The sequence below is a fragment of the Quercus lobata genome, chromosome 7 (assembly GCF_001633185.2).
Source record: "Quercus lobata isolate SW786 chromosome 7, ValleyOak3.0 Primary Assembly, whole genome shotgun sequence".
Lineage (NCBI taxonomy): Eukaryota > Viridiplantae > Streptophyta > Magnoliopsida > Fagales > Fagaceae > Quercus > Quercus lobata.
Window position 1 is genome coordinate 3,442,728 of NC_044910.1, and position 144,179 is coordinate 3,586,906.

Here is a 144,179-nt window from a genome sequence, read left to right on the forward strand (position 1 = left end):
AAAGGTCTAAGAGTTGTAATGTTGTTGCTGTTCTTAAGAAAATTGGGAATTCACTAATGTTGCAAGAAGACAAGTTCAGACTACTAAGTTTGGGCAGGGTATAGGTGACATTATTGTTGATGCTAACCAAGTTATTTGAAAAATCAAGATACTCTAGATTTTTGAGCTTTGAAATCATTTCTAATTCCAAAATAGTACTCCAGTTATTTGATGAGAGATATAGCCAAGTAAGGTTAACAAATGTAAATATTAACTTAGGTATAGAGCCCTATAGCTTATTATAACCCAAATAAAGATGCACCATTGAATTGGACCTGAATTCACAAATCTCACCAACGAATTGATTATCATGAAGACTTTTTTGAGAAAGATACGATAGCTTTTATTGCTTAAGACTGAATAAAAGAAGCATAAAGAAAATAGTAAACTGGAGACATATTTCCAATGCAGCAGACATGCATACCCAGTCCAAAAAGCCGTCCATGGGGCTTAGCTGGGATTGTAAAAGAAAAAACAATACAAAGTAAAATAAAAACTACAATACTGAGGCAAGAATTCAGTGGCTGGTTCGTGCTTCCATAAGTCTCTGATACTTCGTTAGCAAGGCTAAGGCTCCATCCGCAATGACCTTTGCGTGCATCTGTACTCTTTCAAAATAGAACTTGCTTCTAGCATTCCATAGGGCCTAAGCCGTGTCAGCAAAATTAATCTGACAAATGTATACTCATTTTCAAAAAAAGGTCATTGTACAGTAACAATTCATTCTAGTCACTGTTTAGTAAAAAAAAAAGTGGTCACCATATGCCATAAAAAGGATGGTCATTGTACAATATCTATTCATATGTGGTCACTGTTAGTTAAAAAAAAAGTGGTCATCAATAACCAACTTTTTTTTTCCTCTTTTTAAACAAGATTTTAAATGACAACTGATATGAAACAAATCTGTCTTTTATATAAGAATGAATTTTAGTGTTAGGTTCAAATTTGAATCAATAATAATTATTTATTTATAATTTATTATGAAAATGCTATAGACGTAACACTTCTTTTTTTGATTCCAAATAGTCAAATTTTAATTTTATCAAGATTGTACAATTATCCTGGTAATTATAAATGGAAAAGTTGCTTTATTTACATTCAAGAACTTTCCTACCTCATCTGACTCGCCCTATGGAGTCAACTCAGCCATTGGCACTTTTAATCAATAAATCAGCTTATACATAATGCTTGAGACGTCAAAAAAAAAAAAAAAAAAATCTCCCAACTACATTTCATTTCTTAAAATTTCAGAACTAACCATTGGCAAACCAGGTTGCAGAGCTGAAAATCTTCAACAAATAGAGGCTCCTCTTCATCCTACTCGGCATTCTAATTGGGCCCACATTCTTCAACCTCCAGCCACCTCATCGATTGGCTTATCAAAAAGGAGATGATGTGAGTGTCATTGATAAGGTGGAGACTATGTGATCGCCATTAGTGCACACATTGGTAGATGAGGGACCAGGATCCGATGTAATGCCCTACGTATTGCAACGGTTCAATTCACCCTTTTCCCTCTCACAAAAATATTTTACCAATTAAAATTTTCAAATATTTTTTTTTATTTAATTGTTGAGGTTGAGTCATCAAAAGCAATTGCATATGGTGCAATATCCCACTTGATCTCAATCCGTAGACGAACCCCTCACAAAGTGTTTGGTTATAGACTTAAATCTATAACCAAGTGATATCAATCCAAGAATTGCTAAGAACTTTTATCAGAGCTATATCAATGTTGAATTTTTTATTATATATCGACCAAATTTTTTTAAGGAGTCAAGCAACTTTCAATTAAAGGGACATACTAACATAAATCACCAGTTGTTGGATTGAATGGCACATCCAGCTTCCTAGGTTGATGAATTTGAGTTTGAAGCATTGTCATCATTTTCAAAAATAATAATAATAATTGCAAATCATATATTCTTAGGTTGGTTAGGGTGTTCTAGATTTGCAATTTATCATGTCATTGGAGAGGTAAGAATAAGAAATTGAAGAGCTGACGTATCCCAATAATAATAATAATAATAAATCCACTCAAATACAATACAATGAAGCAAACCAAGTGCTCTTGCAATTGGACAAGAGAAAAACAAATGATTCACAATATCCTCATGTTCACCGCACATCACACATGAATCAAAAACTACAACTTGTCTTCCAATTAGGTCTGACTTCACAAACAAATCATTATTAATTATTTCCACACAAAAATAACACATTTAAAAGGTAATATCAAGCTCTCTCAAAGCTGGCCCAAAAAGAATTCTGCCAAGCAGAAACAAAAGAACCATCATTATCTTTTGGCTTAAGAAATACCTTTTTAAAACTATAAAGTCCAGATTCAGAGTGTGGCCAGATTAACTACTCCTTAAATTTTCCACTAGACAATGAAATCTTACACATTTGACCTGCCACTGTAGGCTGGTAAAGTTCCTAGTGATATAAAATTTCCAACACAATCTGTCACTATCACTTAGATCTGCAACAGTTTGCATAGGAATTCTGATTCGGTGAAACTTAAGTACCATCTCCAATACACCATGTAGTTTCAACCAAAGCTGAATATCTACAAGACAGGGAAACCTTCCAAATCCAATAGTCAGAATGCTTAGCCCTGAAACTAGAAATGCTTTCCATCACAGTACTTAGCCATTAACAGATTAATTCCTTATGCAGCAAACAATTTGGATTACAAATAACTCCTTTATAACAGAACTGCTTTGCTACCAAACCGTATTTAAAGGAACCATTTTCTACATCCTAACCAACAATCTTTTTTCCAGTTTTGTAAATGAATTTACCTGCTCTCTACAAAGAATTACAAACAATACCACATCAAAAAATTCAAAAACTATGTTGCATATCATTATTACCTTGAACAAAGGGCCAAACACAAGCTATATGCACACTTATAAGGTGAAAGTGGATCCCCTTGCCTTAAGCCATTGAGGGAAAATAATTTTACCCAGGGAACCATTCAACAGAATCTGATAGAAATTGTGCAGATGCACTGCTTAATCAAAAATTCATTTCTTCCAGCATAGTAAAAATGAAGTCCTAGATACGTCTTATCATAAACTTTATTCATATCAACTTTATAAGCTACCAACCAAATTATCCACCTCCTAGTCTCTAATTTTCTCAACCAGGTCATGTGCTAACAACAGATTATCATAAATCATTGATCACCTATTATGTTAGAAAAAAAAAGTCACAACTTTCAAGTGCAAGGAAGGAGTTTACAGAGTCAAAACCATATGCTTGATAACTGCTGCTAGTTGTTTATCTTTCTCAAATTTGTTGGAAGTCAATGTTCTTCCAAAATTGTATGACAAGAAAGCATCAAGTAGTCCCTAAGATCCTCACCTGCACAAGCATAGGCAACAATAAGCAAAATGGGATAAGAAAAGAATCAGTGCATAACAAAGCACACGATAATGGTCCAACTCCAATCAAAATAAAATATAAACAGCTTAATACAATGAACCAGTTTAATTAAAAATGATATTTTTTTAACAAAATCAAAACATAGCTGCTCTTTATTAAAATAAGGTTAAAGTGCAAACTACTTTATTGGTTTGGTAAATTTTAACATCCTGAATTTGAAAATAACATTATTTTCGAAGAAAACAAATAGCCAGTGCACTAACCTAACCCTCACTGATTGGGGTTGCAAAGAATCCATTTTAACTTATCCCAAGAAAACCAAAAAAAAAAAAAAAAACACCTCTAATACCACACACTGAAGTAAACCAAATTGTACTTGGAATTGGACAAGGGAAAAACAAATGACTCAAAATTTCCTCATATTCACCACAGATCACACATTCACGTGAAGCAGAAACTACAACTTGTTTTCTAATTAGGTCAGACTTCACAAACAAATCATTATTAATTATTTCCACAGAAAAAGAAGACATTTAAAAGGTAATATCAAGCTCTAATATCTAGCCCAAAAAGAACCCTGCTAAACAGAAACAACAGTACCATCATTATCTTCCAATGTCTGGTTTTTGCTTAAGAAATACCCTTTTTAACACTATAAAGTCCAGGTTCAGAGTTTAGCCAGATTAAGTTCTCCTTAAATTTTCCTCTAGACGATGAAATCTTACACATTTCACCTGCCACTGTAGGTTGGTAAAGGTTCCTAGTGAGATGAAATTTCCAAAACAATCTGTCACAATCAATTAGATCTTCAACAATTTGCATAGGAACTCTGTTTCAGTGAAACTGAAGTACCATCACCAATACACCATGTAGTTTCAGTCAAAGCTGAATATCTACAAGACAAGACACATTTCCAACCCAATAGTTAGAATGCTTAGATCTGAAACTAAAAATGCTTTCCTTCGCAGTACTTAGCCATTAAATCCTTATGCAGCAAACAATTTGGATTACAAATAACACCTTTCTAACAGAACTGCTTTGCTACCAAACCGTATTTAAAGGACCCATTTTCTACATCCTAACCAAAGATCTTTTCTTAGATGAGCAGATAAAATTCCAGTTTGGTAAATGAATTTACCTGCTCCCTACAATGTATCTAGAAAGAATTACAAACAATACCACCTCAAAAATTTCAAAACACTATGTTGCATATCATTAGTAGCTTGAACAAAAGGCCAGAGACAAGATATTTGCACACTTATAACAAACTGTGCAGATGCATTGCCTAATCTACAAGTCATTGTGCAGATAAGTCTTATCATAAGCTTGATTCATATCAACATTATAGGCTACGAACCAAGTTTTCCACCTCCTAGTCTTTCTAATTTCCTCAACCGGTCATCTGCTAACAACAGATTATCATAAATCATTGATCAACTATTATATTAGAAAAAAAAAAAAAAAAGGTCACAACTTTCAAATTCAAGGAAGGAATTTACAAAGTCAAAACCATATGCTTGATAACTGCTGCTAGTTGTTTATCTTTATCAAATTTGTCGGAACTTAATGTTCTTCCAAAATTGTATGACAAGAAGCTCCTCTTTAAAAGATATTCTCTTCTCCTATCGTCAAGAAGTCCCTAAGATCCTCACCTGCACAGGCATTGGCAACAATAAGCAAAATGGGATAAGAAAAGAATCAGCGCATAACAAGGCACACCATAATGGTCCAACTCTAATCAAACAAAGATATAAACAGCTTAATACAATGAACCATTTTATTTAAAAATGATACTTTTTAACAAAATCAAAACATAGCTGCTCTTTATTAAAATAAGGTTAAAGTGCAAACTACTTTATTGGGACTTGAAACAATGATGCAAATCATGCTAAGGAAGGAAAGATAACAAAATAGATCTAGGAGGTATCAACAGGTCATTTTCAGTTATTTCTTAATCACCCAAAGCAAGCAATAGCAGCTAAAGAGATGATTTCTCCTTGTTTTTCAGTAAAAAGATAGGCATTTAAGGCAATAGAAGAATTAAAATATACGAGCAAAATCTTTAGCTTAGACAGATTACATTTCACAGAGTGAAAAACTTTTTGAATAAATAATACAAGGAAAACATGAAGAACATTTAGTACTAGTGTGAAAACAAGGAGTTAAAAGATCGGTCACCATAAAATTGTCAGCAAAGAAACAATTGAGCACATCTATCTATACTTTGTAAATTATAAGTGGCAGGAAACATGAACTTGGCTTGGTAAATAGGCTTTGCTCAAATTTGGTAAGCAACGCTGACCACTTTCTTTTTTAAGTAATAAATTATTATATTAAATAAAATTTGAATTGAGAACAAACAATATTAAGTATATATTCTATGTACTCAACTATCACCTCAATATAACAAAGAGAGTCAGAAAGACCACAACCTTGATAAGCTATTTATCCTAAAAACAATGCCACTTGATGAAGGTAATGAATCAACAATAATAAGAATTTGACAGTGTCATATTCATATCTAATGCATGATATAATCAACGCTTAGTACATTCAATGAACAAAATGAAAAACCATCCTAACCATTCTCCATTCACCAGTGGACAGTGAATAAACCGGGGTTAAGACTTTTAAGACAACCCTGACCACTTGTAGTCATTAGTTTTGGAATCAAATCCTAATCCAATAATAGTGCCAAACCCACCATTTGTAATATATGTGACATTGGGTGAAGGAAGATTCACTAACTTTCTAACACAAGGTTTCCACAAACATAATCTGACACTCTCAGTGTGTAAATCATCGGAAAGGCAGAGCAGGCCGTTATAAGTACCCATCACACTAAACTACTGGTCTGTTGTGAGTGGAAAGCCAGATCACTTCATTTCAGATATGCTGGCCAAAAATAAAACTACTAGAGATCAGCTGTTGAAAGGAACTTTCCTGACTTTATTTGAGATTGCTACTTATAGGGAGGTTTTTGTGGCTGATATGTTGGTGAGCCACACTTTGGAGGGAGGGTGGACCAGTGGAGGTGGGATGTACAGTTTCAATGTGGTTTTAATGATTGGGAGATGGAGTTGGTGGAGGCTTTTTTTCATACCTTGAGTGACAGTGTCCTCCAATTAAGGATGAGGTGTGCTTGGGGTCGAAGGGGGGGTTTGCTATACAGTCCTTTTTATGGTGTTTTGAGGGGATCTAGCTCTATGATTTTTCCTTGGAAGAGTATTTGGGGTGTGAAGGCTCCACGTCGTGTGTCTTTTTTGTTTGGATAGTTGCATGGGGAAAGATTCTCACAACTAATCATTTGAGGAGAAGAGGCTTCACTATTATGGATTGGTGTTGTCTTTGTAAATGTAGTGGGGAGAGTGTTGATCATCTGCTGTTACATTGTGGGGAGGTATCTTGGTTATGGAGTTTTGCCTTTTGATCGTTTGGTGTTGTTTGGGTATTACCCAAGAGGGTTATCGATCTATTGGCAACTTGGAGAAATTGGTTTGGAAAGCATACTTCGAATATTTGGACTTTGGTGCCACATTCTGTGATGTGGATTATTTGGAGGAAGAGAAATAATTGCATTTTTGAAGATTCGGTGCTTCCCGGGGACAAGCTCATATCTTTATTTGCAGAAAATATTTTTGTTAGTTCACGTGCATGGGGATTTACCTCTAGCGAATCCATTCTGCTGTTTTAAGATTCCCCTTTTTTCTTGTATATAATTTTCTGTTTTTTTTTCCTTTTTTTTTTTTCTTGTTGCCCATACATATTCTTTGTGCCTACTCCATTTCTTTAATGGAGTAGTTTTCTATTAATACAATTTTTCTTAACTATCAAAAAAAAAATAGTCGAACTCTATTTAGCATTTATTCATTGTTTAGTATTTTACATTTGAGAATTGGGTTTTTATTTCATTATGACCTTGGAGTTTTTTTTAGCTATTGAGTTGTTGTTTATAGTCTTGGATTTTATTTGACTTATTAATTATTGAGGATAGTTACAGCTTTTTCTGGGGGTCTTGCACACTAGTAAGGTGGAGACTTTATAGCGCGCTGCTGTTGTTGCGTGCCTAGCTCATATTTTTGGGTTTGGGGCATGATAATGTCATTTACTCCACCTTGAAGTAGACATTGTATCTCAGCCTGCTTTGTTCCACTTACAATCTATTTGAAATAAAGATGAAGCCAAGTGTGGATAAAAAGTGAATATATCAAAGCTACAGGTTTACATCAATGCAGGGGGCCCATTGAAGGATTTCAATGAATTCCTCCAAAACTTTCAGGACTTACCTAGTCTTCACAGTATGCAATGAAGTTTGAGATGTTTAGCTCAAAACCCTTTGTAGAAGAAGAATTCAGAAGCAGGAAAATCTATTAGAGTCTGATTTTTCATTTTCCAACTATCCTTTCTACTTTGCATAGGATGGACTTGAAACTGGAGCTTTTCCTATTAATGTTTGTCATGTATTACATTTCTAGTAGCAATAATGTGACTTGGAATTACTATGAAAATTTATTTTGGAGCTTTAGAGATTTGGCTATCAGATGTGGACAAAGTATCCTAAATGTTAGGACATATGTGGATCATGTTAAGAACATATGTCATTTAGAATTGGTTAATCCTTTGACAAAACGCATTTTATTTGTAATTGGGTAGATCTAAGATGTGTTTAATACTTCAAGAAACATATTGTTCAAGCCAAGTATTAAAGCCATGAAGATTGGACCAAGAAACAAGTGAAGAAAAGCTGTTCATTAAAACTGGACAGATTCTCGACAACTGCCAACAGATAATATCTATCGAGGATTAATGAATCTCGACAGATAGCTCGATAAATATATCTATCAAGGTCTCAACAGATAGCTCGACAGCTATATCTATCGAGAATTACGAAATTCATATTTCTAGATCTGATTTTCGGCCCATGCTGACATGTATGTGTAGGGTTTTTTTTCTCATAACCCTAGACACATATAAGGCTTATTTTAAAGGCCGTCACATAAGAGAATACACATATGCAAAAGGTGACCGAGTGCCTTATTCTCTCTGAAAGAAGCTACTGCATCTTTGTGCCTTAGGGTTTTGTAACCAAGTGCTTCTTGATCTTCACTGTTGATGAAGTGAAGAACTTTGCAGCCAACATCTTCTTCAAGTTGGTGAGTTAGTCACGTACTGGGAGCCGTGTATCATTGGTTAGTCATGTACTAGGATTCGTGCAAAAGGATAACGTTCATATATTAAAGAGTTTAGAGGTTCTGAAGTAGTAGAAGGTTTCTGCTGTAAGTTCATCTACAAGTATTGTAGAATCTAGGGACAAAGGTTTTGTACTAGATCTGAAACTTCTCTTTACTATAATAAATTGCTTTTCAGGAAGGTTTCCCCCCAAGTTTTTTACTGTAAAACTAGTTTGTTTCATTGGTTTTCCTAGGTCATCATATCTTGTCTTATTTACTATTCCGCTATACATAATATTGATGTTAGTTTGTTTTAACAAGGTTTATTCATAATAAATCTAATTAACAACTTGGGTTTAAAACTTGTTAATTCTACCAATTACGGTCTAAATTTCCCAACAAGTGGTATCAAAGCGGGTACACTCTGATTGAATTAATTTCTAGAGTGTGATGCTTGACCCCTGTTGTCATGGATCGTGGACAATCTCTTTTGATTCCTCCTTTATTTGATGGCACTAATTATTCGTACTGGAAAACTCCTATGAAAGTTTTTTTGCAGGCTCTAGGTGAACAAGTATGACAAGCTATTGAAGTTGGTTGGATTAATCCAAAGGAAGCGCCAGTGGATTAGGATGAAGCAACAATTAAAGCGGCAAATTTCAACAGTAGGGCCTTGAATGCTTTGTTTTGTGGGGTGACCAATGAGGAATTCAAGAAAATATCATCCAGGGAAGTTGCCAAGGAAGCATGGACCATTCTTGAGACCACCTATGAAGGTATCAAGGCAGTAAAGACTGTGAAGCTTCAAAGACTCATAGATAGTTTTGAAGAAATAAGGACGGAGGAGGATGAGACCTTTAATGAGTTCTATGCTTAACTCAAGGATATTATGAATTCTGCCTTCAACCTTAGAGAATCTATAGCAGAATCTAAAATTGTTAGAAAAATCTTTAGGTCTTTACCTGAAAGATTCCATGCCAAGATCACTGTTATTGAAAAAGTGAATGACATTGATCAAATTCCTTTGACTGAGAAAATGTGGAAAGAGTAAAAACTTAGCTCTTAAGGGTATAGAAGAAGAGAGTGATGACTCTGAAGATGAAGATAAGGATGAGGATGAGGACTTAACCTTCATAATTGATGAGATTATCAAGTTTCTTTAATTTAGGAAAAAGGATGAGGACAAACCTCCTAGAAAATCTAAATCCTCTAGGAAGGGTAAGAATGAGAAACCCCTTATCCAGTGCTATAAATGCAAAGGTTTTGGTCATATGAGGATAGAGTGCCCAAACTACCTTATGAAGGAAAAGACCAAGAATTCAAAAGATAAAAGGGTAGGTTACTACCCGGAGTAATACTGAGAATGACTCTTCCGATGAGTATATGTATGAATGTGGTCACTTTATAGCTTTTGTTACCACAACCGATAAGGTGATTGTGGAGTGTACTAGTGACAGTGAGGATTCTTCTAATGATGAAGTACCCAAGAAGATGACCCTTCAAGAAGCCTATAATAAACTATGCATTGAATTTATAAAATCTAAGACTTCTTATCTTTGTAGAAAAGAGCTTAATGAGGTAAAAACTGAAAAAAGCTGATTTGTTAGTAAAACTAGATGAGACTACAAGGTTAGTTGAGACTTTTGTTGTGGAAAACACCTCATTAGAAGAGAAGGTCAAGAATCTTGAAATTGAAATTAGTCAAGCTATAACTCAAATAGAGAGAATGTCTAGTGCAAAATTTGATGAGGTACTGAGCGCTCAAAAGCCTAGTTCTGATAAGACTAGCTTAGGATATGCTGTCTTCTTCGGCCCCTCCTCTTCCACGGCTTATGGATCAAAGACTATCTTTGTATCTCAATCTGAGAAATGTGATAAATGTATGAAATCCAAAACTAATTTGACTAATTCTAAATCCTTTGTTAGACCTCATGTTTGTCACCATTGTGGTATTTCTCGATACATTCGTCCTAATTGCTTTAAGTTGTATCCTCAAAAACAAGTGTCCAAATGGTCACAAGTTTCCTCTCAATGACTTATACCTTTGTTTGGAGAGTTATTAAAAGCCTTGAGCTTTTTAACTCAATTTCAGGAGAATCTTAATTCTTCTATGCCCTTTAGTAAACATACTAGGACACGTGCATTTTCATCTTCACGGCCAAAGACTCGTGTTGTGTAAGTGAGAAATGAGCCTAAGACTTAATTTTCTTTTCTATTGTCCTCTGCTTTAATTCTTTCTATCTAAAGTAGGACTCTCCTTGCTTGATTTTTTATCTGATCTTGGAATCATGCTTTCATGCATCTGCATTTTTCTTTCATGTTTTCATGTCGTTCATCTGTTTTTGTTTGGTTGTTTAGTTTTTATTTTGTTTTGTTTTCAAAAAAAAAAAAAAAAAAATCAGAAAAATACAAAAACAGTGCGTTTTGTATACATTGGTACTTGTGTACCTTGAATGGTCATTGAAACAAAGTTTTTTAAACTTTGTATCTTTTGTAGTTTAGATGATCATCTCTATGCACAACTAAACAAGTGAGCTTTGTGGCTCTTGTTTATAATGAATAAGATTAAGTAATCTTTTATATTTAACATTCGTATCACTTTTTTTGATGAGAAGGACTAGAAAATCCTAAGAGAAAAGCATAAATAACCATCTCACCACTGTTGCCCGTTAATCATGAAATGACATCTGTATGCTTCGGCATAGCAAATGCAATGTCAAAAGCTTAACATCATTGGTTATTTCTTCTCTCTCTTATATGCCCATACATGATATGCCTAAAAAGAAAATATGCAAAGAAATATAAAAAGAAAAAAGAATCAAAATGCTTTTTATATGATTGCAAGTGTGTCTTCTACAAATAACCATCTCACCACTGTTGCCCGTTAATCATGAAATGACATCTGTATGCTTCGGCATAGCAAATGCAATGTCAAAAGCTTAACATCATTGGTTATTTCTTCTCTCTCTTATATGCCCATACATGATATGCCTAAAAAGAAAATATGCAAAGAAATATAAAAAGCAAAAAGAATCAAAATGCTTTTTATATGATTGCAAGCGTGTCTTCTAGGAGATGTGGGAGTTATACGATGTACCTCGAAGGTGATAGTCCCCATCAAGCAGTTATGATTGTGTGTGAGTTAAAGTGATTTTCTCATATCTCAAATCGTTATAACATAAACACTTATGCAATTTTGTGATGTTTTTCACACACAACACGCAATATTCTTTGCTACTTTTGATACATGTGCAGATACAATGTGATTTGGCCATCACAAGGAATATGTGTTAATGTATGCTCACTAAACTGTCTTGACTTGTTTTTGAAATATAAAATTGGTTAGACTTGTTTAATGTGTGTGTGTGATGTAGTTTAAATGCTTATCATTTTTCTTGTTGAGAGATGATTTTGAGAGCTTAATATGTTGTTTAGATCTTTGATTGAGTAGCATGCTTGATTGCATTCATGTCTGTATTTTTCTCTTCTTTGAAAAACTGTTTTTAAGCAATCCCGACAGCTTCTCGATACCTCTCGATAGTTAGGCTATCTATCAAGCCTCTGAGCTTCCTTTCTCGACAGCTGTTATCGCATTTTCGATCCATCAAAGTTTTTGAAAGTTTGCCTCGATAGCTGCTCGACAGCTTCTCGATCTGTCGAGATCCTCTTGCATGCATTGTTTTTCACATGTTTTGCGTCTTTTTTTTTATCTTGTCATCCATAGCATCTTGTTTCATTACATTCATGCATTTATATGGATTCCTTGTGCCCCCTTGATCATCCTTGATCATATTTATGTTTCTCGGATGAAGCTTTCTAGTTTCTTATACCCTTTGTCAATAATGACAAAAAGGGGAGGAAATTGTGGAGAATATGTAGTTTCTTTTTAAAATTCTACATGTTAGGGGGAGAAATACATGCCCTTGTAAGGAGGAGTTGTGTTTCATCTTGTTAGGGGGAGTGTTTACCTCCTTATTGTCGTAGGAGCTTCTTTTAGCTTCTTATACACCAGTCTTGTGATCATTGTTACATACATTGTGCTTATCTTTGATACGTATATATGATGATGTATATCTTATTCACCTATCTTTTCATGTGTTGTTTTTTTCTCTTTTTATACACATGCTTCTTATTTATTGTAGGCAATCTTCTATTTCTGTTTCACACTAAGATACCTTGATGAGTTTTGTTTAAAGTGTTTCAGAAATACAAATTGTCAAAATCTTTTATGCCATGGACTTTCTTCTTATAAAGTTTTTCAAGAGTTTATGTTAGGATAGATTTTTTTGTACTCAACAAGTGAGTATGAGAGTGATTTATGACTTCTCTCATATTTTATTTGTTTGTTGTGATTTCATCACGGATTGCCAAAAGAGGAGATTGTTAAGACATATGTGGATCATGTTAAGAACATATTTTATTTAGAAGTGGCTAATCCTTTGACAAAATGCACTTTACTTGTAATTGGGTAGATCTAAGATGTGTTTAGTATTTCAAGAAACATGTTGTTCAAACCAAGTATTAAAACCATGAAGATTGGACTAAGAAACAAGTGAAAAAAAGTTATTCATTAAAACTGGACAGATTCTCGACAACTGTCGATAGATAATATCTATCAAGGATTAATGAATCTCGACAGATAGCTCGACAAATATATCTATCGAGGTCTCAACAGATAGCTCGACAGCTGTATTTATCGAGAATTACGAAATTCATATTTTCAGATCTGATTTTCGGCCTATGCTGACATGTATGTATAGGGTTTCTTTTCTCATAACCCTAGACATATATAAGGCTTATTTTAAAGGCCGTCACATGAGAGAATACAGGGAGAACATATGCAAAAGGTGATAGAGTGCCTTATTCTCTTTGAAGGAAGCTACTGAGTCTTTGCGCTTTAAGGTTTTGTAACCAAGTGCTTCTTGATCTTCATTATTGATGATATGAAGAATTTTGCAACCAATATCTTCTTCAAGTTGGTGAGTTAGTCATGTACTGGAAGCCGTGCATCATTGGTTAGTTACGTACTGAGATTTGTGCAAAATGATGTCTTCATATATTGAAGAGTTCAGAGGTTCTAAAGCGGTAAAAGGTTTCTACTGTAAATTCATCTACGGGAATTATAGAGTCTAGGGACAAAAGTTTTGTACTAGATTTGAAACTTCTTTTTACTATAGTAAATTGCTTTTCGGGAGGGTTTCCCCCCAAGTTTTTTATTGTAAAACTAGTTTGTTTCATTGGTTTTTCTGAGTCATCATATCTTGTCTTATTTACTATTCCGCTGTGCATGATATTGACATGATATTGATGTTAGTTTGTTTCAACAAGACTTATTTATAATAAATCTAATTAACAACTTGAGTTTAAAACTTGTTAATTCTAACAGCCGGAGTCTAAATTTCCCAACACTAAAGATTTGAAAATCATTTCAAAAACTTGAGGAATACAGAAGTTTTATCAGCAGCTACAGTTGTTATCCCAACAATGATAAAGTTGTGGCCTTACCATTCTCGCAAATTCAAATATTCCTAATTAAACGAGAAAGAATAAACAAAAAAAGACCTGTGTTTGATATTAAAATTTTAAAAGATAGCTCTTGAACCAATCAATTACAAATTATAATCTTTTACACATTCTATACAAAGGCCCAATAGTTTAATTTTTGGCCAGCATATCTGAAATGAGCAACTAAACTACTAAAGTATCATAGACTTGAAAGATGCAATGCTGAAATGCTGGACCGTGAATGATTCACAATTGTCATGTCAAACAATCTTGAGTGCAACTAAACAAATCCAAACTAGCTATAAAAATTCAAAATTATACATATATTCTATAAAAGTCAGGATTATACGTGTTTGGTGCACATAATTTTTTAATAAGAGAGACAAATTGCAAACAGAAAGACTGCAACTAACTATTGCATGATTTTTCGTAAGGCCACATGCTAAAATAGAAGTTATGCATCTCAAGTAGACAAATCATATCAATAAAACAAATGAAAACCAAATTCCAATAATGAAAACTAGACTGATCTCACAACCAAGGCAGAAGGCGATCTTGGGCCTATCAATTACTTCATCAGCAATCAGAAATAATCCCAGCCAAATGCATTAAAAAAAAAAAAAAAACAAATCAACACATTATAATTAATTATTTTATAAAAAATAACTTTCAAGTCCAGTAACTTGTAATTTTCCTAATACTTGTACAAGCAGAAATGCATTGATAGAGTTGTATACAGTCCTATGGATGAGTCTCTTAATATAGAGAGAGACAAAAGTGACAAAAGTACCAAAAGATGCAAATGAAACAATACTACTAAAAAGGGCTACATACCTTGGCATAAAATGCATAAGAAATTGAATGGAACGGCAAAGGAGAAAACAGTTTCGAGGTTCTTTTTAGGTGGAGGCATTTTCTTCAAAGTTGGATCAGAATTTCCTCATTTTCTGGTGGATAGAGATTACATTCAGAGTCATTGTTTACAAATTCACGAATCATTGAAGATGAATCCAAATCAAACTCATCACTAAAGTTAATCCATATCTCATATCTGGCATCAGATCCATTGGAGGCCTCACTTATTTTTTCTCTAGAAGGAAATCTCCAGGCAGATCAACACTAAGCTCTAAGGGCCTCAGTGACCCTTTCAGGAAAAATCTCCAGGCAGCAAAATGCCTTCAAAAACTTGGCAGTTGGCCCAACTAGCCAAGTCATGCACCAATTAGATGTGTCATCAAAGACCAGAGGAGGTTGATATTCTCTTGCAACCAAATCATCAGTTCCAAGGTTAGTACGTGTATTGGGAAGTGGCAACACACTCAAATCATCATCATCATAATCCTCATCATGGCTAGCACTCGGAAGGTGCAAGTTAGGAATACCAGATTTTTGAGGGCCACAAATGCATTCTGCATAAACCCCCCACCTTTTTATGACAATATGATTAAGTAGCTCATAAAAAGATCTGGGTTTATTACCATAGATTTCGTATTGAACCTCAACATGATTATGTTCAGATGGATTTGAGTAATTTAAATGCTCCTGCATACGCTGATGAGACGGAGAATATAACCACAGATGATTAGGATGTTCTTTAAAACCAATATCCCCAAAGTGAAGTGTTTCACAACCATTGATGGAAGCGTCAACTCTAACAGAGCAAGAATATTCAATCTTTTGTGCCTCCTCCTCCGGTCCAAGAGCAATACAGATAGCAAAAAGATTTGGAAATCTGCGACCAACCCAGAATGATATGGAATTTCCAACACTATGATGGTTGAACCACTTTGGAATCACAGCTCTTGGTATTATAAAAACACAATCTTCGGTTTCAGAGCCCGCAATTTCAGATGCAAAGTCATTGGAGGACTGCGCATCCTCACTTGTTAAACCTTCACATGCTCTATTTGGTAAAATTTCCATAATTTCACAATCATCATCCTCAGCTTCAATTCCAGAGCCCTCATAATCAGAGAGAAGAACTTTATGTGATAATCTGGTTGAGGACTGTGGATCCATTAATAGGTCACTTCTTGAACCTTCATATACTCTATTTGGTAAAATGCCCATAGTTTCTATAATCTACAATTAGAAAATTCAATAAATTTCAGTTTAGCAAAATCTATGATGTATTTGAGGAAGGTAACAAAATTATGTCTTTAAAACTTGAGAGAGAGAGAGAGAGAGAGAGAGAGAGAGAGACCTGACTCAATGATGATTGTGGATCCAACGACATGCAATTTGTTGCATCTACAGAACGTATTGATTGTGGCAGTCCTAGAATTTCACGAAGTTGCTTGCAATTTAAAATTGAAAGTGTCTTTAATCTAGGAAATCTGCTGAAACTTTCGGGGATGGTAATAATATTGGTTCCACCGAGATATAGACTTTCCAAAGCAGGGAAGTAATCAGGCTTCATCAAAATATCTAATCTATTTAGATTTACATTAGGGTTGAGATGTAGAATTTTCATCTTCAGAAACCCATTTCCAGAAAAGCTATCAAAAGAATCATACACCGTTCTCAATTTGGTAGTAGTAATCTCTAATTCCATAAGCTGTTGCAATTTGTAGATACTATCTGGAAGATCCCTAAGGTTTTGACAACCATATACGTCTAATCTCTCAAGCCCAGTGAGATACCCAATTGATGAAGGCAACTCTCTAATACTACTCCCAGTTAAATTTAATACCTTTAAATCTTTCATTTCAGGATGAATATTAGGGAACATCTCAAGCCTTGGGCACTCACGAAGATTAAATTGTTCAAGAGATTTCAACATCAAGTTCCTTGGAAGAATCTTAAGTTTTTTGCAACAATCAAGGCTCCATTTTTTAAGCTTTTCATGAAATCCAAAAGACTCATGAATCTCAACTAAATTTTTACAAGAAAAAAGTTCCAATGTCTCTAAGTTTGGAGTGCATATATCAGGTAATTTCGTAATAAATTCACAATGTTTGAGATTGACATCTTTCAAATTTTTGAATTGAAACCCCTGTAGAAAAAAATGAAAATTTAATTTCAACAAACATTTAACAAAATCATAATTAAGAAATATTAATAAATCATACCTGCTTGAAAAGCTTCTCCAATCTAATTTGACTATGTGACATCTCAAGAGCAACAAGTTGTTGAGGACAATATTTGGATGGCAAGGAATAACGATATTCAGGCCACTTAAGAAACCTTAACCCATTGGGAAGATAATTAAGTGCTTCACAAATATCTACATTTTCAACTATAAGAAATTTGAGATTTTCCATCCTTTTGAAAACTTCAGTGTGTAGTTGCACCTTTACCGGTTCAGGCGGATGAAATAGTATGCCTCGAATTTTGTCCGATCCCTAATTGGATAAAGCATTAAGTGAACTATAATACACAATAGAATTTACCAAAAGGAAAATGATTTTGAAATTTTAAGCAAAAATGATACTAATATACTTTTTTTTGGCATGATAATAATAAAATTATGTTTTATATAGTGTTAAAAAGAAATAAAATAATAAGAATCAAACAAAAAAATATATTATTTCTACTTGTACAAGAATAAAAAGAAAAAAGTTGAAGAAAAATAACTCTCTTTTTTTAATAAAGAAGAAAAAGAGCTTATACCTTATTTCCAGTTAGTACTTCATAAGAATCCTTATGACGCCATAACCTGCTACGTTCTCCAAGAATTTGTGGTGATTCTCGCCGAACAACTTCTCTGCCCATTTGTTGTATCAAGTCATGCATTGACAATAAACCATGTTCATCAATAGTTATAAGACACTTATCAACAAGTTTTGAAATACCATAATCTGGAAATAAATCACAAGCATCTAAAATTTTTGTAACATAACCCTTTCTCATTCCTTTGAAGAAACTTGCAATATCGAGGAAAATGTGTTTTTCGCTTTCTTCCAATCCATCATAACTTACTTTAAGTATTTCTTGAATGTCTTCATTGGGAATTTTGTTATATTTATCTAATGCACTTTTCCATTCAATTATAGTTCTTCCACACAAATCAGAACCTATTATTGCTAGAGCTAAGGGAAGGCCTTTGGCATAATGTATAACTTGGCTTGCAAGTTCAAAATAATCTTCCTCAAGTTTATTTCCATGGAAGGCATGTTGACTAAAGAGTTCAAGAGCTTCATCAACATCTAATTCCTCGACCTTGTAAGTTGTACAAACTTTTCCAAGAGTAGTTAGCAAGTGTTTATCTCTTGTTGTTATAATGACTCTACTTCCCGAAGCAAACCAATCACATTTTTCAAGCAAATTTTCTATATGTTTTGATTTATCCACATCATCAAGAATTAAAAGAACCCTTTTATTGCGAAGCCTTTTCATTATCAAATTTATTCCTTGGGGTACACTATCTACCTTCAAATGCCTAACCCGCAAGATTGTGGAAAGAAGTTTCTCTTGTAGTTGGATTATACCATTCTTTGTTCTTGACTTTTCTTTGACATCCTCTAGAAAGCAGCTTCCTTCAAAATGATCAACAATTCTATTATAAACAGCTTTTGCAATTGTAGTCTTTCCTATTCCCCCAAGTCCATGAATTCCTACCATTCGAACATCATTTGACTCAACATCTAAAAGCAATTCTATGGCCTTTGCACGAGAATTTACTCCAATTGGGTATTTAGCAACAAATAATCGCGTGCAATTTAATTCGACTCTCGATATCCTTTCAATAATTTCCTGGATAAATTTCGATTCAGGGCAGCTGCCAATCACAAAGAAGAAGAGACTTTAAATATGTTGGATAAGTTGGAAATATAAATCTAGTTTTGTGCATTACAACTTACACTTGTCAGATTATTAATTAAATTAAATGACATATAATTCAAGAAATGGAGAAGTATCATTAATTTTCGTACATTCTTTTCTTTCTTTGTCAGGTAATCAGTTTAGGCTTTTAGCAAGTAATTGAGCGAAAAACTTTGTTTAGGTGAGGAAAGAAACTTTAGTGGAAACCCACTTCCGTTACTTGAGCAAAATGATTAAGAAATTATGGAAAACCTCTCTAAAAAATTACGTTGGAGAAACTCTTTAACTGTTAAGACATAATATTCTATTTCAAACACTAATCTTTGTAGCCTAACCACCTTAAGAAATTACTACGAAAGTTGAAAATTCATAATCTGAGAAGTTCATTAAAATTATAAAACACACGAGATACATACCTATTCTCATAATGCCATCCAGACAAACTACCGACTTCATTTAGAGCCTCCTTCCACCTCTGCACCTTGCCAATCTCATCCTTGAATTTTTCTTCATGTTTAGCCAATGCTACTCCAAATTTCCTCTCTTGTTTACGTATTTCTGATGGATCCACTTTGTAAAACACCGGTAAAACCAATTGCCCATTTATCCTACACTCAAGAATCTTAACTAGTTCATCCAAGCACCAAGTAGAAGATGCATAGTCTTCAGACAATACGACAATTGAAATCATTGACAATTCAATGGTTCTGAGAAGTTCAGTTGAAATTTTTTCTCCTCTCTGAAGGCTATCATCGATGAAGGTGTTAAAGCCATTGTCACACAGTGCTTTATATAAATGGCTTATAAAACCATAGCGGGTATCTTCACCTCTAAAGTTCAAGAAGACATCATAGTTCCATCGGGAAGTGGAAGAAGAAGAAGAGGCTCTTTCGAAGGTTAGCAAAGCCATTATGATCAAAAGAGCTGAATAGATCTGAATGAAATAAAAGAGAGATAGGTTACAGTACTGTGAAGCAAAGAGGAATTGCAAGAGATGATAGAAGAGATAGTGAACGCATGAAAGTGAAGCAGAAGAAGTTTAAAGTAGGTGGGGGTAATAAGTCAGTGGAACTATGGAAGTAAAAGTCTACATCCACTAATTTGAATAATGCAATCCTTCAATCAAACGCTCCCACGCGTTTTCAGTTTTTCCAAGAAGGTGATCTGGAATGCACTACCTTTTCTTGCATTTCCGAAATGCACAGGGTAGGAATCCAAAGTCTGTCTTCCATCAGTGTTCATTTTTTCTTTCTAAATAAAGTAAGAGTTATTGAGTTGACAAGAAAATAAATTATAAAATGATATTAATAATAATAATAATAATAATAATAAGAGGAATGCTATCGAATATATTTAGAGTATTAATTAATAATTTATTTAAATAAAATTTTTACGAAATAAATAATTAATATTTTGATAATTTTTTTATTTTTTTATAAAAATTGTGTTGAAATCCTCCTGAAATAAATGGTTAATTAATGCTTTAAAGCCATAGTCAGCGTGACTCATTAATAAAAACAAAAAAGAACCCAATTTCTTTTGGTAATTTTCCTCGGAAAAGGATCGTGTTCACTTTTAGAACTTTATAAGCTAGGCAGCCTAGGCCTATAAAGACGAGTAATTTCTTTTGACTTTCCCAACAAAATGTTAAGGACTACCGTCCACTTCCAAGGAAGAAGCAAAATTTATGCACAATTGGACCTTTGTAAAAGATTTGTAAAAGACTTAAGAGAAAAGGGTTTTTTTTTTTTTTTTTTTTTTCAATTAAAAGAAGAAAAACCCAATTAGCAAGCCACTGTCATCATATTCGGTATCTGTTTGGCATAATTAATTTGACTAATTTATTTTACTATTTAGTTTATTTTTACTATTATTTATAGGTACTATTATTTATAGGTCCTATTACACTTTTTGGTACTATTTATAGGTTTCACTGTATTATTTCAACTAATTTTTACTTCTATCTATAGTACTCTTATCAAAAAGTTTTTAGTTTCATGCTATGTTTGGAAGTTTTGAGAGAGAGGAAAGTAGAGAGGAGTAAAAGAAAGGAGAGTAGTGAAGAGGAGAGTAGAGGGAAATGGTTATCATCCACCTTACTTGGATGTTTTTAAAATTTAGTAAAAGGGAGGGGAATAATTAGTCTTTTCATTTGTAATTTTATTAATATGGTAAGGATAAATTTGATATTTCATTTGGTACAGCATTTTTATGCTTCACTCTCTCTCCAAATCTTTACAATTTGAATAAATTAAAAATGAGAGGTTATAAGTAGTTCAAACCCCTCCAAATCTCTCCCCCTCATTCCTTAAAAAACTTCCGAATAAGGTAATTAAATTACTCTCTCTCCCTCTACTCTACTCCCCCTCCTTCCCCCAACATCCAAACATAGCATAAATACAGTCACTAAGTTTGGGTAATGCTAATTGCTAAGCACATCCAAGACATTTTTAAAAATAAACTATTTGGAAGTAACATGTCTGCCATCAATAACAAATTATGGCCTGTTTGGATGTTTAAAAAAGAAGGAGGAGGAGAGTAGAAAGAAGGAGAGTAATTCAATTATCTTGTTTGAATATTTTTTAAGGAAGGAAAGGGAGGGGTTTGGAAGGATTTCAACTACCTTTAACCCCTCATTTTTAATTCCCCAAAAATTAAAGAGATTTGGAAGGAGAGTAGAGTAGATAAATTATTAACCAAATAAATTCCCCAATTTACCCTTTCTAAATTAACAAAATTACAAACTGATTATATAAATAATCTTTGTTTGTTTTCTGAGAAAATAAATAATTTAATGCTAAACTTTTAGAAATTCAAAACCGGAAAAGCCATGAAAAACAAACACTTTTCTCTTTCAAAAATTGTAACTAAGCCTAGCAAAACTATAAGTTTTATTTTCTTACAAACAAATACACAATACTCAAATTTCAATTCCTTTCCCTTTTCCTCCATTTTTAGAACACCCAAACAGAAATTAAAGCCACAAAATTTTTCTCTGAATCTAATAGCTGTAACCCAAAAAAAGCACAAGATTGAGAACACGACACCACAATTCGAACTCAAAAACCAGTGATTAAATCAACAAAGCAAAGTGAAAACTACAATACTAGCTACCAAGCTGGTCTCTGGATCTGGACCTGGGTTTCGTCGGAATCAACGTCGATGAGAGCGAGGCTATGTGGAGTGAGGCTGGGATTGGTGGGGAGTTGAATCGGTGGTCTTTGGGATGTGTAGGTTTGGGTTTTGGGGTTGAAGGTGGCTGCTGCCATGGGTGTTTAGGGAGTGAGAAACTATAGGAATTGTTTGTTTCTCAGGAAAGTTGAGGAAATTGGAGGAGGTTTTTGATTTTTTATTATAATTTTTTTTGAGGTAATAAAAATTATTTTATAATAGTTAATAGTAGTTTTATACTTTTATTAATGGTATTTGATGAAATGAGAATGTTAATTAAATAATTATTTAATCTAACAAATTAATCATAGACCAATGTTGCAAGTCCATTTTCAAATAAGGATAAATTTGTCTATTTAAATTATTTCCTCTCCTCTTCCTTCTAATTTTTAAAACATCCAAACAAGAGGAATGGGTAATTACTCCCTTCCTCCTTACTAATTTTAAAAACGTCCAAATAAAATGGAGGGTAATCATTCTCCTCTACTCTGCTCTCCTCCCCTCTACTCTCCTCCATCTCTAAACTTCCAAATAGGCCATTAAAGTGAGCTGTTAAAGAATCAAGTATACAAAGTACTAATACACAAGCGCCACATGGATCTTATTCCAGCCCTGATAAGGTTTTTGATCAACTAAAAGCATAAAGAGAAACCTAAAACCTAGGAATTACAAGCTAAAAAATGATATTTAATTCATAGCCAGTTGAAGAAATCCACATAAGAGTCTAGAAAACGATTAAAAGCACCAGAATCTCACCTCCCCCAATCAATTTCAAGCCAAAATATTTATGGGTATTGATAAAAGTCATAAAACCCACTCACTTGCCCCTCCATTATATTCCTTCACAATTGGAGCTTCCCACAAAATCCCTCTTCCAATAGAAATTAAAATGGCCAAAAAAATTCACAACTTTAAAGTAAACTATGGGTGAGTTTGTAATCAGCTTTAAGTTTTAGCTTTTAGCTTTTATATACAGTATTTTAAAACCTCACATTTTTTCGTCTTTTCTTAATTTTTAAAATTTTTTCAAAGTACAAATATACTTTAACACATTTTCAGCAAAAATCTAGATAAACTATTCTCAAACGGACCCATAAAGGTACCAAAGAGAAAGATGATTATATAGGAGAGAACCGGTTTAAAATAGAAAAACAAGAACTTAAAGACCAAAGGATGTTATATATAGTTGACTTTTTTTGCGATGATTTCTTGACTTGCCTTCTTGTTTGTCTTGTTTCCTATTACTTTGTATTTTGTGTGTATTTTTTAAGAATAATTTTTTTTGGAAAATGCTAGAAATGTTAACGATTATTATTAATGCTACTTTATCTATTTTACCAACTCATTTTACAATATATCTAACATTTCATTTCTTATTTTTACATACAATCCAATAAAATAAGATAAAACTACTACAGTGAGTCAAAAATAAGGAGAGACTGAGGAAAGTGAGAAGGAAAAAAGAAAGAAAAAAAAACTTTTACTCGATATTTAATTTTTTTTTTTTTTTTTTAAAATTGTACACTGCACAACACTATAGGCATAGCTAATAATAGTAGCACACTGCCCATGGTATATTAGCACACAAAGCCCTCATGACCCACTGCCTCCACACACTAAAACTACAACTTCCCTAAATCACTAATCCATGCATTGTAGCATGAATAGTCTCTTTAACTTTATCAATTATTATAAATTATTATACCAATTAATAAAATCTTATTGAAGGTCTACTAGGATTAAGTGAATTAGTCATATTATCAATTGAGAAAGAAATATTTGAGGAGATTAAATACAAAAACTTAATTAGTAATTTTGCATCTCAAAAGGTAAGGAAAATATATTTTAAATAAAAAAATAAGAGAATTCAATAAATATTATTTAATTAATATTTAAATATAAAAAAGCCCATTTAAAATTTTCACTTTAGGCCTCCAAAGTTATTGAGCCAGCCTCAGTTTCTATTTTCATTATGACCTTGGATGTTTTTTTTAGCTATTGAGTTATTTCTTTATAGTTTTGGATTTTATTTGACTTATTAATTATTGAGGATAACTACTTCTATTGGAGGTTTTGCACACTTGTAAGATGGAGACTTTATAGTGCGTTGCCGTTGTTGCGTGCCAAGCTCATATTTTTGAGTTCACGAAGAGATAATGTCATTTCTGTGTGTGTATGTATATATATATATATATATATATTGATTTCTCTTACCTACCAAAAAAAAAAAAAATTAGTTGAACTCAATTTAGCATTTATTTATTTTTTGGTATTTTATATTTGAGATTTGGATTTCAATTAAGGCCGGCTGAATCATAGAAGTAAGTGATGCAATCGCCTAGGGCCCCCAAGTAAAAGAAACACCCCAAGTAAAAGAAACACCCCACTTGTGTGTGTGTATATATTTTTTTAATTAAAAAAAGTTTAAGACATTTTATTGATCAATAGAATGCATTAAAAAGGCGCATTGTATCCTAAAATACAAAAGATTAAAAAAGGGAAAAAAATCAAAATTCGGATAATAAAATTAAATCATTCTTGAAATCTACTAAATCAAAATTAAAACAGACAAAATCATTAATAATACAACGTAAGTATCTTGAAATATGCTAAAATAGAGATTATAAATTTCTAAAACAAAAGACAAATAATAAATCTCTCTCTCTCTCTCTCTCTCACCTTTCTTTATCTTGATATTTTTTTATAGGATTCGATTAATGTGTACCCTTGGTACACATATTAAACTTTCTATTTTTGAAAACATTTTTTCGAAAATTAAAAAAACTATCATTACTTTTTCAATTCTCAAGAAATTTTTTTTCAAAAATAAAAATTTAAGGACACATATTAGTAAAATCCTTTTTTATTAGCCTTTTTTCATCCTTTGCAATAGCTTCACAGTGGTGGACAGTATGTTGTGCGTGGGCATAGCAGCTTGAGGCTTGAGCTTCATCTGATTTGAGGTACCCCTCTCTCTCTCTCTAAATAAAGACATGAAAATGAGATGAGAGTACGGTTCGTGATAACTACGGGCTTTTTTTTTTTTTTTTTTTTTTTTTTTTTAATCTGTACACTACACAACACTATAGGCATAGCTGATAGCAGTAGCACACTGCCCATAGCATATTAACACACACAGCCCACATGACCCACTGCCCCACTGCCCCCACACACTAGTCTAAAACTATAACTTCCCTAAGACACCAATCCATCCACCGTAGCATGAATAGTCCCTTTAACTTTATTAATTATTATAAATTATTATACCAATTAATAAAATCTTATTTAAGATCTATAAAATTTAAGTGAATTAGTCATATTATCAATTAAAAAAAAATATTTGAAAAAATTAAATACAAATTTTAATTAGTAACTTTACATCTCAAAGGACAAGAAAAAAATTTTTAAATAAAAAAAAGAAAATTTAATAAATATTTAAATATAAATAAACCGACTTAAAATTTCCACTTTAAACCCCTAAAGTTGTTGAGCTGACCCCGGTTTATATTTTCATTATGACCTTGGATGTTTTTTTTAGCTATGGAGTTATTTGTTTATAGTTTTAGATTTTATTTGACTTATTAATTATTGAGGATAGTTACTTCTTCTATTGGCGCTGCCATTGTTGCGTGCCAAGCTCATATTTTTGGGTTCAGGGCGAGACAATGTCATTTACTCCACCTTGAAGGAAACATTGTGTCTCATCCTGCTTCGTTCCACTTACAATCTATTTGTAATACAGATGAAACCTAGTGTGGGTCCAAGTGAATTCATCAAAGTGCAGAGGAGCTACAGGTTTACATCAAAGCAAGGGGGCCACTGAAGGATTTCAATGAGTTCCTCACAAAACTTTCAGGACTTACCTAGTCTTCACAGTATGCCATGAAGTTTGAGATGTTTAGCACAAAACCTTCTGTAGAATTAATCCAGAAGCAGGAAAATCTATTGGAGGCTGATTTTTCATTTTCCAATTATCCTTTCTACTTGCATAAGATGGACCTGAAACTGGAGCTTTTCCTGTTAATTCTTGTCATGTATTCCATTTCCAATAGCAATAATGTGACTCGGAATTACCATGAAAATTTAGTTGGATCTTTAAAGATTTGGCTATCAGATGCGGACAAAGTATCCTAAAGAATTGAAAATCATTTCAAAAACTTGAGGAATAAAGAAGTTTTATCAGCAGCAATGGTTGTTATCCCAACAATGATGAAGTTGTGGCCTTACCATGCTCATAAATTCAAATATTTCTAATTAAAAGAGACAGAATAAACAAAAAAAAAGACCTGTGTTTTTATATAAAAATTTTAAAAGATAGCTCTTGAACCAACCAATTACAAATTATATTCTTCCACATATTCTAAACAAAGGCCCAGTAGTTTAACTTTTGGCCAGCATATCTGAAATGACCAACTAACCTACTAAAGTATCATAGACTTGAACAATGCAATGCTAAAATGCTGAACTGTGAATGATTCACAATTGTCATGTCAAACAATCTTGAGTGCAACAAAACAAATCCAAACTGGCTTTGAAAAGTCAATATGTTACATATTTGTATAAAAGTCAGGATTCTATGTGTTTGGTGCACATAATTTTTAATAAGAGAGACAAATTGCAAAAAGAATGACTGCAACTACTAAAATATTGCATGATTATTCCTAACTACAGTGAGGCCACATGCTAAGCTTAGTAGAAATTACGCATTTCAATTACACAAATCATATCAATAAAACATATGAAAACCAAATTCCAATAATGAAAACTAGACTGACCTCACAACCAAGACAGAAGGCAATCTTGGGCCTGTCAGTTACTTCATCAGCATTCAGCAATAATCCCAGCCAAATGCATTAAAAAAATAAATCAACATAATATAATTAATTATTTTATAAAAAATAAATTTGTGAGTCCAGTAACTTGTAGTTTTCATAGTACTTATACAAGCAGAAATGCATTGATAGAGTTGTATACAGTCCTGTGGATGAGTCTCTTAATATAGAGAGAAGAAAGTGACAAAAGTACCAAAAGATGCAAATGAAACAATATTACTAAAAAGGACTACATACCTTGGCATAAAATGCATAAAAAATTGAATGGAACGACAAAGGAGAAAACAGTTTCAAGGTTCATTTTAGGTGGAGGCATTTTCTTTAAAGTTGGATCAAAATTTCCTCATTTTCTGGTGGATAGAGATTAAATTCGGAGTTATTGTTTACAAAGTCATGGATCATTGAAGAAGAACCCAAATCAAACTCATCACATATGTTAATCCATATCTCATATCTGGCATCAGATCCATTTGAGGCCTCACTTATTTTTTCTCTAGAAGGAAATCTCCACACAGGTCAACACTAAACTCTAAGGGCCTCAGTGACCCTTTGAGGAAAAATCTCCAGGAAGCAAAATGCCTTCAAAAACTTGGCAGTTGGCCCAACTAGCCAAGTCATGCACCAATTAGATGTGTCATCAAAGACCAGAGGAGGCTGATATTCTCTTGCAACCAAATCATCAGTTCCAAGGTTAGTACATGTATTGGGAAGTGGCAACACACGCAAATCATCATCATCATCATAATCCTCATCATGGCTAGCACTCAGAAGGCGCAAGCTAGGAATACCAGATTTTTGAGGGCCAAATGCATTCTGCATAAACCCCCCACCTTTTTATGACAATATGATTTAGTAGCTCTTAAAAAGGTCTGGATTTATTACCATAGATTTCATATTTAACCTCAACATGATTATGTTCAGATGGATTTGAGTAATTTAAATGCTCCTGCAAATGCTGATGAGACGGAGAATATAACCACAGGTGATTAGGATTTTCTTTAAAATCAATAACCCCAAAGTGAAGTGTTTCACAACCATTGATGGAAGCGTCAACTCTAACAAAGCAAGAATATTCACTCCTTTGTGCCTCCTCTGGTCCAAGAGCAATATAGATAGCAAAAAGATTTGGAAATCTGCGACCAACCCAGAATGATATGGAATTTCCAACACTACGATGGTTGAACCACTTTGGAATCTCAGCTCTTGGTATTGTAATTTCAGATGTGATGTCATTGGAGAACTGTGGATCCTTGCTTCTTAAACCTTCACATGCTCTATTTGTAAAATTTCCAAAATTTCACAATCATCATCCTCAGCTTCAATTCCAGAGCCTTCATCATCAGATAGAAGAACTTGATGTGATAATCTGGTTGAGGACTGTGGACCCATTAATAGGTCGCTTCTTGCAACTTCATATACTCTATTTGGTAAAATCCCCATAGTTTCTAGAATCTGCTTACAAGTAGAAAATTCAATAAGTTTCAGTTTAGCAAAATCTATGATGTATTTTAAGGAAGGTAACAAAATTGTTTCTTTAAAAATTGAGAGAGAGAGAGAGAGACCTGACTCAATGATGATTGTGGATCCAATGACATGCAATTTGTTGCAATTACAGAACATAGTGATTGTGGGAGTCCTAGAATTTCATGAAGTTGCTTGCAATTTGAAATTGAAAGTGTCTTTAATCTAGGAAATCTGCTGAAGCTTTTGGGGATGGTAATAATATTGGTTCCACTGAGAAATAGACTTTCCATAGCGGGGAAGTAATCAGGCTTCATCAAAATATCTAATGCATTTAGATTTGCATGAGGGCTGAGATGTAGAATTTTCATCTTCAGAAACCAGTTTCCATAAAAGCTATCAAAAGGATTGTACGCCATTCTCAATTTGGTAGTAGTAATCTCTAATTCCTGAGGTTTTGGCAACCATATACGTCTAATCTCTCAAGCCCACTGAGATACCTAATTGATGAAGGCAACTCTCTATTACTACTCTCACTAAAATTTAATATCTTTAAATCTTTCTTTCATTTCAAGATGAATATTAAATTGTTCAAGAGATTTAAACATCAAGTTCCTTGGAAGAATTTGAAGTTTTTTGCAACAATCGAGGCCTCATTTTTTAAGCTTTTCATGAAATCCAAAAGACTCATGAATCTCAACTAAATTTTTACAAGAAAAAAGTTCCAATGTCTCTAAGTTTGGAGTGCATATATCAGGTAATTTCGTAATAAATTCACAACATTTGAGATTGACATCTTTCAAATCTTTGAATTGAAACCCTGTAGAAAAAAAGAAAAAAAATCAAAATTTAATTTCGACAAACATTTAGCAAAATCAAAATTCAGAAATATTAATAAATGTCCTATAAAAAAAACAAGAAATATTAATAAATCAAAACTGCTTGAAAAACTTGTCCAATCTAATTTGACTATGTGGCATCTCAAGAGCAACAAGTTGTCGAGGACAATATTTGGATGTCAAGGGAAAAGGATATTTAGGCCACTTAAGAAACCTTAACCTGTTGGAAAGATATTTAAGTGCTTCACAAATATCTACATTTTCAATTATAAGAAATTTGAGATTTTCCATCTTTTTGAAAACTTCAGTGTGTAGTTGCACCTTTACCGGTTAAGGCAGATGAAATAGTATGCCTCAAATATTGTCCGATGCCTAATTGGATAAAGCATTAAGTGAACTATAATGCACAATAGAATTTAGCAAAAGTATAATGATTTTGAAATTTCAAGCAAAAATGATACTAATATACTTTTTTTTGGGCATGACAATAATAGACTTATATTTTATACAGTGTTATAAAGAAATAAAAAAATAAAAATCAAGCAAAAAATACATTACTTCTACCTGCATAAGAATAAAAGGAAAAATTTAAATAAAAATAACTCTCCTTTTTTTTAATAGAGAAGAAAAAGTTCTTATACCTTATTTCCAGTTAGTACTTCATAAGAATCCTTATAACACCAAAAACTGCTACGTTCTCCGAGAATTTGTGGTGATTCTCGCTGAACAACTTTCCTACCCATTTGTTGTATCAAGTCATGCATTGACAATTCACCATATTGATCAATAGTTATAAGACACTTATCAACAAGTTTTGGAATACCATAATCTGGATATAAATCACAAGCATCTAATATTTTTGTAACATAATCCTTGTTCATTCCTTTGAAGATACATGCAATATCGAGAAAAATATGTTATTCACTTTCTTCCAATCCATCATATCCTACTTTAAGTATTTCTTGAATGTCTTCATTGGGAATTTTGTTATACTTATCTAATGCACTTTTCCACTCAATTATAGTTCTTCCACACAAATCAGAACCTATTATTGCTAGAGCTAAGGGTAGGCCTTTGGCATAATGTATAACTTGGCTTGCAAGTTCAGAATAATCTTCCTCGGGTTTGTTTCCATGAAAGGCATATTGACTAAAGAGTTCAAGAGCTTCATCAATATCTAATTCCTCGACCTCGTAAGTTGCATAAACTTTTCCAAGAGTAGTTAGCAAGTGTTTATCTCTTGTTGTTATAATGACTCTACTTCCCAAAGCAAACCAATCACATTTTTCAAGCAAATTTTCTATATGTTTTGATTTATCCACATCATCAAGAATTAAAAGAACCCTTTTATTGCGAAGCCTTTTCATTATCAAATTTATTCCTTGGGGTACACTATCTACCTTCAAATGCCTATCCCGCAAGATCGTAGAAAGAAGTTTCTCTTGTAGTTGGATTATACCATTCTTTGTTCTTGATGTTTCTCTGACATCCTCTAGAAAGCAACTTCCTTCAAAATGATCAACAATTCTATTATAAACAGCTTTTGCAATTGTAGTCTTACCTATTCCCCCAAGTCCATGAATCCCTACCATTCGAACATCATTTGACTCAACATCTAATAGCAATTCTATGGCCTTTGCACGAGAATTTACTCCAATTGGGTATTTAGCAACAAATAATCGCGTGCGATTTAATTCGACTGTCCATATCCTTTCAATAATTTCCTGGATAAATTTAGATTCAGGGCAGCTGCCAATCACAAAGCATAAGAGACTTTAAATAAGTTGGATTAGTTGGAAACATGATAAATCTGGAAATACACTAAATTCAAGATGTCTAGTTTTGTGCATTACAAATTACACTTATCACATTATTAATTGAAGTAAACGACATATAATTCAAGAATTAGAGAAGTATCATTAATTTTTGTACATTCTTTTCTTTCTTTGTCAGGTAATCAGTTTAGGCTTTTAGCAAGTAATTGAGTGAAAAACTTTGTTTAGGTGAGGAAAGAAACTTTAGTGGAAACCCACTTCCGTTACTTGAGCAAAATGATCAAGAAATTATGGAAAACCTCTCTAAACAATTACGTTGGAGAAACTCTTTAATTGTTAAGACAAAATATTCTATTTCAAACACTAACCTTTGTAGCCTAACCACCTACAGAAGATACTATGAAAGTTGAAAATTCATAATTTGACAAGTTCATTAAAATTATAAAACACACGAGATACATACCTATTCTCATAATGCCATCCAGACAAACTACCGACTTCTTTTAGAGCCTCCTTCCACCTCTGCACCCTGCAAATCTTATCCTTGAATTTTTCTTCATGTTTAGCCAGTGCTGCTCCAAATTTCCTCTCTTGTTTACGTATTTCTGATGGATCCACTTTGTAAAACACTGGTAAAACCAATTGGCCGTTTGTCCTACACTCAAGAATCTTAACGAGTTCATCCAAGCACCAAGTAGAAGATGCATAGTCTTCAGACAATACCACAATCGAAATCATTGACAATTCAATGGTTCTGAGAAGCTCAGTTGAAATTTCTTCTCCTCTCTGAACGTTATCATCAATGAAGGTGTTAAAGCCATTGCCACACAATGCTTTATATAAATGGCTTATAAAACCATAGCGGGTATCTTCAGCTCTAAAGTTCAAGAAGACATCATAGTTCCACTGGGAAGTGGAAGAAGAAGAGGAGGCTCTTTCGAAGGTCAGCAAAGCCATTATGATCAAAAGAGCTGACTGAGTAGATCTGAATGAAATAAAAGAGAGAGAGGTTACGGTACTGTGAGTCAGAGGAATTGCAAGAGATGATAGGAAAGACAATGAACGCTTGAAAGTGAAACAGAAGAAGTTTATTTATTTATTTATTATTATTATTATTATCTTTTTTTTATGAGCAAACAGAAGAAGCTTTAAAGTGGGTGGCTCTTAAAAATCTACATCCACTCATTTGAATAATGCAATCCTTCAATCAAACGCTCCCACGCGTTCAGTTTTCCAAGAAGGTGAGTTGGAATGCACTATCTTTTCTTGCATTTCCGAAATGCACAGGGTAGGAGTCCAAAGTCTGTGTTCCATCAGTGTTCACTTTTTCTTTTTAAGGGTATTTTTAAAATCTATTTATTTGGTTGAAATTAAATTTTTTTTATTAAAAATATGATAAATAAAGGTAAAATTTAATTAAAATAGTATAACGAAACTTATATACAGTACCAAAAAGTATAGTAAAGTCTATAAATAATAACAAAAATAAGATAAATAGTAAAATAAGTTGACTTTTTAAACTAAAACCAAACACAATCTAATTAAAGTAAGAATTATTGAGTTGGATTATAAAATGATATTAGTAATAAATGAAAACAAAAAAAGAAACTACCCAATTTTTTTTTTTTTTTTTTGTGATTTCGTGACATGATGTGTGTTTATTTTTAAATTAAAAAGCTAATTTATTTTACTATTTAACTTATTTTTACTATTATTAATGGATCTTGTACTTTTTGGTACTATTCGTGGATCCTATTGTACTATTTCAACTAATTTTTACCTTTAACTATATTATTTTCAACAAAAAAATTTCAGTTTTAATAAAATAAGTAAATCTCAAACAGACCCAAAGTATGATTGTTAAAAAAAAAACTTATAATTCCTTATGTAAGTAACAGCTAACTACTCATAATATGTTATGTCAGAATTAAGGCAAAAAAAAAATATTATGAAATAATTTTTGGTGCTCAATACCGTGTTTACTTTTTTTTTTTTGAAAATGAACTTAATTTCAATTAACCAACAGAGAAACAGAGTCCTCATACAAAGCTCTTTGAGCTGGCAAAGGGGTTTCCTCCAGCCATATACAATCATCGCTAATTTGTCTAGCATAACAGGCAAGAGAATGGGCCACCCCATTTGCGGAACGTCTAATGCATTTGAACTCCACAAAGCGCAGCCTAGCAGCCATGAAGCGAACATCATCGTAAATATATCCCAGTCTTGACCAATCCGGCTGGGCAAAGACAATAGACCGCACCACGTTTGAGTTATCACCTTCCACAACTAAGTCAGCGAAGCCGGCATCAATTGCAAACTCCAAGGCTCACCGGCAAGCTAAAACCTCTGCCTCTTCACTATCCATAACAGCAGGACCCCTTGACGCCAGCGCTGCCATTACCTGACCATCCCCATTCCGGATCACCACACCAACACCAGTAGCAGGCAACTCGTTGAAAACTACAGCATCATAGTTCATCTTGTATGTCAAGCCTAAGGGAGGTTGCCACTTCTGGGATGGGCCGCTTGACACATGGGGGCATGGGATGAACCAGCTGAGTCCGAGCCCCCTGATACTCATCTAAAAGACTGCTGGCACGTCCAACTAGAGCACCAGGTTCCTCCAAATTCCCCCATGCACAACTCGGTTACGACGATGCCAAATAAGCCAGCAAAGCACCAACGAGAATTCCAGCACATTCGGAGGCAGCTTATGTAGAAAATCCTCCACCAAATTGAATACAGAAGCTTGGACAGTCAGCCCCTTCTGCAGCAAACGATTGGAGCAGCCAGCCCACACATCTTGGGCTGCTGCACACTCCCACAAAGCATGGAGAATTGTTTCAGGGGCCTGGTTGCAGACAGGGCAGAGGTCAAAATCAATGATTCGTCTCTGCCTAAGCTTATCATAAGTTGGAAGAATATCGTGGCAGGCTCGCCACACAAAAACTTTGATCTTAGTTGGGATCTTAGTTGGAAGAATACCGTGTTTACTTTTAGAACTGTATAAGCTAGGCAGCCTTGCCCTATAAAGACGAGTAATTTTATTTGAATTTCCCAACAAAATGTTAAGGACTTCGGTCCATTTCCTAGGAAGAAGCAAGATTTATGCACAATTGGACATATGTAAAAGATTTGCTCTTTGGCCACTTCTCCACCAGGATCACATCTTAAGACTTATGAGAAATTTTTTTTCTTAATAAAATAGAAAAAGAAAAACCCATAAAGCAAACCACTGTCATCATATTAGGATTGTTTAAGGTTAAATACAGTCACCAGATTTGGGTAATGTTAAGCACATCCAGGACATTTTTAAAAATAACCTATTTGGAAGTTACATGTCTGCCATCAATAACAGCTTAAAGTGAGTTGTTAAAGAATCAAGTTTACAAAGTACTGATACACACGCCCCACATAAATCTTATTCTAGCCCCGATAAAGAATCAACAAAATTATGGTTTTTGATCAACTAAAAGCATCAAAAACAACCTAAACCTCAGGAATTACAAGCTAAAAAAATGATATTTAATTCATAGCCAGTTGAAGAAATCCACATCAGAGTCTAGAAAAGGATCAAAAGCACCAGAATTTCACCTCCCCAGATCAATTTCAGGCCAAACCCACTCACTTGCCCCTCCATTCCTTCACAATTGGAGCTTCCCACAGAGTCTCTCTTCTAATAGAAATTAAACTGACCAAAAAATTCACAATTTTAAAGTATGCTATGTCTGAACAAAGGACCTAGGGGTACACGGGGAAAGATGATTGTATAGGAGAGAAACTGGTTTGAAAAAAAAAAAAAAAAAATTGATAGAAGGTTTGAAATAGAAAAACAAGTACTCAGAGACCAGAGACCAAAGGATCTTATAAATTTGACTTTTTTTGCTCTAAGTCCTTGACTTTACTTCTTGTTTTCTCTTGCTTTGTGTATGTTTTTTAAGAATAATTTTTTGGAAAATGCTAGAAATGTTAACGAATGTTGTTAATGCTACTTTATCTATTTTACCAACTCATTTTACAATATTCTCAACATTTCATTTCTTATTTTTACATACAACCCAATAAAATAATATAAACTATATAATAAAATAAGATAAAACTGCTACAGTGAATCAGAGATAAGGAGAGAGGAAAGTGAGAACAAAAAAAAGAATGGCTGAAATTTTTATATGTAGAGGTCTATTGGTGTTTAAAAATAGCCAACGCTAATGCTCTTAGTGGTGAATTTTTTATTGTGATATTATGGAGTCACACAAAAGTAAGTTAAAAAAGGCTTTTCGACACTTTATCTAACACGTGGCGATAGGTAAGTTGGGGCAATAGTTGTACAATAAGTCAGGTCTTCTATTTACCCAGTTTTTCTCTTTATTGGTTTCACTAGTATTAGCCTTTTGCTTCTACTTCATACAATTGTGTAATTCTTTTTTTGATAAGTACAATTGCTTTATTGAAGTAAAACGTTTTATGTTCACGACAATGAACACAGCGGGTCAAGAAAAATTACAGTCAAACAATTGTGTAATAGAAAATACTAACTCATCAACAAAAGATTAAGAGAGAGAAAAGAAAAAAATTGTATAAAATGGAGTCAACAAAAGAATACACCTAAGCATAACTACTTCATTGGGAGTAAAAACAATGATGCAAATCATACTAAGGAAAGAAAGATAAAAATTTAGACCTGGGAGGTATGAACAGGTTATTTTCAGTTATTATTTCTTAATCACCCAAAACAAGCAATACTAGCAAGAGAGTTGCTTTCTCATTTGTTTTCAGTAAGAAGATAGGCATTTTAGGCAAAAGAAGAATTAAAAAGTAGAAGCAAAATCTTTAGCTTAAATAGATTACATTTGACAGAATGAGAAACTTTTTTAATAAATAATACAAGTAGAACATTTAGTATAAGTGTGAAAACACGGAGTTAAAAGAGGTCACCATAAAATTGTCAGCAAAGAAACAATGAGCACATCTACCTATACTTTGTAAATTAAAAGTGGCAAGAAACATGAACTTGGCTTGATAAATAAGCTTGCTCAAAGTTGGTAAACAACCACTTTCTTTTTTAAGTAATAAATTATTATATTAAACAAAATTTGAATTGAGAACAAATAATTTTAAGTATATATTCTTTGTACCCAATTATCACCTCAATACAACCCAGAGAGAGCACTACATTTATCCTAAAAACAAAGCCACTTAATTAAGGTAATGAATCAACAATAATAAGAATTTATAACAGTGACATATTCATATCTTATGTATGATATAATTAATGCCAAGTACATTCAAAGAACAAAATGAAAAACTATTAAAAAAAAATAAACATGAAATGCATCTTAGCTATTCTCCGTAGTATGTAACTGCACTGTTGGCAGCTTTGTCAAGCAAAACTAGACTCTCAACATAAGAATCAACAAAAGTATTGTTATATCCAATCATCCTAAGATCTTTTAACTCTTTGCTCTCACAATTCCAAGAGACAAATTGTCTTTCACTTGATACGAATACAATGTCCCCATTCCTCCTAAAACATATTGGCCTTGGTATGACCTTTCCGAATTCTCCATCATCAGTAAAATATTGTGTCCACGATGATGTAACACCATACTCTTTCATTACCCATAAAATGAAATGATGACTGTCATGCCCATCTTGACCAATATAAGGCTTTTCATAAATATAGGTGATGGAATTACCATATATGGAAACATACCAATATATGGAAGCAGAACCCATATTCATAGGTAACTGGAAATTCTGGCGGCAACAATATTTCACGGAATACGTCATCACCCAAATCGAACACCAAAACAAAATGCTGAAATCCTTTGTCATTCACTCTGTAAGCAACCCAATGCATGGCTCCATTGACAAAAACAAAATGCTGAAATCCTTTGTCATTCACTCTGTAAGCAACCCAATGCATGGCTCCATTGACAAATGCATGTGGCTCACGATGACATCTCTCATTGTGTAAATCACTGGGAAAAAAATCATCCAAGGAAATCCAAAAAAATAATCATTCACGAACTGAAAAATAAAATAAAATTAATACATCCCTAAGAGAAGACAGTATTCCAAAAGCAAATAATAGAGTTGAATTAGCGCACAATTCATGGTAAAACAAAGAACTTAAATATAATATGTCATCAACTGTTCTTTACAACCAAAACAAAAGATTTGAAAGTAAGGCCAAATCCAAATAGAAAACCACAAACCCTATAAAAGTTAAGGTTGGTATCATTCGTTAACATGCTCTAAGTAACACATCCCTAGCTATTAGTTAAGGGTATATATATACATACACACACACCTGATTGTTCAATGTGTCTTACTTGAAGGGTGCTATTCCTTTTTCAACAATTTTTTTTAATCCTTACTCAACAATAATTGATCTCTCAATGTATTATTTTCATTCATAAGACCAAGGTCCTCTCTCTTTAGCTATTAGTTAGTAAAAGATAACTTTGACCAAAAGAACAAACTAAGAACATTAGCACATTATAAGATGAAACAAATTTACTACCGCACACCCTTGGCGTAATGATTACTCCATAAGTATAAGTTCTTGTGCAGTGAGGGAAGAGAGGTCGGGGTTCAAGTCTCCAGGTAGAAGCTTCACACACATTCACTTAGATTAGGTTAGAATATATTTCTATTTCAAATAAATACATATATATATATACACACAAATTTCAGCTTTATAAATCACAAAGAAAAAGTTGTTAGCTTAGCTTCTTGGTAGATTTTTTAGGACCTGTGTTAGGATTTTGGATTATATTCCACCTTCACGTCTTTGGTGTGGGATGAAAGGGATGTCTATAAGGAAAGGCTTCTTGGTAGATTTTTTTAAGTTGTTAGTTTAGCTTCCTGGTAGATTTTTTAGGACTTGTGTTAGGATTTTGGATTAAATTCCACCTTCATGTCTTTGGTGTGGGATGAAAGGGATGTCTATAAGGAAAGACTTCCAATGCTTACAACTTATTGCTGCCTCCTAACCAGAAAAATTATATAGCAGAGACAACAATCTAAACGAGGGAAAATAAAAGGGACTAGATGCAAAAGTTGGCAACCTCCATAACAAGAAAAATATATACAAAAACCATATACTGAACCACAATTTCTTGTTGGCAACCTCCATAACAAGAAAAATATATACAAAAACCATATACTGAACCACAATTTCTTGTTGGTAACCTCCATAACAAGAAAATACATACAAACACCATATACTAAACCACAATTTCTTGCCAAGAGACAACCACAGAATATCACAGATCTCATTGCTAGAAACAGAAATCACTCTCATGAAACTAGGATTTCTTTGATAATCAACATGGTTTCCATTACAAAAAATTAAAAGGCTAAAGAGATGCTAACTACCTATGAACTTCAATAGTTTTCCCTTCCAAATAGGGGAATGTATTCATCAGGGAGCTCTAATGGAAGCAAAACCTCTTATATGCTTGCATGAAGAAGAATTATCAAACCCAATGAGCGATTATACATCTCTACAAAAAAATTAGTAACCAAATGCTATAAGTCAAAGAAAGACACACACAATGTGAAGACATTACATCCATTATTATTATTTTTTTTTTTGGGGGGGGGGGGGGTTATCATGCATAGACTAAAAAAAAAAAAAAAACCCTTATAATATTAAATCTTATCTATATGCAATATCTCATCAACAACTAAAATATTTCATGTAACAAAGAAAGAAAAATGAAAAAACAACGAAGGGCATAGTTGCTAAAAGGCATGATATATGGCACCTTAAGGTACCAATAATGCAAAACTAATGGTCCTACAGGAGTATTTGAACCCCAAACACCTCTACATGCGAAGGTTTCCTCATCATTCAAGGTGAAAATTGGTATTGGCTAACCACAAGATCAGGTTACACTAGGATTTGGAGCTTAGTTGTGACTCTAGCTCAAATATATGCTCTTTTGACCAATTTAAGTAAATTTTTTTATATAAAAAAAAAATTCCAAACATGCAATGTTCAATGAAACGCTAATCATGAACATAGTGATTTGGAAAGTGGGAAAGTCAAGTTTTACAAGTACATCAACATAGAATGCAATAGGACATAGATTGCCCATGGTGGAATTGCATGAAATATTATATGGTACGCTTAGTCTGTGACAAAGTATTGTTATATAGCTTGTTGGATATAAGCCACAAGCTCCTCATTAAAGATAGATGAATATAATAAGGGTATCACTGGTCTTTTGGTTGTGCTATCTCCAAGGTATTATAATAAGTAATATAGCTTGTTTGAGTTCAAATGTCACTTGCAGAAAATATGCATATGGTACTAAATTGGTTTAAGATAGGAAAAAAATTTAAAGGTAAAAATTTATTAAAGGTTAATAGAACAGCTTAAGCAGTTTTAATATGCATGTTTGAACGAATGGAATAAACGACTTCAGAAAAATGGTTACAAGAACGGTGGCATAAAAACATGATTGTGGCTTGACTCCCTTCCCCCCCCCACCCCCAAACAAAAAAAGAAGAAAGAAAGAGAGAACTCTAATGCAAAAAACATGATTGTGGCATTAGACCTTGTGTAGCACTGTGGCTGGCTGGCCAAAGATCGTTCATCCACAACAAATAGATTCTTATGCAAGAATTGGGGTTTACATCAATTTTTGTGGGATTAAGTTAAATTTCTTTGCAAGAGTTGGACCCTATTTACCTAGTTTTCCTCTTTATTGATTCCAATGGCATTGGCCTTTTGCTTTTACTTCGAACAATTGTGTAATATAAAATACTAACTCATTCAAAAATCACAAGAGATTAAGAGAATAGTTCCAGAAGAGGAGTACAAACAAGTCTTCTTCAATACATTCAAGCATACTACATTATTTGGACTAGAGAAAAATAACTCAAATTATGCTAAGGAAAGATAACAAAATAGTTGAAGATTTAAAATGTACAGGAAAAATCTTCTGCATAACAGATCACGATTAACATAATGAGAAACTTTATAAATAAATAATACAAGGAGAACATGAAGAACTTTAGTATGAGTGTGGAAACATGATGTTAAAAGAGATGTCCATAAAATTGCCAACAAAGAAAATGTTGAGCACATCTGTCTACACATAGTAAATTATAAGTGGCATGAAACATGAACTTAGCTTGATAAGCAACATTGACAACTTTTTTTAATAAGTGATAAATGATTATATTAAAGAAAATTTGAAATGAACAAAAAACTTTAAATATACATGCTATGTACTCAACTATCACCTCATTATAATCAACAGCAGCCACAACCATGATAAGTTATTTATCCTAAAGATAAAGCCACTTGAAGGTAATTAGTAATAAAAAGAATTTATAAAACAGTGCCACATCAAACATTATATATTCATATCCAATGTATGATATGATCAATGCCAAGTATATATAAGGTACAAAATGAAAAGCCATAAAAAGATAAGCTTGAATGCATCTTACCTATTTTCCTTAATATGTAATTGCTCAGTTGGTGAATTTGCCCAGCAAAACTAGAATAAGAATCAACAAAAGCATCCTCATACTCGATAATCCTAAAGATCCTTAATCTCTTTGCTCCTAGGAACCCGGGAGTCAAGTTGTCCTTCATACAATAACAATATAACCTCAACATTCCTTTCAAAACCTACTGGCCATGGTATGCCCTCATCAATTTTTAAAACTTTGGTCCACAACGATGCAACCATACTCCTTCATCACCCATAAATACAATTCACCCATATGACAACCCTTTTAAAAACTAAAACAACCTTTTTTAAACAAGGCGATGAAATTCCAATAAATGGAAACAGAAGCAGACAACAAACCTGCATTGTTTATATGTATAACCTGGAAGTTCTGGAAACAGTATTTCACCTCGTTGTCCAAATAGAACACCAGACCAAAAGATAAGATTTATTATCATTAACCCTGAAAGCAACCCAATGCAGAGCCCCATTAACTGGTTACGGTGTTCAATTATAATAATTACAAATCATATTTCCTTTGGTTGGTTGGGGTAATCTAGAATTACAATTTATCACATGATTGGAGAGGTAAGAATCCCTATGGTTTGGTTTTTTTTTTTCACATCCTGAATTTGAAAATAAAATTATTTTCAAAGAAAACAAATAGCCAGTGCTCTAACCTAACCCTCACTGATTGGGGTTGCAAACAATCCATTTTAACTTATCCCAAGGAAAAAAAAAAATCCACTAAAATCACACACTGAAGTAAACCAAATTGTACTTGGAATTGGACAAGGGAAAAATAAATGACTCACAACTTGTCTTCACACATGAAGCAGAAACTACAACTTGTCTTCTAATTAGGTCAGACTTCACAAACAAATCATTATTAATTATTTCCACAGAAAAATAAGACATTTAAAAGGTAATATCAAGCTCTCATATCTGGCCCAAAAAGAATCCTGCCAAGCTGAAACAACAGTACCATCATTATCTTCCAAAGTCTGGATTTTGCTTAAGAAGTACCCTTTTTAACAATATAAAGTCCAGATTCAGAGTTTAGCCAAATTAAGTTCTCTTTAAATTTTCCTCTAGACAATGAAATCTTACTCATTTCACCTGCCACTGTAGGTTGGTAAACGTTCCTAGTGAGATAAAATTTACAACACAATCTGTCACAATCGATTAGATCTGTAGCAGTTTGCATAAGAACTCTGATTCAGTGAAACTGAAGTACCATCTCCAATACACCATGTAGTTTCAGTCAAAGCTGAATATCTACAAGACAGGACACCTTTCCAACCCAATAGTCAGAATGCTTAGATCTGAAACTAAAAATGCTTTCCTTCACAGTACTTAGCCATTAAATCCTTATGTTTACAGATAACTCCTTTATAACAGAACTGCTTTGCTACCAAACCTTATTTAAAGGACCCATTTTCTACATCCTAACCAACGATCTTTTCTTAGATCTGCAGATAGAATTCCAGTTTAGTAAAAGAATTTTCCTGCTCCCTACAATGTCTCTAGAAAGAATTACAAACAATACCACATAAAAAATTTCAAAACACTATGTTGCATATCATTATTGCCTTGAACAAAGGGCCAAAGACAAGCTATTTGCACACTTATAAGGTGAAAGTGGATCCCCTTGCCTTGAGCTATATTGAGGGAAAATAATTTTACCCAGGAAACCATTCAATAGAATCTGATAAGAAATTGTGCATATGCACCACTTAAATCAAAAATTCATTTCTTCCAGCATAGTCAAAATGAAGTCCCAGATATGTCTTATCATAAACTTTATTCATATCAACTTTATAGGCTACCAACCAAGTTTTCCACCTCCTAGTCTTTCTAATTTTCTCAATTAGGTCATGTGCTAACAATAGATTATCATAAATCATTGATCACCTATTATGTTAGAAAAAAAAAAAAAAGTCACAACTTTCAAGGGCAAGGGAGAAATTTACAGAGTCAAAACCATATGCTTGATAACTGCTGCTAGTTGTTTATCTTTCTCAAATTTGTTGGAAGTTAACGTTCTTCCAAAATTGTATGACAAGGCATCAAGAAGTCCCTAAGATCCTCACCTGCACAAGCATAGGCAACAATAAGCAAAATGGGGTAAGAAAAGAATCAGTGCATAACAAAGCACATCATAATGGTCCAACTCCAATCAAACTAAGATATAAACAGCTTAATAATTGAACCAGTTCAATTAAAAATGACATTTTTTTAACAAAATCAAAATATAACTGCTCTTTATTAAAATAAGGTAAGTGCAAAATACTTTATTAGGACTAGAAACAATGATGCAAATCATGCTAAGGAAGGAAAGATAACAAAATAGATCCGGGAGATATCAACAGGTCATTTTTAGTTCTTATTTCTTAATCACCCAAAACAAGCAATACCAGCTAAAGAGCTGATGTCTCCTTGTTTTCCAGTAAGAAGATAGGCATTTAAGGCAATAGAAGAATTAAAATGTACAAGCAAAATCTTTAGCTTATACAGATTACATTTGACAGAATGAGAAATTTTTTGAATAAATAATACAAGGAAAATATGAAGAACATTTAGTACAAGTGTGAAAACAAGGAGTTAAAAGATCGGTCACCATAAAATTGTCAGCAAAGAAACAATTGAGCCCATCTATCTATACTTTGTAGATTATAAGTGGCAGGAAACATGAACTTGGCTTGGTAAATAAGCTTTGCTCAAAGTTGGTAAGCAACGCTGACCACTTTCTTTTTTAAGTAATAAATTATTATATTAAACAAAATTTGAATTGAGAACAAACAATTTTAAGTATATATTCTATGTACTCAACTATCCAAAAGAAACCACAACCTTGATAAGCTATTTATCCTAAAAACAAAGCCACTTGATTAAGGTAATGAATCAACAATAATAAGAATTTACAACAGTGTCATATTCATATCTAATGTATGATATAATCAATGCCAAGTGCATTCAAAGAACAAAATGAAAAACCATTGAAAAAAATAAACATGAAATGCATCTTACCTATTCTCCTTAGTATATAACTGCACTGTTGGCGGCTTTGTCAAGTAAAACTAGACTCTCAACGAAAGAATGAACAAAAGTATTCTCATATCCAATGATCCTAAGATCCTTAAACTCTTTGCTCTCACGCAATATGAATACAACATCCCCATTCTTCCTAATCCTATTGGCCATGGTATGGCCATTCTGAAAACTCCATCAGCAGAATAAAATGGTGTCCATGACGATGCAACACCATACTATTTCATAACCCATAAAATGAAATAATGACTATCATGCCCATGTCGACCAATATAACTATAGGCGATGGAATTCCCATATACAGAAACAGACCCAGATATAAAAGGCAACTCACAGGTATCTGGAAGTTCAGGCGGCAGCAGTATTTCACGGAAGACCTCGTCACCCAAATCGAACACCAAAACAAAACGTTGAAATCCGTCATCATGTACTCTGCAAGCAACCCAATGCATAGCTCCATTGACAAATGCTTGTGACTCACAACGACGTGCAGCACATATGAGAGCCAAACCAGTCACAACCGTTCTCCATTCAACAGTGGACAGTGAATAAACCTCGACCTCAGGTTGAGCAAAACCCTGACCACTTTATAGTCATTAGTTTTGGGATCAAATCCAAACCCAATAAACGTGCCGAACCTAGTGTAGGGGAGACATTGGGTGAAGTACCCACCACACGGAATGTTCCGTTTGGAGACTGAAGGAATGGAACATGGAAAGGGTAATCAAGCTGGAGTGTTGGGTGAAATGAGGTTCATCTTCGTTCTGCAATGCGTAGGACTCTTTGTGAGTGTGTGAGTAGAGGCTGAAGAGGAGGAGGTTTTTGTTTTTGTTGTGGGAATGGTGGAGATGGGTGGAAATGAAAGTTGGGTTTTGGATTTGGGATTTCCATGATTTTGAAACAGATGTGCAGATGATTATGGATTTGATAGGTAAGCGTAGAAAGATATCGATTGCAATCTCAATAGGTAAAGACTCCCATTGAATCAATTTGTTGTTGTCTGACATTGCCGCTGAATTGAGAGAGAGAGAGAGATGACAAGAGGAAAGGAAGGTTGTGAAGCACTCGGCACTGTGACGTGTAGACTGTGGAGCGTGCAGTCCGTGAGAGAATTTGGTTTGGACTTAAAACAGGGTCCTTCTATTCCATAGTGATGTCCATTTTAGGTTGGGTTGGCTTTTTTTCTTTTTCATTTTTTCAATTTCGTATAATTTTCAATTATTTTCCAAATTTGTGTAATTTTCAATTTCAAATCCAAATTCAAATTCAAATTCAAGTAAATTTCAATTCAAAATTAACCAATAATAATAAAATTAGAATATTATGACTAATTATATCATTTGTAATTATTTATTGAATATTTAGTTTAAATAATTTAATGTACGGGCTTGAATGAGGTGTGGGAAGGTGACAGGTGGAACTTCCGTTCAAGGGTTCATTTTGAAGATTTCAAAGGGCTGTGTAGCTGGATTTATGAAAATGGGAAGCCTTTGGACCTTTTCGCTATTCAGGTGTGGAGCATTTGGAACCAAAGGAACAAACTCAGGCTGAATCACACGTGCTACCTTACTAAAGATTTGCAAAAAATGGCAGAGGAGAGCTGGAATGAAATTAGAAGAAGCAACCTCAGGTCTAGCCGAATTAACTCAAGCTCAACGTCTCAGACTACGTGGACAACACTTGCACCAGACAGCTATAAGATCAACTTTGATGGAGCACTTTCAAATGCAGACAACAAATCTGGGATTGGTGTTGCTGTACGGGACTGTCAGGGGGAGGTTATTGCTTCATTGGTGCAGCAATTGGACAGGCTTACCAGCCAATGGAAGTCGAGGCATTGGCAGCGTGTAGAGCTGTGGAATTGGGTAGCGAGTTAGGACTTCATAGAGCCACTGTTGAGGGTGATTCGGAAGTGGTTGTCAAGGCCCTCAGATGCAAAGAATATGGGTTAGCCCCTTATGCCCATTTAATAAAAGACGTGTTGTTATTCTCCGGCTCATATTTAGAATTGTCATACTCTCATGTAAAGAAAGATGGTAATAAAGTTGCTCATAGTTTAGGTAGGCTAGCTTTGTCAACACAAAATAGTATTGTGTGGATGGAGGATGTTCCATATCGCACTTTACCTTTCGTTCAGGCTGATTTGGCCGCTTTTTAGTTTTTTTTTCAATAAAAGTCTCCCTTCTTAACAAAAAAAAAAAAAAAAAAAAAAAAAAAAAAAAAAACAATAACTACAGACAACAAAATGTAGTTCGAGATTCAAAAAATGTCTCAAGTCACATACAAATCTGGACCTACTTGTCCTACAATGAATGGTAAACTAGATTTTTCTTGCCCTGGTATTTAAGCTAAAGGTGTTAAGAGCTAGAAAAGCACCTCCAAATAGCATACCAGCGTCTAGAGTTGCTGGATTTCTTGAGTGAAAGGGAAAAAAAGAGGAAGCAGCTTAAAACAAGCACTACTCAATCTTCATTTAAGGAAAAACAAAAATATTTATGGAGGAAAAAAGATACATGAGAAGTTGCTTACTTTTTTTACCTCCTCCTTTCACCTTCCCTTTGTGCACGTATCTAATCTAATATCTTAATCAATTCATATTAGCCCATTAATCACCACAATTAAAAATAATAAAATAGCCCTCTCATTTTCAATGTGGAATTAAACATTTTCACTAACTCCTTATTTTTCATATTAACTCTCACATCTTTATATTTATGTTGTAATATAAATCTATTTTAATTAATTAATATTAAAATGTTCCAACATAGACATATATATATATATATATATATGGACAAAATTTAGGTATAGTATATTAGGTATTTATCTTAGGTAAATACATTTATGTTTTTTAGGTTCTCCTTTTAAGATTCATCTATTTAACTAAAAAATATACTTTCTTTACATGAGAAAAAATCCACATGACAGAATCTAAGTATTGTACCTAAGTTTTGCTCTCTCTCTCTCTCTCTCTCTCTCTCTCTCTCTCTCTCTCTCAAAATTAGAATATTATGACTAATTATATCGTTTGTAATTATTTATTGAATATTTAGTTTAAATAATTTAATGTAAGCCCAATTTTGAAAGAGTTTAGCCTTAAATCAATAACTACAGACTCAACAAAAGGTAGTTCGAGATTCAAAAAATGTCTCAAGTCACATACAAATCTGGACCTACTTGCCCTACAATGAATAGTAAACTAGATTTTTCTTGCCCTGATATTTAAGCTAAGAGCATCCGTAACAACCATTGCAAAAATTATGCTATTTTGCCACACCAAAAGTCTACTTTATTATTTTACCTTATCATTTTACAATATCTCATTTATCAGATGTTCTATATTTTTACCACTTCATTTAAATATTATTTCTTAATTCTTTTTAATTCTTATTTTATTCTTTCTTTATTATTTGTTCCTAACGGTAATTTTTGTTCTTACAACAGTCATATTTTCAAATCTAATCAATTCTAACGGTAACATTTTCAAACAATCCTCTTAATTCAACTGTCATATTTTTAAAAATTAATATTTTCTTAAGCATTTAAAAAAAAAAAAAAAACTTAGAACCTGTCACCTTCAAAAAAAAAAAAAAAAAACACGTTGAACCTGTCACTGAGTGAGAGCAAATGGGCAAAAGAAGCTATCTCCTGTATCAAAGAACTCAAACTGATCAAAACAAGACCTATCCAGAAACCAAGAACTCAAAAAGATACTGAGTCTAAACAAACCACAAGGCTAGATAACAAAACTCAAGCACAAACAGGTTCTGAGCACAACCGGGCTATATAGAATAGCAAGTAACACATGCACCCAGATAACACCAAATACCAAGGCTTATATCAAAAGCCAAAAACATATGCAATCTAAAAGCCAAAAACATATGCAATCTAAAAGCCAACCTGTCAAGTTAAAGTTGTTTCATGCTTTACTCTATATATACAACCTGTGTTTTTGGGTAGTGCCCTTTTTTCATTTTAATGAATTTTTTAGTTTAAAAAAAAAATCAAAATTAATGTGAATCTTGTAATGGACCGATTGAGAAGGTGCCACATTATTGATGAAGTAAACCAAACCCCCTATCATACCATATTCAGGAGAGGCATATATGCAGCAAACGGTTCAAAAACTAGTAAAACAGAAAATAGAATATGTCTCAGATGATCCACAAAAGTACCAATGGTTCATCCACCAGAGTTCTCAAAAATCACATTATTGCTTAGTAACACTTGAATAAAATAAATTGTCTACAGATACAACTAAAACCAATCAAATCCATATGGTGTTTCTCGCATTGATATGATTCTTGTCAAAGCATAACAAAGATTCAAATATTGCACAAAATAACCTTTTTTTTACAAAAGAATGCACCCACATGTAGATTCCAATAAAGAAAATTTCTTAGTACCACTGAAATTTTCATAGCTTAAAACCCAATATATATTACTTAGCTAAACTAAAATTTCACAAGAAACCATCTCAATGACACTATTCTTGAAAGTGGCATAGTCAGAATATTGTTAACCAAAAAATTTCTATGAAATTGATCAAGCTAAAAGCCAAAGCATCCAAATTTAGCAGCAATAAAGCTGGAACTAGAGTTGCCCAGAACAAGAATCCAAAAAATAAGAATGACCCAAAACTTAAATTCACAAAAAAACCAAAGAATAACTGAGATTACCATGAAAATAAATACAAGAAACCACATAACAAGAAGGGGAAATGGCAAAAACTTCCCCAAGTAAAATTGTGATTGATCTTACAAAATGTAACAAAAGGGCATATATATTTGAAAGAACAAAGAAACAAAATAAGGTTGATCCACTTAATGGACTAGTAATAGGAAATCATCCATATTTCAGAAATTATACTCAATTGATTATTGAGTCCATCCATTTTGAAACATGGAAATAACATCACATATAGCACACATAGCTTTGAACACTGCCATCGCATTTCATTTATTTATTTATTTTTGTTGATAATCAAGTGAATTTTATTAAGCAACAAGCTGGAAAACCAGCCACAGCTACAATAGAGCAAACAACTCCCAACAACCAAATAACAGTATCTAACTACACAACCAAGATTGACTACCCATATACGCAGGTTAGGGACAAATTCCCAACAACAAACAAACCAAAATACAAGATAATGCAAAGTTAAACAACCACATATCCACTTGGCAAATAGTAGGAAGAAAAATCTGCAAAAGCTGAAGAGTTGTACACAGATCAAACTTTAGGCTTAAACACAACATTTGAAATACCCCATTTGGTACAGGTTTTTTTGTTCATACTAGAGTTGGGATGTACACCTTTACTTTCAATTTTAATCTTCACTTGATTCTTTATGACCCCTAAAGTTTGGTCCTTTGTTCTCACAGTCCCCTGGTGCTTAATAGAATCTCTTTGAGCCCAAAAATAGAATCTCTTCACCTGATTCTTTATTCCTATACGCAGTAGATGTAGAACAAATCGATGAAACCTTCAGAGAAACGATGAATCGATGAAACCTTCAGAGATAGAACAGCGAATTGATGACTCTGAGAACAACGAACAGCGAATCGGCGACTCAAGATAGAACAGAGAGGAGAGACCCACAACCTAGAGACTCACATCGATCACAATCCAAAATCACAAACCCATAACCCAGAGACATACGCCCACGCTGATAGGCGACTCTGAGATAGAACAGAGAGGAGAGAGCGAACAAAAGGGGAAAAAAAAAGAACCAGTGAAGGGGATTTTATAGATCAGTGATGGTAGAGAGGAAATCGGTGGTGGCTTATATTCATGAATGGGAAGAGAATAGAGCAAAAGGGAAGAGGGAAGAAGAAAGAGTATGGGAGAGTGAAGATGGAGGCGGTGAATACTGAATAGCTGAAGGAGAAGATGAAAGAGATATGAGAGAGAAAGAGGAATAAAAAATTAATAAATCCATATGCCACAGCTTACCGTATCGTGGCAAATTTGTGACTCTACTGTAGCATGTTGCAAAAAATATGGCATTTAGAACATCTGATAAATGAGGTTAAATGGTGTTTGGTGTGGGACATGTGCCAAATATTTAGATTTTAGCACATATCCCACATCTACTGTGGGTGCTCTAAAGGTGTTAAGAGCTAGAAAAGCACCTCCAAATAGCATACCAGTGTTTAGAGTTGCTGGATTTCTTGAGTGAAAGGGAAAAAAAGAGGGAGCAGCTTAAAACAAGCACTACTCAATCTTCATTTAAGGAAAAACAAAAATATTTATGGAGGAAAAAAGATACATGAGAAGTTGCTTACTTTTTTTACCTCCTCCCTTCACCTTCCCTTTGTGCATGTATCTAATCTAATATCTTAATCAATTCATATTAGCCCATTAATCACCACAATTAAAAAGAATAAAATAATCTCTCTCATTTTCAATGTGGAATTAAACATTTTTACTAACTCCTTATTTTCCATATTAACTCTCACATCTTTACATTTATGTTGTAATATAAATCTATTTTAATTAATTAATATTAAAATGCTCCAGCATATACATACATATATATATAGACAAAATTTAGGTATAGTATATTAGGTATTTATCTTAGGTAAATACATTTATGTTCTTTAGGTTCTCCTTTTAAGATTCAGCTACTTAACTAAAAAATACATTTCCTTCCTATGAGAAAAAATCCACATGACAGAATCTTAAAAGGGGAACTTAAGGAATAGTACCTAAGTTTTGCTCTCTCTCTCTCTCTCTCTCTCTATATATATATATATATATATATATAATTTCAATGAGAACAGAGAAATATTACAAAAAGAGTATTGCCAACAACCTAAGATCTTACAAATCTTGAAATTAAATTATCAAAGAATTCTAAGACTTCTTCTAAAAAAGTAAATGACAAAATGTTGTCTATATTAATCAACCATTCATCCAAACTTCTCAACGTGAACTTTTGGACGTTTCAAGAGAACAATTTTTCTTTTATATACACACACAATCAATTAATGTACAAATGTGGTAACAGGTGAGAGAGTAATTTCCAAATTGCAATAAAGTCAATAACAACAACCATAAACAACTGCAATAATAAAACTGCTTTGAGTAGAGGGCCAACCTGGAACAGCTTGACCTAAATTTGAATTTCATCTGGTGCTTGAGGAATCTATAACTCCTTAGCAGACTTGAGTTCATTTGATCATCATCTTTCATGTTTCAGAATTGTTCAAGGTCTGATATAGATGCTTCTTTTCTTTTTTAATTCTTTTGGGTTGGGGGGCTGCTCAGAATATGGTCAAGGAAGAGAGCAAGGCATGCAAAGAGGTGTAACAAATTTCAAACTTCCCTTCTAATATCAAAGGATGACTTTCGAGTGAGAAGCATAAACTATTAATGTATTTTTCATCCTTAAATTATGAGCGCTTCAAACTTACATGATGTATTCATGTAAGAAAAACTTAAGATGTAGTACAAATAAAAATGATGTATTGGATTCCAGAAATTTTAGAATCATTCTCACTCTCTCTTTTATATGATAGTCTAGGTTTAATTGTTCGTTATATCATATGGCTAGATAGAAATCAGAAATAACTAATAAACTATATCAGTCAAACTTAAACAGCCAAAATGTTCTTGAAAGTAGAATATTAATAGCAGGCAAAATGTACTACATTAGTCAAACTTAACAAGGGCTTTCTCCCTGCAAAGCCCTTGTTAGATGGTAATATGTAATAGGTAATTTTCTCTTCCCCACCCTCCTTTTACTAAACTTCCCATCATCTTAGATGTATTACGTTTAGATCCATTGGATAGGTATAAGTATAGCTTCTATCTAGTTGACCAAGCAAGGTGAAATTTACCACAACTGAGTAGTATATCCTCGACTCACACACACACATTGCATTGGCAAGCATTTTCATCACAATTGAAGCATGGCAGACAAAATTAATTGCTTATACATTTCTATAAACACACTGAAATCAAATTGGAAATCATCTATAAATACTAACATAAGAATGATGTAGCCACAAAAAGAGTTTTACATAAACAACTACAATTGGGCAAGGAGAAATCTAACACAATTAGGCAACATATCCTTGTCCCCAAAACACACACACACCCTATGTTGGTGAGCATCTTCATCACAATGCAAGCATGATAATCAAAATTAAGTGCTTAATCATTTCTGCAAACAAACTAAAACCAAACTGTCAATCATTGATAAATACTAATATAAGAATAGTGTAATTAACCACAAAAGGAGTCTTAACATAAACAAGTACAATCAATTTTGGAATATAAACTAATTCTATACTAAGAAACAAAGCACCATCAAAAAGCTTCGTTGAATCTTTTCTTTTGGTGAGTTAAAGTCTGTTACTACACTCATCACCAACCATAATTGCACAAAGTCCTGCAAGAAATTAAGAACTGTAAGTGCACTCTTGTTTATGGTTAAATTCCAAAAGTAGATAAAATAACACTAATTAGTGTGGTAATCATAAAGAACAAACCTACACTGTTATTTGTCATTTTTTAGAATGTACATATTAATAATTACTCCAAATCCTTTACCACATGAACATTTGCACCAAGAAGAATGGGGGACCAAGGTAAATGATCATTTAAGCATATTTCCATGCCAGCAATTACATAATAAGAAGATATCTTGCTACTAACAAAGGGCAATTGTGAAGAAAAGACAGAGTGTTCACATTAGAGTAAAAATATCACACAATTTATAGTAAAACAAAACATGAGCACAATATCGCATTAATTGTTCTTCTTTACAACCAAAACAAAACATTTGAAAGTAAATTCAATGCCAACTAGGAAACCACAAAACACTATTTTGAGTTTAATGTTTGCATCATCTGTCAATATGCTCTCAGTAATACATCCCTGGCTATTACTTAGGGTATTTCAAAACTAAAAATACACTTCTAAAGTATCCCTTCATCCACAGTAATTGATCACTGAGTACTATTTTCATTCATAACACCAATGCCCACTTTCAATAATCATCCTCTAAAAGATGACCTTGACCTAAAGAACAAACCAAGAGAATTAGCACATAGTAAAATGAAATGATTTCAGAAATATAAATCACAAAGAAAAAGTTTTTAACTTAGCTTCTTGGCAGATTTTTTTTTTGGGAGGTGAGTTAGGATTTTGGATTGAGTACAACCTTTGCGGCATTGGTGTGAAGGTTGTACTAAGTTTGGGGAAATTAAAAGAAACTAGATGCAGAAGGAAACATCCTCTATAGCAAGAAAAATATCTACAGAAAGCACAAATTGAACCACAATTTCTGGTTTTTCTTTTATTATAAGTAACTGAACAATAATTTCTTGTCTAGCAACAATCATAAATTATCACAAAACTAATTGCTACAATATGAAAATTTAATATGAGTGTGAAAATATGAAATAAAAAGAGGTCACCACAAAATTGCCAACAAAGAAAAATTTGAGCACATCTATTTATACATTGTAAATTATAAGTGGCAGCAAAACATGTACTTGATAAATAAGATGGCTCAAAGTTGACAGCCAGCAGTACTGGCCACTTTTAATTTAAGTAATAAATAATTATATTAAAGAAAATTTGAAATAGATATAAACTATTTTATGTATACAAGTTACATACTCAACTATCCCCTCAATACAATCGATAGGGAACACAACCTTGATAAGCTATTTGTCATAAAGATAAAGCCACTTAATTAAGGTAATCAATGAACAATGATAAGAATTTATAGAACAGTGTCATATCAAACAGTATATATTGATATCTAAGGTATGATATGATCTATGCGAAGCTTATATAAAAAACAAAATTAAAAACTAATTAAAAAAAAAAAACTATGAAATTCATCTTACCTATTTCTGTAATATGTAATTGCATTGTTGGCAGTTTTGTCAAGCAAAACTAGACTCTCAACATATGCATCAACGAAATTATATCCAATAATCCCAAAATCCTTGATCTCTTGGGTCTCCAAATCCCATGATATGAGTTGTCCACCATCCAATTCCAACACAATGTGACCATTCCTGCAAAATCCTACTGCCCTCATTATGTTCTTTCTTAAAGGTAAACTTAGAGCTTTCATCCACGAGGAAACATCATCGTAGTCCTTCATCACCCATATATCGAGACAGAGACTATTATGATCGTCATGAAACAAGGCAATGGAATTCCGATATGTGGAAATAGAAGCGCACAGCGTACTTCTTTGATGCGTATAAGCTGGAAGTTCTGGCAGCAGTATTTCCCGAAAAGCCTCGTTGTGCAAATCAAACACCAAACCAAAATGATCAAATTGGTTATCATTAGCCGTTCTAGAAACAAGCCAATGCATAGCCCCATTGACAGATGACTGTGTTAAAATACCATAGACAACACAAGTGGGAACCAAACTATCCCTAAGCATTCTCCATTGACCAGTGGAAAGTGAATAAACCTCGACCTTGTGTTGCAACGTTGGAAGGTTAGGTGTAATGGGAAAGCTCACAACCCTGACCACTTTATAGTCATTAGTTTCGGGATCAAATCCAAAACCAAGGGACCCTTTGAACACACCATGTGTAGCGTAGGTGACATTGGGTGAAGGAAGTCTGAGATACTTTCCAACACAAGGGTTCCACAGAAAGATTCTATCAGTTTTTAGTGAATAATCCGAAAGGCAGAGAAGGCCATTACAAGTACCGACCACATGTAATATTTTGTTGAGGGGATCAAGTTCTGGACCATGCAAAGGGATATCAAAGCTGGCATGTTGAGTGAAGTCAGTATCATCCTCGTTATACAACACGTAGAGTTCTTTGTTGTCTTCAGTTTTTTGTGAGTCCAAACTGAAGAGGTGGAGGTTGTGGTTGTTGTCGTTGTAGGAGTGGTGGAGATGGGTGGAGATGAAATTGAATTTGGGATCTAGGATTAGAGATTTCCATTTTTTTGAAACAGAGGTGCAGATAATTATGGATTTGATTGGTAGGCGAAGGAAAATATTGGTTACAATGTCATCAGGTAAAAGCGATCCCCATGGATTTAACGTCTTGTTGTTGTTGTCTGACATTGTTGCTTTCAAAGAGAGAGGAGAGAGAGAGAGAGAGAGGAGCTAATTGCAATGGCATTAACGGAGCGTGTGTGTAGAGAAGGCAAAAGGAAAGGAGGGGTTGTGGACTATTAGTGGTCTCTGGATTGTGGACTCTAGACTCTGCGAGTGAAGTATAGAATTTGGGTCTGGACTCTCTACTTAGTTTTATTTGTTTTTAGTTTCTCAAAAAAAAAAAAAAAAGTTTTATTTGTTTTTAATTTCGATACTTAATTTAAATTCATTTGATTTGACTTTAGTATTTTGAAATTTAATTTTGGTAAAACTGGAATATTATTTCTAATAGTATAAATAGTTTCATTTATATTGAATATTGATTTTAAATAATTTAATGTAACCCAAATTTTTTTGGTGAAACTACGTTATTAGTCCTTGCAGTTTACTTTAAGTGCACAATTGGTCTCTTAAGTTTCAATTGAGCGCAATTAGTCTTTTAAGTTTTCAAAATGAACAATATAAGTTATTTGGTTAACTTCCATTAGTAGTATTGCTTATGTGGCTATCGGAATAATGATCTAACATTTTTTTTAAATGATGTAGCATTTTTTTTATTGAAAAATTACAAAATTAGAAACTAGATCATTCCCATTCAAATCTTTATCCTAACCCAGTACCAAAAAAAAAAAAAAAAAAAAAAAAAATCTCCATTTGCAATTTGTTCAAGGCCTTCTTGCACGTCATCCATGGTGGGTTGATGTTTGTTTTGAATTCGCACACAAGAGGTGGCAATGTCAAAGTGATAAAACAACTCAATTCACACGATTCTTAACATCTTGAGCTGCATTAGATAATTACAAAAAATTAAGAAAAAGATTCTTCATCAAACAAAGCTTAAAACAACAAAAATCTAAAAACTTATTTCCTAGCAGCCAAATACCCAATACCCAAATTCTTAATTCTTTATTTCCCCTCACTTTCCCAGCAACTAAACAGGGGGGGAAAAAAAAAGGATTCCTCAAGATTTCAAGAACCCCATAGATCTACTACCCAACCCCAAGCTTCCGGTGACTGGAGCTACAACAATGTATCGTCGGCAATATCCCCGAAGCAAATTATCTTGGGATGTTTGCGAATTCAAATCCACAGCTCCACATCGAAATCACATTAAAAAATAAAAGTAAAAATAAAACATGATCTACTACTTCAATAGTAAAACAGGGCATAGTGAATGGCTCCCCACATGTTTGCGAGAATGCCTCAGTGGAGTTGGTAAATCACTCACGTATTGTGCAAATGGAGATTTTTTTTACCGGCTTAGGATAAAGATTTGAATTGGATTGTTCTAGTTTCTTTCTTATGTGTAAATTTAATTTTGTAACTTTTTAATAAAAAGAAATGCCACATCATTTAAAAATAATGCCAAGTCATTATTCTGTTAGCCACGTAAGCAATATCACTAACAGAAATTAACCGAAAGACTTATATTGCTCATTTTGAAAACTTGAGGGACCAATTGCGCTCACTTGAAACTTGAGAGACCAATTGCGCATATAGGGTAAATTTTAGAGACTAATAATGTAGTTTCGCCAGTTTTTTTTACTATGCCTAACAAAATGGATTCCTATAACTTGACAACCCTTCAGAAGGTGACCTAATTAAAATGGATCTCTTGCTTTTGATGGTTGTGAGCTGTCAAGAGCTTTGTCCGAATTGTATTTATTGTTTTTGATAAATTATACTAACCTCTCTTGAGGGTTTTTTCCTTTTTCTTTTTCCTTATCATACAACCAGTATGTTTAGTAACCATTCTTTCAAGGTTATTATGGATGAGAATTTAATTTGAAAATACGCATTCTGACTCAATTTTTAATGAAGACGTATGGTCATAATTCATAAATGATTATAATTTGGCAAGATTGCACCTAGACCCAACCCTTATGTATTCCAATTAAATTTTTATGTTCTTCCTTTATACTTTGCATAAACACTATCTGTTATGAAATTTGTTTTCTGTTGTCGTAGGATTTTAGATCATCGTGATGGAATTATATCCTGTAATCTCTTTATATCGTCTATTTGAGTTTGCACAAATACACTACATAGATGGTATAAGGTGGTAGGATTCAAATGATAGCACAAACGGGATGAGAGAGGCCTTGATTATTATACTCGTTGAGTGGTTTGCAATTCTTATCATTGCATATTATGTGGATCAACTTAAATCTACAAGATGTGTAAAAGGTCCTCTATCTTTCTTGCAATATCCAAACCAAGAATCCATGTTCAAATCCAAATGGAGGAACCCAAAGTTAGACATGAGGTAAGATTTTCTAGTTTCTGATTATATACTCGGTCTATTCATTTAGTGATTTGGTTATGATGGGTTAATATGCAAATTGAATACTTAGTCCATAAATGCATATTCCTTTCTCTCATATGATACTTATCCAATGTTCGAATCTATTCTTTTCTTTTTTTTTTTTTTTTTTTTTACACAATGCACTATACATGTATTAAAGCTCCTAATCCTTTTTTTTTTTTTTTTTTTTTTTTTTTTTTTTTTGTTTTAACTGAGATAAAATTCTACTTTAGCCTAATCTAAATGTGAAATTCTCTCCTGAAGACTTGAACCCGAGTCCTTACCCCTCACCCCTGCAAAACCTATACTTGTGGAGTGACCATCACGTCAAGGGTTTATGAATTCTTAATCCTTAACACTTACTAAGCATGTTCATTTATTAAAAGAAAAGAACTCAATTAGAAGTTAAATCAATTAATACTTTTTAGATATTAATACAATTATTACAACAAAAAATGTTCAACTTGTACTCCAAATAATTTAAAAATCTTTACAAGTAACATAACCTATAAAACCATCAACTTGCATTCAATTATTTTTTAATCTTTAGTGAATGTAATAAACTATTTTTTAAAACATAAAGTTGTACATATATGAATGTTTTTGTATTATGTTATAAATATAAACTTGTGCTGATATGGAAAGCTCTAGCTCTTTAGTTTTTTTGACCAAAAAGTTTTACCATCCTTTCATCTTTGCTTCTAATTTTATTAGAATTTACATTCCATGTACTCTATTTTAGTTTTACTTAATCGAAAGTCTTTAGATTCTTGAGCGTCTCACCAAATTTATAAATTGGCATTACCTCCACTTATATTTGTTAGGATTATTGCCCTAAAATCCTATTGTATAATGCTATGTATGACATTATATTATAAGTAATAAAGTTGTTTTATTATCTAAAATAAAACACACACACACACACAAAGAAATAATATGTCTTTATTATACTAAGAAATAATATGTCCAATGAATTTATGCTTTATCTTTTATTTTCTTGCTAGTGCATGGATAAATTTCTAATAAGAAAATCACGTGTGCCTTAAGATTAATATCTTACCTAAGATTTATCTTTTAAGAGAACTCATGTTGACTTAAAAAATCTTCCTTTGGATCATGGTTTGCGAGAAAAGATCTCATCTTATCATCATAATGATCAAGATGAAATTAAAAAGTATATATATTGTTAGGGACATATTTATGTAATTGGCTAATCCTTTGACAAAACGCACTTTATTTGTAATTGGGTAGATCTAGGATGGGTTTAGTACTTCAAGAAACAAGTGTTCAAGTTTAGTATTGAAGCCATGCAAATTTGACCAAGAAACAAGTGAAGAAGGTGCTGCTCATTAAGTCTCGACAGAATCCTTTCTATCGAGAATTATTGCTGAAGCTCGACACAAGCTATATCTGTCGAGAATTACGAAATTAGGTTTTCCAGATCTGATTACACGCATATCCATGAGTATTTGTGTAAGGTTTTTTTTCTCACAACCCTAAACATATATAAGGATTATTTTAAGAGCCGTCACAAGGATGCAAGGTGTTGAAAAAGAATAATCCATGCATATTGTGACTGAAAGCAGAAATTACTCTAGTTCATCATATTCTCTGTAGAAACTATTGCATCTTTACGCCAAGGGTTTTGTGACTAAGGGACTTCTTGATCTTCATTGTTGGATGAATTGAAGAACTTTGAAGCCAACATCTTCCTTGAGTTGGTGTGTTAGTCACGTAATGGGATCCGTGCATTATTAGTTAGTCATGTACTGGGATTCATGCATTGAACGGAGAGATTGCCGCTACAATACAAGTCCAATTGCGTATTGGGGTAGGGGTTCAACTATAGATTGGTATTGGGAACTAGGATTCCTTTTACTTGAAATTGCTTGTGATTGATAATAGTGGATTCTTAGGAGTGGTAACCTTAAATTCACCCAGTAGGATTTTGCCTCGGTGGTTTTCCCTATTTGTAAACAAATCACCTGTGTCAAATTTATTTTCCATTGTATTTAAATAATTTGGTGATTTATTTGTGCTATCACGCTAATGCATGTTAAATTGACTTAATTAATTAACTTGGATAATTAATTAATTAATTTGCCAAAGGGGTCAATACATTTTTGGCCTATCAAGTGTTATTACACTCTGATTAGGTTTAATCTTTGCTGTGTAATTCATTGACCCCCGTTTGTCATGGATAGAGGACAATCTCTTATTATATCTCTTTTATTTGATGACACTAACTATGCATACTGGAAAGTACCCATGAGAGCTTTTTTGTAGTCTTTAGATGAAAAGGTGGGCAAGCTGTGGAGACTAGCTAAACTAAGCCAAAGGAAGCATCGACTAATTAGGATGATGCAAAGATCAAAGCAACAAACTTTAACAGCAGAGAATTGAATACCATTTTCAGTGCGGTCAAAAATGAAGAGTTCAAGAAAATATCCTCGACTGAAACTGCAAAGGAAGCATGGACCATCCTTTAGACAACCTATGAAGGGACTAAGGTTGTCAAGGATTCAAAGCTCCAAAGGTTCACTACAAGCTTTGAGAAGATAAAGATGAAGGAGGATGAGTCATTTGATGAGTTCTATGTTAAACTCAAGGACATAGTCAACTCAGCCTTTAATCTTGGGGAAACTATTCCCGAACTCAAGATTGTGAGAAAAGTGCTCAAATCTCTGCCTATAGATTCCATGCCAAGATCACTGTCATTGAAGAATCAAAGGACATTGACAAAATTCATTTAACAGTGCTGGTTGGCAACTTGCAAACCTATGAATTGGGTTTGACTAGAATTGGAAAAGGAACCAAAAGCAAGAGCATGACACTGAAGGCCAAAAGTAATGAGACTGCTAAGTTTTCGGATGATGAAGATTCCAAGATGAAGTCCTACATCACTAGGCAGTTCAAGAAGTTCATGAAGAATGCCAATGCGAAAGGATTTGATAAGGACAGTAAGATATCCAATTCTTCTCAATTCAAAAGCTAAGATAGAGGAAAGAAGGATGCTATGGATGGCGGTCAGTACACTATTCTCTCAGGACTAAAGTGTTTTGGATGTCAAGGTTTTGGACACATGAAACAAGAATGTCCAACATATCTCAAGACAACTAGGAAAAGCAAGGCTCTTGCTGCTACCTTGAGTGACACCGAGCCTAAGATTGAGTCAGATGAGAGTGATGACGAAGGAATCTTGAGTGCCTTCATTGCCACAGTTGATCCTATTATGATGAGCTACTACCTTGAGTGACATCGAGCCTGAGATTGAGTCAAATGACAGTGATGACGAAGGAATCTTGAGTGCCTTCACTGCCACAATTGATCCAACTGAAGGGGTTACAGAGATAGTAGATGATGAATAGGACTTGGTGGAATCAAAATTTGAGAAAATGGATGATCAAGATGACATCCATACAGCCTATGCTAAGTTGTACAAGGTTTCCAAGAAGTATGAGAAACTGTATAGGCTGGCCACCAAGAAATGGAGTGATGTGGAGCTAGATCGAGGGGAGCTTTCTACAAAGGTTGATGAAGCAAATCAAACCATTGGAGCTTTGTGGTTTGAGAGCAAATTCCTTGCTGAAAGGACAAAGAAACTTGAAGCAAAACTGTTCCAGGTTAGAGCTCAATTGGAGAGGACTTCCAGTGCAAAGCTCAATGAGATGCTAAACTTTCAAAAAGCTGCTTCTGATAAAACCAATTTGGGGTATAATTTCTCTTCTCCTAATATTGCCCCATCTAGTACAACTGTGTTTGTCTCACCTGCTAATAATGTTAATTCTAAGAATGATGAAGCTAAAACTAAAATAGCTTAAATAAAGGCAAATTTATTTTAGGAGCATCCCTTAAGGTTGAAAAGAAAGAGGCTAGAAATCCTAGGACTAAGAAAGTAAACATCAAAAAGTCTTAACCGAAGAAGCCACATTTCTGTCATCACTGTGGAGCTTCAGGGCATACTCATCCAAATTGTTACTAGTGGTTAGCCACTCAACAAAGCAATAGTATGCTCTCATCTGGAAACCAGAATCAGTTTCCATCTTCTTTTGCTCCTCTTGGAAATCTTCTTAAGGCTCTCATGTTCCTTTCGAACTTGAATAGTTTCAATTCTTCTCCCTCACCTCCAGATCAAAGGTTTTTCCAAGGTGTGGAAGGAAAAAGGCTCAAAGTGATTTAGTCACTTCTTTCTCTCTCTCTCTCTCTCTCTCTCCCCCCTTATGTTTATGCTTTACTTGTTTGTTTTTGCATTCCTGTTTTGAGTCAGTCCAGTTTTATGTTTTGTGTGTTTTTTTTCATGTTTTTGTTTTGGATGTTTTCATTTTTGCTTTATTTTGTTTTTCATAAAATTAAAAAAATAAAAAAATTGAAAAATCAGAAAAATACAAAAATAGTGTGTGTTTGTGTATATTGGTACCTGTGTACCTTGGATGGCCATTGAAACAAAGTTTTCTAAACTTTGTATCTCTTGTAACTTAGATGAGCATCTCAATGCACAACTAAGCAAGTGAGTTTTGTGGCTCGTGTTTGTGATGAGTACGATTAAGTAATCTCTTATATCTTAACACTCATATCACTCTTTTGACGAAATTGACTAGAAAATCCTAAGAAAAATGCATAAAAAACCATCTCACCACTAAAGCGCTCTAATCATGTATAACATCTGTGTGCTTCGGCATAGCAAAATTGTGATGTTTAAGCTTACATAATTGGGTACTTCTTCTCTCTCTCTTGTATGCCCACACATGTTATGCTCAAAAGAAAAATATGCAAAGAAAAATTAAAGCAAAAAGAATCAAAATGCTTTTAAAAATGGTTGTAAGTGTGTTTCTAGGAGAAGTGGGAGTTATAGGATGTACCTCGAAGGTGATAGTCCCCATCAAACAGTTATGATTATATGTGAGTGTATTTGATTCTCTCTAGTCTCAAATCTTCATAATATGAAACACTTATGCACTCTTGCTATATTTCACACACAACACGCAAGCTTTTTGCTACTTTTGATACATGTGCAGGTACAATGTGATTTGGCCATCACAAGGAATACATGTGTTAATATATGCTTACTGAACTGCTCAACTTGTTTTTGAAATATAAAATTGGTTAGACTTGTTTATTGTGTGTGTGTTTTGGATCTATGAATACTTCACATAGTTGTTGAAAGATGTTTTGAGAGCTTAATATGTTGATTGGATCTATGTTTGAGTAGCTTGCTTGTTGCATTCATCTCTATGTGTTTTTCCCTTCTTGAAAAACCTGTTTTCTTCGAGCTCGACAGCTTTTTGATAGATCCTTGACAGATTCCTTTCTATCGATACCTTCTTTCTTCTTTTCTCCACAAATCTTGATGGATTCTCAATCCATCGAGATTTCTGAGTTTCTTCTTGATAGATTCTCGATTTATCGAGCCAAATTTCTAAGTTCTCTGTTTGGCTGATAGATTCTTGACAGATTCTCGATCCATCGGGATGATTTTGCCGTCGACAGCACCTCGACAGATTCATTTCTATTGAGATTTAGTGCTCGACAGATACTTCGATCCATTGAGCTGCGATTTCCTTATATAGGCTAGGCGCGAATTAGATCTCACTTTTCTCATTCTTTCTCGACAGAAAAATTTTTCTCTCTCTCCAAACACTTCTCTTTCACTCCTATCTCTCTACCCACATGATTTTCAGCCTAGTTCAAGTCTTAATCTTCTGGTAAGTGTTCTTAAACCCTCATTTACATGCATTCATGCATTTTATACCTAGGTTTTAGGGTTTTTGAAAATTTTTGGGGTTTTTTTTTTTTTGATATTTTTGTGAAATTTTTGGGTTGGGTGTTATTGATTTGATGTTATATGCTCATGCATTGCATTCTCATTGCATTTTAACAATGTTTCATGCATTTTAGATGTGTGTTTGATTATTGAAATGTTTGATGGTAGGTTTGGATTGGGTCTTACCCATGATGCTTTTTAAATATTGCACGTCACATGTTCATGCATTTTTCATGCATACATTTTTTTTTCCTTGTAATCTGGTTGTGATGTGTTCTCTCTCTTGGATAGATTGCGCAATGGCACCTAAAGCACGTAAATCCACTCCGACTCGGAGTCCTCTTGGTTCTGGGTCTTCTTCTTTTGATCCTATCCCTCCTCTCCACGTTCGGTTCTGTGATGAGAAGGCCCGAAAGGACTTCTTGGAGAAATTTCAGAAACGTGGTGTTCATCCGAAGCGCCATGTTATCCTGTCGGACTTTTCTGACACTCCTCTCCTCACCGCCATTCGGACTCAGGGCTAGGAATCTCTACTTGAGAGTCCCTTGAGGTGTCTCATCGTGTTTATATAGGAGTTTTACTCCAATATACATGGTATCGATACCTTTGTACCTCGGTTTGCCACTACATTTCGCGGTACACGTATCGTAGTTACCCTGGATCTTATATCCGAGGTACTACATGTTCCGTGAGTAACGCATCCTGACTATCCCGGTTATGAGCGTCTTTGGATTGTGTCCAGAGACGAGCTTTTGTCTCACTTTTGTGAGACTCCTTCCATATGAGGTGGTAAGCAAAACACCCCATGCTCAGGTTTTGCCAAAGGCCCAAGGTTTCTTAACATGGTGATGACATTTAGGATATATTTGGATACCGCTTATTTTGTTAAAAACTGAAAATACTGTAGCAAAATAATTTTTAAATGTGTGAATAATGCCATGTGATCCACTTTTAATTAAATTTTTGGTGAAAAAAGAGGTTTGTGGGTCTCGTGAACAATGCACGGGACCCACAAACCTGATAGAAATGCACTTCTTTTTTTTCTTTTTTTAAAAAAGAAAAGAAAAGAAAAGGCAGACGTTGGACACGCATCAGCGCTATCCAAACGCTGCTTTACTCTTACTCAATTGTCTCACTATAACTCTATCACAGAGCCTCGTGCTCGCTTTCTTTTGTCTCTTCTTAATGACCTCTCTATAGATTTTCCTTCTCACTTCATTACATCTGTCTTTGATGTGTATCAGGATACAGCAACCCATGATAAGCTCATCTTTCCTTCAGCTATCACGCGGATCCTTCGCCACTTCTCCATCCCCATTCTTGATTCTCCTTACTTCACCATCATGGGTGCCATCAATGCCGATTCTGTTCAATGGAGCAAGGCCCAGCTTCGACCGAAGCAGCCACTAATGGAGACGACCGATCTTGCAGCTTCTGCTGTTCCTTCTTCCTCAACTCCTTTTACCTCTACAACTGGTGGTGTGACTCTTAAGGCCATCATGACACAGCTTCAGTGCATGAATGCTTGCCTTGACTCTCTCACTGATGAGATGTGTCAGGTGCACACTCGTGTAGGTCGTATAGCACGTCGACGGGCTCACCTTGGTGGTTTCACTCCCTCGCCATCTCTTTCTCCAAAGGCTTCAGCTAAGGAGGATGACGATACTGGTGATGATGAGAATGATGATGCTAGCTCTTCTAGTGATGACGAAATGACAACCTCTTAGTGACTTACCCTTTGTCATTCGTGACAAAAAAGGGAAGTAGTTTTGGGTTTGAGAGTAGTCTTATAATTGGCTAATCCTTTGACAAAACGCACTCTACTTGTAATTGGGTAGATCTAGGATGGGTTTAGTACTTCAAGAAACAAGTGTTCAAGTTTAGTATTGAAGCCATGCAAATCTAACCAAGAAACAAGTGAAGAATGTGCTGCTTATTAAAGCTCGACAAAAGTCTCGACAGAATCCTTTCTATCGAGAATTATTGCTGAAGCTCGACACAAGCTGTATTTGTTGAGAATTATGAAATCAGGTTTTCCAGATCTGATTACATGCATATCCATTAGTATTTATGTAGGGTTTTTTTTTTTCTCACAATCTTAGACATATATAAGGATTATTTTAAGAGCCGTCACAAGGATGCAAGGTGTTGAAAAAGAATAATCCATGCATATTGTGATCGGAAGCAGAAATTGCTCTAGTTCAACATATTCTCTGTAGAAGCTACTACGTCTTTACGCCAAGGGTTTTGTGACCATGAAGCTTCCTGATCTTTATTGTTGGATGAACTGAAAAACTTTGCAGTCAATATCTTCTTCAAGTTGATGTGTTAGTCACGTATTGGGATTCGTGCATTGAACGAAGAGATTACCGCTACAATACAAGTCCAATTGGGTATTGGGGTAAGGGTTCAATTGTAGGTTGGTATTAGATATTGGGATTCTTTTTACTTGTAACTGCTTGTGATTGATAATAGTAGATTCTCGGCAGTGGTGGGGCTTTGCCTCGATGGTTTTCCCCATTCGTAAACAAATCACCTGTGTCAAATTTATTTTCCGTTGCATTTAGCTAATTTGGTGATTTGTTTGTGCTACCACGCTATTGCATGTTAAATTGACTTAATTAATTAACTTGAATAATTAATTAATTAATTTGCCAAAAGAGTCAATACATTTTTGGCCTATCATATATTATTTACCAAAAAAAAAAAAATCCTTATCAACCTCTTTAACACGAATTTGAATGACTTCCCTAGAAAATATTCCTAGAGTCACCATTGTAAAAGTAATTGTATGAGTATATATCTAAGAAATAAAAAACCCATATCAACTAGGTCTTAGAAAAATTGACTAAAATATAGATTATTTACCTATAACTTGAGATGTTCAATGGTCCAATGGAGTAATAAGAAGCTTTGAATGAATTGAAGGTAAGAAATGAACACAAATTGAAAAGAACGAAGATGAATGTGAGAAGGAGTGAGAGTTGTAAAAATGGTCTAGAGAAGTCTTTAACCATCAAGGTCCTCTTTCTTAAATTGCTTAAGAAAGGTCTTTAACCATCTTCTAAAAGATAACTTTGACCAGAAGAACTAACTAAGAATATTAATTAGCACATTGTAAGATGACATAAATTTCAGCAATATAAATCACAAAGAAAAAGTTGTTACCTTAGCTACCTAGAATTTTTTTGGGGACCTATGTTAGGAATTTAGATTAAATTCCATCTTCACCGTGTTGGTGTAGGATGAGGGGATGGGATAGAAATGAATGGAATGAAAAGAATAATTTTAGAATATTTTTGCCATTCCCTTGTCTGGAAGTTTTAATGGAGTGAATGAAACAATCATTCCCTTGAAAAGAAATAGAATGGAATAAAATGTATTTAAGTAGGGGAAATGAATAGAAATGAAATGAAATGAATGGAATTAAGTCATCTTATTTAGATGTTTTAAAATAAAGGAATGGAAAGTAAGTAATATTGTTTGGAAGTAACATAGAGAAAAATGAATGAAATTATTTTATGACAATATTATTATTAGAATATATACGGATATTTTGGGAGTTTTAGTAAAAAAAATTCATTAAATCTAATTTCATTCTCTCAAATTCCTCCCAATTTTGGGGGATGAAAATTTGAGGTTTTGATGGAATAGAAAGAAATGAGTGTTCCGTCCGATCCATTTCATTCCCTCTCACTTAACCTATATCTTTTGTGATTTAGTCACATAAGATATAAATCACAAGTTCTTTGTAAACTCAAAATCTTAGTTCATAGTTGGTAATGAAATTGGGCATTTCATTTGTGAAGAATATAACGTGTCAACTAAGATAGTTTGTCTTGATCATAGAAGTAGAGACTTCTAGTTGATATGTTGATGTGTCTTAAGTGAATAAAATATATTGAACTAGACTGCTGTAAGATTAATTATTCTATTAATGATTGTCAACTGAATAATAAATCTCACAACTTTAATTTACATAAACTCTCAATTCTAAGAGGATAGTGAACACGATCATGAAATGTTGGTTGTTTTGATATATTAGGATTGAGATCTAATTCAACAGTCAAAACCTCAGTATGTTGGACAGTCACACGTAGTGCTAAAGGAACACATATCCTTAAGATGGAATTCATAGCCTCTTTGTAGAGATATAAAATATTCTCTTGAGATAAATTTAATGAGTTTGGTTATTTAAAGTGTTAGGTCTGACCACTTTAGTAAAGAGTTACTAAAATTTATATTTTATGAAATTTGATTTCATCAATATATATGAATAACTTAAAAGATTAAACTGGGTACTCAAGGATCAAGAGGTAGTAATTTTCAAAATGGCAGTTATATATTATGACTTTGTATTACTATGAATATTTTAATGAATGAGTTAATTATTTAGATAATAAAGTCTTGGGATTTAATTTTATTAATAAAGCTTAGAGTGCAATTATATTTATATAGTGGTATTAAATATAATTAATGGTAATTTTGAGCTTGTCAAGATTTGACAGATAAGCCCGAAGCCCATTGAAGCTAAAACTTTATTTGTCCCTTTGGTCCCATCCCAAGCCACATACTCAAACCCAATTAGACTGGCCCAAAGGCTAGCCCAATTAGATAATAAGTTATTTTTTTATTTAATAAGAGTTATTAAATAAAGTAACTGTTTTTGACAGTTTAAAAGCGTACATACAATTAAAAGAGAAACAAGACAGTTTTCTCAAAACACATTCATATTCTCTCTTGAACAAGTGTGTACATAACTGATTGAGAAACCACACATCTTGGGCATCTGTGAAATTGGGGTGAACATTGAAGGTCTTTCCAAGTTCGAACTTCTTTTGTTCTGAATTTCACTACATCAAAGTACGCTTTTTTATTCTTTGTTTTTAAAATTCTAGGTATTCCATGTTATCTCATATGAATGAACAGGATACTTGTGTTGCTTCCACTGTGCGTTTTGTATGAGATGCAAAACCAATTTTTCCAACACCCATATCATATTTAAATTTTTTTTTTGGTTAATTAGATATAATAATATAGAAGTTATAAATATATAAATTATGTACATGTGTGTATATATATCCGGTGCATAATTCCGAAATGGTGCACCAAAACACATAGGTTTCGGAATATTTCGTCCAATTGTCAATCCGCAACGATCTCTGAAACAGAATTCAAAACCCATTCTACATCATTTGAGGAGAAGATTGGTCTTTGCCAACCACAAGATCAAGAAACATTGTGATTTGGAGCTCAACTATGAATCTGGTTTAGATAAATGGTTTTTTGGTTTTTATTATTATTATTATTTTTTTTTTTAAAAGGCCTAAACATGCAATTTTTCAAGTAAACATTATGCATAATTATTTGGAAACCTAGAATGTCTGGAGGTCTACAAGTAGAAACATGGAATGCAATTGGACACATATTACATGTGATGGATTGGTATGAGATCTTATATGGCATGCTTAGTCTATTAGAGCATTTGCATCAGAGAATGCTACTCTATCCTATTTTACCATCCCAAAAAGTCACTTTATCAATTATACAATACCATTTTCCAATACACCCAACATCCCAACTTTTATTTTTCTATTTTACTCATTAAAATAATATATCTTCAGAATAAAATATATTTTTCCCTTTTTTGTTTTTTCCCAATTTTCTCTTCCACACGTGTGTACCTTTCAGAATCTTCCATTACTTTACTTTTCACCTTCTTCTAGACTCCTCCTCCATCATCCATATCAACCCAACTCCTCCACACAACTCCTCCATCATCCATATCAACCCAAATCGGCGAAAAAACAAAAAAAAAAAAAAAACAAAAAAAACCATCACGCCGATCACAACGCCATAGCCACCATAACGCCAATCACATATACCAGCAAACCCAAAAAAAAAAAAAAAAAAAACCACGCCGATCACAATGCCACAACCACCACAGCTCCATCGATCTCGCCACCCACTGATCTCCACCGTTGTCAAAACCCACGACCCACCGTCATCAAAACCCACATCAACCCATGCCCACGTCAGTCACAATCCCACCACCACTAGAGAGAGAGATAGAGAAACCCACAACCACCAGATGAGAGAGAGAGAGAGAGAGAGAGAGAGAGAGAGAGAGAGAGAGAGCACGGGGTCCTGGGTCTGAAGAGAGCAGAGAGCAAATGAGAAAGAAAGAAGGAAGAGAGATAAAAGAAGAGAAATAATGAGAGAGAAGAGAGAAATTTCGGGTTAAAAAAGGAGGAGAGAGAGTATTAAATATTATTATTTAAGTTTAGAATTGTGCTACAATACAATTCTAAGGGTAGAATTGTACAATAGCACAATTCCAATTTTTTTTTTTTATAATAGTTCCTTTTTACAATCCCAGATGCTAAGATCTTTTGGGCTTAAAATGCCAAACCCACCTTACATATGGCATTTGCAATGCCCGGTGCGGATGCTCTTAGAGCATCCACAGCCGAAATTCTCATCTCATCCTATTTTACCATCCCAAAAAGTCACTTTATCAATTATTCAATACCATTTTACCATACATCCAGCATCCCAACTTTTATTTTCTTATTCTACTCATTAAAATAATATATTTACACATTAAAATATATTAAACAACAAAATGCACTCCTCTTAGAAAAACCCAGAAACCCTGTTCCAAAAAAGAAAAACCCAGAACCCACCTTGCCACCACCATAACCAAACTCACCACCAACAACAGCCACAAGAAACAACTACCAAGAGGAAAAGAAACACAAAAAATTGCCAAAAACTACCACCACCGGTCGAGGAAATTGCCAAGAAACACAAAAAATTTCCAGAAACACACTAAGAAGAAAAACCACTTCAAACCCACGCTCAAGGAAATCAATTCAAACCCACCATGCCGACTCGCCGATCTCCACAAGCCACCGATCAGCAACCCCAAGCTACCAATTAGCAAACCCAAGCCACCGATCAGCAAACCCAAGCCACTGATTTGAAACCCAGGTCGTCGAAAATACTCTATCACCGATTTGAAACCCTCGCCATCACCGCCACCCCTTCAACGGACCTTGCTTCGACCAATAGCGAGTCAGAGAGTGAGAAAGCATAGATGAGAAAACAGAAAGAGAGAGTTAAGAAAGAAAGAAGACGTCTCAGCCCTAAAGACAAAGAGAAAGAGAAGACAGAGGACAGAGAGAATAAAAGTGATTAAAAAAATTTATACAATAGTGCTACAGTGTCATTCTACATGTAGAATGGCACTGTAGCACAATTCTAAAAATTTTTACAATTCTTCAGTTTTACAATCCCAGCTGCTGACTCTTTTAGGCTTGAAATGTCAAAATTTCCTTGGATTTGGCATTTACAATTTCCAGTGCGGATGCTCTTACCAAGTACTAGCTTGTAACATGCTTTTAAAACTAACACATTTTTATCATAAAAATATACTTAATCAAATTCCTACCTAAGTTTAATACTACTTATAATAATTTTTATTCTAATTTTTTATAAGATAGAACGTGTGATGATTTTTATCGAGTAGATATATGCTTGATTTTTTTTTATTATAATTAATTAATATTGGACTCTTCGTATTTTGCATTTATTAACTCAATGCAAAGAATGAAAAACTTAAGTGAACACATGGTGCAACATTAGCTCACAATTGAAATTTAATTGACTTTTCTCTCAACTTTACGTAACTTGGTGACTATCTAGGCTCCTCACTACAGATAGACAAATATAATAAGGGCATATCACTTGTCTATGGGTTGTGATATCTCCAAGGTATTATGTAGCCAGGTTTTCAGTTTTGTGTCAAACCCGCAGGTAATGTGTAGATGGAACTAGATTGGCTTAACATGTTAAAGAGTTTATTAAAAAAAGTAGCTAGAACAAAATGGCTTAAGCAACTGTAATATATCCTGTTTGGACAAAATAGAATAGAGGGCTGGAGAACTTCATGAGAGTGTTTACAAGAATGGGGGAGCATAAAGCATGATTGCGGTTCCTGAACTTTGAGCTTAAATGAAAGACAGCTCGTGTACTTTCAATTTGAAATTTTAAACCCTTTAAGAAGAAGCTTAAAGAAATGAGGCAATTCTGCTTCCCAAAGTTGCAGGAGCAACACAAAGAAAGGAGGGGGTAAAAAGAAAAAAACTCCTCTATTTTCTATTCTCCCTCCAAACTCCGAAGTTGCTATTATCCAATTCTGTTAATCATCAAAACCGAGACTGTTTAGATTCAGTTGACTGGCAAACACCAATGAAATTAATCCATAATAATATATATATTTTTTTTTATAGTTAAGAAAAATTTTATTAATAAAAAATAGCCAACCCAAGCATAATGAGGATGTATTGTGGGGACAAAAATCAAGAACCAAGATTACAATTATCAAACAAAACAAGAAAGGAAAAACAAGGAAATGCGACAAAGCCACACTCCAATTAATGAGAGTATGTAAGAAAAAGGAATTAATCTCTAGCAATGACCATTTGCATCCCTCAAAGCATCTAGCAAGGGAATGAAATGAAGCCAACAAAACAATACATCTATTCTAAGCATAACTAATTGGGTCTAAAAAACACGCAAATCATGCCAAGGAAATATAGCACAATAGTTCCAGAAGAGGAGTATAAACAGGTCAATGTCATTTTCAATTCTTATTTCTTAACCCCCAGATAATCAAGCAATACTGGCTAGTGAGCTGCTTTCTCATCCAACATTTATGGGAATGTTATTTTGGTAGCAAGATAAGCATATAAGGCAATAGAATATTTAAAATGAACAAGAAAAGCCATTTTTGATAATTTAATAATTATAATGGGGGAGGGGAATTTAAACTATGAATGTTTCCATTGGAAATATTAAGAAATAACAGTTAAACTATAAGTTCTTGGCCAAAATCTTTAGCATAAACAGAATAGATTACAGTTGACAAAATGAGAAAATTTTTAAATAAATAATACAATGAGAAACATTTAGTATGTGTGTAAAAACATGAAGGTAAAAGAGGTCACCATAAAATTGGTAGCAAAGAAACAGTTGAGCACATCTATCTAAATATAAGTGGCAGAAAACATGGACTTGGCCGGATAAATAAGATTGCTGAAAGTTGATAGCCAACACTGGCCACTTTTTTAATATCATTAATAAATGACTATATTAAAGAAAATTCGAAATGAAGATAAACAATTTCATGTATACATGCTACGTAGTCTACTATCACCTCAATATAACCAACAGCAGCGACCACAACCTGGATAAGCTACTTATCCTAGAGATAAAGCCACTTAACTAAATTAATCAATCAACAATAATAAGAATTTATAGAATAGTGCCATATCAAACATTATAGGTTCAGATCTAATGTTTGATCAATACCAAGTCTATATAAAGGAAAAAAAAAAAATCAGGAAATGATGTCTTTTTCTGACCCATATCTAAGTTAGACCCAAATACTTACCAAGTCCATCAACTTTTTTCACCTTAAAAAGAGCTAACACAGGGTTTATACCCTGCTCAGGAGTGTTAGGACTGAAAAACACCTCAAATTTGTCAAAATTACAATCTTTCCAGAAAGGTCACAACAACACTAACATTTCAAAACATTATCCTGCATATCATTAGTGTCTCACAAAAACAATGCAATCATCTGCAAACATGAGATGAGAATTGGGTCCAGATTTCTTGCAATCCATACTCCTTTAATAATACCTCGAAATTGTCACTCCAATAAGGCCAGAGACAAAGGATAAAGGTGAAAGCGGACCCCTTACCTTAAGCCACATTGAGGGAAAAGAATTTTAACCAGTGAACCATTCAATGGAATCTGATAAGAAACTATACAGATGCACTGCTAAATCAAGTTGATTTAATGACAACTACAATTCAATTTTTCCAGCACAACCAAAATGAAGCCCTAGCTAAGTCAATCATACCTAACAGCTATTAGTTGATGGTTTTGGGAGGTATTGGATAGGACAAGAAGGAGTTCCCAAAATCTAACCTACACGTGTATGGTAGGGATGATACAAAGATTGTAGTATATAGCATTGGAAGAGGGCCTAAAGAAGGGGATGAGAGAAAATCAAGAAATCTTTGTAATAATATTGTGAACTCTTGTAACTTTGGTCATCAACAAGACATTATAATATAAGCACCTCAGGCCATGCCGATGATAGACTTTCTTATCTTACTTGTGTTTAATGATCTTAAATCAGCAAATTTTATTGTTTATCTTCAGGAGTAGATCTAGTTTTTTCATTCACGCTCTACAAATTCATTGTTTGGGCTTGTTGGGTTAAAACTCAATCTTATACTGGGTCGAATCCAAATTCAGTCCTTATAAATACAATATGAATATATGACATCAATTGTTCTTTACAACCAAAACAAAACATTTGAAAGTAAAACCAAAGTCAACTAAACAACAGAAAAACACCATAAAAGTTAAGGTTGGTATCATTAGTTAACATGCTCTAAGTGATACATCCCTAACTAGTGGTTAAAGTTGGTCTCTCTCTCTCTCTCTCTCTCTCTCTCTCTCTCTCTCTCTCTCTCTCTCTCTATATATATATATATATATATATATAGACACACAGACTTGAGTGTTCAATGTGCCTTACTTGTAGGGTGCTATCCCTTCCTCAACAATAATTGATCACTCAATGTATTATTTTCATTCATAACACTAATGCCTACTTTCTCAAATTGCTTAGGAGAAATCTTTAACCATCCTCTTAAAGATAACTTTGACCTAAATAACAAACTAAGAACATTTGCACATTATAAGATGGAATGATTTTCAGTATTATAAATTACAAAGATAAAGTTGTTAGCTTAGCTTCTTGGTAGATATTTTTTTTGGAAGTTGTGTTAGGATTTTTGATTGTGTGCCACCTTCTCCACATATAGGTGTGAGATGAGAGGGGTTACTATAAGGAAAAGCTTGCCATGCCTATAGCCTATCATTGCCTCCGAACCAGGAAAAGTCATATAGAAGAGAAAAAACTATTTAAATGAAGGAAAAGTAAAAGAAACTCGAGGCAAAAGTTAGCATTATCTAAAACAAGAAAAATAGATGCAAAAAGCACAAACTGAGCCACAATTTCTTGCTATGCAACAATCATAAATTATCACAATATTAATTGCTAGAAACAAATCACTCTTATGAACTTATGATTCCTTGTTCAGCATGTTATCAATTATGAGAAAACACAAAGCTAAAAAGATGCTAACTACCTTGAGGTAACAATATTGCAAACTTATGGTCTTTAAGGGGTGAGTGAACCTGCAACACCTCAACATGCATAGGTTTCTGCATCTATGTTTTAAATTCCGTTCCATTCCAGCCATTCCGATGCTTAATCTAGTGCACTTACCCCTTTGTTTCATTTGGGCCTAAATTCCGAGTTGTTCCAATCTATGTCAGTGTTCCAGATGAATTCCTGTCTCTAAAATCTAAATTCCAACCTATTCCAAATTGTGCTAGATTTTTTTAAACATTAAAGCCCAAAATTTATCATTTGACTCATTTTATTCCCTTATCATATTTTAAATTTTGTTTTGGTTAATTAGATATAATGATACATGAAGTTATAAATATATAAATTATATACATGTGTGTGTATAAATATCCGATGCATAATTCCGAAATGGTGCACCAAAACACACCGATTTTGGAATATTCCGTTCCAATTATCAATCCACAATAGTCTTCGAAACGGAATTCAAAACCTACTCTGCATTATTCGACGAGAAGATTGGTCTTTGCCAACCACAAGAGCAAGAAACATTGTGATTTGGAGCTCAACTATGAATATTGTTTAGATGAATGGTTTTTTTTTTTTTTTTTTTTTTTTAAATTTAAATGCAATTTTTTTTTCAAGTAAACTTTATGCATAATTATTTGGAAACCTAGAAAGTCAGGAGGTCTACAAGTAGAAACGTGGAATGCAATTGGACACATATTGCATTTGATGGATTGGTATGAGATCTTATATGGCATGCTTAGTCTATTACCAAGTACTAGCTTGTAACATGCATTTAAAACTAACACATTTTTATCATAAAAACATATTTAATTAATCAAATTCCTACCTAAGTTTAATACTACTTATAATCATTTTTATTCTAATTTTTAATAAGATAGAATGTGTGGTGATTTTTGTTGAGTAGATATATACTTTATTTTTTTTATTTATAATTAATTAATATTGGACTCTTAGTATTTTGCATTTATTAACTCACTTGGTGCAAAGAATGAAAAACTGAAGTGAACACATGGCACAAAATTAGCTCACAATTAAAATCTAAATGACTTTTCTCTAAACTTTGGCTTTATATATATAGACTGTTATGTAACTTGGTGACTGTCTAGGCTCCTCACTAGAGATAGACAAATATAATAAGGGTATATCCCTTGTCTATGGGTTGTGATATCTCCAAGGTATTATGTAGCCACTAGTTTTTCAGTTTTAAGTGTCAAACCTGCAGGTAATATGTAGATGGAACTAGATTGGTTTAAAATGTTAAAGAGTTTATTAAAAAACGTAGCTAGAATAGAATGGCTTAAGCAACTGTAATATATAACGTTTGGACAGAATAGAATAGAGGGCTAGAGAGCTTCATGAGAGTGTTTACAAGAATGGGAGGGCATAAAGCATGAGTGGTTCCTGAACTTTGAGCTTAAATGAAAGACAGCTCGTGTACTTTCAATTTGAAATTTTAAACCCTTGAAGAAGAAGCTTAAAGCAGTCAAGCAATTCTGCTTCCCAAAGTTGCAGTAGCAACACAAAGAAAGGAGAGGGTAAAAAGAAAAAAACTCTCCCTCCAAACTCCGAAGTTGCCATTATCCGGTTTTGTTAATCATCAAAACAGAGACTGTTTAGATTCAGTTAACTGGCAAACACCAATGAAATTAATCCATAATAATATATTTTTTTATAGTTAAAGAAAAATTTTATAAATAAAAAATAGCCAACCCGAGCACAATGAGGATGTACTGTGGGAGCAAAAATCAAGAACCAAGATTACAATTATCAAACAAAACAAGGAAGGAAAAACAAGAAAAATGCGATAAAACCACACTCCAATTAAGGATAGTATGTAAGAAAAAGGAATTCATCTCTAGAAATGACCATTTGCATCCCTCAAAGCATCTAACATTCCTTTCACATCAAATACACCATATCAAACAATGCGGCACAAGTCTCCAAAAATCTATATTGCAATGTCGCCCGCAATTTACCTTGCAAAGACTCAAACAACTCAATTACCTTGAGAGGCATAACCCATTAAAGTCCAAACAAACACAACACCAAGGACCACATCTCAAAAGCTATAGGGCAATGAAGTAGAAGATGATCTACCAACTCCTAACACCTTTTACACATGTAACACCAATCAAGAACAATAATACCCTTTCTGCAAAGGTTATCGATTGTAAGAATCTTTCTAAAGAAGTTGACCATGAAATGAAAGCCACCCTAGGAGGAACCTTCGATTGCCACACCAACCTCCAAGGGAAAGAGCAAGTAGGAGGGTACAAAAAAAGATAAAAACCTCTAGCCTCAAAACCTCTAATTCTTGCTGGCTTCCCACAAACCTTATCACCAGGGCCAACCCCCCGCACTTTTGAAGAGTAAACCGTACTCATAATCCATAATAATATTCTTTTATCCACTCTCATTCTAGTCATCGTAGAATGACTCACAATTCATCACTTTAGAGTAAATATTTTATGAAGTGCAGGTGGGTGATTTGATGCCAAAAGCATTACAATTTTTACCATTAAATAATCTCTTCATGATGAGGATCGTAATGTTTGAGAATCAACATGTGTCCAGAAATCATTAAAAGTCCAAGCCATTAATCAAAGACTCCTTTGCTTCCACTTTGTGCATTGTGTAATAGAAAATACTAACCCAATCAGTAGTATTAAGAGGGAAAAAGAAAACAATGGAATGAAATGAAGCCAACAAAACAATACATCTATTCTAAGCATAACTAATTGGATCTAATGTATGATCAATACCAAGTCTATATAAAGAAGAAAAAAAAAAAAAAAAAAGAGGAGTAAAAAACAAAAAGCAGGAAATGACGTTTTTTTGTGACCCATATCTAAGTTAGACCCAAATACTTACTAAGCCTATCAATTTTTTTCACCTTAAAAAGAGCTAACATAGGGTTTATACCCTGCTCAGGAGTGTTTGGACTGAAAAACACCTTAGATTTGTCAAAATTACAATCTTTCCACAAAGGTCACAATACCACTAACTTTTCAAAACATTATCTTGCATATCATTAGTGCCTCACAAAAACAATGCAATTATCTGCAAACATGAGATGAGAAATTGGGTCCAGATTTCTTGCAATCCATACTCCTTTAATAATACCTCGAAATTGTCACTCCAATAAGGCCAGAGACAAGGGATAAAGGTGAAAGCGGACCCCTTACCTTAAGCCACATTGAGGGAAAAGAATTTTAACCAGTGAACCATTCAATGGAGTCTGATAAGAAACTGTATAGATGCACTGCTAAATCAAGTTGATTTATTGACAACTACAATTCAATTTTTCCAGCACTGCCAAAATGAAGTCCTAGCTAAGTCAAGCATAAGCTCTATTCATATCAACTTTAAAAGCTACAAACCAAGTTTCCAGTTTTCACCTTCTTAGTCTATCTAATTTTTTGAATCAAGTCATGCTTACAACAAATTATGACAAACCAATCTCCCTTTAACAAAACCATGGCTGACACCGAAAACTAGGAAGCAGTCCCCTCAGGTTATACAGGCATGAACTTGAAGTTGAAGGTCTTGACTGAATGCTAACTTTTTAACTGGAAGATAGAAAAATGTGTATGGGAATTCATGAAATGGTCTTTTGTATACCATGTTATAACTTAATAGAAATCATTGAAAGAATAAAGTGTGAATAAGAGTAATGACACTGAACATAAAATCTTAATCCCCAAAGCAAGTTTGGCAGCCTCCACAAAGATAGTGAGTCCAAAAACAAAAATCAGAATTTTATAAATATACATCAAGCATTCTATTTGATATAAAGCACTAAGATGTAGATTGGAAGTGATAGCACAAACAAACATGTACAAAGACTCGAACATTCGCAAATCCTACTTTCTCTTCAAAATTTGATACTAATGTAAACTAAAGATTTAAAGGGAAAGGAAAAGAAAGAAAACTCCAACATCAATATAAAAGACATAAAGTCCCTTTATATTGTTGATGAAATAATCATACATTTTCAACTAGACTGCTCAAATGATTTAGCAAGAGGCAAAATTCTGCTAATTCCTTTTTTCCACAACGTAAGGAACTTTTTAAAGAAGAGCCCTTTGGACTTGCCTCTACGTGGTAAAATCTATAAGAAATTGACCCCACCCACCAAAACAAATTGTTGAGTAATCAAGGGGCGTTCACCCCTAATGCGTTAAGCAATTTATACTCATGCCTAGGAGCACGAGTATACAGATGCTTTAAAACTTAAAAGCATAATCTTTCAAATGGGAACCAATCAGGTGTTCAAACAAGTGAAGTAATCAGCAAGTATGCAAATAGGTAGAAGTGTTATTGGTAGGGGGTGATGGTGGGTCCATGTGGGGACACCCCTCTACTACTCACAACTCACCATGTGGACGAGTTGTGGCACAAATTGCGCCACTTTATGTGGCACTCATGGGCTATTTCTACTTACCCTTGAGGCCACTTCAGCTAAAAGTGAATTTTTTTTTTTTTAAAGAACCAAAGAGTGATGATATTCTTGCATCATGTAGAAATTTTCCTCAATCTTGAGCAATCCAGCTTTATCATCCTTAGTTCATAGAGTTACATAGAATTTCAAGGCACTTTCACCACAGATGACCTCATCCATTCCAAAACATTGCCCAGATTGTGGGCTTGATCCAATGTGGGTAGAAAAATGCAATATCGAAGATGGTAAGAAGTTTTCCACTTATCTATAATCAACAATTTATATCATATAAACAAAGAGGTTAAAACCATTCCTTGAAATTCGAACAAGAAGCAACGAATTTTTCCAAGTGCTTGGGTCATTATTCATTATCGTGAAAACATAAAATTAAAAAAGGTCACTATAAAATTACCATAAATAAAAACTTTTATCACATCTATCTATACATTGTAAATTAAAAATTGCAGGAAATATGAAATTTGCTGGATAAATAAGATTACTCAAAGTTGACAGTCAACATTGACCATGTGAGAGTGCCCTTTTTGTGACACTCAGGCCCAAGGATCCCGGGCCTAAATAAAAGGTTTGGTGAACCGGGCCTTGACTCACCGCAGCTAACGAGCTGTTTAAGAATTAAGTGGGATACAGGGGATGCTCTTGACAATAAAAAAATGACAAGCAAGGATATTCGTATCGAAGAATGCCAAAAAAAAAAAAAAATCAACAAGGTAAATTCAGAAGGAAAGAAAACAGGATTAGCAAAGCGATAAAAAATTAATGCTGAGGGGATCCTGGGAAATATGAAACATATTTCATTAATACATTGTCTGTTTGATTACAGAAAGCTCACTAGGACGTGATACAAGGTTCAATCAAGGTCAAAAATTACAGTCTTAAATGGCTATTTCAGCCTTCAAAACTTGCAAAGTTTGATTCTCGTTGAATCCGAGTATGTGCAATAGTGGCTTTTACAGGATACCGGGAAGTAATGTTTGTTTTTCCCTTAGTATTTTCTCTTCATCACAGATTTTTCTGATAGGTTTTCTAGAAAATCTCTTCTTTCTTGTGTTTCTCTCTTTTTTCACTGCCCCTTCTTCACGACCCATCCCCTCCTTTTATAATGGAGTTTTTGGTCTTCCCGGGGAACCGTTGGTTCCCCTGTTTTACCCTTTTGCAAACAGAGCACGTCCTGTTCCCATCATCGCGGTAAGTCCCATTTCCCTTTTTTTCTCATTCTTTCCTTCTTTCAGCTCTGATTCTTTTGAAAGTTCCTGGTTGGCCATCTTCTTTGGGATGTGCTGAGGTATGCCCTTCTCGGCATCCCCGTTTCTGGCGTTTTCCACTTTTCCCTTTTCTTTCCCATCTGGGCGGAATCCTATTCTACCAACTTGAAAGCCGCTTGTTATCATTCTTCTTTTTGTGCTTCCCTGTTCTGGTTCCCCGAGACTTTTTCTGTCTGTGCCATGAGAGGTCGCTGGGTTCTACTGGCGCTCGCGTTCTTTTTGCTTTGGTTTCTTGTTTTCTTCTTCTGTCTTTTTCTTTCGAGCTGTCCTAGTCTTCCTTTGTCTTTGTGCCTGAAGGGATCCGCGCCTCTTGATGGTTCCTGAGGATCCTTGCTTCTTATCCCTTGCCGTGGTTCTCTTTTTTTGGATGCTTCTTTGTCTGGGCTTCAAGATCCCCTGGGCCTTTTTATTCCTTCATGGGTCTCCTGCATCTGCTACTTTGGGCTTAGCTTGATTTTTCCTTTTGGGCTTGACTTATTCTTTTGGGCTTCCTTCACTATGATCCTTTTTAGACCTCAACATTTAGCCCCCCGAGCTCGTGGGTTGCCTGAAGCCCATGCGTGAGTGATTTAGGTTTTCTAAGATTTTCGTAGGATCCCCTTTTTCAACTTCTACTGGGTTCCCTTCCTTTTACTTGGGATCCCAGCCCTTTTCTGCTGCTTTTGGTCACCTCCTTTTTGCATGTCGCATTCCCTTATAATTATTATTTTTTTGCAGTTTCCTCTTTGCACGGGACGTGGCAGTTGAGTATTTGAGGTAAAACTCTTCTACCCACTTTTCTCGGTTCCCGTTACTTCTCATTAATAACCGCTGATTAATCACTTCTTCAAATTAAATTTTTTTTGGCAACTGGCGCGTCTTTCCATACACTATCTTCCCCAACTGCTATTTACGCCTTTATTGTAGTCGTTTCATCTTATCACTTTGCTTCTCTGAGTCTTTCATTCTTTGGGTTTCTCTTTCTTTTTCTCTTCTTCTCTATTACTCCGGTCTTCCCCCTTTTCGCACTTTTAATCTCTTCTCTTCTCAATGTACGTGTTATTCCAATGGCTTTTTCTTCTTCCCGAAAGAGGAGAGAGCGTACCCCCAGTCCTTCTAAAGGCGAAGGTTCTTCTGGTTCTGCTCCAAGCGATTCTCGCGAGGTTACCGAACGTCCGGCCTTCCCTTTACGGGATCCTTGGTATTCTCTCAGTTCATTTTTCCCTTATGTATCTCATGGTGAGGCTCCTCCATCTCCTCATGCTTGGATGTTTTCTGGCCAAGCGGGTTTCGCCGGTTCCGCCCAGGTTCCTGACCCTAGAGAGATTTTTGACCTTCAGATTAGACAAGAAATTTGAGAGGCGGTTCCTATCTTCTTTGATTTTGTCCCCGAAAAAATTCAGGGTTGGCCAATCTGGGTAGATAAGGAACTGTCTGATGCTAAGTTTGTGGGTTGCTTGGAGCGCGCCGGTATCCTAAAGGCAGTGGCTATTTCCAGAAACCTTAAGGGCTTCAGAGACGCCAAAGGGCTCAGACATCTGGTACGTCGTTGGTGCCCTTCCCTTCATACTTTTTTCTTTTCTGTTGGTGAATTGACAATTACCTTGGAAGATGTGGTTAATAACTTCCTCCTCCCGGTATTTGGTGACGAGAGCCCCTTTGATATCAACCTTTCTGGGGAGGATCTCGTGGTGGAAGATAAATTGTTTGGTCATTTTGGTGGTCGTGCTGCCTCTTCTGGTGGTAAGCCGGCTAGAATGGGGAGATGGGTGATGACCCTCTCTCGTGAGAAAGATAAGGAAGTGAGGTGGGCCGGTTTTCTGGCTTTTTGGCTTAGCAAGTTCTTGTTTAGTGAGTTTCCTGGGTACGGAGTTAAGTCTTCATTTTTTCCGTTGGCAATCAAGTTGGCTCGAGGTACCCAATATCCTTTGGCCCCTCTGTTTTTGGGTCATGTTTACTCTCAATTGGACCAGCTTCATGGAGATGAGACTGAGGGTGATTCTTGTTATGTGATTACCTCATCTCTTCACTGTGCTATCCTTCAGATTTTCATGTGGGACCGTTCTGCAGCTACTTTGGCCAAGTGCAGGAATTTGAAATTTGTGAAGGACAAATTCCAAGGATCCCCTGACATAGTGAAGGGTCTTTGTGGCAATTCTACTGATGCCTTTCCCATTATCTTTCGTTGGATTAGCTTGAAAGGTGGTGGCCTCAATCTTGTGGAGTTATTTGACCAAGCAGGGAACTTACATTGGAGATCCCCTCGTGAGTTTGGCCCTGGCTTTGCGTGTGATTCTGTATTGTCTTCTTTTTTATCTTCTACAGGTAATACCTTTGACTTGCGCCGTGGTGATGAGGGCAGTCTGGCTTATCTTGCCTGCATTAGCCCCTCTTGGCTTCCTGTGCCTTCTTCGAATGGCCCAAAATATACCCACTATTCAGCACACCGGGTGCTCCGACAGTTTGGTTTTGACCAGGACGTTCCTCCAGTTTTTAAGGACGTGGTGCCGTCCCTTCCTTCTTTGGATCCTTTCCTGAGGCTGCAGGCCTTTTCTTATTGGTCACGGAGGAGCCCCCAATTTGCAGTGCCTAACTCCCAGAGAGGAGTCTTTGCTTCTAGTGGCTATACCAGTTATTGGAGAAGAGTACAGAAGTCTTTTGTTGACTATGTTGGCTCTGGTACAGTTAGGGAAACCCTGAATCTTAGTATTGTTTCTGCTCCGACATCCAATAGGCGTTTATCCCTTCCTACTGCTGGGATTGTTTCTGCTGCTGCAAGTAGCAAGACTGGGTTTGCAGAGTGGCATGCCTCCAGGGGAGGTTGGGTGACTTATTCACAGGATTTTCCTGAGACTTGGCTGGGTTATAGTCTCGTCATTGGCACTTCCTCTGGAGTGCCCATCAAGAAAGGTGCAGTGGAGACAATAGGTGCTGCCACCACTCCGAGTAAAGGTAAGGATGTCAGGCCGAAAAAAATGAAAGCTGTTGATGTTGATGAAAGCACAGAGGGTGTGCAGATAGGTTCTGAGACGAAAAGAAGAAAAATTGGGAAATCCCAAACACACTTGGCATCTCAGGAAGGCAAGGATGTCAGGGAACCTTTGGCTTCAAGGACCCGGAAGAAGACCAAGGTAGAGTCTTCTTTTTCCCAGGTTCCTGTGACTGCTTCAGTCCATGGTTCTTTAGGATCCTCTGGTCTTGTATCCCAACTTCCTTTAGGACCCTCTGGGCGTACTCGTAGAAAGCAAAAGACTTCCAGAGAATCTGTAGAGAGAGAGAGAAGGGCAAGACTTCTTTCCTTCTTCTCTCTTTTTCATTTATTCAACTTTGTTGCACTTACTTCTATTTTGCTGATGAGTGGTGGTTTCCTTTGCAGTCTAAATACAAGTCTGATTACAAGAAGGGCAAAAGTCAATCTTCTGGTGACGACGTGGTATGTGTGCCCCCCCTTTTTTTTTTTTATGTTCTCTCCCTTTTGTTCTGACATTGTGTTGTTAGTATTACCCCGTTATTTTTTACTTGTCACTGCTTTTTCCTCTTCTTCTTCCTTTAGGTGGAGGTATCTCCTCCTATGACCGGCAAGACTCTGGTAGAGGAAACTGTCACAGCTCTTTCTGTTGCCTTTCCTACTGTGGGGGAGGAGCCCCCTACTGGTGGTCTGGCTGAGGAAACTGGGCAACCGATGCAGGGTTCCCAGGATTCTCAGGATCCCAAAGCCTCTAAGATCCCTACATCTCGAAGTCCCCATCTTGAGCGCACTCTTAGTCCCATCAGGACTGTGTTTCCTCAAACATTGTCAGATAAAGGCGTTTTGGGAGACACTCCTTTATCCAAACAAACAAGTGAGCCACGTTTCTTTGAAATAGCGTCACATCTCTATTTTCTTTTCCAGTTTTTTGAGTTCCTTCTTTTCTTTCTCCTTTTAGGTCAAACAAGTGAGAAGTCTGCTCCCAGTGTTGCCTCTTCCTTAGAATCAGAAAGTTCAGAAGGTGAGTGCGAGTTGCTCCCACTGTGTTTCCTTTTTCCTTTCTTTCCTTCCCTTCGCCCTTCTTTTTTTTTTTTTTATGGCGAAGCCCCCTGCATCTATTCCTTCCTTTAGCCACTTTGCCATTGGTTCTTCACCCTTTCTTCAACTTGCCTTATGTTCTTTCCCAGAATCTTCGGAGAAATCAGGGGATCAGGAAGAAGAGGCTTTGCCCCAGGAAGCCGGTACTGGTTTGTCCTTCTCTCTCCCCCCTTTTTTTTTAAGACTAAATCTGTTCTTCCTTTTCTTTTTTTCTGAGTATTGATACATGCTTTATAGATTCTGAGCCTGTTATCCCTGAAGGAATTGTGAGATCCGTTCGAATTACTGATCTTCAGTCAGAGCAAAAGGCTGCAAGTCCTCCAGTCTCTGCAAGTGGTGACACGACGATGGGGGACGCCTCGAGAGTGGCTGTCTCAAATCCTGATTCAAGGCTCTCCTCCTTCCTGGCTCGCTTTGATCTCTTGGAATTTAACAGTCTTCCTGCCAGCCATTTCCATGTTTTTGGGTCTTCTTATGGCAGCTTCCTGCGTTTCTCTGTTCCTGTTGAAGGTCTTCCGCTGTTAGAGAGTCTACTCAAGAGTCACAGGGATTTCACCAGTGGCTTCAGGGGAGGCGTTTTTCTGGGTAATATTTTGATGGAGTTGCTATGTGCTGTGCTGGTTTCCCTGAGGAATTCTTCTGTAGATTCTTTGTCTGAAGAAAAGCTTTTGGAGTGGAGAGGGGTGGTCCAAGACCTTCTGGAGGCCAAGTTCAATTTGTCTTTTTTGTTGGATCACTTGCGTCTGTTGGCTCATATGCTGTTTCAGAGGAAATCATCCAAGAGTATAGACACCGAGATAGCTACTGCTAAGGAAGCTTTGGCTCATGCTCACAAGGTTTTACAAGACTTGAAGGTCAAGCGGCAGAGGATCCTTTCTACTTCGACTGTGCCTATTATTTCTCCGGATGCCTCCCTGTTGGCCGGCCGCATTCCTTAGCTTACTTTAGATTTATTTAAACAATTTGGGGTTGTATAAGTTTTTTTTTGAACATTGCTTTCCACCTTGTTTTTTTTTTTTTTTTTTTTTTTTTTTTGTGTTTCAAAACTGCTTCTCATTTCTTAGTATGTGAATCTGCCTTTCTCTTTGATATATTGCCTTTTCTTTTCTATGACTTTTCTCTTTTCTTTCCTGAGTCCTGGACCATGGTTTCCACAGGCTTCACTGTAAGTTCTAGTCCAAGTACCCGGTAATCTATTATGCAAGTACTGAACTGGGTACACTGGTATCTTTTCCTATGTTTTTTTTTTTTTTGAGATACGGTCCCAGTTCATGAACTTTGACAGGTTCCCCTCTTTTGCCAAGTGCTAGGCTAGGTATCTTGGATACTTTACTTTTATCTGTGATCCTAGACCTATGCACTTGGAACTTTCTGTGGGGTTATTTGAAATTATCTGTGAGGTGAATCCTGGGCCATATATAAAAGGGTATTACATACCTTTTTTTTTTTTTACTCAGGTATCCTTCCTTAAATCTATCCAAACTTGGTCTTTGCAGTATTTAAAGAAAGACTTAAATATTGAAGAAAAGGAACTTCATTAAAATATGGTTATTTTTAAGGAACAAAGAAAAATTATTTAGTGCGGTATTGACCACAAAGTGTCAATCTATCATATGTTCCTGAACAAAATCATTTTAGACCATAATTCATGATAAAGGCTGAAATAAAAAGATAAAAATAAAGAAAAAAAACTTAGCAGATGGTGAAGCTGGTAAAAGGACCCTGAGGTACCGGGATCCCCTCGTCCTTATGCATAGTATTGCTTCAGCCATTTCCCGTTTATGGGTTCTGTCAGGACTGTCCCAATCTTCTTTGGTAAGGTAATAATACCCACTCTCATGAGCTGCATTAATGATGTAGGGTCCTTCCCATTTTGGGGTAAACTTGGAAGGCCCTGACAGGTTCCTCCTCATGTGCTCCGCCATCCTTAGTACTAATTGCCCTTCAGTGAACACTCTTGGGCGTACTGCTTGTGCATATGCTCTGGTCATTCTTTGCTGGTACCTCTGGCTTCTTTTCTTGGCCAGCTCTCTTTCTTCTTCTACCCCTTCCAGATCTGCTAGCCTCCTTTCATTATTTGTGTCCTCACTTTCTCCTTGATTTTCCTCCAGAACTACCCTTGGTGTAGGAATGATAACTCCACGGGGCTGATGGCTTCTATTCCATAGACCAAGGAGAATGGGGAGAATCCTGTGGCTGTCTTTACAGAGCTTCTACATGCCCAAAGTATATCTGCCAGATGGTCACTCCATTTCCCTCCATACTCATGCTTCATTTTCTTAAGGATCTTCAACATTACCCTATTAGTAGCTTCAGTTTGGCCGTTTCCTTGTGGGTAGTATGGGATAGATCTCTCATGCTTGATGTGGTATGCTTCAGTTAACCCCTTAATATATTTGTTTATGAATGGGGTTCCGTTGTCGCTGATCAATCTTTTGGGGATCCCGAACCTTGTAATGATGTGGTTTCGAATGAAATTTGCTACGGCTGCTCTAGTGGCTTTTTTCAAAGGGATGGCCTCTACCCATTTTGTAAAGTACTCGGTGGCTGCCAGGATCCATATATAACCGTTGGATGGAGGGTTTATAGGCCCTATGAGATCAAGCCCCCAAGTGTGAAAAGGCCATGGTGTCGTCATATCCTGTAGGACATTTGGGTGAGTGTGAATTGCATCTCCCAAGACTTGGCAAGCATGACATGTTTTGACCAGCTCCTCAGAGTCTCTTTTCATCGTTGGCCAGTAATATCCCAACAACAGTAACTGCTTGTACAGCCTTCTCTTCCCAGGATGACTTCCACAATCTCCAGAATGTACTTCTCTGACTACTTCTCTAGCTTCCTTTGGTCCTAGGCACCTTAGGGGATCCCCATGGTATCCCTTTTTGAATAAGATGTCGTTCTGCAGGAAATACCTATCTGCTAGCTTTTTGAGCTTGTGGGCCAGTTTCCTATCAGTTGGCAGGATCCCCTGAGCCAGGTATCCTATGAAAGGAACCCGCCAATCTTCTGCAATAAACACCGCGTAGCTTTCTTCTTTATCAATTGCCAACCGACACTCCTAACATTTCTCCTGTATAATTGCTGCTTCCTTGTCCATATCTGGCCAGTAATACCCTATGCGTTGCATCCTTCTATATAGGCTGACCTTTTCTGCAACTCCACATGCTTGGGCGTGTAATTCTTCTAGTTTTGATTTTCCTTCTTTCTTGGTGATACATCTGGACAATATTACTCCTGGCAGCCTTCTATACAATTCTCCTTCTATCTGAGTGTAATCCATTAGTTCTTTAATGTTCCCTCTAGGCCCTGCCTCTTTCATTTTTTCTTTGACTTCGTCCTTCCAGTCCCACTGTTTAGACTCTCAGGGGTACATCCCTTGGAGGATCCTTACAATAGAATGTTCCTGCCTTCCTATTTTTATCAGCGTATCTCTCCCATTAAATGGTATTTGGGATCCCAGGGTGGCGAGCGCATCAGCAAACCTGTTTTCACTTCTTTGAGTGTATTCTATGCTAAAGGTCTGAAATTCCATCTCCAGCTTTTGTGCTCAAGTCCTGTAGGCTGCTAATCTTTATTCCCGTAACACGAAGTCACCTTTCACTTGGGAGACTACAAGATTGGAATCTCCCAACACTCTCATATGTTTCACTCCTATGCTGAGTGCTATAGTCAACCCGGTTAAGTATGCCTCATATTCAGCTGCATTATTAGAGCACGAGAAACCAAGCTTGAAAGACAAGGGCATGATATCCCCATTTTCACAACTTAGTACAATTCCTACCCCATTTGAAGTTGCTGTAGCCGACCCGTCAAACCTCATGATCCATTTCTTCCCTGAGATCTCCATTACTGCTACCTCACCTAGGATTTCTTTGCTCAGCAGGCCTTCCTCCTTTCCTGGGAATTGAGCTAGCAAATCTGCTATGGCCTGGCTCTTGACAGCCTTGGGAGTTCTTATACCTATATCATATTGAGAGAGCAACACTAGCCATTGTGCTATCCTTCCCGTAAGAAGGGGCTGGTGCAGGAGTGCTTTTATGGGGTGAGACTTGGTCGTCTTCTTGTGCCAGCAAAGCTCCTATTGCCTGGGAGTTTGATGCTAAGTATAGCAGCAGCGGTCGCCCACGTACTGGTGCCTGGAGGGTGGGCAAATGATTCATGATGCCCTGAATTCTTTGAAAAGCTTCCTGCTGCTCCGTCCCCCAGGTAAATTCATTTCCCTTTTTCAATAGTTTCGATAGACCTGTTGTAGCTGAGGCCAAACCAGGCACAAATCTCCTAATATAGGAAACCCTTCTCAGGAAGCTTTTGAGTTCCCTAACAGTAGTTGGTCTTCTCATTGTGGCGATAGCTGTGGCCTTGACTGGATCCATACTTATGCCTTTGTGATGTACCAGGAACCCAATGAACTTTCCAGCAGACACTCCAAAGGCGCACTTCATGGGGTTCATCCGTAACTTGTACTTCCTGCATCTTTCAAAGACTTGCTCAAGTACTTGGAAATGTCCTGTTCTGGTCTTTGACTTGACCACAATGTCATCTACATAATCTTCTATCTCCTCGTGCATCATGTCATGGAAAATGCCTGTCATGGTCCGCTGATACGTAGCCCCCGCATTTTTGAGGCCAAAGGGCATTACAGTGTAGTAAAAGTTTCCAATTGGAGTTCTGAATGCCGTCTTCTCTGCATCTTTGGCAGCCATGCGGATTTGGTTGTACCCACTATACCCATCCATGAATGAGAACATTAAGCTTCCTACAGCTGAATCTACAAGAAGGTCGATATTGGGTAAGGGGAATTCATCTTTAGGACATGCCTTATTCAAGTTGCGAAAGTCCACACAGCAACGGATCTGACCGTTTTTCTTCTTCACAAGTACAATGTTAGAAAGCCATTTTGGGTGTTGGATGGGTTTGATGAAACCAGCTGTTAGCAATTTTTTGACCTCTTGAACTATTTGAGCTTCTACTTAGTGTGGAAGACCCTAGCCGGTTGAACTACTGGCCTCATCCCTAGGTCCACATTAAGAGAATGGACTACCAACCCTGAGTCTAAACCAGGCATCTCATCATAGGTCCATGCGAACACATCTCTGTATTTTTGAAGCTAGGTTACCAGTTGTTCCTTTTCTTGCGCCACCAATTGACTGCTAATGAAGACAGGCTTTCGGGATCCCGGTTCTGTTCCCAAATCTATTTCCTTTAATTCTTCCTCAGGCTGAATCTGGACCTCCTTAACTGTTTCTTCTGGAATTTCTTCTTGGGCCATCATGCAGCTTGGTGGTCCGGGACCTTCCTGCATACTGCATTCGGGTCCCGCGCACCTTCACAAACGATAGATTAGCCTTCCCCCGGGTTCCCGCACCACCACACATTCTCGGGATCCTGAAGAGCTAGGCTCCCTTTTCTGTCTTTTTCTTTCTAGAAGGTTCCTCAGGTCACGGGTGCCCCTTCCTCCTTCTTTTTCTTCTAGGATAGGTGCCTCTGGGGTCCCCGGGGTGGGGTTCTCAACATCTGGCTCCAATTCATCATAAAATATCGTTTCTGCAAAGTTCACTTCTCCTTGGCTGAAAGGATTATGGTTGGCAAGGATCCTTATGGGCCTCCCATTTAGTCTCCCTTTAATACATTGATGGAATGTGGATGGAATAAGGCGATGTTTATGAAGCCACGGGCGTCCCAGCAGCACATGATAAGAAACTTCTGCATTAATCACATGAAACCTTGTCAGGGCTACTATTGGCCCTACCCTTAAGGCTAGCTGCACGTATCCTTCTGTTGATTCCACCGATCCTCCAAATCCTGTTATTTCCATGGGAGCCCCCAGGATCCTTCTGTCAGCTAAGCCCACAGCTTCTAGGGTACTCAAGGCTATGAGATTGAGTGATGTCCCCGTATCCACCAGTACTCTTCTGACTTGAACGCCGTTTATGGTGGCCATTAGATAAAGGGGTCTACGGTGGTCTGGGTGCTCAATCTCCATGTCTTCATCAGTGAAGGTTATTGCATTGGTTGTATCCAGGAAAGCTCGACTAGCATGTGACTCTGCTGTAAAGCATTCCATCCCTGAATCTGCTGCTATGCTCATGAGAGACTCTGTGACCACTCTTCTTGCTTCTGGTCCGAATCCTAATTGATTGAATAATTACCTGAACTTAAGATTCTTCTGGAGGGTCCTGACTGTGCTCGGGTGGAAGGATCTTTCAGATTCTCCGGCTTCTGCCGGGTTCCCATGTATTACTACTGCTACCACCCCTTTTCCTTTGTGGTTAGACAAGGGGTTCCTCTGCACTTCTGGCTCCTTCTGAGTGAGTTCCAGGGTTCCTTCCCTTAACTTTTTGTGCAATAATCTGCGAAGGGTCCAGCAATCTTTGGTGGAGTGCTTGACATAATTATGGATTCTGCAAAATAAAGGGTTCTTCCTTTCTTCTTTAGTTGGTGGCCTGGACACAGTGAATGGCCTAACAACCCCATCTCCGATCCATTTGTCTAAGACATGGCTTAACTCAGCTGTACATGGGATCACCGGTGGTTCCTTGAACACCTTCCCGTCTGGTCTCTTCCTTTTTTCTCCTACTGATGCTGTCATAGCTTGGGACGCAGGTAGCCTTTTTGTCCTCATGGTTTGCGCCGTCCTTCTGGTTCTCTGTAGCAGGTCAGCAAACTGTGTGATACATAGATTTTTAAGGTTGAGCCTGTAATCAAAAAGCATGTTGGCTACATAGGTTTCCACGAGCTCATTTTCTTCATGGTCCCCATAGCAGTCTAGGGACACATCTTCAAATCTTTTAATGAATTGGACGGGATCCTCTCCAGGTCTCTGCCTCACCATTTGCAGATTCTGGAAAGTGATCTTGTCTTCACCAGGGTAATATTTGGCGCATAATTTTTCCATCATCTCATCCCAGGTTTTGATGGACCCGGGTCTCAGCGTGGTGTACCAAGTGTATGCCCTATCTACTAAGGACTTGGCGAACTCCCTTAGACATAATTCTCTGTCTCCTGTATAGGGGCCCATAGTGTGGACAAACCTACTCACATGTTCCACGGCACTTCCATTTCTTCCGTCGAAAGGATGGAACTTTGGGGGTTCGTACCCCTCAGGGTATGGTTTGCCAAGAAGTTCTGGAGGGAACGGGGGATCCCGAGAGAATTGCTTGGGGATCCCTGAGAGTTTTTCCTTTTCTTACTCAAGGAGGGCATTGACATCTGCCAGTGTTAAGTACTGAGGGTTGGCTCTTCCTCCCACTGCTGACCCTCCTTCTGGCTACGTCCCATCTTGGTGGCCAGTAGGGGGAACATTGTCTCTGATTTCCTGTGTCCTGCCCTCTTTGAGAAGAAGAACTTCTTGCTCCAGATCCTTCAACATTGCTGTCATCTTGGCCATGAGGTCTGGTTCCTGGCTTACTTGTCTTTGTTCTGACACAACCTCCTGTTCTACCAGGGGTATCCCGCCTCCTTGCCTGGAAGCTACCTCGTTTTCTCCTACGGGCTCAGAGGCCGTAGGTGGCACATTAGTTCTTTTGCTGTTTCTTTGTCTTAGAGGCATACTCTGTGAAGGGATTGCTTCTCCCTTCTTCTTTGCCCAGTCCCCAGTGAAGTCACCAAAATGTGAGAGTGCCCTTTTTGTGACACTCAGGCCCAAGGATCCCGGGCCTAAATAAAAGGTTTGGTGAACCGGGTCTTGACTCACCGCAGCTAACGAGCTGTTTAAGAATCAAGTGGGATACAGGGGATGCTCCTGACAATAAAAAAATGACAAGCAAGGATATTCGTATCGAAGAATACCAAAAAAAAAAAAAAAAAATCAACAAGGTAAATTCAAAAGGAAAGAAAACATGATTAGCAAAACGATAAAAAATTAATGCTGAGGGGATCCTGGGAAATATGAAACATATTTCATTAATACATTGTCTGTTTAATTACAGAAAACTCACTAGGACGTGATACAAGGTTCAATCAAGCTTAAAAATTACAGTCTTGAATGGCTATTTCAGCCTTCAAAACTTGCAAAGTTTGATTCTCGTTGAATCCGAGTATGTGCAATAGTGACTTTTACAGGATACCGGGAAGCAATGTTTGTTTTTCCCTTAGTATTTTCTCTTCATCACAGATTTTTCTGATAGTTTTTCTAGAAAATCTCTTCTTTCTTGTGTTTCTCTCTTTTTTCGCTGCCCCTTCTTCACGACCCATCCCCTCCTTTTATAATGGAGTTTTTGGTCTTCCCGGGGAACTGTTGGTTCCCCTGTTTTACCCTTTTGCAAATAGAGCACGTCCTGTTCCCATCATCTCGGTAAGTCCCATTTTCCTTTTTTTCTCATTCTTTCCTTCTTTCAGCTCTGATTCTTTTGAAAGTTCCTGGTTGGCCATCTTCTTTAGGATGTGCTGAGGTATGCCCTTCTCGGCATCCCCGTTTCTAGCGTTTTCCACTTTTCCCTTTTCTTCCCCATTTGGGCGGAATCCTGTTCTGCCAACTTGAAAGCCGCTTGTTATCATTCTTCTTTTTGTGCTTCCCTGTTCTGGTTCCCCGAGGTTTTTTCTGTCTGTGCCATGAGAGGTCGTTGGGTTCTACTGACGCTCGCGTTCTTTTTGCTTTGGTTTCTTGTTTTCTTCTTCTGTCTTTTTCTTTCGAGCTGTCCTAGTCTTCCTTTGTCTTTGTGCCTGAAGGGATCCGTGCCTCTTGATGGTTCCTGAGGATCCTTACTTCTTATCCCTTGCCGTGGTTCTCTTTTTTTGGATGCTTCTTTGTCTGGGCTTCAAGATCCCCTGGGCCTTTTTATTCCTTCATGGGTCTCCTGCATCTGCTACTTTGGGCTTAGCTTGATTTTTCCTTTTGGGCTTGACTTATTCTTTTGGCTTCCTTCACTATGATCCTTTTTAGACCTCAACAGACCACTTTTCTAATATCAGTAAAAAATGATTATATTAAAGAAATTTTGAAATGAAGCTGAACAATTTTACGTATACATGCTACATAGTCAACTATCACCTCAATATAACCCTCAACCACAACCTAGATAGGCTACCTATCCTCATAAAGCCACATAACTAAAGTAAATTAGTAATAATAAGAATTTATATAATAGTGCCATATCGAACATCACAGATTCATATCTAATGTATAATCTATTCCAAGTACATACAAGAACAAAATGAAAAAACAATTTATTTATTTTGAGGAAATGCATCTTACCTATTTCCCTTAGCATGTAATTGCACAGTTGGCAGGGCAAAACAAGACTCTCAACATAAGCATCAACAAAATTAAAAGAATAGAGCCTTCTGGAGCAGAAAAACGAACTTATATACGCGTACAAACGTTACAACCAAGGTAAAAAGAATAGGTTTAATCCCATTCCCACGTCCAATAAGGACTGAAAATGCATGTAATTTTGCAAATACCTTTTCTTTTTCTTTTTTTTTGATAAGTGTAATTTTGCAAATACCTAATTACTAATCAAAGACTTATAGGCTGAAGCACTCATTTATAGAGTCATATGCTTAGGTTAATGATTATACAAAAATCTATCATAATCATGAGTTTCTCACATAAAATAAAAATTAAGTATCATTCATTAAATTCCAATATGTCATTTCAACTTTGCATAACATAAAATAATGAATAAAACCAAAAAATAAAAAATAAAAAGCCTGATTTTGAGATTTTCTTCATTGCTTATTGTTAACACAAACGATAAAGTAAAGCCATGTGCACACACACACCAAAGCCTTGTCTCAATTCTCTTAGACTTATGTTAAAAGACTAGGACCATCTAATGCAGTTTGTAGTTACCATTATCATTTTTAACAAAGAGTAGAATTCCCACATTTGAACTCACTGAGTTGGGGGCCTCTCCCTCCCCTAACTCAATATAGTTAGGTCCTTCTTTTGTCCCTTTTCTTCAAGTAATTGAGTACCAAAGCCATGCTCATTTATTTGGAAAATGAACCCCCATTTTGGCTTCATCTTCTTCATCATCATCATCATCATCACCACCATCCCTCTCTCTCTCTCTCTCATCCACTCGATGTTATCATCATAATGATGATGGTGGCGGTGGTATTTTGTCCAACTTCTTCAGCTGAGCCACTTCACATGGTCCCTTAACTTGTTGCCCTGCATATATGGTTGGCAATTTAACTTGCTAGCCCACAATGGTTTGGGGACCAAAAAGTAATTATATATGCAACTTTTTTTTTTTTTTTGGGGTTTAATCCCAATGCTTATCTCTTGGAATTAGAAGCTAAATTAATGAGGATGTAAGATTAACCAAGATTATGCTTGTATTGCTGAGCAATAACATAAAACTAAGCATAAAAATATATGGCCTAGCAGATGGAATTACAATTTTTTTTTTCTCTCTCTTTGAAAAAAGAAGATATATACCAGCAAGAAATAGCCTTAAAAAGAAAAAAAAAAAATGATCATGATTCATGACTTTTCATTTTATATTTAGATCCTCTTTTTTTTCCTCTTCTGGTGCCTACATGTGTATATATGCGTGTCAATATATATATGAATGCTGGTTTAAAATAGGGGACTCAAACCCTCATCATGCCTCTTTAAACTTTTTGAATAAATAATACAAGGAGAGCATGAAGAACATTTAGTATAAGTGTGAAAACAAGGAATTAAAAGAGGCCGCCATAAAATTGTCAGCAAAGAAACAATTGAGCACATCTATCTATACTTTGTAGATTATAAGTGGCAGGAAACATGAACTTGGCTTGATCAATAAGCTTGCTCAAAGTTGATAAGCTACGCTGACCACTTTCTTTTTTAAGTAATTAAATATTAAATTAAACAAAATTTGAATTGAGGACAAACAATTTTAAGTATATATGCTATGGACTCAACTATCACCTCAATTTAACCAACAATGACCACAACCTTGATAAGCTATTTATTGTAAAGACAAAGTCACTTGATTAAGGTAATGAATCAACTATAATGAGGATTTATAAAACAGTGTCATATTCATATCTAATGTACGATATTATCAATGCTAAGTACATATAAAGAACAAAATGAAAAACCATTAAAAAAATAAACATGAAATGCATCTTACCTATTCTCGTTAGTATGTAACTGCAACGTTGGCGGCCTTGTCAAGCAAAACTAGACTCTCAATGTAAGAATCAATAAAAGGATTGTCATCTCCAATCATTCTAAGATCCTTAAACTCTTTGCTCTCAGGATTCCAACATACAAGTTTTCCTTCACCTAATACGAATACAGCATCCCCATTCCTCCTAAAACCTATTGGCCTTAGCGTGGGCCCTACGAATTCAAAATCAGCAGTAAAACATGCACAAAGACTCAAACATTCACGAATCCTACTTTGTCTTCAAAATTTGGTACTAATGTAAACTAAAGATTTAAAGGGAAAGGAAAAGAAAGAAAACTCTGACATCAAAATAAAAGACATAAAGTCCCTTTATATTGTTGATGAAATAATCATGCATTTTCAACTAGACTGCTCCAATGATTTAGCAAGAGGCAAAATTCTACTAATTCCTTTTTTCCACAACATACGGAACTTTTTAAAGAAGAGCCTTTTGGACTTGCCTCTACCCAGTAAAACCTACAGGCAATTGACCCCACCCACCAGAACCAATTGTTGAGTAATCAAGGGGCATTCACCCTTAATGCGTTAAGCAATTTATACTCATGCCCAGAAGCACGAGTATACAGATGCTTTAAAAGCATAATCTTCCAAATGGGAACCAATTAAGTGTTCAAACAAGTGAAGTAATCAGCAAGTAGGCAAATAGGTAGAAGTGTTATGTGTCCTCCTTGGTCCCCTAGCAACTAATTAGCATCAAGTGAAATTAAGTTATTTGCCACTAGCTACAAAACTTGTAAGTCTACCACAAAGAAAAATCAAAGCAAAGTGCAAACAGAAATTGACACAACTTATCACATTCATGAGGAACTTCCAGGTTATAAGATTGATCATAAAATTCAGTTCAATTGCCTGAACTGGTAACCATAACAGCATCGCCCGAGCTTTATGAACCAAGTCTCATATGAGGATGGCAAAATCCCAATTTCTTTCTTTAGTCAATGCACAAACAAAGAATATCTGAGAGCTTGATATCACCAATTACCCTCAGTTTTCACCCAAATTCCATATGATGATGAAAACTTCATCAAAACGGCACCTGAGCCACTAGTACTAGTAACAAGAATCCAGTTCACCTAAGGCCAAATGCTAGTCCCCAATAGCTAAGTTTGTGGTAAGTGATAACAAAACTAGACTAATTTATGCTTAAGCAATAATTTACACCAAAACCTTTGATTAGAGCACTAGAAAAGGAAATTCCATAAACTTACACAGCCAGTGTTGGAGGTGCCCTCATAAGCAAGGATCAAAAAATCAGAAAATTTAAGCACTATATTATTCATAACAACTTACAAGGTTTACCAAAAGTGCAAAATCCAAACAATATTTACAGTATTTTACTAATTTATCCGAGTTGCACACAAAAAATTGCAATGTATTGGACACAAACTACACCATTCTAACATGCAAACAGGCGTATAAATTAGCATAAACATGGATTGCCATTTTGGAAAACCGTGACTTACATTTACTCTTAAAACATAAAAATATTAAAAAGATACCCCATAAGTATTTCTAAAAACCAAAACAGAAGCCAGTGGGGACTAAACAAAATGAACCAAGAATGAAATGTTTGTCATGGGCTATTTCTACTTACCCTCAAGGCCACTTAAGCTAAAAGTGAAGGGTTTTTTTTTTTTTTTTTAAAAGAACTAAAGAGTGAAGATATTCTTGCATCATGTAGAAATTTTCCTCAATCTTGAGCAATCCAGCTTTATCATCCTTAGTTCATAGAGTTACATAGAAGTTCAAGGCACTTTCACCATGGATGACCTCATCCATTCCAAAACATTGCCCGGATTGTGGGCTTGATCCAATGTGGGTAGAAAAATGTAATATTGGTAAAAAGTTTTCCACTTATCTATAATCGACAAGATACAATTTATATCATATAAACAAAGAGGTTAAAACCATTCCTTGAAATTCAAACAAGAAGTAATGAATTTTCCCAAGTGCTTGGATCATTATTCATGATCATGAAATAATAAAATTAAAAAAGGTCACTATAAAATTACCATAAATAAAAACTTTTAGAACATCTATCTATACATTGTAAATTAAAAGTGGTAGGAAACATGAAATTTGCTTGATAAATAAGATTACTCAAAGTTGACAGTCAACATTGACCACTTTTCTACTATCAGTAATAAATGATTATATTAAAGAAATTTTAAAATGAAGATGAACAATTTTATGTATACATGCTACATAGTCAACTATCACTCAATATAACCGACAACAACAACCTAGATAGGCTACCTATCCTCATAAAGCCACTTAACTAAGGTAATCAATTAGTAATAATAAGAATTTATAGAATAGTGCCATATTGAAATGTATAGATTCATATCTAATGTATAATCAATTCCGAGTACATATAAGAACAAAATGAAAAAACAATTTTTTTTTTTTTTTTTTTAAGGCAGGAAATGCATCTTACCTATTTTCCTTAGTACATAATTGCACCGTTGGCAGGGCAAAACAAGACTCTCAACATAAGCATCAACAAAATTAAAAGAATAGATCCTTTTGGGGCAGAAAAACAAACTTATATATGCGTACAAACGTTACAACCAAGGTAAAAAGAATAGGCTTAATCCCATTCCCACGTCCAATAACTGAAAATGCATGTAACTTTGCAAATACCTAATTACTAATTAAGGACTTACAAGCTGAAGCACTCATTTATAGAGCCATATGCTTAGGTTAATGATAATACAAAGATCTATCATAATCATGAGTTTCTCACATAAAATAAAAATTAAGTATCATTCATTAAAATTCCAATATGTCATTTCAACTTTGCATAACATAAAATAATGAATTTAAAAAAAAAAAAAAAAAAATCTGATTTTGAGATTTTCTTCATTGCTTATTGTTAACACAAACGGTAAAATAAAGCCATGTGCACACACACACCAAAGCCTTGTCTCGATTCTCTTAGACTTATGCTCGCAATCACTTTAATTCCCTATTTGGTCAAAAGACCACGCTCCTAGGCTCACCACTAAAAGTCTAGAACCATCTAATGCAGTTTGTAGTTACCATTATTATTTTTAACAAAGAGTAGATTTCCCACATTCAAACTCACTAAGTTGGGGCCATCTCCCTCTCCTGTTTCTTAGGGATTGTATTGACGTAGTCCCAAAACAAAGAAAGCCCTATGAATCTCTAGTCTGCCTTTCATGTGCATAAAATATGGTCTTCACTTTAATGTTTCGACAGAGGTCTGCATGATTGATCATCAACTCCATTTGGTTTTCTCTTAAACTTGTCATCATTGTAGGGTATCAAAGATTGCATTCAAATTTTATGTATGACACACGGAAAATAAAATTAAAGAACATATGCTAAAAATGTATCCCAACAAAACCCTTATTAGATGGTAATAATGTAGATGAAATTCTCCACCCCCCCCCCCCCCCCCCTCTCCTTTAAATTTTTATCATAGAGACCTTTAGACCCATTAGACAAGTACGACAAGTATCTAGTTGATTGAGCAAAAAGATATTTAACACAACTAGGCAGTATATCCTTGTTAACACACACTACATTGGGAAGCATCTTCATCACAATACAAGCATGGCAGACAAAATCAAATGCTTAATCATTTCTGTAAATACACTAAAACCAAACTGCAAATCTTCGAAAATATAACAATGGTTAAGTCACAAAAGGAGTTTAGCATAAAACAACTACAAGCCATTTTGACAGAATAAGCTAATTCAGTACTAACACACTATACACCATCAAAGAGCTTTGTTGAATCTTTTCTTTTGTTGAGTTAATGTTTGTTACTCATTTGGAGCTCATCACCAACCATGACTGCACGAGGTCCTACAAGAATTTGAGAACTATAAGTCCATTCTTTTTTAAGTAATAAATGGTTATATTAAAGAAATATTGAAATGGGGACAAGCAATTTTAAGTATACATGATATGAACCAAACTATCATCTCAATATAATTGAGAGTGACCACAACCTTGATAAGCATGAAATGAGTCTTACCGATTTTGCATTTTCAATCAATATATAAATACACTGTTGGAGGCTTTGTCAAGTAAAACAAGACTCTCAACATAATAACCCACAAGAGTACAACAAAATCCATTAATTTCAATATCCTTAATCTTTTGGGTATCTGGATTCCACAAGACAAGCCCTCCTCTATCGTTTCACAATACAACCTCACCATTCCTCCAAAAGCCAACTGGACATTGTTTGGCCAATCCCAATTTCAGATATTGATGTGAAAATTGTGTCCACGACGAGGCCACACCATACTCTTTCATCACCCATATATTGAGCTTACCACCCCCTACCCTTTTTTGAAACCCAGTAATAGAATTTCCATATACAAAAACACAAATCCACTTCATCTTCCATGAAAGTTCCAGCAGCAGAATTTGGTAGAAGACCTAGTCCCCCAAATCGAACACCAAAACAAACGGTTTTTTATCATTAGTGATGGCAATCAAATGTAGTGCCCCACTGGCAAATGCCTGTGGTCCACGAATAAGTATACCGCACATAGGAGGCAGAGAAGCAGAAGCACTAAGCATTCTCCATTCACTAGTGGAGAGTGAATAAACCTCAACCACCACGGGTTGAGACTTTCCAAAGCCGTCACAACGACTATGCAGTGTGGAGAGAATCCTGACCAGTTTATAAGCATTAGTTTTCGGATCAAATCCAAAACCAATAGACGCATGGAACAAGCCGTGTGTGTCAAAGGTGACATTGGAATTTTTTTTTCATTTTTTTTTTTAAAGTTAGTTACAAGTTTCAACCGATGAGTCTATGACATTAGCTTCTGGTAATTACTTTTTACCATCAGAAAAAAGAAAGAAAACTCTGACAACGAAATGAAGGACAAAAAGTCCCTTTATATTGTTGATGACATATTCATACATTTCCAACTAGCTACTCAAATGATTTAGCAAGAGGCACAACTCCACCGATGCTTTTTTTCTTTTTGATAACCTAGGGAACATTTCTAAAGAAGAGTCCTATGGGCTTCCTTATAGCCGGTAAAACCTATGGGCAATTGACCCCACCCACCAGAACTAGTTGTTGGGTAAACCATAGTAGTTTTAAGTTGATGTCTTCTATTTACATAGTTTTTCTCTTTATTGTTTTCACTAGTGTTAGCCTTTGGCTTCTACTTCATACAATTGTGTAATTTTTCTTTTCCTGATAAGTAAGTAGAATTTCTTTATTGAAGTAAAACACTTTATGTTCACGATGATGAACATAAAGGATCAAAAAAAAATTACACAATCAAAATATTGTGTAATAGAAAATATTAACTCATCAACAAAAGATTAAGAGGGAGAAAAGAAAAACAATGGTATGAAATGGAGTCAACAAAACAATACACCTAAGCATAACTACTTCATTGGGAGTAAAAACAATGATGCAAATCATGCTAAGGAAGGAAAGATAACAAAATAGATTTGGGAGGTATGAACAGGTCATTTCCAGTTCTTATTTCTTAAACACCCAAAGCAAGCAATACCAGCTAGAGACCTGCTTTCTCATTGATTTTCAGTAAGAAGATAGGCATTTAAGGCAATAGAAGAATTAAAATGTACAAGCAAAATCTTTAGATTAAACAGATTACATTTGGCAAAATGAGAAACTTTTTGAATAAATAATACAAGGAGAACATGAAGAACATTTAGCATAAGTGTGAAAACAAGGAATTAAAAGAGTTCGCCATAAAATTGTCAGCAAAGAAACAATTGAGCACATCTATCTATACTTTGTTGATTATAAGTGGCAGGAAATATGAACTTGGCTTGATCAATAAGCTTGCTCAAAGTTGATAAGCAACGCTGACCACTTTCTTTTTTAAGTAATTAAATATTAAATTAAACAAAATTTGAATTGAGGACAAACAATTTTAAGTATATATGCTATGGACTCAACTATCACCTCAATTTAACCAACAATGACCACAACCTTGATAAGCTATTTATTGTAAAGACAAAGTCACTTGATTAAGGTAATGAATCAACTATAATGAGGATTTATAAAACAGTGTCATATTCATATCTAATGTACGATATTATCAATGCCAAGTATATATAAAGAACAAAATGAAAAACCATTAAAAAAATAAACACGAAATGCATCTTACCTATTCTCGTTAGTATGTAACTGCAACGTTGGCGGCCTTGTCAAGCAAAACTAGACTCTCAATGTAAGAATCAATAAAAGGATCGTGATCTCCAATCATCCTAAGATCCTTAAACTCTTTGCTCTCAGGATTCCAACAGACAAGTTTTTCTTTACCTAATACGAATACAGCATCCCCATTCCTCCTAAAACCTATTGGCCTTGGCGTGGGCCCTACGAATTCAAAATCAGCAGTAAAAAATGGAGTCCATGACGATGCAACACCATACTCTTTCATTACGCATATATTGATCTGAACCTTCTCATCAATCCCTACCGTAATTCGAAACCCAGCAATGGAGTTTCCATATACAGAAAGACCAGTCCAGATCACCTGCCCTGGAAATTCCGGCAGCAGAATTTCGCGAAAGACCTCGTCCCCCAAATCGAACACCAAAACAAACTGTTTGTCATCATTAGTAAAAGCAATCCAATGCAGTGCCCCATTGGCAAATGTCGCTCGCCCAATTCTAATTTTGGCGCATATAGGAGGCAGACTAAGCATTCTCCATTCACTAGCGAAGAGTGAGTAAACCTCGACCACGAGTCGGGACTTTACAAAGTCCGAATAACCACCGTGTATGGAGAGAATCCTGACCACTTTATAATCGTTAGTTTTTGGATCAAATCCAAACCCAAAAGACGTGTGGGACGTACCATGTGTGTCGACGGTGGCATCGGGATAAGGAAGTTGGAGAAACTTTCTCACACAAGGGTTCCAGAGAAAGATTTCCTCAGCGCGATTGGGTAAACCGTAGGAGAGGCAGATCAGGCCGTTAAAAGTACCGACAACATTGTGAAGGTGTAGAGCAGGAGCAGGGGAATCAAAGCTGGTGTATTCAGTGAAATCAGGATCATCGTCTTCTTTATGCAATGTGTAGACTTGTTTGTCATTCCGTGAGAGGCTTAAGAGGAGGAAGAGGTTTTGGTTTTGGTTGCGGGAGTGGTGGAGATGGGTGGAAATGAAAGTTGGGTTTTTGATTAGGGATTTCCAGGTTTTTGAGACTGTGGTACAGATGATAACGGATTTGATAGGTAGGAAAGTGAAAATACGGGTAAGAATCTCATCAGGTAAATATCCCCATCGAATTGACTTCTTGCTGTCTGACATTGCCCCCGATTTCAAAGAGAGATCTGAGAACCAACGAGGGAAGAAGGTAAAGGAGTGTGGAGAAAAGGCGACACTGAAGTCTGGACTTTAACGCAAAACTCCTTTCTTTCTTCTTTTCTTTAATATTGTTTTTGTCCAAGAAGTGTTACGTACACATATTTTTACAATAAATTACAAGTAGTTAATTATTATTAGTTTAAATTTGAATCTAATACTAACATTACTTTTTTACCCCAATAATAACAACTAGTAATAACCAGTCACTTAAAATTTGTTGTAAAAATATTATGAAAATATTATAGACATATCATTTCTCTAATATCTATCCGTATTCTTTTTTTTTTTTAATATTTTTATTTAAAAATTTTATTTTTTTGTGCTTGAAGCCTTGGAAAATATTACAGTATCATGTTTGTCGGTTGTCACTTTGTCCTTAAAATTTTAAGATTTTTTTTTTTTTTTGAGAAACTATTGAAAAATGTTTTTTATCATCCCTAATTTTTAAAAATATATTTTATATTGTGAATTTGAATTTTGTTACTAGTTCACCTCATGTGTATCATTTTTTTTTTTTCTCTCTTTTTAAGTGAAATGGCTCGTGTCAGTCAAACCTATCAGATTCTTTAATATTGGAAAAATAGTGTCACCTTGCTAGACCCAAAATAAAAGTTTAATGAGAATTGAAAAAATGGCAAAAAGTATAATGTTTGAATAATTTAAGATAACAATTAACTTTTTAAAGGTCAAGAGACCCAAAAAAAAAAAACCAATGTTCATGCAAACTTAATGAAATGGAACAACATTTTGGCCTTTTTTTTTTTTTTTTTTTTTTTTTTTTTTTTTATGGGATTTTAAATTCCTAGCATTCACTGTATAATGATTGTTATTTACGATTAGATCATGACACCAATTTTTTTTTTTTTTTAGTATAAGTGAGATTCGAATTCAAGTTCCTTATTTGATGACAAAACACTTATGACAAATTTATTACTAACAAACTTCTATAACAATTATGTCATAATATATATACAACATTCTCCAAAATCATTTTTCACAAAAGATTAGAATATTATTTATTTACCACACGGGCAACTTACTAGTTGATAAAATAACACTAATTAGTGTAGTAACCATAAATATATATATATATAATATTTAAAAAAAAAAACTAAAAAACCCTACACCTATATTTCGTGGTTTTGGGGGATTTATGTATTAAGTATTCCAAGCCACACAAACATGTGCACCAAGAGGGTTGAGGACAAAGGTAAATGATCTAAAAGTATATTCTCATGCTAAGAATTATATAATAAGAAAATATATTGCTATTTAACAAAGGGCAATTACTAAGAGAAGACATAGTGTTCCTAAAGAAAATAAGAGAGTTGAACTGACACACAATTCATGGTGAAACAAAGAACATAAATACTGTGAGGGCCAACTATCTAGAAGGTACTATTAAAACTGTATGAATTGGGCCTATGGCCCAATCCGAGCATATTGCCCACTCCGAGGATGTTACCCAATCCAAGGATATTACCCAATCTGAGAATATTATCCAATTTGAGAATGGTCAAATAAAGTTATAATAGGAATGATATAAGAAGAAGACATAAAGATTGTATATGATAATTCAAAATACGTCCGAGGAGAAAAGTCATCTCAAAAACGGAGATCCGAGGTCAGTAAGAATGTCTTATCACCCTGGACACTCTTCAAGGTTGCATCACAACTAAAAGTCAGACATTGGATAAGAGATAAGCAAAGGGGAGGCAACAAATATCTTCAAAAACTGCTACCTCCACATTAAATGCCTCCCAACTAACTTTCTGGTCGCATTAATGTGGAGGTGATACCTAAACGGTGGTCAAGCAGCCTTACAGCTACTAGTTGATGGTTCTGGGAGATGTTGGATAGGATAAGAAGGAGTTCCCAAAATCTAACTTACACGTGTATAGTAGGGATGATACCAAGATTGTAGTATATAACATGGGAAGATGGCCTAAAGAAGGGGATGAGAGAAAATCAAGAAATCTTTGTAATAATATTGTGAATTCTTGTAACTTTGTTCATCAACAAGACATTATAATATAAGCACCTCAGGCCACGCCGATGATAGACTTTCTTATCTTACTTTTGTTTAATGATCTTAAATCAGCAAATTTTATTGTTTATCTTCTGGAGTAGATCCAGTTATTTCATTCACGCTCTACAAGTTCACTATTTGGGCTTGTTGGATTAAAACTCAATCCTATACTGGGTCGAATCCAAATTCAGTCCTTACAAATACAATATGAATATATGACATCAATTGTTCTTTACAACCAAAACAAAACATTTGAGAGTAAAGCCAAAGTCAACTAAACAACAGAAAAACACCATAAAAGTTAAGGTTGGTATCATTCGTTGACATGCTCTAAGTCATACATCCCTAACTAGTGGTTAAAGTTGGTCTCTCTCTCTCTCTCTCTTTCTCTCTCTCTCTATATATATATATATATATATACACACACCTGAGTGTTCAATGTGCCTTACTTGTAGGGTGCTATCCCTTCTCAACAATAATTGATCACTTAATGTATTATTTTCATTCATAACACTAATGCCTACTTTCTCAAATTGCTTAGGAGAAATCTTTAACCATCCTCTTAAAGATAACTTTGACCTAAATAACAGACTAAAAGCATTTGCACATTATAAGATGGAATGATTTTCAGTATTATAAATTACAAAGATAAAGTTGTTAGCTTAGCTTCTTGGTAGATTTTTTTTTGGAAGTTGTGTTAGGATTTTTGATTGTGTGCCACCTTCTCCACATAGGTGTGAGATGAGAGGGGTTTCTATAAGGAGAGGCTTGCCATGCCTACAGCCAATCATTGCCTCCGAACCAGGAAAAGTCATATAGAAGAGAAAAAACTATTTAAATGAAGGAAAAGTAAAAGAAACTCGAGGCAAAAGTTAGCATTATCTAAAACAAGAAAAATAGATGCAAAAAGCACAAACTGAGCCACAATTTCTTGCTATGCAACAATCATAAATTATCACAATATTAATTGCTAGAAACTAAATTGCTAGAAACTAAATCACTCTTATGAACTTATGATTCCTTGTTCAGCATGTTATCAATTATGAGAAAACACAAAGCTAAAAAGATGCTAACTACCTTGAGGTACCAGTATTGCAAACTTATGGTCTTTAAGGGGTGAGTGAACCTGCAACACCTCAACATGCATTGGTTTTTGCATCTATGTTTTAAATTCTGTTCCATTCCAGCCATTCCGATGCTTAATCTAGTGCACTTACCCCTTTGTTTCGTTTGGGCCTAAATTCCGAGTTGTTCCAAACTATGTCGGTGTTCCAAATGAATTCCGGTCTCTAAAATCTAAATTCCAACCTATTCCAAATTGTGCTAGATTTTTTTAAACATTAAAGCCCAAAATTTATCATTTGACTCATTTTATTCCCTTATCATATTTTAAATTTTGTTTTGGTTAATTAGATATAATGATACATGAAGTTATAAATATATAAATTATATACATGGGTGTGTAAAAATATCTGATGCGTAATTCCGAAACGGTGCACCAAAACACACTGATTTTGAAATATTCCATTCTAATTATCAATCCACAATAGTCTTTGAAACGGAATTCAAAACCTACTTTGCATCATTCAACGAGAAGATTGGTCTTTGACAACCTCAAGAGCAAGAAATATTGTGATTTGGAGCTCAACTATGAATCTTGCTTAGATAAATGTTTTTTTTTTTTTTTTTTTTTTTTTAATAATTTAAAGAAGGCCTAAACATGCAATTTTTTTTTCAAGTAAACTTTATGCATAATTATTTGGAAACCTAGAAAGTTAGGAGGTCTACAAGTAGAAAAGTGGAATGCAATTGGACACATATTGCATTTGATGGATTGGTATGAGATCTTATATGGCATGCTTAGTCTATTACCAAGTACTAACTTGTAACATGCATTTAAAACAAACACATTTTTATCATAAAAACATATTTAATTAATCAAATTCCTACCTAAGTTTAATACTACTTATAATCATTTTTATTCTAATTTTTAATAAGATAGAATGTGCGGTGATTTTTGTTGAATAGATATATACTTTATTTTTTTTATTTATAATTAATTAATATTGGACTCTTAGTATTTTGCATTTATTAACTCACTTGGCGCAAAGAATGAAAAACTGAAGTGAACACATGGCACAAAATTAGCTCACAATTGAAATCTAAATGACTTTTCTCTAAACTTTGGCTTTATATATATAGACTGTTATGTAACTTGGTGACTGTCTAGGCTCCTCACTAGAGATAGACAAATATAATAAGGGTATATCACTTGTCTATGGGTTGTGATATCTCCAAGGTATTATGTAGCCACTAGTTTTTCAGTTTTAAGTGTCAAACCTGCAGGTAATATGTAGATGGAACTAGATTGGTTTAAAATGTTAAAGAGTTTATTAAAAAAAGTAGCTAGAATAGAATGGCTTAAGCAACTGTAATATATAACGTTTGGACAGAATAGAATAGAGGGCTAGAGAGCTTCATGAGAGTGTTTACAAGAATGGGAGGGCATAAAGCATGAGTGGTTCCTGAACTTTGAGCTTAAATGAAAGACAGCTCGTGTACTTTCAATTTGAAATTTTAAACCCTTGAAGAAGAAGCTTAAAGCAGTCAGGCAATTCTGCTTCCCAAAGTTGCAGTAGCAACACAAAGAAAGGAGGGGGTAAAAAGAAAAATAATCTCCCTCCAAACTCTGAAGTTGCCATTATCCAGTTTTGTTAATCATCAAAACAGAGACTATTTAAATTCAGTTAACTGGCAAACACCAAGGAAATTAATCCATAATAATATTTTTTTTTATAGTTAAAGAAAAATTTTATAAATAAAAAATAGCCAACCCGAGCACAATGAGGATGTATTGTGGGGGCAAAAATCAAGAACCAAGATTACAATTATCGAACAAAACAAGGAAAGAAAAACAAGAAAAATGCAACAAAACGACACTCCAATTAAGGATAGTATGTAAGAAAAAGGAATTAATCTCTAGCAATGACCATTTGCATCCCTCAAAGCATCTAGCATTCTTTTCACATCAAATACACCATATCAAACAATGCAGCACAAGTCTCCAAAAATCTATATTGCAATGTCACCCGCAATTTACCTTGCCAAGACTCAAACAACTCAATTACCCTAAGAGGCATAACCCACTAAAGTCCAAACAAACACAACACCAAGGACCACGTCTCAAAAGCTATAGGGCAATGAAGTAGAAGATGATCTACCACTCCTAACACCTCCTACACATGTAACACCAATCAAGAACAATAATACCCTTTCTGCAAAGGTTATCAATTGTAAGAAGCTGACCACGAAATGAAAGCCACCCTAGGAGGAACCTTCGATTGCCACACCAACCTCCAAGGGAAAGAGCAAGTAGGAGGGTAGAAAAAAAGATAAAAACCTCTAGCCTCAAAACCTCTAATTCTTGCTGGCTTCCCACAAACCTTATCATCAGGGCCAACCCCCTGCACTTTCGAAGAGTAAACAGTATTCATAATCCATGATAATATTCTTTTATCCACTCTCATTCCAGTCATCGTAGAATGACTCACAATTCATCACTTTAGATTAAATATTTTATGAAGTGCAGGTGGGTGATTTGAAGCCAAAAGCATTACAATTTTTACCATTAAATAATCTCTTCATGATGCGGATCGTAATGTTTGAGAATCAACATGTGTCTAGAAATCATTAAAAGTCCAAGCCATTAATCAAAGACTCCTTTGCTTTTACTTTGTGCATTGTGTAATAGAAAATACTAACCCAATCACTAATATTAAGAGGGAAAAAGAAAACAATGGAATGAAATGAAGCCAACAAAACAATACATCTATTATAAGCATAACTAATTGGATCTAATGTATGATCAATACCAAGTCTATATAAAGAAGGAAAAAAAAAAAAAAAAAAGGAGTAAAAAACAAAAAGCAGGAAATGATGTCTTTTTTTGACCCATATCTAAGTCAGACCCAAATACTTACCAAGCCCGTCAACTTTTTTCACCTTAAAAAGAGCTAACATAGGGTTTATACCCAGCTCTGGAGTGTTAGGACTAAAAAACACCTCAGATTTGTCAAAATTACAATCTTTCCACAAAGGTCACAATACCACTAACTTTTCAAAACATTATCTTGCATATCATTAGAGCCTCACAAAAACAATGCAATCATCTGCAAACATGAGATGAGAAATTGGGTCTAGATTTCTTGCAATCCATACTCCTTTAATAATACCTTGAAATTGCCACTCCAATAAGGCCAGAGACAAGGGATAAAGGTGAAAGCGGACCCCTTACCTTAAGCCACATTGAGGGAAAATAATTTTAACCAGTGAACCATTTAATGGAGTCTGATAAGAAACTGTACAGATGTACTGCTAAATCAAGTTGATTTAATGACAAGTACAATTCAATTTTTCCAGCACTGCCAAAATGAAGTCCTAGCTAAGTCAATCATAAGCTCTATTCATATCAACTTTAAAAGCTACAAACCAAGTTTCCAGTTTTCACCTTCTTAGTCTATCTAATTTTTTGAATCAAGTCATGCTTACAACAAATTATCACAAACCAATCTCCCTTTAACAAAACCATGGCTGACACCAAAAACTAGGAAGCAGTCCCCACAGGTTATACAGGCATGAACTTGAAGTTGAAGGTCTTGATTGAATGCTAACATTTTAATAGGAAGATAGAAAAATGTGTATGGGAATTCATGAAATGGTCTTTTGTATACCATCTTATAACTTAATAGAAATCATTGAAAGAATAAAGTGTGAATAATAGTAATGGCACTGAACAGAAAATCTTAATCCTCAAAGCAAAGTTTGGCAGCCTCCACAAAGATAGTGAGTTCAAAAACAAAAATCAGAATTTTATATATATACATCAAGCATTCCATTTGATATAAAGCACTAAGATGTAGATTGGAAGTAATAGCACAAACAAAAATGTACAAAGACTCAAACATTCACAAATCCTACTTTCTCTTCAAAATTTGATACTAATGTAAACTAAAGATTTAAAGGGAAAGGAAAAGAAAGAAAACTCCAACATCAATATAAAAGACATAAAGTCCCTTTATATTGTTAATGAAATAATCATACATTTTCAACTAGACTGCTCCAATGATTTAGCAAGAGGAAAAATTCTGCTAATTCCTTTTTTCCACAACATAAGGAACTTTTTAAAGAAGAGCCCTTTGGACTTGCCTCTACATAATAAAACCTATAAGAAATTGACCCCACCCACCAAAACAAATTGTTGAGTAATCAAGAGGCATTCACCCCTAATGCGTTAAGCAATTTATACTCATGCCTAGAAGCATGAGTATACAGATGCTTTAAAACTTAAAAGAATAATCTTTCAAATGGGAACCAATCAGGTGTTCAAACAAGTGAAGTAATCAGCAAGTAGGCAAATAGGTAGAAGTGTTATGTGTCCTCTTTGGTCCCATAGCAACTAATTAGCATCAAGTGAAATTAAGTATTTGCCACCAGCTACAAAACTTGTAAGTCTACCACAAAGAAAAATTTAAGCAAAGTGCAAACAGAAATTGACACAACTTATCACATTCATGAGGAACTTCCAGGTTATAAGATTGATCATATAAATCAGTTGAATTGCCTGAACTGGTAACCATAACAGCATCACCCGAGCTTTATGAACCAAGTCTCATACGAGGATAGCAAAATCCCAGTTTCTTTCTTTAGTCAATGCACAAACAAAGAATACCTGAGATCTTGATATCGCCAATTACCCTCAGTTTTCCCGCAAATTCCATATGATGATGAAAACTTCATGAAAATGGCACTTGAGCCACCAGTATTAGTAACAAGAATCCAGTTCACCTAAGGCCAAATGCTAGTCCCCAATAGCTAAGTTTGTGGTAAGTGATAACAAAACCAAACTAATTTTATGCTTAAGCAATAATTCACACCAAGACCCTTGATGAGAGCACTAGAAAAGGAAGTTCCATAAACTTACACAGTCAGTGTAGGAAGTGCCCTCGTTAGCACGGATCAAAAAATCAGAAAATTTAAGCACTATATTATTCATAACAACTTACAAGATTTTACCAAAAGAGCAAAATCCAAACAATATTTACAGTATTTTACTAATTTATCAGAGTTGCACACAAACAACTGCAATGTATTGGACACAAACTACACAATTCTAACATGCAAACAGGCGTATAAATTAGCATAAACATTAATTGCCATTTTGGAAAACCGTGACTTACATTTACTCTTAAAACATACAAATATTAAAAAGATACCCCATAAGTATTTCTAAAAACCAAAACAGAAGCCAGTGGAGACTAAACAAAGAGTTATGCTTGTGCCACATAAAGTGGCACAACTTGTGCCGCAGCTTGCCCACGTGGCGAGTTGCGAGTGGTAGGGGGTGATGGTGGGTCCATGTGGGGACACCCCTCTACTACACACAACTCGCCATGTGGACGAGTTGTGGCACAAATTGCGCCACTTTATGTGGCACTCATGGGCTATTTCTACTTACCCTCAAGGCCACTTTAGCTAAAAGTGAAGTTTTTTTTTTTTAAAGAACCAAATAGTGATGATATTCTTGCATCATGTAGAAATTTTCCTCAATCTTGAGCAATCCAGCTTTATCATCCTTAGTTCATAGAGTTACATAGAATTTCAAGGCACTTTCACCACGGATGACCTCATCCATTCCAAAACATTGCCCAGATTGTGGGCTTGATCCAACGTGGGTAGAAAAATGCAATATGGGAGATGGTAAGAAGTTTTCCACTGATCTATAATCAACAATTTATATCATATAAACAAAGAGGTTAAAACCATTCCTTGAAATTCGAACAAGAAGCAATGAATTTTTCCAAGTGCTTGGGTCATTATTCATTATCGTGAAAACATAAAATTAAAAAAGGTCACTATAAAATTACCATATTTAAAAACTTTAGCACATCTATCTATACATTGTAAATTAAAAATGGCAGGAAATATGAAATTTGCTTGATAAATAAGATTACTCAAAGTTGACAGTCAACATTGACCACTTTCCTAATATCAGTAAGAAATTATTATATGAAAGAAATTTTGAAATGAAGCTGAACAATTTTACGTATATATGCTACATAGTCAACTATCACCTCAATATAACCCTCAACCACAACCTAGATAGGCTACCTATCCTCATAAAGCCACATAACTAAAGTAAATTAGTAATAATAAGAATTTATAGAATAGTGCCATATCGAACATTACAGATTCATATCTAATGTATAATCAATTCCAAGAACATACAAGAACAAAATGAAAAAACAATTTATTTATTTTAAGGAAATGCATCTTACCTATTTTCCTTTGCATGTAATTGCACAGTTGGCAGGGCAAAAAAAGACTCTCAACATAAGCATCAACAAAATTAAAAGAATAGAGCCTTCTGGAGCAGAAAAACAAACTTATATATGCTTACAAACGTTACAACCAAGGTAAAAAGAATAGGCTTAATCCTATTCCCACGTCCAATAAGGACTGAAAATGCATGTAATTTTGCAAATACTTTTTTTTTTTTTTTTTGATAAGTGTAATTTTGCAAATACCTAATTACCAATCAAAGACTTATAGGCTGAAGCACTCATTTATAGAGTCATATGCTTAGGTTAATGATTATACAAAGATCTATCATAATCATGAATTTCTCACATAAAATAAAAATTAAGTATCATTCATTAAATTCCAATATGTCATTTCAACTTTGCATAACGTAAAATAATGAATAAAAAAAAAAAAAAAAAAAAAAAAGAAGTCTGATTTTGAGATTTTCTTCATTGCTTATTGTTAACACAAACGATAAAATAAAGCCATGTGCACACACACACCAAAGCCTTGTCTCACTTATGTTAAAAGACTAGGACCATCTAATGTAGTTTGTAGTTAGCATTATTATTTTTAACAAAGAGTAGAATTCCCACATTCGAACTCATTGAGTTAGGGGCCTCTCCCTCCCCTATTTCTTAGGAATTGTATTGATGTATACCCAAAACAAAGAAAGCCCTATGAATCTCTAGTGTACCTTTCATGTGCATAAAATATGGTCTTCACTTCAATGTTTCAACAGAGGTCTGCATGATCGATCATCAACTCCATTTGGTTTTCTCTTAAACTTGTCATCATTGTAGGATATCAAAGATTGAATTCAAATTTTATGTATGACACACAAGTAGGAAAATAAAATTAAAGAACATACGCTACTATTTTAAAATGTATCCCAACAAAAACCATATTAGATGGTAATAATGTAATATGAAATTCTCCAACCCCCCCCCCTCTCCTTTAAATTTTTATCAATAAAGACCTTTATATCCATTAGACAAGTATGACAAGTACCTAGTTGATTGAGCAAAAATATATTTAACAAAATTAGGCAGTACATCCTTGTTTACAAACACTACATTGGCAAGCATCTTCATCACAATGCAAGCATGGTAGACAAAATTAAATGTTTAATCATTTCTGTAAATACACTAAAACCAAATTGCAAATCTTTGAAAATATAACAATGGTGAAGCCACAAAAGGAGTTTAGCATAAAACAACTACAAGCCATTTTGTCAAAATGAGCTAATTCAGTACTACCAAACTATACACCATCAAAGAGCTTTGTTGAATCTTTTCTTTTGTTGAGTTAATGCCTGTTACTCATTTGGAGCTCATCACCAACTATGATTGCACGAGGTCCTACAAGAATTTAAGAACTATAAGTCCATTCTTTTTTAGTAATAAATGATTATATGAAAGAAATATTGAAATGGGGACAAACAATTTTAAGTATACATGATATGCACTAAACTATCATCTCAATATAATTGAGAGTGACTACAACCTTGATAAGATACCTATCTTGAAGAAAAACCATAATAAGCATGAAATGAGTCTTACTGATTTTCAATTTTCAAACAATACGAAACTACACTGTTGGAGGCTTTATCAAGTAAAACTAGACTCTCAACATAAGAACCCACAAGAGTACAACAAAATCCATCAATTTCAATATCCTTAATCATTTGGGTATCTACATACCACGAGACAAGCCCTCCTCTATCATTTCGCAATACAACCTCACCATTCCTCCTAAAGCCAACTGGACATTGTTTGGCCAATCCCAATTTCAAATATTGATGCATGTGTAAATTGTGTCCACAATGATGTAACACCATACTCTTTCATCACCCATATATTGAGCTTACCAACCCTTACCCTTTTTTGAAATCCAGCAATAGAATTTCCATATACAGAAACACGAATCCACACCATCTTCCCTGGAAGTTCCAGCAGCAGAATTTGGTGGAAGAGGCACAACTCCACCAATGCTTTTTTCTTTTTGATAACCTAGGGAACATTTCTAAAGAAGAGTCCTTTGGGCTTCCTTATAGCCAGTAAAACCTATAGGCAATTGACCCCACCCACCAAAACTAGTTGTTGGGTAAACCATAGTAGTTTTAAGTTGAAGTCTTCTATTTACATAGTTTTTTCTCTTTAGTGTTTTCACTAGTGTTAGCCTTTGGCTTCTACTTCACACAATTGTGTAATTTTTCTTTTCCTGATAGGTAAGTAGAATTTCTTTATTGAAGTAAAACACTTTATGTTCACGATGATGAACACAAAGGATCAAAAAAAAAATTACACAATCAAAATATTGTGTAATAGAAAATATTAACTCATCAACAAAAGATTAAGAGGGAGAAAAGAAAAAATGAGAAACTTTTTGAATAAATAATACAAGGAGAGCATGAAGAACATTTAGTATAAGTGCGAAAACAAGGAATTAAAAGAGGCCGCCATAAAATTGTCAGCAAAGAAACAATTGAGCACATCTATCTATACTTTGTAGATTATAAGTGGCAGGAAACATGAACTTGGCTTGATCAATAAGCTTGCTCAAAGTTGATAAGCAACGCTGACCACTTTCTTTTTTAAGCAATTAAATATTAAATTAAACAAAATTTGAATTGAGGACAAACAATTTTAAGTATATATGCTATGGACTCAACTATAATGAGGATTTATAAAACAGTGTCATATTCATATCTAATGTACGATATTATCAATGCCAAGTATATATAAAGAACAAAATGAAAAACCATTAAAAAAATAAACACGAAATGCATCTTACCTATTCTCGTTAGGGTGTAACTGCAACGTTGGCGGCCTTGTCAAGCAAAACTAGACTCTCAATGTAAGAATCAATATAAGGATTGTGATCTCCAATCATCCTAAGATCCTTAAACTCTTTGCTCTCAGGATTCCAACAGACAAGTTTTCCTTCACCTAATACGAATACAGCATCCCCATTCCTCCTAAAACCGATTGGCCTTAGCACGGCCCCTCTGAACTCTGGGCATGGAGAGGGCATTCCCAGAGTTGGACACTGATGTGAAAATTTTGTCCACGACGATGCAACACCATACTCTTTCATCACCCATATATTGATCTGACCAGTCTCTACCCTTCTTTGAAACCCAGCAATGGAATTTCCATATACAGAAACACGAGTCCACATCATCTTCCCTGTATAACTTGGAAGTTCTGGCAGCAGAATTTGGCGGAAGACCTCGTCCCCCAAATCGAACACCAAAACAAACCGTTTTTTATCATTTGTGACAGCAATCCAATGCAGTGGCCCATTGGCAAATGTCAGCGGCCTGTGACTAATTTTAGCGCATACAGGAGGCAGAGAAGCAGAAGCACTAAGCATTCTCCATTCACCAGTGGAGAGTGAGTAAACCTCGACCACGGGTCGAGACTTTACAAAGTCCGAAGGACTACCCATTATGGAGAGAATCCTGACCACTTTATAATCGTTAGTTTTTGGATCAAATCCAAACCCAAAAGATGTGCAGGACACACCATGTGTGTCGACGGTGACATCGGGATAAGGAAGTTGGAGAAACTTTCTCACACAAGGGTTCCAGAGAAAGATTTCCTCAGCGCGATTGGGAAAACTATAGGAGAGGCATATCACAGTGTCATATTCATATCTAATGTACGATATTATCAATGCCAAGTATATATAAAGAACAAAATGAAAAACCATTAAAAAAATAAACACGAAATGCATCTTACCTATTCTCGTTAGTATGTAACTGCAACGTTGGCGGCCTTGTCAAGCAAAACTAGACTCTCAATGTAAGAATCAATAAAAGGATCGTGATCTCCAATCATCCTAAGATCCTTAAACTCTTTGCTCTCAGGATTCCAACAGACAAGTTTTTCTTTACCTAATACGAATACAGCATCCCCATTCCTCCTAAAACCTATTGGCCTTGGCGTGGGCCCTACGAATTCAAAATCAGCAGTAAAAAATGGAGTCCATGACGATGCAACACCATACTCTTTCATTACGCATATATTGATCTGAACCTTCTCATCAATCCCTACCGTAATTCGAAACCCAGCAATGGAGTTTCCATATACAGAAAGACCAGTCCAGATCACCTGCCCTGGAAATTCCGGCAGCAGAATTTCGCGAAAGACCTCGTCCCCCAAATCGAACACCAAAACAAACTGTTTGTCATCATTAGTAAAAGCAATCCAATGCAGTGCCCCATTGGCAAATGTCGCTCGCCCAATTCTAATTTTGGCGCATATAGGAGGCAGACTAAGCATTCTCCATTCACTAGCGAAGAGTGAGTAAACCTCGACCACGAGTCGGGACTTTACAAAGTCCGAATAACCACCGTGTATGGAGAGAATCCTGACCACTTTATAATCGTTAGTTTTTGGATCAAATCCAAACCCAAAAGACGTGTGGGACGTACCATGTGTGTCGACGGTGGCATCGGGATAAGGAAGTTGGAGAAACTTTCTCACACAAGGGTTCCAGAGAAAGATTTCCTCAGCGCGATTGGGTAAACCGTAGGAGAGGCAGATCAGGCCGTTAAAAGTACCGACAACATTGTGAAGGTGTAGAGCAGGAGCAGGGGAATCAAAGCTGGTGTATTCAGTGAAATCAGGATCATCGTCTTCTTTATGCAATGTGTAGACTTGTTTGTCATTCCGTGAGAGGCTTAAGAGGAGGAAGAGGTTTTGGTTTTGGTTGCGGGAGTGGTGGAGATGGGTGGAAATGAAAGTTGGGTTTTTGATTAGGGATTTCCAGGTTTTTGAGACAGAGGTACAGATGATAATGGATTTGATAGGTAGGAAAGTGAAAATATGGGTGAGAATCTCATCAGGTAAATATCCCCACCGAATTGACTTCTTGCTGTCTGACATTGCCCCCAATTTCAAAGAGAGAGATCTGAGAACCAACGAGGGACGAAGGCTAAGGAGTGTGGAGAGAAGGCGACACTGAAGTCTGGACTCAAACGCTAAAAACCCCTCTTTTTTTTCTTTTTCTTTTTAATATTGTTTTTGTCCATAATATTTATTTGCATTCTTTGTTTTTTTTTTTTTTTTTAATATGTTTATTTAAAAACATTTATTTTTTTGTGCTTGAAGCCTTGGAAAATATTATCATGTTTGTCGGTTGTCACTTTGTCCTTAAAATTTTAAGATTTTTTTTTGAGAAACTATTGAAAAATGTTTTTTATCATCCCTAATTTTTAAAAATATATTTTATATTGTGAATTTGAATTTTGTTACTAGTTCACCTTATGTGTATCATTTTTTTTTTCTTCTCTTTTTAAGTGTAATGGTTCATGTCAAACCTATCAGATTCTTTAATATTGGAAAAATAGTGTCACCTTGCTAGACCCAAAATAAAAGTTAACGAGAATTGACAAAATGGCAAAAAGTATAATGTTTGAATAATTTAAGACAACAATTAACTTTTTAAATGTCAAGAGACCAAAAAAAAAAAAAAAACTAATATTCATGCAAACTTAATGAAATGGAGCAACATTATGGCCTCTCTCTTCTTCTTTTCTTTTTTATAGGATTTTAAACTCCTAGGATTCGCTGTATAATGATTGTTATTTACAATTAGATCAGGCTACTAATTGATTTTTTTTTTTTTTTTTAGTATAAATGAGATTCGAATTCAAGTTTCTTATTTGATGACAAGACATTTTTTAGTTGAGCCAATTATGGTTTTGAACTCTTAGTTAGTAGTGATGTGAATCGTTCATCTAAGTACCTTAGTTCAGCTACGAAATTCTCTCTGTCTAAGTTCATTTGTTCATCAATGAGGGTCTTTTTCATCCTGCAAACTTCAGCAATAACCTTCCAACCTTGGGGAGGATGACTCTGGACTATGGAAGAACGATACCTCCAAATGGAAGGGAGTGACCTTTTTAACCAAACAGCATGATCTACACTACACAACCATTATCTTCAAATATGGGCATGAATCTCGAGATTCCTACCATGACTTCAATAATTATAAACGCATAAATTCAGTATTATAATGCATAAAATCAAGAAGGAGGTGATTAGAAACTAACTTTATATAAAGACCATACAGCACCACTCCAAAGGTATGAGGAGAACCCGTGGGAACTCATGTTTTCTATAATTTTTTTGGTATTTGTGAGTTTTGCCGTAAGTTTCAGAAAAGTTTATGCTGGCACTATACCGATACCACTTTAATTGATTGAGTGTTATCTTCTTACAAGTCTTCCAAAGCTCACGTTTGGATGAGTTGCTCACTCTAGAGACTCTTCACTGCCAACTAGTATTGTTAATTTGTAAAGCATTTTAATTCTCGTGCGTTGGTTAGTTGTATTGTTAATTGGATTTAAAGAGGAGTGTTCTAAGGGCACAGGTTAGAGCAGCTCATTTAATAATATCATGAAGTTTTAAAGAGATTAGATAGCTCACTTAATGGAATATTTTGGCCATTTTATGCATAGTAACTATATTAAAATCCTAATACTGTCATTTGCCTTTTTTCACTAAAAAAAGGGGGACAAGGGCGACCATTGTGATTCACCCCCCTAGGCATGATCATAGGGGCACCCCCCGTTAAAGAATGTTGGATTGAGTCATAGCTACTGACTGTGGTTGAGTTTTTGTGAGTTTTGCCGTAAGTTTCAGAAAAGTTTATGCTGGCACTATACCGATACCACTTTAATTGATTGAGTGTTATCTTCTTACAAGTCTTCCAAAGCTCACGTTTGGATGAGTTGCTCACTCTAGAGACTCTTCACTGCCAACTAGTATTGTTAATTTGTAAAGCATTTTAATTCTCGTGCGTTGGTTAGTTGTATTGTTAATTGGATTTAAAGAGGAGTGTTCTAAGGGCACAGGTTAGAGCAGCTCATTTAATAATATCATGAAGTTTTAAAGAGATTAGATAGCTCACTTAATGGAATATTTTGGCCATTTTATGCATAGTAACTATATTAAAATCCTAATACTGTCATTTGCCTTTTTTCGCTAAAAAAAGGGGGACAAGGGCGACCATTGTGATTCACCCCCTAGGCATGATCATAGGGGCACCCCCCGTTAAAGAATGTTGGATTGAGTCATAGCTACTGACTGTGGTTGGGAGTGACCACATATCTCACCCTACCCCCATGAGAGAGCTAGAAGTTTGGGCTAGTTGCAAGCAGAATCTCACAGTTCACCCATTGGGACTCGAATATGGGACTCGGTGCTCCCATGTTCACACCAAGATTGCTAGGCCACCTCTCTCGACAATATATTGTCATTTGTCATAATTTAAATGTGTTAAATAAATTTTATTTCTTTATTAAGCTCAAAAGTACAAGAAGAATGACATTAACCAAATTACAAGATCATTCGAGTATCTCCATGATACAATTACTAGTGATTTTTGGATTGAATGGCATATAAAGCTTCATAGGAGGATGAACTTGGAGTATGGTCCTTCTTTTCTATAATAGTTGATGAAGCTCAAAATCTACCTCATCAGTATGCTCCTTGTCAGTGCCAATGGACGAGCTTTTATAATTGTCAAGAAAACAAGAGATGAAAATAAAGGACACTAGGGTGGCGTCAACCAAATACCCTTCGATGCTTAAGTCAGATAAACTCTAGTATAAGTCCTGTAATCAATTTTTTTTTTTTTTTACTTGAGCTTGTTGGCTTTATATAGCCTAGCCTTGAGTTAATGCGTTTGCCCGTTGCACATGAGTGATTTATGCCATTGATGGCAGTGAAGTCTCTCAGTGAATAGGATTTATAACGCCCAGACGGCTCATTAAGGTCATTGTAATGGCTCTTCTGTTGTTTCCCATCTTTAAGAGGTTTAATGGAGTTTATTTCTGTCTTTAATGTGTCTGTTTCCGTCTTTCCAACTGACGATCTGGATGTGTTTACGATCGTCCATACTGATGGACAACTCATTTACTCACATATTTGTTGCCCCCCCTGTTCCATTCTCCTCTATGTAATGGATGAGAACTGGAATATGATCGGAGGTGATGGTTCGTATCTCTTCATTTCTCAAAGTTTTCCCTTTTGTAATAAATGCGATTCGACCTCCTCGCCAAATGAAGAACATGTGTCCTTGTTCTATTTGCAACGTGTGCGAATTTTTCTCAATTTTGGCATGCCTAAATTTCAATTTCTCCTTTTTTAGAAAAAAAAACTATTTCCTCTCCCTTTGCCTTATTTTCTCTGCGCTTGAAGCTTCAAAGGATTTTTGAATTTCAAACTTTTTCCTAGTAAGGTCCATCTTCATGCTTACTTGATGGTTGATTTTGATTTCTTCAGTTAGGAGTGCCCCTCAATTTCTTTTTTCTTTGCCAAACTAGGAGTTTTTCTTGAATATTCTTCTGGTCAGCATCCCCTAGGTAGGTTTGTTTGTGTCCCGTTTTACCGCCCTCAAGCCTGTTTTACTTTCCCTTTATCCCTTGATTCACCATTCCTTGATTACACACCATTTAGGGATGACCACAGCAGAGTATAAGGAAGGTGATGTTAGGTCGAGTGAGTTAGAGACAGGGTTATCATCAAACGCTAAATCCTTGGGTAAGGTGGTTGACACTGTTGTGTCGAAGTTGCCTTCGACTTCTTCTTCACCCCATTTGCATTTCCCTTTCTGAAACTTGTTCCTTAAAAGAGAGTCCTTTGAACGGGTTTAGGAAGAGATTTTAATTTCCTAAAGGCACATGCATTTGCTTGCCCTGCTTTGGCGAAAAAGCTTGTACCTTTGCCCACGAGGAAGTGTGCTTTTATGAAGTAGATTTCTTATGTGGTCTTTGCTTTCCCGTCCACCCGTTCGTTATGCAACTTCTTTATACTTTCCAAATTACCCCTGGTCAACTCGCCCCTAACGCCTAGAGGATGATTATAAGTTGTACGTCGATCTGGGTGTCTGCTTGTGAGGGAGATATGATAATGTTGAATGAGTTTTTATATTTGTACCAACCACCATCATGAGTATTTTGAGCTCTTACCTTGGGATAGAAAGTCTAGGGTTGTTTCTGGGTTTCCGTCATCCTTTCGTGATTGGAAATCACGATATATATATATATATATATATATATTTTTTTTTTTTAATTTCTGGAACCAGTTGGGAAATCGTGTCTAACGACTTCTGGAGGGAAGTCCCAAGATTACTACGGAAATGGGAAGTCCCTGCACTTGGTGTGTTCTTTCATCATTTTTCTTAACTTTTCTTTATATCGCTATTGCTTGCATAACACTATTTATCTCCTGATTTTTGTAGTTTTTGATCGCACTGAGTTGGAAAACCAGTATCGTGATCGAGTTCGTGTAGCTCTTACTTTTGCTCGCGAGATTAAAGATTTCGACGACTTATTTGATCCTTAAAAATATTAGCTTGAATTTAATTATTTATTAATCTTTAATGAATGTAATAAATTGTTTTAAAAAAACATAAATATATGTTTACACATTACAAAAAAACATTACCAACATATCACATTAAATATTAATGAAAAATACCAAATAAAATACACCAAATTCTATTGTGTTTAGAACTGCAAAAAGGGTCTAATAAAATCCACGAAGCAAATTCTAAGAAAACATAAATTTGCTAATAACAAAATGTACAACTAATGTTGTAGCAACAATAATGCCACATAGCAGCAATTGAGACTCTCTAGGGTTTATATCAAAAAAATTAACTGGCATAGCTAGGGTTGTGATATACACAGATAGATAGAGTATAGAAAATTCATCAATATTTTTTAAATAAGTTTCATTTTGAATTAAAATTCTGATTCCACATATTCTACACCTTATAATTTTGAATTAGATCCCTAAAACTATTAAATTGAATTTAATTGTTTATTAATCTTCAATTAATGTAATAAACTATTTTTTAAAACATAAATATATGTTTGAACATTATTGAAAAACATTACCAACTTATGGGTTTTGTAAAAGTTGTGATTGATTGTGTATGTTTGAAATGTATTTTTTTAAGAAAAGTCATAAGTGTATTTTGTTTTAGAATTAAGAAGAAAGAGAAAGACACATTCTACATTAACTTTTATTTTACAATATTCCTCTAAAGTTATTATTTTATTTCTCATTACTTGAACTGTTAAATTATAATGGATATGTATATGCAATTTATAATTGTTACTTCTTACGATGAATTTATTACTAACAAAATTCTATAACAATTATGACATAATATATGTACAACATTCTCCAAAATTATCTTTCATAAAACATTACAATATTATCCATATATCATACAGGCAGCTTACTAGTTGATAAAATAACACTAATTAGTGTAGTAACAACACACACATCTATATCTATATATTACTAAAAGCTAAAGTGTAGCATTTATTATTGCTAAGCTCCAATTAAGCCATATCAGCACCACATCATCATTCATTTTCTTTTTTTCTTTTTTATTTTTAGATTTACCGGTTGACATTTATTTAGCATTTCCTTAAATTCGGATGTTACTCTTATCTTCAATTTTATCATGTACCCCTCCATTAACCAAGACTCTTCAAATGTCGCTATTATATGGAATTTTGACAGTCACCAATAGGTTGCAACCTCCTCACATTATTTATTTTTTGTAACTTCTTCCATTTATTGGGTATGATATGACAATTCTACACACACACACACATACACACACACAAATTTTAGACACGTTAACATTTAAAAACACCAAACATTGCGACTTTTCAGGATTTTACATTTTTAACTAACCGTTTAATTCAATACTTTTTAAATACACTTTTTAAGAATTAACTATAATTTTACAAAAGCTATTATGAAGAAGATGATGGAACAATAGCCTACACATCCTTTTTCTCTCCTCTCTGTAGGAGCTCTTCTCTCTCGTTCTTTACGAGCTCCTTCCTCCCTTAGCTAGTCCTAAGGGTATTGATCCTATTATTGTTCTTATTAACATTATTACCCTTATTCTAAGTGTGTCAAGTAGCTGAGTGCAATGGCGGATGATGTGATCAACTGTTTGGAGAACATGAAGCTGACGGCTGAGGAAGAAGAAACAATAAATATCTCAGATGAAGGTCGGAGATCGAAGATTGAGAGTTGCAATTTAAGTTTGATTGGCAAATTTCTTACTTGCAAACCTTTTAACAAAAGGGCTGCAAAAAATACATTACGGAGAGCTTGGGGATTGGAGGAAAAAGTGCAGATTATTGAGGTGGGTGCAAACCTATTTCAATTTAAATTCAACACAGAGTTTGACTTAGAAAGAATTTGGAAGGGCGGGCCATGGTCCTTTGATAATCAATTGCTCATGCTCACTCGTTGGAAAAAAGGCATGACAGCGGAGAATGTGCAGTTGAACCAGGCTTCTCTTTGGATCCAGATATGGGGGGCTTCTTTTGATATGGTATCTGCTCGTGTGGCTACGGAAGTGGGTGGTCGATTGGGAGAAGTTGTGGAAGTGGAAAAGAGGAGGAAGCAGGATGACCCCAGTTATTTTATGAGAGTGAAGGTAGCACTACCAGTTTCAAAACCACTCCGACGTGGTGGCTTCCTAGCTGGATCCGATGGGAAACGGACATGGGTCACATTTAAGTACGAGCGGCTACCTATGTTTTGTCACCATTGTGGCCTATTGGGACATGATCTCCGCCACTGTGAGAGTCATTTTCAGCTAGCCAAGAGTGGTGTTGAGGTTGAATACCAATATGGGGAATGGCTAAAAGCTACGGGAGGTCGCAGCCAATCACCAGGGAAACGCCATACAGAGCAAACACAAAAGGCAGGATCAGCGAAAGAGAAAACAGGGGACGATGCCCATGAACTCAGGCAACATGGTAAGTCCGATGTGGCGGCAGCGAAGGAAGTGGTTGAAGGAAACCCTAGCTTGGCAGAGAGACAGAATCATAGTGAACCGCGAGAATCAGGGGGTGTAACGGATTTTCTGTTACAACATTCTGTGATTAATGCGGAGCTGGAATCAAGAAAGGAAATAATTGGAGTAATGGAGATAAATGGTGATAACGGCAAGGAAAGCAATGACGTGCATGGGACAGCTGGAGTTAATGCATTGAAGTGCATGAATCCGAATTTGATGGTTGCATCGAATGCTTATAAGGAAACCATTGATGGGTAGGGGACAGCTGGGATTAATGTATCGGTGAAGGAGAATATGGCTAGCACCGTGGAGCCAATACAGAACAAACAAATGGACAGTTACATGCATGATGGGCCGGATGTACCAAAGCCCAAATCTACGTGGGTTAGAATGAAACAGGTGGATCGTGGGCCTAAGGAAAATGTGAATGGAGAAATTCAATCTGTGCTAAGGAAGAGGACAGCCATGGAAAGAAGAGACAAAGAGGGTGATGTGAGTATTGAAGCACATGGTGGGAAGAGGGGTAAGATGGAAGTTCACAACAGATACTCAGACAAGATATCGGCGAGGGTGGATGATCACCCTTGCCGGGAGCAATGAAAATATTAAGCTGGAACTGCCAAGGGCTTAGGAACCTTTGGACAGTTCGCAGCCTTCACAATCTTGTGAGGGATCAAGCTCCCAGGGTTTGTTTTTTAATGGAAACAAGACTTAATAAAGAAGGGTTTGATGAATTTTGTGGGGACTTATCGTTTACTAATCGTTTTATTGTGAAGTATCCAAATGCAGGGGGTGGCCTAGCCTTACTTTGGAAGGGCGATGTCCAGCTAGATGTTATCAACTATACAGCAAATCACATATTGGCCAAGGTTATGGAGGAGGACGGTTTGGTGTGGTTTTTTACTGGGTTCTATGGTTGGCCTGAAGCTGGGCAGAAGGTCAAGTCTTGGGCACTTCTTCGACATCTCAGGACGTTGGTTGATGGTCCGTGGGTATGTATAGGCGATTTTAATGCCATATTGCAGTCCACTGAGAAATTGGGCAAGAGACCGCCACAACATAGCCAAATGGATGCATTCCGGGAGGCTCTGGATCATTGCCAACTTGAAGACTTAGGCTTTAAGGGCTACAAATTTACATGGAATAATAAGCGACCAGGCAAAGCAAATACTAGACTAAGATTGGACAGAGCTACGGCGACGGCTGATTGGAGAACCAAATTTCCATTATCCACAGTGACACACCTATCTAGTCACGCCTCTGATCACTTGCCGATTGTATTGTCTGTACAAAGTTCCAGGAAGTCATGGTATAAAGGCCAAAAGAGCTTTAAATTTGAGGAAGCATGGCTCTTATTTGATGACTGTGAGGAGGTAATTAAAGATGCATGGGAAAGAAGTGGGGCCGAAGCTACAGGGCTTGGAGTGGTGAAGCAAAAAGTTGCTGCATGTGCTTTAGACCTACAGGCTTGGGGTTCATCAAAAGTACAACCTGAGGCAAAAGAGATAAAGAGACTACAGAAGCAGATTGAACAATTGAACTCAGCGGGCCTTACTGAAGAGATTAGAGCTGAATATTTGATGACTAGTAGAAACCTTGATGCTCTTCTTAGAAAGCAAGAGATTTACTGGGCACAAAGGTCGAGAATTTCTTGGCTTAAACACGGGGATAAAAACACAAAGTTCTTCCACTCAAAAGCTTCCCATCAAAGAAGGAGGAACCATATACAAAGATTAAAAAATGCAGAAGACATTTGGGTGGAGGAAGTGGAGGAGATTGCAGGGGTGGCTGTGGGTTACTTTGAGGATTTGTTTAAGGCAGGGGCATGTGAAAGAATGGAGGATTGTCTCAACACCATTGATCCAAATATTACTCCTAATATGCAGCACATGTTATCCGGTGCTTTCAGTGCTGAAGAGGTCAAAACAGCATTATTCCAAATGGGACCGACGAAGGCTCCAGGACCCGATGGTATGAATGCTCTTTTTTACCAAAAGTTTTGGCATGTTGTAGGTGACTCGGTCACTAATGCAGTGTTAGATTTTTTAAACTCTGGTTATATGGTGCCTGAAATAAATTACACTCATATTGTGCTTATCCCCAAAATAAAATCACCCGAGAAAATTTCTGACTTCCGTCCTATTAGTTTATGTAATGTAATTTATAAAATCATATCTAAGGTCCTAGCCAATAGATTGAAGCAACTTCTCCCACAAATAATCTCCCCAACACAGAGTGCTTTTGTCCAGGGTCGTCTGATTACTGATAATGTGCTATTAGCATATGAAACACTGCATACCATGCATGGTAGGAAAAAAGGAAAAAATAGGTCTCTTGCTCTTAAACTGGATGTTAGTAAAGCCTATGATCGTGTGGAGTGGAATTTCCTCCATGGTATTATGGTTAGAATGGGCTTTCCTCAAATATGGGTGGATAGAGTTATGTGTTGTGTCACCACCCCAGCTTATTCAGTCTTGATAAATGGGAAACCTTATGGCACTATTGCACCATCCAGGGGACTCCGTCAAGGAGATCCTCTCTCACCTTACCTGTTTTTATTGTGTACAGAAGGTTTCACATCTTTGTTGCAGAAATCAGAGGCTGAGGGGCTTATACAAGGAGTCTTTATTTGTCGGAGAGCCCCAAGGATTACCAATCTTTTGTTTGCAGATGATTCTTTAATTTTCTGTCAAGCAAAGCAGCAGGAGGTGCAGGTGATCACTGAAATCTTGCAAGTGTATGCGGGAGCCTCAGGACAATGCATAAACTTGGAAAAATCTTCAGTGTACTTCAGCAGGAACACACAAGTAGAGCAAAGAAACCGGATCATAAATGCTTTGGGAGTGAAGGAGGTGGACCGGTTTGAGACCTATTTGGGACTACCCACATTGGTAGGCCGAGCAAAATATCACTCTTTTGCTTACCTTAAAGATAGGGTGTGGAAGAAGCTCCAAGGGTGGAAGGGTAAGTTGTTATCAAAAGCCGGGAAAGAGGTGCTGATTAAGGCAGTTGCACAATCGATTCCCACATATACCATGGGGGTATTTCAATTGCCCAAAAAGCTGTGTGATGAACTTGATGCAATGTGTGCAAGGTTTTGGTGGGGGTAGGAAGGAGAGGAGAGGAAGATCCATTGGACAAGTTGGAGTAAACTAACTGAGGCCAAAAAGAAGGGAGGTTTGGGGTTTAGGGATTTAAGAACATTCAATTTATCCATGCTGGCAAACAGGGGTGGAGGCTGATACAGAAACAAGACTCCTTACTGTACCAGTGCTTCAAACCTAAATATTTCCCACGGTGTCATGTTTTAGAAGCAAAGGAAGTGCCAAACTGTTCATACGTATCGAAGAGTATATTGGCAGCAATCCCAATTCTGAAATTGGGTTGTTATTGGAGGATTGGGGATGGATCAGATGTGAAGGTATTAACAGATAAGTGGATTCCGAATCATCCAACAAATGGGGTGATTCATCCACCGGAGGAAGAGATGCAGGACTGGTACGTATCTGAACTAATTAATCAAGACCTGAAAGAGTGGTAGAACGACTTAATTGTTGCAAAATTCCACAAAGGAGATGCCGATGCTATTCTGAGGATACCACTGAGCCACAGACAAGCCTCAGATGCAATAACATGGCTTCATACAAAAAAGGGAGATTATTCAGTCCGATCGGGCTACCACGCTGCGAGAAAATTGAAAAAGAATGAAGAGATGGCTGAGACATCCACGAGTCCTTTTGGAGTGCAAGTTTGGTCCAAACTATGGAAGCTCAGAGTGCCCAACAAGGTTAAGGTATTCGGCTGGAGGGCATGCCTAAACACTCTCCCTACCCGAGCAAACCTGGTGAAAAGGAAAATCATTCATGACGATGTGTGCATGCTCTGTTCTAGGGAGTCCGAAACAGGGGTGCATGCATTGTGGACTTGTGCCGTGGCAAAGGACGTTTGGGCAGGGAGTTGTGGGAGATTGCAAAAAAGCCATCATGGCCAACAAGACGTGCTGCAATTGTTTATTGAAATGCTTAACCTCCTGACCAGTCCGGAGTTCGAATTGTTCATTGTGCAAGCTTGGTTAATATGGAACCAGAGGAATGCAGTTGTGCATGGGAAGAAGATTGTGGACCCGAGGTGTCTGAAGAAGAGAGCATGCGATTACTTGAATGAATTCCAACGATCCCAGGAACAATTGGACATTCCAGCTCGAACGGATATTTGTGTAAGCAGATGGAAACCGCCACCGGACCATTTTTTCAAGCTGAATTTTGACGCGGCCATATTCTCGGAACTGAACGTGTCTGGGGTTGGTGTTATAATCCGGAATTGCAATGGGGAGGTAATGGCAGCAATGACTGCAAAAGGTCCACCGGTTGGAGGCAGTGAAGAGGCAGAAATCTTAGCTTGTCGAAGAGCGCTGGAGTTCGCCATTGATGCTGGCTTTACAGACTTGATTGTGGAAGGGGATAATGCTGCTGTAATGTCTTCAATTTCATCAACTGGAGCTGATCTGTCTCGGCTTGGGCATATTATACAGGATATTCAATGGTTGGCCAACGGGATTAGATGGGTTTGTTTTAGTCATGTTAAGCGAGGTGCAAATTCGGTGGCACATGTATTAGCCAGACATGCGAAAAATGTAACTGAAGATATAGTCTGGTTGGAGGATACTCCCCCACCAGCTATTGAGGCATTGTATTATGATTCCTTATATTTGAATAAGTAACAGATCCGGTCCATTTTCAAAAAAAGAATTAACTATAAACAGGTGCCTTTTCGTTTGGTTGTCGATGTGAAACGTTTTGATTTCTAAATTCTACAAATAATATCACACGACTAAAAAATAAAAAACGCAAACTAACGCAACATTTTGCCTAGCTCTGGATAGTTTTAATTTTTATAGGTGATGATTCCTTGGAAGTTAGTAGGTTGATAAGTCTCGGGCACTGATGATCTTAGGGCTTGATCCTGAAAACAAATACTAAGTCAGAGGGGACCGGTAGGGACCGGCCAAAAGTCCTCCGATGATGAAGTCAGTGAATTTGTAATTCCCAATAAGAAGGAAGTGATTTCTGAAATAAAAATGTCTAAATGAATCCTTACCTTCTCATCGAAGAATGCTTATATAGCATGTATGAAACGGTTATCTGTTTAATAACTGTTCCTATTGTCGAGGAGTCCAGAGGATTTGGAGGTAACTTCCATAACCGCCATGGAAGTTACCTCAGTTGGACTTGTGTTCCATAGTAGTTAATGGAGAACTTGGCACATTGTAGTTTAACCCAATGAACTCGTCCATCCTTCATTAAGGACGGACGAGGCTATTAGGGATAACTTTTCCTTATGTATTTACTTTTTCCAAATTTCGTGTAGAGCTCGTCCGTCCAAATGATTCTGAGGATGGACAAGCTTCTCATGGGACTTCATATTCCAATGTTGAACGAGGTCATCAAGGACGCTTGGAATGACCACCTCATGTGCTTGGTTCGTCCTAATTGGTCTTTCATTGGACGAGCCATATGGATGAGTTTAGGAGTTGGTGTTTTTTTGTAACACCATTAGTTGCCCCCTTGTCCATATGGATCATCCAAAGGATTTATGCATTTAACGTCTAGAACTGTACATGCCATGTGTCATAACTTTACTGATGTCCAATTTCGTCGATTTATTTTTTCGAGGGGTAGGCCATGTGTTGCATCCTGGTTGGTCGTGCCGCTTCGAATACCCAGGTTAGATGTCTATAAATAGTGGAATTCCTCCCCTACCCTTTACATTTCTAAAATCTTTCTTCATCTAGAGCCCTCGTCTAGAAGTTCCTCCGCGTCCATAGTCGTCTAGAGCCAGGTACTCTCTTCTTTCTCCTCTTTAGGTATTTAGTTTCCAAAATGTCTCAAACTATTATTTCCTCGTCTAGTACAGAGAAAGTTATAGACGAATATTATGATACAACCAGCAATGGTAGTTCAAGTAATAATAGTCATGGTAGTGGGGAGAGCTCTACAGACGAGGGGTATACCTCTGGTGTGCCCGAGCTTCCTTTAGAAGTTATCCTAGAGCAAATTAGGAAAGCCTCTGGTTCCAAGGCTGGCACTTCGTCCAATGTGCCTCCGTCTAGTCCTTTGGATGAAGAGGAGACAGTTTACAGTTGTGCTGTAGGTGTTCATTCTAAAACGAATGAGCAAAGGCTAAATAATCTTAGAGCATGGTACCAGATCCTGGACGAGCTTAACCCTAGGTTGCCTGTTCATGGAGAGTGGTGTTGCAATCCCCGTTTTGGGTAGGCGTCTATGAGGCTTATTTCTTGGGGGGTTTTAGGTTACCCTTGAATGTATTTGCCAGAGAGTTATTGGTTAGGTTAGGTATAGGTATATGTCAGTTTAACCCTAATGCGTGGAGATTAGTTATCTCTATGCAAATTTTATGGAATGAAGTATTTGGGAGGGACCGTCCCCTTACTGTGGACGAGTTCCTTTTTTGTTACAAACCTTCAGAGATAAATCAATCCCTTGGTTTTTACAAATTTACAGCTAGGGGTAAGGATTGTAGACTAATCAAGTCTCTGGCCTCGTCTGACAGAAATTGGAAGATAGAGTTTATCTTTATCTCTGGTTTTTGGGCAGGGAATCCTGTGGATGTTGGGAGGGACCCTTTTGCTCCTTACTCTGGGGACTTAGGGAACTTGCGTCTTGAAAGTACGTCCCTCCCCTTTTTCATATTTCTTTCCTTCAACTTATGTTTTATTTACTTCTAACTTTTGTTTGCCATTTGTTTAATAGGTGTTAAACGTCCGTCTTTGAGAAAATTTCACTGTGATCGTGTCCATAGAGCTCGTCTTTTCGCCGATAGGGATTTTTGTTTCTTAGTCACCCTACAATATCTTGCCAAGTGGGGACTCCACCCTGAACCCTCAGACAAGGCCATTGCTCACGAAGTCACAGTTAGAAGAAGAAAGTTTCTTCCTAATGTCGTTCTGAACACTTTACTTATTCTCTGATCAACTTATTTCTCACTTATTGTCATTGTCCTTCACCCTTAGGAGTGTCAACCATGAAAGAAAATAAGGGAAAAGAGATTGTAAATGAAGAAGATCGTCCTGAGTCCTAGCCACAGGTTCGTCCATTGGCTGGGGACAAGAAGAGATCCCTGTCCAAAAGTCTTGATTTAGGAAACCTCCCTAGCCGTCGAGGCAAAAAGGCCAAAAATGGGTCGTCCCAAGTAATTAAGCCCAACATTCCCTCATCTCAGCCTGTCAAAATGTACAACGTGGACTCGTCCACTCCAATTGAAACTACTCCATCCAAGATGACTGTGCCTACCACATCCCAGCCTTCTCAACAGGTCCCTTCAAATATCCTTGAAAATGAAGACCTGGCTTGGGAGCATTTTCAGAAGGCTGTTTTAGATGAGGACATAAATGTTTACTATGACATGTCCTTGAAGGATTTTGAACATTCTGGTGTTCACGATCTTTTCAAGGTAAGTAATTTTATATTCTCCCTCGTCTTTGCCAATATATATATTTTCATCTAACCTTTCATCTCATTTCCTTTTTTTTTTTTTTTTTTTTTTTTTTTTTAGGCTATGTCAAAATTTATAGCAGCGTCTAGGCAGGCTACAGGATTGGACAAGACGAGAGTCTTGCCGGAGACGAGGATTCAGGAGGTGAAGGAGGAATCCAAGAAATGGGCTGCTCAAGCTAAGGAGAAAACAACAGAGCTCCAGAAATTGATTGAGGAGTTGAAGACTGATGCAGCGGAAAAAGGCACTCATCTTAATCATTTATAGAAGAAGAACAACGAGTTGAGTGTCCTTTTGTCCAAGGCTAAAGAGGATGCAGTGATTGAATTTAAGGCGTCCAAGCAATACAGTGATCTTCTGGACGAGAATTATGCAGCAGGTTTTGAGGACTTCAGAGCGAATGCTATGGAAAACTTCCCAGAAGTTGACTTTAGCTCTATTAAGCTTAACCTTGCTGCTGCTACCAGCTCTTCTTCAAACTAGCTCCAAGGACGTCAATGTGGAGGACGATGCCAGTACTCAGCCACCCCAAGACGACCCCAATGCCAATGCCCCCTCTTCTTAAGGACGAGACTTTTACTCTTAAACAATCCTTGTATTTGTTTTCCTTTTATTTGGTTTTTGTTTGGTCCTTTGTTTTAGGATCTTTTATGTAACCTAAGTACACTTGCCTTGTCCATGGTTTTAGGACGAGGTTTTTAAACAATCATTTCAGTTTTTTGACTTAACAAGGGTTTTTGGATGTAGGATGTCCACCCTTTAGTTAATGAACGAAAGTTTATTTTCTATCTCTGCATAGATGAATGTTGTTATCTACAACTCCAGCTTTGGCTTGTCCATGGCGAAAATATACATATATTTTTTATATTATTTTTGTTAATGTAGCTCATCTTTGTGGGTAGTATTTTCATTTTGCTTCATTCATCTTAAGACTTGCAAGCTGATTTTACATACTATCCAGTTTCTTTTGCCTAACTTTTCACTCGTCCAAGGATTGGATTGTTTTAGTTGGCTTTTGAATCTCATCCTTAAATTGGACTATCATGTTTTATAAGACTTTCCCTCATCCATGACTTGGACAAGTATGCCTAAGTTTTTCCTTGTTTTACTCAGGAAAGCTTATAGACATTACATCTCTACATCTAGAGAATTTATTCATCTAGAATCTTTTAGCCCCCTTGTGGGTTAGCTTGAACGAGAATAGGATGGAGATTTGAAATTCACACAACATTTTGTTCATAACATAAATATCGTTTACAAATAAGGCACATGCATGCTAATGCCTTTTTTATTTGATAAATACAAACTCCATAACTTCATCTATAATCACAACACAAATAATGACAACATAAATAATAAAGTAGTAGTATCAAACACAAACAGCATCAAACATAAGTAGAACGTAAGTAGCCAGACAAGCTCCAAGCTCGTCCATAGTAATACTCGTCCAGGCTCATTTTTACTGATAGTAGCTCCTTAGGTGCTCCACATTCCAAGGATGTTCCAATTTTCTCCCATCCAAGGCCTCCAGGTAGTAAGATCCTTACCTTTTACAGTTAATCACTCTATAGGGTCCTTCCTAATTAGGGCCCAATTTCCTATCAGCTGGGTTTTTGGTTGCCAAAGAGACCTTTCTCAGGACAAGATATCCTATGTTGAAACGCCTTAACTTCACCATTGCATCATATTGCCTAGCCATGAGGTTCTTGTACTTTGCTGCCCTGTGCTCTGCATCTGACCTTAACTCGTCTATTAGATCGAGGTTCAAACAGAGTTACTCTTCATTATCCTTATCTTGATACATCATCACCTGTGATTGGCCATATGTACTTTTGCAGGTATGACTGTTTCGCTTCCATAGGCTAGCTTGAAAGGAGTTTCCCCCGTGGGGTTCTCACTGTCATCCTGTACGCCCATAGAACACTTGGTAACTCATCTAGCCATACTCCTTTTGCCCCCTCAAGCCGAGTCTTGATGATTTTCAATAAGGATCGGTTTGTAACTTCAGCCTGGCTGTTGGCTTGGGGATGAGCGGGTGAGGAATGATGATTTTGAATTTCGAAGTGTACGTAGAAGTCCCTGAAGAGTGCATTGTCAAATTGTCGTCCATTATCAGACACCAATACCTTGGGCACTCCAAATCTGCACACAATGTTCTTCTACACGAAATTTTTAACATTTTGTTGTGTGATATTAGCTAACGGTTTAGCTTCCACCCATTTGATGAAATAATTAATGCCCATTACTAGAAACTTCATCTGCCTTGTGCCTAGCGAAAAGGGACCCAAAATGTCTAATCCCCATTGTGCAAAAGGCCACAGTGCTATCATCGGGGTGAGGTACTCTGATGGTTGTCTGGGAACGTTGCTAAACCGTTGCCATTGGTCGCAGACCTTGACGTATGCTTTAGCATCAGCTTGCATATTTGGCCAATAATACCCCGCACGGACGACCTTGTGGAAAAGTGACCTGGCTCCTAAGTGATTGCCACACACTCCTTCATGAACTTCTCTCAATACGTAGTTTGCTTCATCTGGAGCCAAGCATTTAAGATAAGGTTAAGAAAAACCTCTTTTGTATAGCACTTCGTCCATAAGAACGTACCTAGTTGATCTTACCCTCAACTTCCTGGCTTCGTCCTTCTCTTCTGGGAGTCGTCCATCTTTCAAGTATGATAGAATCGGGATCATCCAATTTCCTCTACTCTCCACCTGTTGTACTTCTGGGATATCTATACTTAGCATATACTGAATTTCATCAAATTCATCCATAGATTCATTTGCTGAGGCTTCTTTCGCTATGGTATCAGCTTCCACGTTCTCCTCTCTTGGGATTTGAACAAAGTCAGCTTCTTCAAATCTTTTCATAAGGTGCATCAACCTACTAAGGTATTTCCTCATCCGTTCTTCCTTTGCTTCATACATCCTATTCACTTGCCCCATGAGCAACTGAGAATCCCCCAAGACAAGTATAGACTTGGCTTCCACAGACTTAGCCAATTCTAGCCCTTTAAGAAGGGCTTCATACTCGACTTCATTATTAGTTGTTTGGTACTGCAAACGAACCTTATGTTTCAGTTTGTCTCCTTCCAGGGATTGTAAGACCACACCAATTCTACCTGCATGTCATGTAGACGAACCATCCATATGGACGACCCATCTCTTATTGTTTTCTACCTCATCATGATTTGGGGTAAACTCCATAATGAAATCTGCTAGGGCTTAAGCTTTTATGGCATGCCTTGGTTGATATCTAATGTCAAACTCACTGAGCTCTACAGCCCACTAGATCAATTTTCTTGCAGCTTCTAATCTATTCATTGCCTTATTGACCGGATGATTTGTCATGACATTAATGACATGTGCTTGGAAATAATGCCTTAGCTTTCTGGAAGCGGTTATCAATGTGAAGGCTAATTTCTTCATTTGTGGATATTGTCCTTCTGCTCCCCTCAATGCTTTACTTGCATAGTATACAGGTCTTTGCACTTTGTCTTCTTCTCTTATCAATGCTGGACTCACGGCACGCGTGGTTACTGCCAAGTATAAATACAACTCTTCTCCCACCACAAACAGACTTAGCAAAGGAGCCATGGTAAGGTATGCCTTCAGATCTTCGAATACTTTCTGACACTCATCAGTCCATTCAAATGCTTTTTTAAGAACCTTAAAAAATGGCAAACATTTGTCAGTGGCTTTAGAGACAAACCTGTTAAGTGCAGCAACTCGTCTAGTGAGGGATTAGATTTCTTTGGTATTTTGCGAAAGCTTCACGTCTAGTATTGCTTGATTTTTATCAGGATTCGCTTAAATTTCCCTATGGGAGACCATAAATCCAAGGAATTTCCCTGATGATACTCCAAAAGCACATTTGCTAGGGTTCAGCTTCATGTGATACTGTCTAAGTGTGTCAAATGTCTCCTGTAGGTCGTCCAGATGCCTTCCCTCGTCCAGACTCTTCACCAGCATGTCATCTACATAGACTTCTACATTCCGCTCAATCTGCAGACGAAACATTTGATTGACCAATCTCTGATATGTCGCCCCTACATTCTTTAAGCCAAAGGGCATCACCTTATAACAGAACAAGTCTTGACTGGTGACAAAGGATATCTTCTCTTGGTCTACCTCATCCATCCTTATCTGATTGTATCCAGAAAAAGCATCCATGAAGCTAAGCAACTTGTGCCTTGCAGTGGAATCTACCAAATGGTCAATGCGTGGTAGCGGGTAGCTATCCTTAGGGCAAGCCTTGTTTAGATCGGTAAAGTCTACACACATTCTCTACTTGCCATTTGCCTTCTTGACCATCACTATATTAGCCAACCAATCCGGATAGTACACTTCTTGAATAAACTTCGCAACAATTAACTTTTGGACTTCGTCTTTGATAGCATTGTCTCTCTCAAGGGCAAACACCATTTTCTTCTATCGCACTAGCTTAGAGGAAGGACATACATTCAGACGGTGAGTAATGACACTAGGATCTATACCCGGCATGTCCTCATGACTCCACGCAAACACATCAATATTTTTCTTCAAAAAATGGACGAGGTCCTTCTTAATCTTCTCCTCTAGATCTGCTTTAACCCTGGTACACCTCTCAGGGTTATTTTCATCTAAGGAAATATCTCCAACACTTTGGTAAGCTCTACTGCAATTCTCTTTTCTTCAATATTCATGGTCTGAACCTATTTATCCATGGCCAACATGGCCAGGTAACATTCTCTTGTTGCTAGTTGGTCTCCTTATACTTGTCCTACTCTGTGTTTTGTTGGAAAATTGACTAATAGGTGGTAGGCAGATGTAACAATCTTCCAACTATTTAAAGTTGGTCTTCCAATTATGGCGTTGTAGGAGGATGAACAATCTACTAAAAAGAAGTTCACATCCTTGGTAATTTGTCGTGGGTATGCCCCTACTACCACTAATAAGGAAATAGTACCCACAGGCTGATCGTTCATTCCACCAAAACCTACTAGGGGAAGTTTACTGGATGGAGCTGGTCTCGTCCTAACCTCATCTGCTGAAAAACTGGATAATATAAAATGTCTGCCGAGCTTCCGTTGTCCACTAACACTCTTCAAGTTGTGTAGTCAGCAATAAGTAAGGTGATGATGATAATATCATCATGTGGGTGATGAATTCTCTCAGCGTCTTCGTCCGTGAAGGTGATTGCTTGCTCGCCCAAGGACATTGCTCTTGGTAATCATCCAGAAAGTTGGATGCTCTACACTACCTTCAAGTATGCTTTCTTAGACTTGGACGACTGGCCTGTCGAACTTCCCCCTATGATGACTCTTATTTCTCCGAACGGTGGTCGTGATGATTCTTCCATCTTCCCTTTCAGTTTCTCATCCTTGTGGTCTCGTTCAAGGAAATTCCTCAACTTCCCTTACCTTATGAGATTTTCAATTTGCTGCTTCAAATCAAAACATTCGTCTGTATCATGACTATGATCCCTATGGAAGCGACAATACTTGTTCCTATTGCGCTTATTGGGATCTCTCTTCATTTTCTCCGGCCACTTCAAGGAATGATCATCCTTGATTTGCTTAAGGACCTGCTCAAGTGGCATGTTCAAAGGGGTATATTGCTGATTCCGTGCTGAAGAGCCTGGCTTCTTACTATCTCGGTCTTTCCTTTCTTCCATCCATCCCTTCTTTGGACGAAAGCCTTGCCCAGAATGACGACTGGGGTTTGCTTCTACTCTTTCAGATCTCTTCCTCTTCTTAGCAATAATCGCGTCTTCTACATTCATAAAATTTTGGGCCGAATGGACAAGTTCGGCCATGGACTGAGGCTCTTTTTCATAGAGTTTATGTATAAATAAATCTGAATTCGCCCCATTATGGAAGGCTGCCAATAGAAGCTTATCATCTACTTCGTCCACACTCAGGGTTTCTCTGTTGAAACAAGTGATGAATGACCGCAGGCTCTTATTCTCCTCTTACTCTATGATCAACAAGCTGGACGAGGAATGCTTGTGTCTTTGTCCCCCAATGAAATTATTAACAAACAACTTACTCAACTCTTCAAAAGAACTTACCGAATTTGGGGGTATTTTGCTGAACTAAATTCGTGCTGGACCCTTGAGGGTAGTAGGGAAGGCTCTACACATTATTTCATCAAAAACCCCTTGAAGATGCATAGTAATCTTAAAGGTGGCAATGTGATCAAACAAGTTGGTGTTCCATCATACGAATCCAGAGAAGGCAACTTGAACTTTGATGGTAGAGGGTGACCGTTGATGGAAGCCGTAATGGGAGAATCAGTTCTGTGGACCAAATCTTCCATTGGATTTGCCCTTCTTATGTTCTCTTTCATTTCTTCCATGACTTTCTTCATTTGGTCCATCTCCTATTTCAAGTGTAGTACCGTTCATGAAGTGGAGCCTCTTAACTGGCTTCCAATTTTAGTATTTTTCTCTATCATCATGACTCTGTGTTTGTCCTCTTCCTTCACGTTCTTCACGTGTCTGCCTTCTCAAATTAATCTCCATTCTTAACTCTTGGTTTTGGCGAGTCAACTCCGCCATTGCGACCACCATAGATTGCACATGTTGGACAGATGACGTCTACATGACTAATGCAGATTGGCGATCGCAATAAGGGTTGCTTGAAACATCTCTGCTTTCCTGACGGCCTGGACTAGTAGCCCTCGATCTGGTCCGAATCATCAACCTTTTGTCACGGAAAAGAAAACTACAAAACAATCTCACTTTCCCACAGATAGCGCCAACTAATGATTCCTTGGAAGTCAATAGGTTGATAAGTCTCGGGCACTGATGATCTTAGGGCTTGATCCTGAAAACAAATACTAAGTCAAAGGGGACCGGTAGGGACCGGCCAAAAGTTCTCCGATGATGAAGTCAGTGAATTTGTAATTCCCAGTAAGAAGGAAGTAACCGTTCCTTACCTTCTCTTGGACAAGTTCTCCGATGGACAAGTTCTCTAAAATAAAAATGTCTGAATGAATCCTTACCTTCTTATTGAAGAATGCTTATATAGCATGTGTGAAACGGTTATCTGTTTAATAACCATTCCTATTGTCAAGGAGTCCGAAGGATTTGGAGGTAACCTCCATAACCGCCATGGAAGTTACCTCAGTTGGACTTGTGTTCCATAGTAGTTAATGGAGAACTTGACACATAGTAGTTCAACCCTAGAACTTGTCCATCCTTCATTAAGGACAGACGAGGCTATTAGGGACGACTTTCCCTTGTGTATTTACTTTTTCCAAATTTAGTGTAGAGCTCATCCGTCCAAATGATTTTGAGGATGGACAAGCTTCTCATGGGACCTCGTCCATCCAAAGGTGAACGAGGTCATCAAGGATGCTTGGAATGACTACCTCATGTGCTTGGTTCGTCCTAATTGGTCTTTCATTGGACGAGCCATATGGACGAGTTTAGGAGTTGGTGTTTTTTTGTAACACCATCAATAGGTTTCATAGCAGTTCTTCTTTCCAAAAAAACCACAAACACTTCTCTCATCCCTATCTTTGTACGTACTTCTCCTTTTCTTCGCCTTTCGCTATACTTTATTTCTTACAATAATAATTTTGAGATTTTAACTTCATAAAAGTTTTGCTCATTTTGCAGAAATCCTCAAAATCAAGCAAATAGTCAAAGCAAGCCCAAAAACCAAAGGTCAGATCCCTTCTCTCATTCTATAATTTAGTAATCTAATTTTACCTATCCTAAACCCAAACCAATAGATACAATGAATGGATAGAACTGCTTTTAGCCTTCTTACCCTTCTAATCCTTTGAATGATGCAACAGGTTTTTCTAATTCATCTTACACGCATGTGAAAGATATGGGAGAGTAAGCTGTTGACGAGGAAAACAAAGAGTCAAAGTCAAAGTCAAAAGTTTCGTTCTTTCTGAACTTCGAAGTCCTCAATCTCCACTCCACATTCTTCCTCGACAACGATATTGCTCAAAACACCAACTCCTTCAAGATGGTCACTCTCTTTCTCTCCCTCCAACTAAATCCAGTTTAGTACGAATGGCATCAAATATTTGTGAACTGTTTTAACATATTATACTAATAGCTTAATCTTTTGGGACAATCGGTAATATAACATGGTATCAGAGTGAGAGGTCTTGAGTATGATCTCTGTCTCCTCCATTCTCAATCCGGTTTAGATTCCCATGTGTTGGGCCTCACCTGTTAAAAGGTAGTTTCGGTACACACGTGAGGAGGAGTGTTAGAATTACATAATTAAATGATTAAATCTACCATATCCTAATAGCTTAAACTTTTAGGACAATCAGTAATTTAACAATTTCAAACAGAATAAAAAGATTAGTGTAATTTATCAAATGATTACGAATAGATGAAAAAAATAATAATTTGAGAACATAAATATCCTAAACTCAATCCGACATTTTGTATTTTAACCTTTCCGTGGTGTAAGAATAAGAAAGAGAAATGAAAAAAGAAAATATGGTACTTTATTCCTAGTCTTTTTACATTCATAAATGTGGTGGTTACAAATTATTTGATTCCAAAAAAATTTGTCACTAACAAACATTTAATAATTAGTAGTTAATGACCGTTAGCTTATCTGGTTATTTGCTTATGTACAACTTTGAACAATTTTTAAGACTCTCACTTACAATTGTGCTTCTATCAACTTTCAACAAATAAAATTTTCTTAATTAGATTCATTAAAACTATTGTTCAAATTTTCTTTATATGTTTGTATGGTGTTTTCTATCAGAAGGTGGCTTGGGTTTTGAAAAAGGTTTTCAAATTGGTTTTTAGTGAGTGAATAGTTTTGTATTACTAAAATAATTTAATTTTCTATTTAATTATAGATTTTTTTTTGGAGGATTGTTCAATGAATTGTATTTCTTCCTAGTGTATTATATAATATTATATAGTGTGGTATATGTTATATACTCAATAGCTTCTCTGTGCATCGCACAAGTTAGTGACTAGTATATATAATAAATAAATAACCTACACCAATATTTTGTGGTTTTGGGGGATTTATGTATTAAGTATTCCAAGCCACACAAACATATTCACCAAGGTGGGTTGGGGGCAAAGGTAAATGATCTAAAAGCATATTCCCATGCTAAGAATTATATAATAAGATATATTACTATTTAACAAAGGGCAATTACTAAGAGAAGACATTGTGTTCCAAAAGAAAATAAGAGAGTTGAAATGACGCACAATTCATGGTGAAACAAAGAACATAAATATAATATGAGTATATGACATCAATTGTTTTATGCAACCAAAACAAAACATTTGAAAGTAAAGCCAAAGCCAACTAGACAACCAAAAATCACCATAAAAGTTAAGGTTGGCATCATTCATCAACATGCTCTAAGTGATACATCCCTAACTAGTGGTTAAGATTGGTATCTCTCTCTCTCTCTCTCTCTCTCTCTCTCTATATATATATATATAGCAAGACTTAAGTACATTACTTAGGTGATGTTCCTTAGGTTCTCTTTTTAACATTCTACCATGTTGATTTTTCCCATGGAATGGAAATATATTTTTTTAGTTAAATAGCCACATGACTCAATTTTAAGAAGGGAACCTCAGAAACAAGACCTAAGGTACTATACCTAAGTTTGGTCTATATATATATATATATATACACAACCCAGGCCTATAAGTCATCATCGTGGTCCTTGAAAAAGAGTTTCAAGACAGACTATCATGTTAGGACTATTGAACAGATCTACAGCATCAACAAGGAGTATGAAACATGCTACTTGTTATCCCCTATAGCCGTGAAAGCTCACAGGGAAAATGGTCATAAATTCCTCCACATAGGAGTTGTCCAAGTAGGAGTAAAACCATTGATCAGAGAAGGGTTGAACAACTCAATCCTTATGGCCCTTAGAGACACACGTCTTCTTAGATTCGATGACAGTCTTCTAGGCACCATGGAATCCAGTTTGAGCGGCAGACCAGTTCACTTTGACTGTTTCCCCTATCTAACTGTATCACTTGACAACCTTCACATCCTGAAGGTTCTCACCCTCAACATCAAAACCCATGGAACCCTTGTGTTACATGACACCAGACAGCTTGCTATTATATACAGAGTATATTATAAGTGCATGAGGACGAACATGTCCATCCAAGCCATTGATAAGAGAAAGGCAAGAGAAACCACTCTTACCCAAACCCCAGACGTTAGATCCATAGTTCAGGTACCCAGAACCCTGAAATGGTCTGAAGTCACTTTCCCAGCACATTGGACAATTGATAATGAGAACTATCTGTTGCAAATCCAGAAACCTGCTAGGAACCCAGATCTAGATTTCGTCCAGTAGTTAACCGATGAAACGGTTAGACTTAGCTTTGACCAGTCTAGATTTAGATCACCCTTAGAGTATGATGAACCTAGGCCCAGGTCTTCATTAGATCTGCACCGGGAACCATACCAGGAACCAAGGTCTAGATCCGTAGATCTACGCCAACCCTTTAGGCAGCCAACTATCCAACTTAGAGATAGACCTGCATCCCAGTGTACTTCGTCTAGAACACGAGCTCCCACATCTAGAAGAGACTTAGGTCCACAGTTTCAAGGTGTCAAAAGACCACTCCCAGGTTAGTACCCCTTGTTACACAGCCAAACAAGACTCGGTTGTTGATTAGGATGACGACAACACTAGTCAAGATAGTCTCAAACCTCCCTCACCATCAGGAACTGATATGAGAAATCCTATTCAACAAGAAACTGAATATGACTATTAGCTCTTAATGTTGACAAAAGAGTTCACACCTGATATGGACGCTCTTGAAAAGGATTTTAACTCTGAGAAGAACAGAGCTAAAAGAGAAGCCTATAGAGCCAACAATACCAAGGAACAAAAGCTCGAAGTTTTGGAGAAATGAAAGTTATTCATGAAAGAGGTAAAAAGTGATTATCCTTTCTTTGAATACTTTGAGAAACATTTCAAATGGCACAAAAAGGATCGTATCAAAACCAAACTTCCAGCAAAGGTTAGACATTTTACACAAGAAGCAGAGAAACCTGTCTCTCCTTCACCAAATGTAAATGTCTTAAAAGCCCACCTATCTTCTAACAGTTCAAATGAACCCTCCTCAGAAAGTGAAAAGGAGAAAGAACCACTAGATGACCAACTTGGTGATACACCCCCACTTCCTCCTAAGAAATGGATTTCCAAATACAGAGGAAATGAAGCCTTTAAGGATTTCCATAGGAAGAAGATAGTTTCCAAAGAAAATAGAAAGCAGAAGTTCAAGAACAATGATTTCTATAAGAAAGGAAACCCCAACCCCATTGAGAACCTCAAACCTAAAGAAAAAGGAAAATGCTTTAAGTGTGGTAAGAAAGGACATTTCAAGAAAGAATGTCCAGGAAAATCCCCTACCCATTCCTTAATCACTGATGATATCTCCAAGGTTTTAGAACTTGACCATCCAGAAAGTGAGTCCCCTAATAGTTCTATCGACCAAGAGATCTGTCAGATTTACCAACCTCCATCCTCTCCTAGAGTTTCGACTAGCACCTTTAGTAGTTCAGATGGAGTCATACCATGTCAAAATAGCCGTTACAGAAACAACACTATCAAAGTTCTTTCTAAGCATGAAGAACTGCTCCTAGATCTCATAGAACAGATCAAGGACCCATAATAGAAATCTCAAAGACTTAGTAAGTTCCACAAAACCCTAATTAAGGAAACCAGTACATCCAAACCTAGGTTTCAGGAACCCAGAGTTGATTTGGAAAAAATCTACAATAGGTTTACCAAATCCAAGAAAGAGATTACTATCCAAGATCTCCAGAAAGAGATTAAGGATACCAAGTCTGAGGTTAGAACCCTTAGGCAAGAATTAGTCATTCTTAGGGTTGACCATGGTCTCATGGATCAAAGAGTCAAAAACCTTGAGAACACTTCTCATCAAGGTAATGAGGACAGAATCTCATTACAAAACCCTTCTGATGATGAAGTTGATGAAACAGTTAACCCTACTGCAGATATGGAGCCAGAGCTATCAAATGGATCGTTCTTGCAAACCATCAGTAGAACTAACTTCCAGAAATGGCATTCCAAAGTCAGGATTGTCATAAGTAAAGATTTTGAATTTGAGGTAATAGCCTTAATAAATTCAGGCGCTGATCTCAACTGCATTCAAGAAGGAATTATCCCCTCTAAGTACTTCCGAAAAACCAAAGAAAGGTTAACTCAAGTGGAGGAAAAATGCAGATTGAATTCAAAATCTCAAAAGCACATGTTTGCCAAGACAATGAGTGTTTCAAAACCACTTTTGTTTTTGTTAAAAATATGACAGATAGGGTCATCTTAGGAAACCCGTTCATCTGTATGTTATATCCTTTCATCACGGATAGTGAAGGAATCACTACCCATCCTTTTGGCCAACCAGTTAAGTTTAAGTTTCTTAGGAGCCCAGAACCTAAAGACATCAATAGTCTCCAAGAGGTTTCTACCTCCAAGACCCTTAACCTTATCCAAGCCAAAACTCAACACCTAAAGTATCTTGGTCACGAACTAAGTTACAAAAGAATTGATGAGCAATTAGCTTGCAAAAGTTACCAATCAGACATTAGAAAGTTTGAAGAAAAACTTAAGCAAGAAGTCTGCTCCGATCTTCCCACAGCCTTTTGGCATAGGAAAAGGCATGAAGTTGCACTACCTTATGTCAAAGAATTTCATGAAAAGAACATCCCTACCAAAGCCAGACCTATCCAAATGAGTCAAGAACTTATGGATACTTGCAAAGCAAAGATAGAGGATCTTCTCAAAAAAGGAATTATCAGAAACTCTAGGTCACCATGGTCTTGCCCAGCCTTTTATATTCAGAAAAACGCTGAGATTGAAAGAGGTGTCCCTAGACTTGTCATCAATTACAAGCCCCTTAATAAAGTCTTAGAATGGATAAGGTATCCTATTCCCAACAAGAGAGACTTAGTTAACAGGCTTTGTAAAGCAGTGGTTTTCAGCAAGTTTGACATGAAGAGTGGTTTTTGGCATATACAAATCAGAGAGTCTGATAGGTACAAGACAGCCTTCACCACACCCTTTGGCCATTACGAATGGAATGTAATGCCCTTTGGTCTCAAGAATGCACCTTCTGAATTCCAAAACATCATGAATGAGATTTTTAATCCATTCTCCAGCCATACCATTGTGTACATTGACGATGTACTCATTTTTCAGAGTCCCTAGACAAGCATTGGAAGCATCTTAGAACATTCTTCCAAACCATCAAAAGAAATGGTCTTGTTGTCTCAGCTCCAAAGATTAAGC

General features: G+C 35.9%; 5 protein-coding genes and 1 pseudogene across 12 annotated transcripts; all 6 read right to left on the reverse strand.

The window, feature by feature from the left end:
• Nucleotides 1–2,081: 2,081 nt before the first annotated feature.
• On the reverse strand, nt 2,082–20,016 carry LOC115951387 (TMV resistance protein N-like). The gene is made up of 7 exons (XM_031068604.1): nt 19,286–20,016; nt 17,718–18,825; nt 17,177–17,449; nt 16,309–17,100; nt 14,940–16,187; nt 4,929–5,081; nt 2,082–3,408 (listed from the first exon to the last, which is right to left on the reverse strand). The coding sequence occupies exons 1-5, from the start codon at nt 19,777–19,779 to the stop codon at nt 15,225–15,227; spliced, it is 3,630 nt and encodes a 1,209-aa protein (XP_030924464.1). The 5' UTR covers nt 19,780–20,016; the 3' UTR covers nt 2,082–3,408; nt 4,929–5,081; nt 14,940–15,224.
• A 7,356-nt stretch (nt 20,017–27,372) lies between these two features.
• LOC115953973 (TMV resistance protein N-like) lies at nt 27,373–32,025 on the reverse strand. Its single transcript, XM_031071812.1, has 4 exons — nt 31,411–32,025; nt 29,814–30,921; nt 28,435–29,153; nt 27,373–28,324 (listed from the first exon to the last, which is right to left on the reverse strand). Exons 1-2 carry the CDS (start codon nt 31,902–31,904, stop codon nt 30,090–30,092), a joined length of 1,326 nt encoding a protein of 441 aa, XP_030927672.1. The 5' UTR covers nt 31,905–32,025; the 3' UTR covers nt 27,373–28,324; nt 28,435–29,153; nt 29,814–30,089.
• Nucleotides 32,026–36,283: 4,258 nt separating this feature from the next.
• On the reverse strand, nt 36,284–44,553 carry LOC115951401 (annotated as a pseudogene).
• An 8,783-nt stretch (nt 44,554–53,336) lies between these two features.
• LOC115951402 (F-box protein CPR1-like) lies at nt 53,337–54,536 on the reverse strand. The gene has a single exon (XM_031068621.1). The coding sequence runs from the start codon at nt 54,534–54,536 to the stop codon at nt 53,337–53,339; it is 1,200 nt and encodes a 399-aa protein (XP_030924481.1).
• Nucleotides 54,537–69,383: 14,847 nt separating this feature from the next.
• On the reverse strand, nt 69,384–102,168 carry LOC115952963 (F-box/kelch-repeat protein At3g06240-like). Of its 5 annotated transcripts, XR_004083604.1 has the most exons (4): nt 101,140–102,168; nt 94,741–94,939; nt 93,118–93,788; nt 92,617–93,073 (listed from the first exon to the last, which is right to left on the reverse strand). XR_004083604.1 is itself a non-coding variant. In XM_031070348.1 (3 exons), the coding sequence occupies exons 1-2, from the start codon at nt 102,087–102,089 to the stop codon at nt 94,750–94,752; spliced, it is 1,140 nt and encodes a 379-aa protein (XP_030926208.1). In that variant the 5' UTR covers nt 102,090–102,168; the 3' UTR covers nt 69,384–69,692; nt 94,741–94,749. The 5 variants fall into 5 exon arrangements, 3 of the variants coding, with proteins under 3 accessions (XP_030926208.1, XP_030926207.1, XP_030926206.1); XM_031070348.1 differs by lacking the exons at nt 92,617–93,073; nt 93,118–93,788 and adding an exon at nt 69,384–69,692; XM_031070347.1 differs by lacking the exon at nt 92,617–93,073 and having other exon boundaries at nt 93,101–93,788.
• Nucleotides 102,169–112,644: 10,476 nt separating this feature from the next.
• LOC115952964 (F-box/kelch-repeat protein At3g06240-like) lies at nt 112,645–116,529 on the reverse strand. Of its 4 annotated transcripts, XM_031070352.1 has the most exons (3): nt 115,281–115,373; nt 114,331–115,000; nt 112,645–112,895 (listed from the first exon to the last, which is right to left on the reverse strand). In XM_031070352.1, the coding sequence occupies exon 2, from the start codon at nt 114,985–114,987 to the stop codon at nt 114,340–114,342; it is 648 nt and encodes a 215-aa protein (XP_030926212.1). In that variant the 5' UTR covers nt 114,988–115,000; nt 115,281–115,373; the 3' UTR covers nt 112,645–112,895; nt 114,331–114,339. The 4 variants fall into 4 exon arrangements, with proteins under 4 accessions (XP_030926212.1, XP_030926210.1, XP_030926209.1 ...); XM_031070350.1 differs by lacking the exon at nt 114,331–115,000 and having other exon boundaries at nt 115,281–116,529; XM_031070349.1 differs by lacking the exon at nt 112,645–112,895 and having other exon boundaries at nt 114,907–115,159; nt 115,281–116,529.
• Nucleotides 116,530–144,179: the final 27,650 nt, after the last annotated feature.

Excerpts from the sequence above, each read along its gene's own strand:
- LOC115951387 (XM_031068604.1), bottom strand. The coding sequence starts at position 19,779 with ATGGCTTTGCTAACCTTCGAAAGAGCCTCTTCTTCTTCTTCCACTTCC. Across the intron at positions 17,101-17,176 it reads TGGAGAAGCTTTTCAAGCAG|GGGTTTCAATTCAAAAATTT; the intron begins GTATGATTTATT and ends TTTTTTCTACAG. Across the intron at positions 16,188-16,308 it reads CACAATCATCATTGAGTCAG|ATTATAGAAACTATGGGCAT; the intron begins GTCTCTCTCTCT and ends TTCTAATTGTAG.
- LOC115953973 (XM_031071812.1), bottom strand. The coding sequence starts at position 31,904 with ATGGCTTTGCTGACCTTCGAAAGAGCCTCCTCTTCTTCTTCCACTTCC. Across the intron at positions 30,922-31,410 it reads GGATGGCATTATGAGAATAG|CTGCCCTGAATCTAAATTTA; the intron begins GTATGTATCTCG and ends TGTGATTGGCAG.
- LOC115951402 (XM_031068621.1), bottom strand. The coding sequence starts at position 54,536 with ATGTCAGACAACAACAACAAGACGTTAAATCCATGGGGATCGCTTTTA.
- LOC115952963 (XM_031070348.1), bottom strand. The coding sequence starts at position 102,089 with ATGTCAGACAGCAAGAAGTCAATTCGATGGGGATATTTACCTGATGAG. Across the intron at positions 94,940-101,139 it reads TTCGTAGGGCCCACGCCAAG|GCCAATAGGTTTTAGGAGGA; the intron begins GCCAATAGGTTT and ends GCCCACGCTAAG.
- LOC115952964 (XM_031070350.1), bottom strand. The coding sequence starts at position 116,429 with ATGTCAGACAGCAAGAAGTCAATTCGGTGGGGATATTTACCTGATGAG.